Source organism: Amblyraja radiata, chromosome 9 (assembly GCF_010909765.2).
Source record: "Amblyraja radiata isolate CabotCenter1 chromosome 9, sAmbRad1.1.pri, whole genome shotgun sequence".
In the NCBI taxonomy this organism is placed as follows: Eukaryota; Metazoa; Chordata; class Chondrichthyes; order Rajiformes; family Rajidae; genus Amblyraja; species Amblyraja radiata.
Window position 1 is genome coordinate 43330171 of NC_045964.1, and position 144179 is coordinate 43474349.

General features: G+C 42.9%; 2 protein-coding genes across 4 annotated transcripts; both read left to right on the top strand.

Annotated features, from left to right (window-relative positions):
• Nucleotides 1–10621: 10621 nt before the first annotated feature.
• Nucleotides 10622–101360, top strand: slc35f4 (solute carrier family 35 member F4). Of its 2 annotated transcripts, none has more exons than XM_033027204.1 (7): nt 10622–10897; nt 66192–66489; nt 69452–69671; nt 81537–81662; nt 91025–91217; nt 95484–95573; nt 100894–101360. In XM_033027204.1, the coding sequence occupies exons 1-7, from the start codon at nt 10702–10704 to the stop codon at nt 101133–101135; spliced, it is 1365 nt and encodes a 454-aa protein (XP_032883095.1). In that variant the 5' UTR covers nt 10622–10701; the 3' UTR covers nt 101136–101360. The 2 variants fall into 2 exon arrangements, with proteins under 2 accessions (XP_032883095.1, XP_032883096.1); XM_033027205.1 differs by lacking the exon at nt 10622–10897 and adding an exon at nt 56777–56906.
• A 2703-nt stretch (nt 101361–104063) lies between these two features.
• On the top strand, nt 104064–127131 carry ccdc198 (coiled-coil domain containing 198). Of its 2 annotated transcripts, none has more exons than XM_033027207.1 (6): nt 104064–104655; nt 105862–105944; nt 116275–116349; nt 118471–118563; nt 124245–124432; nt 126327–126532. In XM_033027207.1, the coding sequence occupies exons 1-6, from the start codon at nt 104463–104465 to the stop codon at nt 126328–126330; spliced, it is 636 nt and encodes a 211-aa protein (XP_032883098.1). In that variant the 5' UTR covers nt 104064–104462; the 3' UTR covers nt 126331–126532. The 2 variants fall into 2 exon arrangements, with proteins under 2 accessions (XP_032883098.1, XP_032883097.1); XM_033027206.1 differs by having other exon boundaries at nt 104065–104655; nt 126400–127131.
• Nucleotides 127132–144179: the final 17048 nt, after the last annotated feature.

The window sequence follows — 144179 nt, forward strand, 5'->3', positions numbered from 1 at the left end:
AAAGAGATGTGAGGGCAGATTTATTTCAGGATAGTGGGTGCCTGGAAAGTGCTGCCAGGAGTGGTGGTTGAGGCAGACTTGATAGTGCTATTTAAGAGGCTTTTAGATATGTACATGGATAGGCAGTGAATGGAGGGATGTGTATCACGTGTTGGCGGAGAATATCCGTTTAAACTGGCATCATGTTCAGCACAAACATTGTGGGCCAAAGGGCCTGTTCCTGTGCTGTACTTTTCTATATTATATGTTCGAAAATAGATCTAACAACGGAAGGAACAATTGTCAGTCATGTCAAGAGTGTACAGGCAACGGAGCAATAAGATTTTTGTTTAAGATTTTAACTCTGTGCAGCGAGCGGGCGCGTAAATGCAATTTGCATAGGTAAAAACCTGAAAATCAAAGAAAAATTAATAAATGAATAACCATAATTTTCCAATTTTTCAAATTTATTGCACCAATATCTAGGAAGTATGACTTGGCCCTTTTAAATCACTCCAACTAGGCCTCTCATCATTTTATTCTCCTCCATTTATTCCCTCTGTTCAAAAGAAAACAACTGCAGCTTAAACAAGCTTTCCTGCCAGCTACTCTAGTCAAATCATCATAAATGTCCCTTCAGTCCTCTATAGTGTCTTCACACATTGATGCAATCATAAAGAAAGCCCGTCAACGCCTCTACTTTCTTAGAAGATTGAGGAGATTCGGTATGTGGATGAATACTCTCATGTACTTCTGTAGGTGTATACTAGAGAGGACATTGATTGGTTGCATCATGGACTGGTTTGATATCTCTAACGCTCAGGAATGAAGGAGATTACAAAAGGCGATGGACACTGCCTGGTGCATCGAGAGTACTGACCTCCCCCTCATCGCAGGGATCTGTGGGAGGTGCTGCACCAAACAGGCAGCCAGCATCATCAAAAACCCACACCACCCTGGCCACACACACCTAGGTATAGACAAAGTGGGACAAAGGGCTTTTTTCCATGCAGTATCTTTAAACTTAATTAAAAGTTAATGTAGCAGTTTCATTTACCTTAACCAATTGGAAAACCATCTGCTTCACAAGGTAGACCATGATGCTATCATTTGTTAATATGAAATGCAAAACTAGCTATTTGAAACAAAAATGGATGAAGTATCAGAAATATATGGTTAAAGTGTTCCTGTCCTTTGCTCAGAGGGGAAGATTGTGCATATTTTTGCTTTATTCTGCCCTGGTGAATTGTGCAAATGATAGGAAGATGTAAAACAGACATGGTAGAATCCCAAGAGGAATTGTTTGCTTTTAAACACGCTAATGTTTGAATTATAATATATTTTAATTATTTTGCATTAATATTAATATAATGAACTGTTATACCGCATAATGCTACTTTTAATCGTGCATTTGTGCTCATTAATCTGAGCAATACATTATTTTGAGCTAAATATAAATGAGCTTGTGGCCAAGACGATATAGATACAACATTTAATTCAGTACAATTTATAACATAGTCAGAATATATTGCTTTTATTATAAACACTTATTACACACCAATTCATGAGACAAGCTTTATTAAAATACAGAATTATTTTATTTTATTTTATCAGTGAGATCTGCATTATAATATTTATGTGTTGGAACCGAGCTAACCATGGGGCATAAATATTCATTGGTTCTCATTAGACAAATCTCACAAGTGTCTTCTTGATACATGGTTCTGACATTTACCAAGCGGAACGTGGCACCGCTGCATCGAACCGCAGCGCCAGAGACCTGGGTTCGATCCTAACCTCAGGTGCTGTATGCAAGTTTGAACGTGACCACGTGGGTTTCCTCTGGTTTCCTCCCACATCCCAAAGATGTGTGTGTTACTGGGTTAGTTGGTTCTGTAAATTGTCTTTAGTGTGTAGGGAATTGATGAGAAAATGGGATAACATAGACTCAGTGTAAACAATATATCAATAACTGACATAGAAACATAGAAACATAGAAAATAGGTGCAGGAGTAGGCCATTCGGCCCTTCGAGCCTGCACCGCCATTCAATATGATCATGGCTGATCATCCAACTCAGTATCCCATACCTGCCCTCTCTCCACACCCCCTGATCCCTTTAGCCACAAGGGCCACATCTAACTCCCTCTTAAATATAGTCAATGAACTGGCCTCAACTACCTTCTGTGGCAGAGAATTCCACAGATTCACCACTCTCTGTGTAAAAAATGATTTTCTCATCTCGGTGATAAAAGACTTCCCTCTTATCCTTAAACTGTGACCCCTTGTTCTGGACTTCCCCAACATCGGGAATAATCTTCCTGCATCTAGCCTGTCCAACCCCTTAAGAATTTTGTAAGTTTCTATAAGATCCCCCCTCAATCTTCTAAATTCTAGCGTGTACAAGCCGAGTCTATCCAGTCTTTCTTCATATGAAAGTCCTGCCATCCCAGGAATCAGTCTGGTGAACCTTCTCTGTACTCCCTCTATAGCAAGAATGTTTTTCCTCAGAATAGGAGACCAAAACTGTACGCAATACTCCAGGTGTGGTCTCACCAAGACCCTGTACAACTGCAGTAGAACCTCCCTGCTCTTATACTCAAATCCTTTTGCTATGAATGCTAACATATCATTCGCTTTCATGGATTGGTGGGTCAAAGGGCCTATTTTCATTCTGTATCTCGATACTAAATGAAGATTAAAACATGTTTTTCATCCCTGTCTAGCAGTATTGTGCCTTCTACAGTTCAAGAAAGAACAGGGACTGCAACATTTGGTGAGCCTTAGATCCACACAGTATCTTGGCAAGCAAAATAATGATTTTGTTTCTTCAGGCCAATGTAAATCATTTCCTCGTGGACTGGATCTTGTGACAAACATTGTGAACTATCAATATTGTCCCTACAATTGTTCACTGAATTATTTACGGCTTTCATTAAAAGAAATTGCCGGCGGGATCATATTTTTATTTGACATCAATCTGAAGAAGGGTCTCAACCCGAAACGTCACCCATTCCTTCTCTCCAGAGATGCTGCCTGTCCCGCCGAGTTACTCCAGCAATTTGTGTCTCCCTTCGATTTAAACCAGCATCTGCAGTTCTTTTGTACATATTTTTATTTTGTTGTCTTCAAAGAGACACTTGTTTAATTTATACTTCTAGTAGGCAGTTTGTGGAAATTTTAATAAAGCATTGGAAAATGATTCAGGTTTAGGGTTATTACTGTCACGTGTACCAAGGTACAGTGAAAAGCTTTGTTTCGCTTGCTATCCTATTAATTCAGATAATATTATACATAAATATAATCAAGTCAAACTCAAGCACAATAGGTAGAGCTAAGGGAAAGGTACAGAATGCAGAATATAGTTCTCAGTATTGTAGCCCAATAGTTTCAGAGATAAAATCCAATGTCTGCAATGGGCTAGAGGTGAGTCTACCCTAGCTGAAGGAAGGTCCGTTCTGAAGCTGGTGACAGAAAGGAAGAAACTGTTCCTGACTCTGTTGGTGTGCATTTTCAATCTTCTGTATCATCTACCCAATGGGAGTGGGGAGAAGAAAGAAATAACTGGGGTGGGACAAATCTTTATGTTGGCTGCTTTCACAATGCAGTGTAGATGGAGTCAATGGTGAGGGGTCTGGGTCTGTGTGATGGACCGGGCTACGTTCCTAACAAGGGATCCGGCTGCCTGCCCAATACAAAGGAGCTAGGTCGCTTTACTGAGCCTCACTGGGAGTGGGCCTCATTGGGCATGGGCCTTACTGGGCATGGGCCTCACTGGGCATGGGCCTCACTGGACATGGGCCTTGCTGGGCATAGGCCTCACTGGGCATGGGCCTCACTGGGCATGGGCCTTGCTGGGCATAGGCCTCACTGGGCATGGGCCTCACTGGGCATGGGCCTCACTGGGCATGGGCCTCACTGGGCATGGGCCTCACTGGGCATGGGCCTCACTTGACATGGGCCTTGCTGGGCATAGGCCTCACTGGGCATGGGCCTCACTTGACATGGGCCTCACTGGACATGGGCCTCACTGGGCATGGGCCTCACTGGGCCTGTTTTCATGCTGTATCTTTGAATTAATCAATTTAATCAATCAATCACATATCAGATGCCTCCTAAGCAGTGAAAATGTTCTGTGTATTTTCAGGCTCATTGCAATTTCTGAGCCATTATCAAATAATCTGTACCATTTCATTGCAAAGTGCGAGTAACCAGAGGGAGAATCTAGCAGAGTGGGGCCGATAGGCAATAACCAGCCATGAGAAAAAAGCACTGGAACCTCTGAGAGATTCAGACACTGAAATTGTTCATGATGGTATGAGCCTGTGGGTTTTTTAATCTGTCTGGAGACCTTCTTGAAGAGCAAGCTTTGTCATTCAGTCACGTATTCTGATTCATATTCCAGACACCACCTTCCTGGGATGTGTCCTTTCAGCATTGAATGCTTGGGGGAAAGGATACAATGATGAGCTGACTGCCACTCAAGACGGTCCCTTCATCCACTTGTTTTTCCTACTGTGTAGTCACTTACTTACTCAAGCACTCCAGTCGAAGCAGAATTATGTTTAAGTCCCTGCTTATTTTCTCTCTCCAGGGCCTCTGCAGTGCTGCCTATGTTTATTGCAACTACACTCAGCAATCCTTGAAAACTCTAGTGTCAAGAGCCAACAGTTTAATTATCAGGAACAAATCAATGGATCTCTTACTTGCTGCAGCTTTAAAGGCCAATGAATGCTGTAACACGACAAATAATTGTACAATAATAAATAATGCAATAAATTAATAATCATTAATACTAGATAAGCAGAATAGTGCAAAACGATATCCATTGTCCAACAATAGTAGGGCGGCACAGTGGCGCAGCGGTAGAGTTACTGCCTTACAGACCCAGATACCCGGGTTCAATCTTGACTACGGGTGCTGTCTGTATAGATTTTGTATGTTCTCCCCGTCGTGACCAACGTGAGTTTTCTCCGAGAGCTCCGGTTTCCTCCCACACACCAAAGACTTACAGGTTTGTAGGTTAATTGGCTTGATAAAATAGTGTGTAGGATAGTGTTAGTGTGCGGGGATCGCTGGTCGGCGCAGAATCAGTGGGACGAAGGGCCAGTTTCCACGCTGTATCTCTAAACTAAACTAAACAAAATCAAAATAAACTCCATGGTAATTTGGTGCTGAGGTTGGGTTATGGTTAGGGCTGTATAGTGATAGATAGATAGAAAGACACACAGATATTGTAGATACAGCATAGGAACAAGAATGTACGTGCCGAAAATGATGCCAAGTTAAACTAATCTCCGCTGCATGCACGTGATCCATTTCCCTCCATTCATGCATATCATGTGCCGATCTGAAGGCCTTTAAAACATAACTATCCTATCTGCCTCCATCACCACCTCTGACAACGTGTTCCAGGTACCCACCACTCTCTGTGTAAAAAACTTGCCCCATACAACTCCTTTAAATTTTGCCCCTCTCATCCTAAATGCTTTCGATGGGGGGGGGGGGGGGGGGGGCTATGCCCATGATGGACTGGGCTAAGTCCACCACTCCCCGCAGCCTCTGGCATTCTTGTGTGTTGGAATTGCCTCACCAGACCACGATGACACCGTTCTTTCTAGGGTACACTTGTTGAAATTTGTTTGAGTATTCGGTGACATGCCAAATCTTTTAACATTTTTCAGAAAGTAGAGACACTAGTGTATCTTCATCTTGAGTACATCCATGTCCTGGGCCCAGAACAGCTCATCCAAGATGTTAATGCCCAGTAAATTGAAGTTGCTAACTCTCTCCACCACCGACACATCAATGAACGACCCAGGCAAGTGGTCTCCCGATTTTCCTTTCCTGAAGCCGATGATTAGTTCCTTGATTTTGTTGACACTTAAAGAGGAGTTGTTGTTGCGGCACCACTCAATCAGGTCTTTTATCTCTTTCACTAGAGGGCCAGATTCAATGAATGTGGTTGTACACGTTTACATCCAGGGAGTGTGATCATCTGCTCAATGGTTATTGGGGATGTCTGTGGCCCAATTAGCTGCCTCGCTGCACACACACTGCTACTGATCCACATGCCTGTTGTCAACTTCACTGCTGCACATCCCCAACATTCTCTTCCCATACTCGACAGAATGTCAGCTTCAACAAGCAATACTCGTTTATCTCCTCTGATCTTAACCGTAATAACTTTGTGTTCAGAATCTTCAGCAGAACAAAAGTTTGGCCTCAGGCTGTTGTCACTTTTCTGTCGAATCTGGCACTCACCCACACACCTGATCAAGTTGTTCGCAAGCTCAATTATTCATTTGGCTTTCAACTACCATCATCTGGCCTCTCCACTTGCTGTCGTTGCATGGCACCACTCTGTTTCATGTACAGTTAGTCGTCTAACAATTGTAATGTCAATGTCACTGTGGGAAGGCTTCAGAGAATGGTGCCACATAGAACATAGAATAGTACAGCACAGGAACAGGCCCTGCGGTCCACAATGTCTATGCCAAACTTGATGCCAAGTTAAACTAATCTCCTCTGCCTGCACATGATCCATATCCCTCTATTCCTTACATATTCATGTGCCTTCTCACCAATTATTCCATCTACACTCACAGAGATAAACACAAAATGCTGGAGTAACTCAGCAGGTCAGGCAGCATCTCTGGAGAAAAGGAATAGGTGATGTTTCAGGTTGAGACCCTTCTTCAGACCCGAAGCGTCACCTATTCCTTTTCTCCAGTGACGATGCCTGACCCGCAGTGTAACTCTGGTATTTTGTGTCTATCTTCAGTGTAAACCAGCATCTGCAGTTCCTTCTTACCCATCTACACTTTTTTTTAAAGAAAATTTAAATTATTTTTATTAGAAGCAATTGTACAAGAATAAAACAATCGGCATATAAAATTATACAGTTAATGTACGGCTTCAATTTAACGTTTTAACTTTAAGGGAAAAGAAAAGAGAAAGAACAAAGGAGAGAAAAAGTGAGATGCCCTAGACTACCAAAGTAGTGTAGCCAAAGAGTGGATAAAGATGTAAGAGAGGAGAATAAAAAAAATGAAGGGGAAAAAAAAAAGAAAAAAGTGGAGATTTACACAGTCTACACTTCACACTGCCTTGGAAAACCTGCCACTATGGACTGACTTGGTTGCACTCAGCACTTTAGACTTTTGTGCATGAATATTGGGGTTTATAATTTATTGATTATTTTTGTTTATTATGTTATCCACATGTACTGTGTTTGCAGATCTGTTTGCTACTGCAAGTAAGATTTTCATTGTTCTGTTCTCAGTACTTATGACAAATAAACATTCTTGATTCTTGACTTGAACATAATCAAAAACGTCCCACTCCAATCCTTCTTTTCCTCGGCAGAAGATACAGAAGCTTGAAAGTGTGCACCACCAGACTCAGGAACAGCTTTTTTCAGTCTGTTATCAGTCTTCTGAATGGTCTTTCCATAAGCTTGGGTTTTGCTCGATGCACCTCCAACCCATTGTGGGCACTGGACTTGTTCGTGGAACCTGGTGCGCTACAATGGTGATAAATATATCCTGCACTGTATCTTCCACTTTCCCCAACCTATTGTACTTGACTTTGACTTGATTGTATTCATGTATAGTATATCTGACCTGTTTGGATAGCATGCAAAACAAAGCTTTTAATTGTACCTCAGTATGTGACAATGATAAACTTAAACCTATCTAAAAGCCTCTTACCTGTAAATGGCACTATAGTATCTGGCCCCACCACCAGCACCCGTGCAGCCGGTTCCAGGAACCCATCACCCACTGTGTATCGGTTGTTCACCATCCTGACTGGTCCTTCAAGGCCACTCATTCTCATTTCTGGAACTCCCTGCCCAATAGCATTTCAAGAGTGCCTTCAGAAGCATCTGTGGTTCCTTGTTTCTATAACAAATAACCCCAGTGGCCTTAGAAGGTAGGCAGACATCACCTTTTCAAGGGAAAATAAGGATGGACGTTGAGAATGGAAATGGCCAGGTCCCAAAAATGAAATTAAAAAATCAATTATTTATATTGTCAGGCATTTAGTTCCTTTTTATTTGTCATCTAAACATGAATCTCTGCATGATATCAGAAGAATGATCCATGCCAAAGACTTCAGTGGACCCATGTATCATCAGAGACATGACATTGTTGCTATTTATTATCATCCTCAATATAAATCAATAACAATGTGAACATTGAGCCAAAAGGTCCATTACAATTACCATGTGAAACCTATCATCACAAATTGAATACATTTCCTGAGGCAGGTGAAGAAAATATCGAAAATACCAATATAATAATTATTTTTAATTATTTTAAGTTCGAAAGGGGACTAATCATCTGTGTAAAAGATTTGACCCGCATATCTCCTTTAACTTTTGCCCCTCTCACCTTAAAACTATGCCGCCTAGACTTTGACCTTGGCATTTGACCTTAGTCTTCGACATTTACACATTGGGAAAAATGTCAATTTAAATAACTCAATGCCAATGATACTTGAACCACTGCTCCTTATACACCTTTCCTTATTTTCAGTTTGAATTACAATCTGGCACCTTGTGGAAAGGGACACCATTCAAATTTATTTTCTTTCATGCTTCTACCAAATTTCCATGTTTTGACGTATTCCCTCAATATTGGAGAAAATGAAGAACATGAACCTGGAAAAGTGCTGTGTCCCCATAGAGAAACATACACTTCTATTGTATATGTCCTTCAAAATAGATCCTCAGCCTTGACTTTGAATGAGATTTAATTCAATTGCAATGAAATATTCCTCAGCAATTAGAAGATTAGTTGCCACTCTTTTATCTTGGAAATTCCTTTTCTTGATATGCTGATCTATGTGAGCACTGTTATAGTATTTGTCATGTGAAATATCTTCCTTCAGAGTTTGGAAAATCTGTAGAGAATTGCACTTGTTTCACTGTGCAGTATAGTTCTATGCTGGAAAAGTTGTAAGACATTTTTTTATCCCAGAACACTAAAGCACTAGGGCACAATATCTGTGCCGAACATGATTCCAACTAATCTCCCTTGCCTGCACCACCCTCTATTCCTTTCTTATTCATGTGACTATCTAAAAACTTCTTGAAAGCCAATGTTATATCTGCTTCTACCACCACCTCTGGCCAGGCACCTGTTCCAGGCACCTGCCTCCCTCTAAGTAAAAAAACTTGCCTTGCACATTTCCTTTCAAGATTTTCCCTCTCGCCATCAAGCCATGTCCTCTAGTTTTTGATATTTCCACCCTGTGAATATTTCTGACTGTCTACCCTATCCATGCATCTCATAATTTTTTATACTTCGAACTGGTCTCCCCTCAACCTCCGAAGTTCGTGAGAAAACAATCCAAGTTTGTCCCACCTCCCCTTATAGCTTATAGCTAATACATTCTAAGCCAGGCAAACCTCCCCTGCAGCCTCTAAAAATCTTCACATCCTAGCATTTCTTAAAATGTTCACTGAGGATTTCAAACATTCATGTTTATTTCGTTGGACACCTTTTAAAAGTGATTATGATCTGAAACCCATTTCCTATAGAAAATAAATTGGGCAGTGCATGTATTTAAATAGCAATGTTGTCTGCACTAAATAGTTTAGTCACTGGTTGACAGTTTTGAAGTTTAGTAGGATTGTAAAATAGAAAACACAGAAGACAATTTGCAGAGAATGTGATCCCACAAACAACAGTGCGATGGTTTAGTAGAAGAACACATATTGTTTAGAGTCATAGAGAACACCCAGTGCTTTTTCTGAAGTGTGCGATCCCACTCCTGTAACAGGACCTCCAGCAAGAGTAACAGTTCATGCAATGTAAATATTGCAATTAACAAGGTAGGTTAATGCAAGAGGCAGCGAATTTTCTAATTGAAGGAGTGGAGGGACATTTCATTACAGTCAAAATCGAGGCTGAAGATTTATTTTGTGTGGTTTTTTTCTTTAGACACGTTAGACAATCGGAACCTTTTTCTCCCCAAATTCTGGAACTCCTTGGTTCACTCATCCATTCCCAGTCAAACCACACTCTCCCCAGTCCACAAGATTGGCACAGGAAACAAAGAGCAGGGATTAACGGGTCCCTTTCAGAATGGCAGGCAGTGACTAGTGGGGCACCGCAAGGCTCAGTGCTGGGACCGCAGCTATTTACAATAGATATCCTATACACCTTACAACAAGCATTGGAGTCCCAGGACTGCATGGCTCCTTGGATGAACTTTCTTTCAATGCAGCAATGTGTGCAGCGTGTGCATAGAGGGTGACGATTTGGTGCAAGTCTGTGCACTCAGTAATCTCTGCTGCAGATCTTGGACGCGACCCAATTAAAAAAAAAATTGGATAACGTTGAACAAAATGTAACCGATGTAGACAGTGTAAACACGATTGTATCTGTAGAATCGTGGAGTGTATGCATCAATGTCTGTGTCTATACATATGTGGTGTGAGTATTTGTCAATGCCCGTGTGCATGGGTTCGTGGTGTGAGTATTTGCTTGCTGTCGCTGTGCATCAAAGCCCGTGTCCTTACATTCATGCTCTGAGTGTTTGCTTGCTATCTCGCTCGCTGCCGCTGTGGGACAAGACATCGTGCGGGGCTTGGCAAAGGCTGGAACACAGCTGTCCCCTGGACGTGACGGGGTTGAAATGGAGAGAGAGGGGAGTGATCTATCGGGCAGGAGAGACTGACTGTGCGCAGCTTCCCTGCTCCCCTCACTAAACCATGCGGAGACTGTCGGATATAAGTCTGCACCTGAGCCAACTGAAGTATCTGACTCCTGCGCCCTCCGAAGACCAGCAGTGCTCCCGATCCTTTATGGATGTCAAGGCTGCTTCCAACGGGGTCTCCAGCATCGAGGACCGGATCTTGCGGATCACGGGATATTATGGTTATTACCCGGGATATTCGAGTCATCAAAGTAAGCGAAGTGGCGTCAGCCAAACTCCTGCGTTAATTGAGCCGCTTGTATTCACCGGGAGCCCTGTTTTGTATTAGTTCGGAATCAACTGTTTTGAACCGGAATCTCTGTCAAGAGGGGGAGAAAAAACTTAAATGGGGAGGGGGGGTCTGGGCATTTCACATCAGTGTTAAATTCCCAGCTCCCTGCACTGACGGAGAGGTGGGTAGGGGGCAAATCTTTGCGTAGGGGCGATTGAGACACAGAGCCAAGTCCCATTTCACCCTGTTTTGCCAATGTGGGTAGGGTGGATTACAGAGGGCTAAATCCCGTTAAAATCCCAGTGCCCGGCTGTGTTGGGGAGGTGGATATGAGCGACTGACACACAAGGCTGTCCCATTTCCCACCAGTGTTAAATTCGTTGCTCTCTGCGTTTCAGGGTAGAGCAGGGGCGATGGCGGGGTGGCACAGCGGAGGGGTCTGGTCAATAACCGGGTACACTCACTCACTCATTGTCCGCGGCTCAGGACACCGATAAAGCGTCGCCCCTCTCCGTTTGAGGGTTCAGAAAATTGCGTTTATTTTAAATCAGCATGCGTGTCCTGTCCTCCCCCTCAATCTCGCATTGTCGAGTTTCACCCACCCTCCAGAATAGACAATGTCACTAAATCGCACCCGTTACCTGCTCCGTGCTCGCCTCCGACAACCCCTCTTACTAAACCCTCGAAGGGATGCAAAGTAAATAGAAATGGGATTTAAGAGGATTGCAGTCATGTGAGTGGCAGGATTGTCGTGGAAACAACATTGAATTTAGACAGTGCTTTGAGATTTAATTTAGAGATTGCAGGCTCTTTGGATTTTTTTTTGACGGGTGGCAGATTAAATCGGTGCAAACATTAACTGTGATGTGCATAGTGCAGGGTTTGAGTTAGTGGCCGTCTTTTTCTCCCCACTAGCGCCTTGTCTGATGTTGATCTCACCCTTGCTGCCGAACAGACACCGAGTGAGTGCTCGCTCCGCCACCTCTACTCGCTTTGGTTTATTTTGACAGTGGGTCTCCGCTCGCCGAACCATCTCGGCGGCGGCGAAACGAAGAAAGAAACATCTCTTGATCAGTGAGATTGGATGCTGTGCCCTTTTGCAATCTGGAGGCTGAGGAAACTCCACTGTAAAATGAAAGAGGGTTTAGCGCACCATTCAGCCCAACAGTTCCAATGTCCACACATCTAACCCTATCAACATATTTCTTCACCCCCCCCCCCCTCTGTCTTCCCCTCCCTCTGGTCCTCACTGCCCTTCACTGTACTGCGACATGTAACAATGCGACATCTGATCGCTGTTGTGTAGATCCCTGCCAACATTTAGTGGCGTCTGGGTAGGAATTGTAATACTGGGTTCTCTAAAAGCATATTGTCAACGCGTGCCCTTATCTTCTACAGGCTCTGACGTTTCCAACACTTCATATTTTATTTAGGCAGGAGACTCTGGCTGTAAATTACAAGAACGATGACAACACAGAGAGAGGGAGAGGTGATGATTGCCTTTTTTGATCCGAGGCTGTTCCCGGGGGGTTCCTGCTCCAAGCAGTTTAGCTCCTTTATAGCTCCAAGCAGTTTGGAGACCTGGGACCAGGGCAAGGGACCTGGGGCCAGGGCAAGGGACCTGGGACCAGGGCAAGGGACCTGGGACTAGGGCAATGTAGTTTTGTCCTTTAGATCAGCGTGTGATTAAAAATATATATTTTTCACACGGCGTGATCTCATTGTTAAGAATTAATCAATATCATCCACAGGGCTACTGCAAACTCGACATCTCTGGAAGAGTGCAGCAGGAATTCCTGTTTTTACCAGGATTGTTTTAAATAATCCAACATCTTTGCCGATTGACTGTGAGGTAGCAACAGTGTTCAAAACAGCGGTGAATCTTCAACTCCTCCTGCCCAACCACCCATTGAGAGACCAATTTGTTGACAAAAATGGTGGTATTCTTTCTAGAGATTAATTACAGTGTTCAGTCACAGAGGTGTACAGCACGGAAACTGGTATTTCGGCCCATCTGGTCCATGCTGACCAAGGTGGAACACTGGGCTAGTCTCATTTGCCTGTATTTGCACTTTAGCCCTTTAAACTCTTCCTAGCCATTAAAATCTGTCTTTTAAAAGTCATATTTGTATCCACTTCTGTAGCTTCCTCTGACAGCTCTTTCCAGATAAGGACGACCATATCTAGAAATGAATCTTACATTGATTAAACTGTTGCATATATTTACCAGTACACAATGTGCTTGTTTGAAGAACTCAGCTGGTCAGGGAGAATCTGTGGAGGGGCAACATTTTGGGTTGGAACCGTTCCTCATTTTGAAACATCGCCTGTCCATTCCCTCTACAGATGCTGCGTGACCTGATGAGTCCCTTTAGCACCTTGTGTTTTAATTAAGATTCCACCATCTGCCGTTCCTTGTATTTACCATCCTGTTAGTGAAATAAAGTTCCTCCCAAATGTCTTTATATTTAAATGTTTCTAAATATGACCTCCTGTTCTCACATTATACCACTCTATTGCAAGGCTAACTTGACTTTTCAAGATGGGGAAAAACCCCAAAGTAATCTTCATCTTTTAAAGTTCCAGATTCAACTTGCCCTCTGTGATATTTATTATATATACACTGTTGTCATAGAGTGAGACTTGAGTGTGTGTCTCTCTTAATTCTTCCAGTATATCTTGTGCAACACTATGCCTGATGTGTTAGCTGATATTAAAAGATTAAGTTATTTTATTAAAATCTTGTTCTGTTGAATAGGCAGAGAATGCATCGACTTTGAGCAAATACACAGGTGAGCAATAAGAATTTATTTAAAATCTTGGAATGAAACATTAAGGACGTTTGCTTGTTTCCCTTGGCTAAAGACTTTAAAGGGATTTTTAAAGCTGAAAAACTTGAATCAAAAACATGCACTATTGTGAAGGGTTTAAAGACCAGTGGGAAATAATTCCTGACCTTCTCTCTCTTTACAATTGTAGACAGATTCCTAGAGGATCTAAACTAAACCCATTATTTTGCGCAATTTGTTTCCCCAAAAAGAGATCATACCTTTGTGAAAGGGCTGTTTCAAGTTGTCTTCACGATCTTAGGCCCAAGTTGATCGTCAACTCAAAGTAATAAAAATGTCCAATAGACAACCTTGCAGTTTACATGTCTGCTCCCTGTTTATGACTGCAGTGAGTTCTAATAGATTCAGGGACTTTGGAGTGAGATTTCTGCCTGGATTACTAATCTTCTGATGCAGGTTTGTCTGAAAACCTGGAGAAATGGATGCCAATTGGTGGAGATGCTGCCTCACAGTGTCAGAGACCCGGTTACGATCCCTGTGACCATGGGGGTTTCCATGGGGATTTTGGATGATCAGCCATGATCACATTGAATGGCGGTGCTGGCTCGAAGGGCTGAATGGTCTACTCCTGCACTTATTTTCTATGTTTCTACATCCCAAAGATGTGCGGGTTTGTAAGTTAATTGACATCTGTAAATTGCTCTTAGACTGTGGGCAGTGGATGAGAATGCGGGAGAACATAGAACTCGTGTGAACAGTGGTCAGTGTGGAATCATTGGCTGAAGGGCGTTGTCTTTTTTTTTTAATTGCAGAATTTCTCCAGGTTTTCAATTAATACTGTTGAAATTACAATGATGGAAACTTGTGAAAACTTTGGACTTATCCATTTGCACATTTTCAATGGCTTTAATTTCTTAAATGTTGCTTCTAGATATGATAAATTCAGCAAGGTTATCTCGGAAATTGAGTTTAGTTTAGAGACACAGCATGGAAACAACCCCTACAGTCCACCAAGTCCACACCGTCACCACCCATTCACACTGGTTCTATATTATCCCTCTTCCTTGTTCACTCCCTTCACACTAGGGGCAAATTTACAGAGGTCAATGAACCTACCAGTCTGCACTTGTTTGGGATGTGGGGGAAAATTCAGCGCACCCAGAGGAACCCCATGTGGGAGAAGGAGCATACTCCACACAGACAACACCCGAGATCAGGGTCAAACTTGGCTCTCTGGTGCTGTGAGGCTGTGCTGCTGTGCCAAACTGGTGCTGGACCTTGGTTTGAGTTATTGTAGCCATAGAGTCATACAGCATGGAAACAGGCCCTTTGGCCCACCGCGTCCGTCACATAATATTATACAGAAATACAATCAAGCCAAACTCAAGTACAATAGGTGGAGCGAAGGGAAAGATACAGAATGCAGAATATAGTTCTCAGCATTGTAGCGTAACAGTTCCAGAGACAAAGTCCAATGTCCGCAATGAGGTAGAGGAGAATCAGACAGTACCCTAGCTTATGGAAGGACCGTTCAGAAACCTGATAACGGAGGGGAAGAGGCTGTTCCTGAGTCTAGTGGACTCAGATTTTAAGCTTCTATCTTGTCTATCTGATGGCAGCGGGGGGAAGAGGGAATGACTGGGGCGGGAAGGGGCTTTGATTATGTTGGCTGTTTTCCTAGGTAGTGTGAAGTGTAGATGGAGTCAATGGTGGGATGTCGTCTGCTCTGTGTGATGGACTGGGCCACGTCCACAACTCTGCAATTTCTTGTGCTCTCTGCTCCATCTTTCTTGCGGTTCTTTTCTCCCCCAAAGTTTATTGTTTCATCTTGTTATTCAGGCCCTGAGCTCTGGAATTTCCTTCTTTATATGCTTAATAAATCGTTGTCCCTTTGCCTCCGTTAGCTGCCCCTTTAGATACTCTCCGATCCACATTTTGTTCAGCAGTCTGTGGCATAATGTCGAATTCTGTTAAAGGTCTTTGTTTTACATGTTATCCACTCAAATCATATAATTCTACACATGAATACAACCCAGCCCAACTCAAGTACAATACAACCCAGCCCAACTCAAGTACAATACAACCCAGCCCAACTCAAGTACAATAGGTAGAGCAAATGCAGAATATACTTCTCAGCATTGTGGCTTAACTGTTTCAAAGTCCAATGTTCACAATGAGGTAGGTAGAAGAATCGGACTGTCCCCCCCAGCTTATGGATGGACCATTCAGAAGCCTGACAACAATGGGGAAGAAGCTGTTCCTGAGTTTGGTGGTGCAGCTTTTAAGCTTCTGTATCTTCTGCCTGACGGGACCAGGGAGAAGAAGGAAAGACAGCGGTGGGAAAGGTCTTTTATTGTTTTTCTCTCAAACATGATATATCTGCCATATTTTTCTTGCTGAGAGAAGCTTAGTTGTGTTGAATTTTTTCACCCAGTGAATGGTATTATGGAACATTATGGTGACATTATTCACATAATAGCTTAATCACTTCCACCACACCTCTTCCCTTGATTGAGGGCAGTACTGAAGTTTGCCCCTCTCCAGAACACGAGGACCTTATCAAAGGGGATAGAATCCATTGATGACTCTTCCAATCAATGGTTCAATTATTCAATTGTACAATGGTTCAATGATGCTGTTATTGGCACAAGTGTGAAGTGTTAATGCACAGTGAAAGTCTTTTCTTACAAACAGTTCATTAAAGTATTGCCACACCTACGCACATCCCCGATTAACAAATTGTACAGAAAAAGTCTACTGATCCCGCATGCAAGTGGCGCCATGTATTGGCGCCATTTTCAATGTCCAGTCCACGCTCTAGGTATTATGAGCATTTCCCGTTCCAGGCAAGCTCCAGGTTGCTGCGGGCCTCCACCTGTCACCTTCCCTTTGACTTGTGGATTAACCAGCGAACTGACGTCCCTCTCCTTGCCCATCCACCTTTCTTCCCTGGGGGCCTCCCCTCTCTGACCTCGAAAGCGCCATATGCCAGACCCTTGTTCCTTCTCCTCTCCCTCGCTCCTCACCGGTTACGTTTGTCGTTGTCGCCGGCTCTATCCTCCCTGTCTCTGGTCTTCGGGGGATGACCAGGGGCCGGCTCAGTTGGCTCCTCCTTCCTGTCCATGGTGTGCTGGGTTTGGCCGTGGGGGGCCAGCTCAGCCGCTTCCCCCTGTAGACTGTGGCGCTCTGGGAGCAATGAAGGGGGAAGCTGCTTCTAATCTATTCTTGGGTCCAGTCTCCCACTTTTCACTGGGATTGCAGTCTGAGGGAGAGAGAGAGAGCGAGACCAGGGACCTGGCACTTGACAAATATCTGGCATATTGACTCCAACCATTGAACTGGTGGTTGAACATTTAAGACAAGCCTCGGATTTTAATTGTATCCCGGGTGGCTTGCAGAAGAGCAGTACACTCTGGAAGATGGTTTGTAGATGTAGTTTAGACACTCCTAATTGTGGAATAACCTAACGTTTGGAGTTTTGACCCTTCTACAGAATCCAGTGAAGCTGCCACTCACTCCATTGGTTGCTGCAATAAAACAGAACGTATGAGATCTTGCTGCAAGTGACAGTGCTCACTAATCACCATCAGTAATTGCCATGCATCTTTGGAGAATGATGTAGGAGTGTGCACGCAAACACAATATTCCTCTAGCTTTGTTCTATTCTGACAATTAGTTGCACTGTGGGATGAGACCTCAGGAAGCAATGTATTGCTCTGCTGGGAGGCTGTCAAGCACTTTTCTTTTCCTAGAGTTGTGCGATTCTTTGAGTGCCATATCTCCCTAACTGCACTCAGGCCAAAAACAGCTGAACCGCAGATTACCATTGACTTTGCTTTCACTGGCATTGACTACGCCAACAACATGGCCATCACTGTGCTCCATCCATTCCATGATTCTGATTCATTATCATTGCTGTAATCTTCCATCTTTTGTATGGCCACTTGCTGTCATGTAGCTATAGGAAGGGAGATTAGAAGCAAATCTCAGTGTTAAGCTCTTGTGAACACTTAGGTGGCAGTTTTGACAAAGATGACAGGCTCACAACATGGAGATTTAGTCTTTAACTCTTCACCTGAAATTTGCTGCTGAATTTGTGTCTGCCACTTTATGGTCTGGTTGCCGAGCATTACCATTTATTAATTTATTGTGTGATTGATTATTATATATTTATCTTTTTATTGTATGTTATTTTAATGGGTGTGGGACTCACCAGATTCAAGAGCAGCATCTTCCCTGCAACCATCAGGCTCTTGAACACTGCACAAGACTAACCACAACCCTACCACATCAACTATGATCTGCTATGGGCTTGCTATGATTTGGTTGCACTAAGTACTTCAGTTTTGCACTATTATGTTCTGGTTACTGAGTATTACTGATTATTAATTTATTATATTGATTATTGTGTATTTTATTATTTTTGTTGTGCACATCAGTAAAAGCTGAGGTGGTAATTTTCCCAGGGTGGAAATGTCAAAGACCAGAGGGCATAGCTTTAAGGTGAGAGCAGCAAAGTTTAAAGGAGATGTGTGGGACAGGGTTTTTCTCATAGTGATGGGTGCCTAGAACATGCTGTAGGAGGCGGTATACACTGAACTGTGTGTCTGATTTACCCCCAAGTATCGATTCCTGTGTGTCCCTCCTTCTGAAAAAATACTATTTACCCTGGACCCAAACAAATATTCATACTCCAAGTCAGCATTTATTGTGGATTGTTTATTCTAGGATTCTCCTGAAATTGTGCAGTTGGCAGCTCATTCTGAGATGTGTCATTCACAGTACTGCAGGTAGTTTTCATTGACGCATATCGCTAAAATATTTGGACGTGGTTCAAGATGATCGCTATGCGATAGTCTGCAAAAAAACAAAGCTGATACCTCCATAAATCTCCAAACAAGTAATTTAACTATGTGTCTGCAATCTAAATTAAGCAAGTTGATAAAAGCAAATTATTTAGGAAAAATAAACTATATAAAAAATTTCTGCGGTTTTTCAATGTGCGTTTTATGTTCACGTTCAGATTTTCTTTGCAACTTGCATAAAGATGCAGTCTGCTGATTCTACTGCCAAGGTTAATCTTTATTGGTTTTCTTTAATTGCCTTTGAGACCACATCCTTACTCCTGGCTTTCTCCGGCTTTGCACCTTTGCAGTTAGTGCGATGCACAGTTATATGGTCATAGAGTGATACAGTGTGGAAACAGGCCCTTCGACCCAACTTGCCCACACCAGCCTACGTGCCCCAGCTACACTCGTCCCATCTGCCCACATTTAGTCCACAATCCTCCAAACAGACTAGATTCAGGAAAAATGTTCCCGATGTTGGGGGCGTCCAGAACCTGGGGTCACAGTTTAAGAATAAGGGGTTTGCCATTTAGGACTGAGATGAGGGAAAACTTTTTCACCCAGAGAGTTGTGAATCTGTGGAATTCCCTGCCACAGAAGGTAGTAGAGGCCAATTCACAGGAGGTTTTCAAGAGAGTTAGATGTATTTCTTAGGGCTAACGGAATCAAGGGGTATGGGGAGAAAGCAGGAACAGGGTACTGATTTTGGACATGATCATATTGAATGGGGATGCTGCCTCGAAGGGCTGAATGGCCTACTCATACCTATTTTCTGTCCTATCTATGTACCTGTCTGTTTCTTAAACGTTGGGATAGTCTCAGTCTCAATTGCCTCTTCTGGCAGCTTGCTCCATACACCCACCACCCGTTGTGTGAAAGTTACCCCTCAGATTCCCACTAAATCTTTTCCCCTTCACTTTAAGTCTATGTCCTCTGGTCTTCGATTCACCGACTCTCGGCAAGAGACAAATGCATCTACCTGATCTATTCCTCACATGATTTTATACACAGTCTGATTCAGGAATATCCGGTACGGATGTGAATACGGTTCTGAAGCTTTGGATTTTGCCACGGTTCTCTAACAGTACTGTAGATGAATGGTTGCTGTTCTGGATAAAATTCCTCAGCATTCTTGGATGCTGTTTCCAACAGTAGAGTAGATTTATATGAATGTCAAATTTTGAAACTCAGCAGCTTTGACTGTTCATTCATCAGACCAAACACAAAGCATAAGGCATCAGTTATAAAACTGCAAGTCAAGAAATAAATAATATAAGAGAACAATATTCAAGAACCAAGAACTAGAGGGCTTACTGTTAAGGTGAACGGGGAAAATTTAATAGGAACCTGAAGGCCAGCTTTTTAACCTAGTATATGGAACGAGCTGCAAGAAGAGGAAGTTGAGGCAGGTACAATAACAGCATTTAAAAGGCATTTGGATAGGTACATGGATAGAGAAGGTTTAGAGGGATAAAGGCAAACTGGGGTCAAGTGGGAGTGTCTTAGATGGGGCACCTTGGTTGGTCTGGATGAGTTGGTCCAAAGAGCCTGTTTCCCTTCTGTGTGCCTCCATTATTCTAATATGCTCACTAATTTTCTCACCCTGCCTCAGGCTTTTTGTCCCAAACTTATACATTTGTGCTATTTCCAATGGTTTGAAGTTAATGTAACCTAGCAGTTTCAGCAGAATAACTTTAACATAGAACATAGAAGACTACAGCATTTGAACAGTCCTTTTGGCCCTTAGCATCCATGCCGAACATGCTGCCAAGATAAACTAATCTCCTCTTCCTGCACGTTATCCATATACCTCCATTCCCTACACATGCACATGCCTATCTAAAAGCCTCTATCATTGCACTATCATCTGTCTCCACCACCCCGGCATCAAGTTGCAGGCACTCATCACTCTCTGTGTTTAAATAAAACCTGGCCTGCACTTATCCATTAAACTTTGCCCCTCTCACCTTAAACCTTTATCATTTAGGCTTTGGCATCTCCACGCTGGGGAAAAGGTTCTGACCGCCCACCATATCTATGCTTCTCATAACTTTATATACTTCTATCAGGTCTCCCCTCAACCTTCAGCATTCCAGAGAAAAGAATCCAAGTCTGTCCAACCTTTCCTTGCAGCTACCTGTAGTACCGCCTAATCCTGGCAGCATTCTGGTAAACCTCTTCTGCACCCTCTCCTTCCTGTAATGGGGCAACCAGAACTGAACATAATACTCCGAATGCAGCCTAACCAAAGTCCTATAAATCTACATCATGGCTTCCTGATTCTTATGTTCTTTGGCCCGAATGATGATGAACATCTATCTATCTATTTATTATAATATAAAACTCTGATCTTGGATGTGGATGTATTTATTTGTGTGTGTGTGTGTTTTCATATGTGATTCACATCTCGAAAACCCGACGCCCTAACGGTGTAAATTTTACATATTCCGATAGAGATTTAGCTCATGATTTCAAAAATCCCATCATCTGAAAATTTGATTCATTATTTCCCAAGTTTTTTTACTAAAATTGTTCACCACTCTGACATATTTTAAAAATCTAACATGCTGAAGCGAGCTGATGACGTCACAATGCTCCTCGCGGCAAGCTGCGCAGAATTTTCAACGCGCTGCCTGCTAGGAATTACAGGAATGACGTCACCACCCCCCCCCCCCCCCCCCACTCCAGCCCCCGGTTCTTCAAAAGACGCAGAAAGAACGAGCAAGTGGGCTCTGCTCTGCAGATCCCGACGGCTTCCGAAGGCGCCTCCAAGACTTTCCGAGCGCTTCCGAGGTCGACGCACGCTAGACTCGGCTCGGCTTTCCCGAGAGCAGCCGAGAGCTTTAAAAAATGCAGATTGATTTAATTATATGAATTCAAAATCTTACAATATAACTGGGTAATGATTGGGTAACTGGGTAATGATTCCTGCTGCCATTCTGATGTTCAAATTCATACCCTAATTTCATATTTAATGTGATGTGTCAAACTTATATTCAGAGATTACCCGCTCTACGTAGATGACCCTGGTCATGGTTTGGTGCAGTGAGTACAATTTCATTGTTCTATCTGGGACGTATGGCAATAAAACACTCTTGATTCTTGACTCTCAGTAAATGTATTATTTCCACAATCAGCTCAGCTTGTTATAGTCTCTAGAATTCATTTCAGCTCATTAATGGAATATTTATGAAACAATTTCAATGAAATATATTGCAGTGTCTCTTGTTACATTCAGTGCTATTGAAGATAACAAGAAACACTGCAATACTGTATATTCAACCGTGGAAAATGATTTTTTTTACAATAAATTAGGTTTGGGCTATCCATTTCAAACTAATATCTGGGATGATGGCCTTCGTTGTGTCTATCAGTGTTGTTCATCAATTCAATTTTATTCATAAATTGAATGCAATTGAACTGCTGTTGGACTTGATCAGACAAACCAGTTCTAAATGTCTCATCCACTATCTGAGTGCAATAAATCTAAAATTATTCATTTGAAAATCAATTTTCTGTGTTTTATTGCCAGTGCTGTTTGACAACATTGAAGATTTTGATTAAATAAAATAATTTCATTCTTTCCAATGCAAATACTAATCAATGGTTATCAGGACAGCATTTTTGATTTTTTATTAGCTACTGTACCTTCTTTTTGAGCAAACTGGAGCCAAAAACATCAGCAGATCATTGTCCTAGACCAGCTTGATTTCAAGGAAATTGTTATATAATCTTATCATGAACACAAGACAATTCTTAGGTTCAGAGATAATGGGGAGGAGGGAGGTGCTGCAGTGCAACTGGAGCTGGTAGAGCTGCTGCCTCACAGCGCCAGAGACCTGGGTTTGATTCTGACCCCGGTGCTGTCTGTATGGAGTTTGCACATCCTCCGTGTACCACCTGCCAGGCTTGATCCTGCCCCCATCTCTTCTCCAGCTTTCTCCACTCTATTACAATCTGTGTGAAGAATGGTCCCAACCTGAAACGCCATCTGTCCATTTCTGCCCCAGATGCTGGCTGAACCGCTGAGTTCCTCCAGCACTTTATCTTTTGCTCAAGAATCCAGCATCTGTTTCTCTCTGATATTTCGTGGTGCCATACATAAAGGAATTAAAATCAATCTTAGATTTCCAATTGGTGCATAGCTGGCTCGACCAATTCCACAAATAGTAGGGACCAAAAATAGTAAGATTAAACGAGAACTTACCAGTTCAAAGTTTCCACAGCATGAAATCACAGAGCTTTGAAATGTTCACGTAGTCACTCACGTGACTCCGAAGTAAAATAGTAAGATTAAACGAGAACTTACCAGTTCAAAGTTTGATCGTTATTTTATGAGGAGTACATTGAGGGAATACGTGAAGAACCCCGCCAGGACGCATGCGTGTCATTCTTCAAAGCAGCGGTGTGAAATCACAGATAACTGTAATGACTGAACATAGTAAGATTAGAGAAGAAATACCAGTTGAGTATATGATCATGGGTGGGAGCGGAGGGCACGTATTCCCTCAACGTACTCCTCATAAAATAACGATCAAACTTTGAACTGGTAAGTTCTCGTTTAATCTTACTATTTTACTTCGGAGTCACGTGAGTGACTACGTGAACATTTCAAAGCTCTGTGATTTCATGCTGTGGAAACGAGTCCATGCATCACATCTGCCTTAATGACTGTGGGAGGAATTGTGTCAACATAATTTAGACATGAATCCGACATTGAAATCCATGAAAAATTTATTAACACCAAATTATAGCCCCTATTTATGGGGTAAATTAAATTACAGAACTTAAAATTGTTTCTGCAAACGTTCCAGGTTTAATGATTGGTTTATGATAAAATAGTTGGAATGTTTTTTCCCCTGACCATCCTGCTGTCTTGAGGATTTGGTCCATTGGTACATCCAACTGCATAGCTGCCGATGTAGCTGCAGCCCTGGTGGAATGAGATTTTAAAATATTAGTATCCACCCCAGCCTGTGTTAGAACCTGTTTCAGCCATCTTGAGATGGTCTGGACCGTCACTTTTTTGTGTGGTTGCTAGTGGCTGATTAAAAGTGCCTTCTCATTGCCTCTGATAATTTTCGTGTTCTCCATGTATAACAACAAATGTCTTACTATACAGAGACGATCATCTGTTGGGTAAGACCTAAATTCTATATTGAGGTCTGCTGATCCCTGTCTGTTCTGCTTAACTAATTCATAAATATGAAATGTAATATTTCCAGATGATGAAGTCATGTTGTCCAGTCTTAATTTATGTAACGACTGTGCCCTTTGTGCCGTGACCAAAGCCATTAGCATGACTGTTTTCAGTGTCAGTCTATGTAGGGACAGAGCTGTTGCTGGAGACCAATTCCTTAGCATCGTCAGGACAATACTCACATCCCATATTTGAGAGTACCTGGTTCTTGGGGGATTGGTATTAAAAATTCCCCTCATAAGTTTTGTTACCAGGGGGTGAGTCTCAACAGAATGACGCTCTGTTCCTTGCCATAGATAAGTTGATAGGGCACTTCTGGCGCAGTTGATGGCACTATAACTGAGCCCCTCATCATAATGGAGGCCTGCCAGGAATTCCCGAACAGACGGGATGTTCATTGATCTGTAGGTGATGCTGTTTCTGTGACAATACATCTCCCATTTCCTGATATAGACCAGATACTGTTTTTTGGTGGACTGTCTGTGGGCTGCCGAAATTATGTTCACTGTTCGGTCCGTCAGTCCCAGCTGTAGTAGAGGTATTTTTAGACTCTACAAATTAATAAATTCATATAGTTATGACATGGGTGGCTATCCCTTGTTACGGGATGAACCAATAAATCTGGTCTATTCGGGATGGTGATACATGGTTCTAATACCATGTTGAGTATCACAGGGAACCATGGTTGAGTAGGCCAATCGGGTACTACCAAAATACCAGACGCAGAGTCTTGCTGTATTTTTCTTAATACCCGACTGATGAGGCAGAAAGGAGGGAATGCATAAATTTGCGTGACCTGGTGTCTGCCACTGAATTTAGTTTACCTGGTAGGTAAGTAGCTGATATCCAAATATGTCTCTGGATACACCATTGCCAAATTGTATTAGCCAGATTGTCACATGATGTCGATTTGTTTCCACCCATGTGGTTGATATATTCTACCACGGTGGTATTGTCAATCTGTAGTCTAACATGCTGGTGATATAACCCAGAACAATATGACTTTAGGCCATGGAATGCACCCAACATTTCCAGGTAGTTTATGCCCAGTGTTTGTAATAATGATGCCTCCTGTGCAGTCCATCTACCTCCACAGCTGGAGATGGAATTGGTGGCACCCCAACCAAGTGCACTGGCATCAGTTTGTAGCACCATAGAAGGGTTGCTGATAATGATTGGATTGAAACAAAGCCGAATGTTATCTTTCCACCATTTTAGTTCCATTATAGCTTTGATTGGTAGCTTCATTGGTCTGTCAAAATGACCAGCATTAATTTTGAGTGCTCGTATTTTTGCTCTCTGTAAATTTTGGTAATGTAAAGGTCCGAATTGTGTGGCTGGAAAAGCAGCCACCATTTTGCCAATTACTTTTGCTACCAATCTGATGGACGGTTTACTGATGTCAATGAGGTTATTGCAAGCCTCTATTAAGTCTATAGCCTTTCCCTTTGGCAAAGTCACCGACATGTAAACTGAGTCAATGGTGAACCCCAAATAGTCCATAGTAGTGGAAGGCGTTAATTTAGATTTAACTGGATGGATAATAAACCCCAGTTTTTCAAATAACTGTTTTGTGGCTGTTACGGTTTGTTTGGCCAATTCCAAAGTTTTGCCCACAATAAGTATGTCATCTAGATATGCCATGACCATATGTTTTCGTTTCCGTAGAAACGCTAGGGCTGGTTTCAAAATTTTTGTGAACAGCCTGGGGGCTGATGTTTTTAGCCATTTGGCAGCGCTCTATATTGCCATGGCTGTCCCATCCAGTTGAATTTTAAGTAAAATCTGTGGTCACCTCGTATAGGCACTGAATAGTAAGCATCTTTTAAATCGATGCTAGCCATGAAGTAACCTTTGGAAATCAATTGTTTTGCAGTAATAAAGGTTTCCATTTTTAAATGAATATATTGTACAAATGTATTCAATTTGGTCAAATCTATGATGATGCGACAACCACCATCTTTTTTGTTTTTGGTAAAGATATTGGACACGAATTCTAGTGATTCGTGTTGGGATTTTTCAATTACCCCTTTTGCGTAAAGCCGCTCCTGTTCAGCATGCGCTTCTGATTTTTCTTTACCTGAAAGTACGAACATTCGGTTCGGTACATGCTGAACTGGAGGGCTGTATTTGTGTATAAATTCTATGGTATATCCCTGGATACTGCTTAAAATATAAGTGTCGGTAGTTAACATACTCCATGCATCCAGAAAGAAGTGTAATCTCCCCCCTACCTCCATGCTCCCTGCAATTTGTAGGGAACCAGACCCACCTACCTCCATAGTTACCAGTGGCAGGTTTACTTCTTTTTGTAAATCCTTCGTTGATGTTGAGGCGCCAGTGTCTGGGTTTGTGGTTGGGTTGGTGTTGGAGGTTTGCGTATCTTCCAAAAAGACCGGCCTGGGCCATGGCCTAAAAAAGACTCATGTTCGGTGTACCGGACCTTTGAGCTTTCACCAGTTTGTCTTGTTCTACTGGTGGGTGCGTAAGGGTGCTGTTTATGGCCGTAGTAGGTTTTTGATTAAGTCGCTTTTATGAGCCCCAGAGTTTTTGCCTCCTCATCGAGCTCCTTGACTTGCTTCGATAGGTTACCTCCAAATAGTAAAATTGGTGGTTTTACGTTTCCAGGTTTGCACAGACCTGCGAATTTCGGGTTTAGAGCAGGTCGGATGGCACTCTTCCTGATGCTGTTTATTTCATATTGTGTGTTGCAAAGCAGTGCCAGTGCATCCTGTTGGTCCTGCGACATGTCCTTCTCATCTACTGTGCGGGCGAAAGCTGTTAGGAGCTTTAGTACCTTTTGGAGTTTGACATCCATGCCTCTAACTCCTGCTCCGATATGTTTCCATATGCAATTATTTACAATGGGAACATTCAGGGATATACAGTTACCCGGTGCCAAGTGTCTTGCCGTGGTGTCCAATACAGCCTGTTCCTGTAGCTGGTTAAAGGGCATATAATCTATACTGGCAGCTAGTTTTTGTTCCAGGTTTTGGCCAGTCTGGTCTGGCTGTATGAAGTTGGACACCATGTCCAGTAGATTTTCACGTTCCTGCACCCCTTGCACACTTGATTTCTCTTCTGCAAACCCCTCTTCAGGATCAGCCCAGAACTGACCCCCAGTACTCCCCTCTGACGAGGGAGATGCACTGTGCTGCCCTACAAGAGGTGCTGCTGTGGGTTTAACATAGTGCCCACAGTGACTAGACTCCATCTCCCGGAGCCTGTCACGTTGGAGCAACTGCTCCACACACCACTCCATCCGGCTCCAGCGCTCACGGTCGCTGGCTGCTCTAAGTCGGACTCATCTGAGTCAACGACTTTGTTGGTTTTTTGTTTTGCCTTACCGCCCGGCCACGGTGTAGATCTGGCCGGTGCGGAGGCGAAGTCGGGCACAGCTGTTCCCATTATGGGTGATTCATGTGCCGCTGGCCGCTGCTGGCTGCCCGCAACTCCGCGGTCCTCCCCCGCCAGCTTTGTCGCAGCCCTCGTTGTTTTCTTGGACTTGTCCATTGACTCCCCACCTGTAAATCAGTATGGGAACAACACAAAATGCCGCAGAGTATCTCTTACCTGCAGGTTCCGGCTTTTAAAACTGCCGCTGCGGAGGAACGTCGTTCCACCCCGCCTGACTGTTTCGCAATGCGTGTAGCGATATGACACGCATGCGTCCTGGCGGGGTTCTTCACGTAGTCACTCACGTGACACCGAAGTAAAATCCCTAATTGCTTGCACTATCTTGCACTAAACATCATTCCCTTTACCTTGTATCTGTATGCTGTGGGCAGCTTGATTGTAATCATGTATAGTCATCCCACTGACTGGACAGCATGCAACAAAAATGGTTTTCACTGTACCTCGGTGCACGTGACAATAAACTAAACTAAATTAAACTAAATACTAGTTCTATGTTATCCCACTTTCTCATCTACTCCCTACACACGGGGGGACAATTTACAGAGGCCATTTAACCTACAAACCCACATGTCTTTTGGGATGTGAGAGGAAACCATAGCACCTGAAGGAAACCCACAGTCACACAGAGAACGTGCAAACTCCACCAGCAGCAGCCCCACCACTGTTTTAGATAATCTTAATTATTTTTGACAATCAATCTATGTTTTTAAAACCAACAGGGATAACCGCATTGACCCATGTTACACAGCATCTGCCATGCACTTGCCCACTCACACAATGTGTCCAATCATATTCGTTACATTCTCCTCACAGCCCACATTATTCCACTGGGCTCGGTATTCCTGGAGATTCAGTTCACTCATCAAACTCACTAATGTAATGCTAATTAATGATATTAGTCAATAGCTAAGGCCTATGCACTAGCCACTGCAGCACCCCATTCATTATTGCCTACCACCTAGAATAAGACCTGTTCATTCCTACCTTCTTCCTGTCGGTCAACCAGTTCTTACCTCTTATTTATTTAGCGGATAGCTGAGTAGCAGGTGTGGGCAGCAGGTCTTAGGCGCAATTGAAGGGAACAAATGTAACAAAGTGTTTAACATCATATTTGAGATAGATGTACGTTAGAGTTACATAGTCATACAACAGGGAAACAGGCCCATCGGCCCAAATCGTCCATGCCAACAAAGATGCCCCATCTAAGCTTGTTCGTTTTTGGCCCATATCCCTCCAAACCATTTCTATCCAGGTACCTCTCCCAATGTTTTTTAATTGATATTTGTACTGGCACCTTTTTGTCTCCAAAAGTTAGACTGATCATCTCTCTGTATTGATAAAACACAACAGGTGCATGTGCGAATGCATATGTGTGTGTGTATGAGCTTATGAAAAATCATTGGTCTTTCATAACAGAGACACAATTGATAATTGCAATTATTTTAGACAGCACTGGTATTCCAAGTCATTTGAACTTCTCTTTGTCTTCCAGCGAAAGAATGTTATGTGCTGTTGAGGCCAAAGGGTGGATAGAGCAGTATTTGGTCACATTATTGATTCCTATCCAAAGTCTGGAAGGCCAATGAGCTCCAATTAAGAACTGGAATGATTTTGGTTCAGGGAATTAGATTGCTGGGGAAATGCTCAAGTCGTCATAGATACATCTTAAGTAGAAACGTGAGACGTTAATATTGAAACAATTTAGAGGAGAGCCTGCATTGCTCTCATCACCTCTCAGCACTCATGCAAACATCATTTTCTTCTCAATCACACAAGCACAACACAAGGTTGTGGCATCATCATCGGCGGTCACTCAAAACGAGTATGACTGTCCTCTCCTCTCCATAGGGTCGTCTACTTGTGAGTCTGCAGATGCCTGTAGAGGCCGATCCGCGATCCACACACTTTGGTGCAACGTGGGCAGTGGAGACTTGCGGTGGTTGGTAGTCGTCAAGCCCCCTTCTCTCTCTCTCCTTACGGTGCTGTCACTTTGTCTCTGCGACACGGCGTAGTTCCATTTCGTGACGTGCAGCTCCTTCCTGCACGGATTTCCTCCAGGAGCGCCTGTCCAGTGCAATGTGCTCCCAGTTGCTCGATGTGATGTGGACTTTCTTCAGACTGTTCTTGATGTTGTCCTTGAAGCGTTTATTTGGCTCGCCGACCTTCCTTCAATTGAGAGTACAGGATTTGTTTAGGGAGACGTGTGTTGGACATGCAGATGACATGGCCAGTCCATCGAAGTTGGTGCTGGATTATTGTGGTGGTGATGCTGGTCATGTTGGCTTCCTCCAAAACGCTGATGTTGGTGCGTTTGTCCTCCCAGCTGATCCTCAGAATCTTTCGTAAGGATCTTTAATGGTATTGTTCCAGAGCTCTCAGGTGCCTGCTGTAGGTGGTCCATGACTCGGCTCCATACAACAGGGTGGAGAGGGCAACGGCTCTGTAGACCAGCAATTTTGTTTGAGCCTTTAGGTCTCAGTCTTCAAAGACTCTTTTCCTGAGTCTGGCGTAGGCTCCACTGGCACAACTCAGGCGATGGTTGACATCGGAGTCGATGTCAGCTTTTGAGGAAAGAATGCTGCCAAGGTAGGGGAAGTGGTCAACGTTTTCAAGAGTGGTGTCGTCCACTTTTATATTGGGCTGGGTAGACGGCTGGTTGGATGGAGGTTGATGTAGGGCCTGGGTCTTCTTGATATTTAAGGCTAGGCCCATGGCTCTGTATGCTTTGGCAAAGGCATTCAGGATGCCCTGGAGGTCTTCTGCTACAAGGAAAGAGAAAGCTATAAGAAATTGATGGAATGGTACAGTACATCGAACATGGAACATAGAACAGTACAGCACAGGAACAGGCCTTCAGCCCACAATATCCATGCTCAACATGATGCCAAGTCAAACTAATCCCCTCTGCCTGTACGTGATCCATATCCTTTCATTCCGTGCATATCCATGCGCCTCGAATACAACTATCGTAACTGCCTCCATCACCACTCCTGGCAGCGCATTCCAGGCACTCACTACTTTCTGTGTCAAAAATACTTGTTCCATACGTTTCCTTTAAACTTTGCCACTTTCACAAAGCTACGCCCTCTCGTCTTCAACATTTTCACCTTGGGGAAAAGGGTTCTGACTGTCTACTCTATCTGTGTCTTTCATAATTTTATAAATGTGTTTTATGAGGATGGTGATTAAGACTGTGAAATTCAAAGTGGCCGATGTTCTTACCAGATTTAGCTGCAGACTGGAAGCAGGATCGCTAATCCTGGAAAGGAAACACTCAAAAGGTCGGACAGTGTCTGAGGAGAGAGAAGCAGTTAATGCTTCATCTTGATTATATTTATCATAATCCTCCATAAGGTCAGAAAATTATCTCAATGGCACCCAACCCCATACGCCAGACTTCCTCTGACAAGATCTTCTTAAAACGGCAGATTAATCATAATTCCTGATTCAATTAAGGTGAAATTTGGTGGAGATGTATAGTGGGTGGAAGTGTTTCGTGTCTGACCTTTATCGTGAGTTGGATGAAGTTTTGGCCTCATCAGGATTTGTGCCGTTCCCCCCCATTTTCCTCTCATTCATCTCATTGCAGTCAATTCTTATTCCTCCCTCATTCAACCCTTTCATTCATGTTTTATTCAATGGCTTTCTCTTTGTGACAAGACCGTTGATTAACCTAACGAGATCAGCCACATAAATATTGTGGCTCCAAGAACAGGTCAGGGGCTGGGAATCCCGACGGAAGCTGTCCATATACATGTCAGGAGTGGGATGGAATACTCTCCACTTGTTGGATGAGTGCAGCTTTAATCACACTTGGGGAGCTCAACTCAACTGAGGAAGAAGCAGAATCCTCGATAGCACCTTCTCACCAGATTAAATCCTCACTCCCTCCTTCATTGGCTGCACTATGTGTTCTTTGCTGGGCCTACCTCTGCAACTTTTTCCCACACCAAGTATCTTCAGTAGCTCAAGAAGAGGGCTGGCCTCCAATTTCTGAAGGGCAATTGAACTTTCAGTTGTACAAGTTTTTGGTGAGACCACATTTGGAGTACTTTGTGCAGTTCTGGTCGCCCAGCGATAGCACAGATGTCAGTAAGTTTGGAAGTGTGCAGAAGAGATTCACCAGGACATGGCTTGCATGCTTGAGTTATATGGAGAGGTTGGAAAGGCTGGGGCTTTTTTCTTTCGAGCCTAGGAGGCTGAGGGGTGACCTTATTGAGGTGTACATAATAATGAGGGGCATGGATGATGTGAATGCTCACAATCTTTCTCGCCAGGGTGGAGGATTCTAAAACTAGAGGGCATCGGCTTAAGGTGAGAGGGGGAGATTTGAGAGGGACCTTAGGGACAACATTTCCACTCTGAGGGTAGTCCGTATGGGAATGAGGTGTGAGAGGAAGCTGTGGAAGCAGATACAATTATGACTTTTGGACAGATATAAAGATAGGGAAGATGTTGAGGGCTATGGGCCAAATGCTGGTGAATGGAACTAACCCAGTATGCTAACTTGATCGGCATGGACAAGGTGGGCCAAACAGCTGTTTCTATGAGGTACAGCCCTCTATGATAACACGATAATATGACTCTATAACTTAGCTGTTAGTTGCTGGCCTTGCGTACAACAACTTATCCTGTGAGTTTCATTCAGAATGAACAGTGGAAGGCTCCCTTCCATTGTACACAGCTTGGCCGTGCTAATGAGAGGCAAGATGAATTATCCCCTTTAAGTGAAGTATGTTTGTAATCAGCAGAGGCCCCTGTGACAGACAAGTTGATGAAGTGGGTGTTGGGTAAGATGGCACTTGTGCTTTGAGAGCTTTCCCTTAGCATTAATTAGTTTCCGTGGTACAAGTGGAACACTGTAATTACTGCCGGCTTCGGAAGGACTGTTATCTGGCTGATCTCAGTGGTTGGAATTAGCCCACTCCCACTTCATTGCTGGCTTCCCAGCAGTGTTAAGAGCTCTCCACCTCAGCGCTGGTTAATTTGAGCATTAGTGGTTATTAGAATGAATCATATACTTTACACAACTAGATATTGATCCAAAAGTAACTTGGTTAAGATAGAGCACTTATGTGGATCATTTTCATATTGCAATCCTATTGTATACTAACCGTGACCTGATGGAAACCGGTCCTTCAGCCCACCGAGTCCATGCCGACCATCGATCACGCGTTCACTCATTAATTCTATGTTATTGCAATTTCTCATACGAGGAGCAATTTACAGTTGACTGGATTATAGAACACAATCCATGCAGTACCACTCTGTTCCACGGCAGAGCACCACTGCGCCCACTGTTAACGGTTAGAAATTGCAAGGTGCTGCACAGAAAAGTGAATGAGTTAATACTTTGATATAATTTGATTGTAGCTTGCTTTCAGAAACATAATTATTTGATGAGCAGACAAAACATGGGATTACACTGTGGAAAGATAAACCTAAACTGTGTGCAAAGCTTATCAATGGTTCAGTGGTTTGCGCTGTGGTAATTACAGCTGCTACCTGCTTCTTTATTTATTGATGTTTCCAGGTATCGTTCGGTTCAGTTTGGAGATACAGCATGGAAACAGGCCCTTCGGTCCAACAAGTCCACCGCGACCATCAATCACTTGTACTTTATTGTCAATTGTATCTAGTTACAATTATTTATTTTTTGCAAACAGTTCAATAACAGTCTTACCATACATTTGGCACAATCATACTACAAGATTGTAAGATAGGAGATGACACTGAGGTAATGTACAAGAGTGAAGAATGGTAAGTGTGGGTTTGTGCTGTGGTAATTACAGCAGGTACCTGTTTATTTATTGGTGTTTCAAGGTATCGTTCGGTTTAGTTTGGAGATACAGCACAGAAACACAGAAACACAGAAACACAGAAACACAGAAACATAGAAAATAGGTGCAGGAGTAGGCCATTCGGCCCTTCGAGCCTGCACCGCCATTCAATATGATCATGGCTGATCATCCAACTCAGTATCCCATACCTGCCTTCTCTCCATACCCCCTGATCCCTTTAGCCACAAGGGCCACATCTAACTCCCTCTTAAATATAGCCAATGAACTGGCCTCAACTACCTTCTGTGGCAGAGAATTCCACAGATTCACCACTCTCTGTGTAAAAAATGATTTCCCCATCTCGGTCCTAAAAGACTTCCCTCTTATCCTTAAACTGTGACCCTTGTTCTGAACTTCCCCAACATCGGGAATAATCTTCCTGCATCTAGCCTGTCCAACCCCTTAAGAATTTTGTAAGTTTCTATAAGATCCCCCCTCAATCTTCTAAACAGGCCCTTGGGTCCAACAAGTCCACGGCGACTATCAATCACTCGTTCACACTAATTCTATAATATACCACTTTCTCATCAGGTACCTGCAAAGATATGGAAATTTAATTTACTACCTGTCCAATTTTCTTTGGACCTGATTATGGGTTTTAAAAGGGAATAGATGATGGGATTTTTGAAATCATGAGCTAAATCTCCTAACCAATAGCAGCAATTTACAGAGGCCAATTAACCCACAAACCTGCATATCTTTAGGTGTGGGAGGAAACCGGAACACCCAGAGGAAACAAACAAGGTCACAGGGAGAACATACAAACTCCACACAGACAGTACGCAAGGTTAGGATTGAACCGAGGTCTTTGGTGCTGTGAAACAGCAGCTCTACCCGCTGTGCCGCTTTGCGGCCCACTGTGTCCTGACAGATATGATTAAATCTATCCCTGATTTGCAATCTGCGGCTGATAGTCACAGTGATTTTTATTGCTTTCTTTCTAATTGATGTTGATTTCTGACAGTTGACGGCAAATGTAGCAGTTTAGAGCTGCAACAGATATGTTCACTCAGAGGGTTGTCCATTTCTGGAATGAGCTACCAGAGGAAGCTGTAGAAGCAAAAAAAATTACAACTTTTAAAATATATTTGGACAGACATATGGATAGGAAGAGTTTAAGGAGATATGAGTCAAATGCAGGCAATTGGGATCAGCCCAATATGCCAACTTGGTCAGTCTGGGCAAGATGGGCCGAAGGGCCTGTGTTCATGCTGTGCAGCTCTAGGACGCCATGATTTATGATGTAAACAGCCTAATTCAGTTTGCTCCTTAGTTCCCGAAACTCCTCCAGGGATGCACTTGATCCCAGCTGCCTATACCTGTCCCATGCATCCTTCTTGTTTTTGACTAACATCTCAATTTCCCTCATCTGCCAAGCTTCCGTATGTTTGCCTGCTTTGCCTTTTACTCTAACTGGGACATACACATCCTGAGCTCTCTTCAGTACACTTTTAAAAACATCCCACTTGGCCAATGTTCTTTTCCCTCAAATAACCTGCTCCAGTCAACTTGAGCGTGACCTTCTCTCATACCCTCAAAATTGGCCTTGCCCCAGTTGAGTATTTTAACACGTGGACCCTCTCCGTCCCGATCCATAACCGAGATGAAAAGAACTTTTTTCACACAGAGAGTGGTGAATCTCTGGAACTCTCTGCCACAGAGGGTAGTCGAGGCCAGTTCATTGGCTATATTTAAGAGGGAGTTAGATGTGGCCCTTGTGGCTAAGGGGATCAAAGGGTATGGAGAGAAGGCAGGTACGGGATACTGAGTTGGATGATCAGCCATGATCATATTGAATGGCGGTGCAGGCTCGAAGGGCCGAATGGCCTACTCCTGCACCTAATTTCTATGTTTCTATGTTTCTATTATCCAAGAACATTTACCAACTGATAAGGGTTACATGACCTTCCCTGCAAGACAACCAACCCTTGCTGGCAACGTGAGCAAAAGTGGATCGTATAGCTTTCTGACCTGTGCCAGAGACTCGATCATTGGGACTTTTCATCAGGGTTTTATTTTGGAGCCATTATCTCTAATTGGAAAACAAAGGAAGAAAAATCCATATTGTGGCTGGCTCGCATGTAGAGATTAGGATTCAATAAACATGTTATTTAGAAATAGGGTTATTCCCTGGGTTCCTAAATGGTCTAGGATTCACGGGTGGGGCAAGATATTAAAATGGCAATGTAGTTGAAAGGTCATGCAACATTTCTTTAGGTCATGATAAAGATTTTGGAAGACTACTCAGTGGTTGGGTGCAGTATCACTGAACCTTTTTCTGCTTGGACACAGTTGGACAACCTTTGTGGTGTTCGAGGGGAAATGTGTTTGGAAAAATGGGTAAAATATAGCAGGAAGAATCACCTACATCTCAGTGCCCTAGGCACCAATCAAATTAATGGCATCTATTAAACTATTGGTAACTATCCATTACACTAATGAGCCTTTAAATCCAGTCATTTGATTTACGATTGAGATTAAGACAGTTTGATATCAGATCTCCCAGCAGCTGATTCAGCTATTAAATTAAATTATTTTCCGAACAGCCAGTCAATGATTTCATTTGTGATCAGGTAATTTACACCCAACATCACACACTGTTAAAAAAAATTACAATAAAGTGCCTAATTTGCAAAGTTAACTGAAGCTCGCAGGTGGCTTTCCACTTCTGTGTAATGAGAAAAGTCTTTGATATTTTTCTTTGCTCACATTTAGAACCCATAATCTGGTTCCAAAGAAAATTTGACAGGTAGCAAATTAAAACTGCATGGAGCACTGGTGGGAGAAGGCACAGGAGATGGGATCAAAGATCATGTTTGTCGGAGGGAATTTTGTACTATGCCCATACCCTCTATCTGACTCTACTCAGATAGGCACAGACACAAAATAAAACAGCTCATAGATCAGTGGTGAGTCTATCGAACACGTCGGTTTATTAAAGGCCTTAGCGATGTACATCGGGAAACAGTGTGAGCAAGCACAAACTGCTTCAATAAGCTGTAGTAACCACAACATTTTTATATCCTCTTGACACAATGGTTACTTGTGGAGTTGAAATAAACCATTAATCAATGTCTCTGTAACCTTCCATCTTTGTCTTCCCCCAGAGTTAACTTTAATCTTACGTTTTCTGTTGTTTTGAAACTCTCCCTCCCCATATATTTAACAAGTAGACTCCATAAATGTCAATGTCCCTGTATTCTACTCGTTAAAGAGGTTGTTCGTTAACCTTCAGGAGACTTGCCTGCTAAACACAGTGACAAAGAGCAGCAGTAATCGTAAGACTGCAACAGATAAGAACCTAGACAGAACAACGAAGGACTATCCTCCCCCAATAGATAAGAAAGCCTGCCTTTCAGCAGAATATTTCAGCTTTAGCTATTTTAACTCCATTCTATATTAGCCACTTTCCCATCATGCTACCCAGTATGTGAGCTCCAGGGTGACCCAAATGATAACCTACTCATCTTCCTTATAATTCTCAAAATTCCCGACAACAATGTTCCTCCACAGCATTGGACAATGATTCTCTGCGTCAGAATCCGTAATATTTTATAGCAGCTGTTTAAATATATTTGTTGCTGTCCTTATGGTAACATAATGTAGGTGGGATCAGGTCCGACTGAAAGGATATCAGGGATTAGGCTCTGATTGATTGATTGACACAGATACAGCATGGAAACAGGCCCTTCGGCCCACTGAGGCCACACTGACCATCGATCACCCATTCACCGGTCAGCACCGACTACAACCTACGAGAACCTTCAACCTCCTGGCGACCCACCTACGGCACGAGAATTCTCGCTACTCTCCATGTTGAAAAATTCGCGGCAACCATAATGAGGCCGCGACTAGTTCCCAGAATGCGGGAACTCCTCACGACCATGAAGGCGACTCCCCGGCAACCACCCGCGAACATGTGGCGACCATGTAGCAACTGCATAGTCTCCTGCAGTCGCCTAAAAAGTCGCCTAAGTGGGACAGGCCCATTACTTGATCCCATGAATACCTTATTATGATGGTCTCTATTTATACCCTTTTGTACAGATAGAAACATTCTCTTTGTATCCACTGAATCAAAATCCTGCATCATTTAAAAAATCTTAATTTTGGTCCACATCTTTATTTGCTCTCTCAACAGAAGTCTGTTCATACTTTCCTGAAATGTATACCCCTTAGATTTCTGGTACCTTGTACAGTCTAACTCCAGCACATCTTTCTGCTGCTGCAAAAGTCCAAGCCCACCAAAGTCAGCTTTGCTGCTGACTTTTGAAGGAAACTGATGTTTATCCAGCGACCTGAGAAGTTGGAGACAATGGGGAGATGGGACCTCTATAAAGAAATTACCCCTAATGTGTAGGGAGTGGATGAGAAAGTGTGATCACATTGAACTAGTGTCAACTATTGCTATTTTTGCACTATTCTGCAATTATCTGAACAATTATACAGTCTGGATTGGCATTGGTTTTTTATTGTCATGTGTATCGAGATGCAGCGAAAAGCTTTTATTTGCGTGCTATCCCGTCAAATCACACAATCCAAAAGTACAATCAAACCACTCACATGTGCAACAGGTAATGGAAAGAGAAAAATGCCAGAGTGCAGAATATAGTTTTATACCATTCTACTGTTACAATTCCAGAGAAAAAGTCCAATGTCCACAATGAGGTGGGTTGGAAGATCGGGTCTACCCTCTAACTTATTGGAGGGCCTTTCAGTAGCCTAATGACAGGGAGGAAGATGTTCCTAAATTTGGTGGTACATGCTTTCACACTTTTGTAACTTCTGCCCAATGGGAGCAGGAGGAAGTGGGAATGAATGGGTAATGGTTCAAATTGAGTTTACACAGCAGCACGGACTGTTTGGGTCGAACGGCAGGCTGCTGTTCCATGGATCCTGTGTAAGGCCACATACATCTCTTCTTAGCAGGTTGACTTCAGTGAGTAATCTGGTGAAACGTGGAATACAAATGAGCAGGAGCATGTGGAGATGGCAGCTGAAAAACGCTAGCCTGTTGGTTGAAGGACCAGTCAGCGCTCCAATGCTCCAGATGAAAAGACGTCACCATGGCTAACCTGCTGTGAGAGATGCTCTCCTGATTCTCTGAGCACGACAAACATTGAGCTGTACCATCTGCTGCAGACTGACTTTCAATTTTCAAGAAGACTGGAATAGTTCTCAGTTGCTGTAAAGGTTACAGTATCGTTAAATTCCACAAAACAGCTCCCATTCAAGTCAATTCCTGACCAATCTGAAGAAGGATCCCGACTTGATACATCATCTGTCTGTTCCCTCTTCAGATGCTGCATGACTCACTGAGTTCCTCAAGCATGTTTTATTTTGCAACTTATTCCTTGGGCATCTGAGAAGATTCAGGAGGTATTCATAGAGACTATCGTGATGCGATGGACCCCAGTCTGGTGTGGCAACTGCTCTGCTCTTGACCGCCTGAACCTGTACCTTATAATGGCCTAACTCGTACAAGAGAGTCAAGAGTGTTTAATTTGTCCTGTACCGGCAACGGAACAATGACATTCTTACTTGCGGCAGCTTTAAAGGCCCATTAACTCCATAACACACAAATAAATGTATAATAATCAATAATGTAATAAATTAACCATCAGTAATACTAGGTGACGATACCGAAGCACATAGTGCAACCAAAACAAAGTGCATCGAAGATCATAGTTGCTGAGGTAGGATTCTGGTTGGTGTTGTACAGTGATCAAGGGTCTCATGATCGCTGGGAAGAAGCTATTCTTGAACCAGGAAGTTCTAGTCTTTAGGCTCCTGTACCTTCTTCCCGATGGTAGTAGCGAGATGAGAGCATGGCCAGGGTGATGTGGGTCATTGATGATGTTGGCTGCCTTTTTTGACTCAGTGCCTCCAGTAGATCCCTTCGATGGTGGGGAGGCCAGTACTTGTGATGGAGCAGGCAGTGTCTACACTTAGCCATAGTGTCATAGAGTGTTTAGAAACAAAATAGGCCCTTTGACCCACCTTGTCCATGATGACCAAGTTGGCATGTTGGGCCAGTCCCACTTTCTGCTGCCTCCTGAGTGTTCAAGTCACCCAACCAGGCAGTGATGCAACCAGTCAGTAGGCTTTCTACCTTACACCTGTAGGAGTTTGATAGAATATTCATTGACATACCAAATCTCCTCAATCTTCTATTGTTACCTCATTTCAAATCTGTATATGTCTGATTGCAGTCATAAATAAACAAAATACTCAACAGATTAGGTCACATCATGGGAAGTGGTGCTTCAGGTCACTAGAATTTAGAAGATTGAGGGGGGATCTTATAGAAACTTACAAAATTCTTAAGGGGTTGGACAGGCTAGATGCAGGAAGATTGTTCCCGATGTTGGGGAAATCCAGAACAAGGGGTCACAGTTTAAGGATAAAGGGGAAATCTTTTAGGACTGAGATGAGAAAAACATTTTTTACACAGAGAGTGGTGAATCTCTGGAATTCTCTGCTACAGAATGTAGTTGAGGCCAGTTCATTGGCTATATTTAAGAGGGAGTTAGATGTGGCCCTTGTGGAGTATGGAGAGAAGGCAGGTACAGGATACTGAGTTGGATGATCAGCCATGATCATATTGAATTGCGGTGCAGGCTCGAAGGGCCGAATGGCCTACTCCTGCACCTATTTTCTATGTTTCTATGTTTCAAAGACTGCTGAGTATTTCCAGCATTTTCTACATTTATTTTAGATTTTCAGCACCTGCAGTTTGCAAGGTGCAATGACTCAAGTTGCATACATGTCTGTGATAAATGATCGCTGACTAATCTTTAGGGGGCAGCAACGACACAACAAGTACTTAGTGGAGGCACAAGGAACTGCAAATGCTGGAATCTTGAGCAAAACACTAAGTGCTGGAGGTACTAAGCGGGTCCAGCAACATCTGTGAAGAGAATGGGCAGACGACGATTTATGTCGGGTTCCTTCTTCAGACAAGTATTTATTGACCAGTTTGTGATGAGAGTTGTTTCAAAGACAACCACATCATCAGCATCCAGACTGTGCTTCAAGATTATTCCTTCTACAATTCTTTAATATTCTAATGCAAACTGCCTTTGGCGACAGATGGCACAATGGGCTAAGTGTTCGGCTGGCAACCGGAAGGTAGCTGGTTCGAATCCCGCTTGGAGTGCATACTGTCGTTGTGTCCTTGGGCAAGACACTTCACCCACCTTTGCCTGTGTGTGTCCTTGGGCAAGACACTTCACCCACCTTTGCCTGTGTGTGTGAATGTAATTATGTGAAGTACTTTGGGGTCAATGCAAGTTGACTAAAAATGTGCTATATAAATAAAGAAATTTAAAAGAAATTTAATTTAATTTGTTCTGTGAGATTTGTCATATAATAGGTTTGGGCTTGTGACTTGATTTGCTGAGCTGAATGTTGTAAATGGGATCTCGATGTACAATGTAATACTGGAAGGTCAGAGGCAGCACTGTGACTTGCCATGTTTGGGATATAGCAGACTACACCCGCTGTCATGCAGCTGCCGATCACAGCGAGTGCAGTACATGTTGAGGCATCAGATTGAAGGATTGGGTGCAAAATCACCAGCATCCTGTGACACTCCCTCCACAATTCCCTGGTTCGTTCATCTCTTCCCACATGCCACACTCTGCAATTGCAGGAGATGTAACACCTGTCCCTAAACCTCTTTCCTTGGCTCCATCTAGGGGCCCCAGCAGCCCTTCCATGGAAGCAGCCCTTCCATGCACCTCCAACCACATCTTCTGCATTCATTGTTCCCAATGTAGCCTTCTTCACACCGGCAAGACCAAGCTTAGATGAGGTGACCGTTTTTGCCCTTGGTCCACCAAGGCCTACTGGATCTCCAATGATCCTTTCTGTCCAGGGCCTTCTCCATTGCCAGAGTGAGGCTATATGCAAACTGGGGGGAACTGGACCTCATATTGCACTTGGACAGCCTCCGGCCCGACAGTATGAGCATTTTCCCCAATTTTAGGTAACACACCCCTTTCTTCACCCTCCCTTTCCTGAATCCCCTCTCCTCTAGTGCACACCCATTTCTCCCGCCTATCCCGCCCTCTTTCAACCCTCCCGCCCCCCCCCACCCCCCAGTCCCTTCCACAAATCCCTCCCTCCAACTTTACATTTCACTCCTCTTCTCTCCTTATCTGATACCTATTTGCCTCGCTTTCATCTCTAGTACTTGCCCACCCTGCCAATCAAAACATCTGTCACCTCTATCCACCTATCACTTGCCAGGCTTTGCCCTGCCCCACCTGCTTTTCCTGCGTTCTCCCCCTCCTGTAATGTCAGAAGAAATGTCCCAACCCGATAGGTCCAGAAAAGCTGCCTGACCCGCTGAGTTAATCCAGCACTTTGTGTTTTACTCATTTCCAGCATCTGCAATTCCTTGTGTCTCCTGTAATCTATTCATTGATTCAATTTGTGTTACTGCAGAATTTAAATCGCATATCAGGTTTTCCTAACTCGCTGTCTCACTCCCACTCTCAGCTCCTAGCCTCTGCAATGAGGTTCATTGTATCAACCACAGACTCAAATCGACATGAAGTTCAACGCTTTCAGATAATGAGCACTTCCAGCAGTTTTGTTTCAGGCTTCCAGCATTCTTCAGCATTTTTATGGTAATTTGGAATAATGACTCAACATTTACACTTTGTACCTTCACTGTTTTTGTCATGACATCTCTCCTGCTTTCTATTCTTTCATTGATCATCCTATCATTTCTCTCCTACCTCCCTCCTTGAAACCTCTTTATTTTTTTCTGGTTTATTTATATGTAGTCATGTGTACCGAGATACAGTAAAACGCTTGTCCTCTTCTGGAGAAGTATGTAGAGAGTTGCCACATTCTGGAGCCATCTTGCAACTTTAAAATCTGAAAAATCCAATCCTGGCCCAAGGAGATATGCGATTTCTTATATTTTCTCACTTTCAGGCCCAGTGGCCTGGCGGCAGTGAAGCCTGGCCCAGTGCAATGACGTTGGCTCCTTCCACCGCCGCTCCTTGGAGCTGCCGCAGGCTACACTCCATCCACTCGCTCACCCAACTGCAGCCACCTCCGCTAACACTACGACCCGCGACCTCCACAAACACGGCACCCGTCGCCTCCAGCCCCCGCCTCTCTGTTGCTGTGTGCCAAGATCGCCTTTTCCCACTTCCAGTGACGATCACAGAACATTAGGTCATTTCCAAGGGAGATGAGTGCGGACCGTTCATAGCCACCGACTTTCCCCCTCCACCTTCCACCTGGATCTCCAGCTCTTCCTAGTTTTAACAGACTTGTTTCTCTCTCCGCAGATGCTGCCTGACCCTTTGAGCATCTTCTGACTTTATTTCCAGTTTCCCTTTACACTGGAAATGTTGCCACTTAATAATATGTATTTGTGCTCTTATCTCTGCCTGTCCATTGGTCTGTTTATTTCTCTGTTAAATAATAAGGGTCTGATGATAAGCTTTCAACCCAAAGCATTAGGTCTGTTTTCTCTCTCTCCAAATGCTGATTCACTGGTTGAGAATTTCCCGCATTTTCCGTTCTTTTCTCACAGTCTGTGCATGGTTGGGTTGGTGGCCCAGCCATTAGTGTTGCATTGAGATATCCTGGTACGATGCTGATCGTGGCTTCTTCTGCACAGAATTTTCTCCATGACCGTGTCTGTTTCTTCTGGGTACTTTTGTTTCCTTCCACATCCAATAGACATGCTGATAAGTTACAAAAACAATGAATTGCAGATACTGGAATCTTGTGCAAAAAAAACAGTGGGTCTTGTGCTGCAGCAACTCAGTGGGTCAAGCAGCATCTCTAGAGGACCAGGATGGGCGACTTTTCGGGTCGGATTTGAAGAAGTGTCCCGACACAAAATATTGCATATCCATGACCTCTGGAGTTGCTGCCTGACCCACTGAGTTACTCCAACACTTTGTGTCATGCTGATGCTATTTGGCTGGTAGTAAAATTATCTCTCAGTGTGGGTTGATTGCAAAGACAATCAAAGGGGAGTTGATGGGCATGTTGGTGTTGTGGCCTCTGTTATCATGCTTATCTCTCCAAAGTGACCGACACAAAATACAGCTGCAGTTTATGGAAAATTGATAAAAACAGACAATGTTGAAAATGGTTATAAAGTTTATTCTTGTTATGTGCACCGAATCTGTGAAAATCCTTGTTTTGCATGCTATTCAAATAGATCCGATATACCATGCATAGGTACAATCAAGTCAAACTCAAGTGCAATAGATAATAATAGATAGAGCAAATGAGAAGATACAGAGTGCAGAATATAATTCTCAGCATTGCTGCACATCAGTTCCATAGACAGTCCCATGTCCTCAATGGGGTAGAAGTGAACCCTAACTTAGGGAAGGACTGTCCAGAAGCCTGATAACAGAGAGGGAGACGATGTTCCTGAGTAAGGTGGTGCATGTTTTCAAGCTTCTGTACTTACTGTCTGATGGGAGTGGGGAGAAGAAAGAATGACCGGGGTGGGACAAGTTTTTGATTATGTTGACTGCTTTCCCGAGACAGCGTGAAGTGTAGGTGGAGTCATTGGTGAGTGGTCTGGCCTGTGTGATAGACTGGGCTACATCAACAATTCTCCACAATTTCTTACTATTCCCAAAGCACGATGTGATGCAACTCGACAGTATGCCGGTCATCCAGAATCTGTGGGAAGAGAAATAGGGTTAATGTTTTGTGTTTGTCAGAGCATTGTTGCACAATCATTCATTCACTACAGCGACCACTTCACCAAGACACACAAGGAACTGCAGGTGCTGGAATCGTGAGGAAAGAAAATAAAGTACTCAAACTATGTTAAGGTTTGGCACAAACTAATTTATGACCCCCTTTCCTCTACAGGGCCTGGAAAGAGGGTCAGAGAATTCCAAGGTGACAAGTCAACATATAACCATATAACAATTACAGCACGGAAACAGGCCATCTCGGCCCTTCAAGTCCGTGCCGAACACTTATTTTCCTCTAGTTCCATCTACCTGCACTCAGACCTTAACCCTCCATTCCTTTCCCGTCCATATATCTATCCAATTTATTTTTAAATGATAAAATCCGTCCATACCAACTGAGATGCGTCATCTAATCTACTCATTTGCCCGCGTTTGATCCCTATCCCTTGAATCCATTCCTATCCATGCACCTGTCCAAAGGTGTTCTTAATGTTGACATTGCACCTGGCCCAACTGCTTCCTCTGGGTGTTTGAGGGAGATGCCCCTGCGACTGGTCTTCCAGGTAAGTAGATCTCCAACTTAGTGAGGAGCGATGGCCGGAAATCTTACTCTAGATGAAGTTGGCAATGGCTAATCAAGAGTAGAAAACAAAACTGAAGAAGATGTCAAATGCCTCCTCCATTACCAGAATGAGGCCATATATCAACTGGAAGACCACCACCTCGTATTCCTTGCCAATCCATCTATCACTTACAAATCTTTCTCCACTCTGCTCCATTAGTTTGAAGAACGGTCCCAGCCCAAAACATTGTCTGACCATTTCCTCCACAGATGCTGCCTGACCCGCTGTGTGTTTTGCTCAAGACCTGATGGCCTGCATTCTAAAGTGTGGAAGGAGCAGTTGATTAATACAAAAATGATCAATTTCCAGAGTTCTGTAGATCAGTGGATGGTTCCCACAGATTAGAAGATAGCAAATGGATCCCCACTATTTAAGAAAGAAAGGAGAGAGAAAATAGAGAACTGCAGGGCAGACAGCCTGTTGGTAGGGAAAAGGATAGAAACCATTATTTAGTTAGGAGTAATATAAATCACAGTTCTTGGCGAGGTCCCTGTACTAATCCTCGGTAACACAGGATATGTTAACCCAGCAAATGCCAATGTTCTCAGTGCAGGCAGAGGAGCGCTTGTAAGTACAGCTTACTGTAGATGAAGTGCAGTGTGAAGTGCAGATGGAGTCAATGGAAGGGAGGGTGTGATGATCTGAGCTACGCCCACTCTACACTCTACAATTTCTTGCAGTCTTGGATAGAGCTGTTCCCAAACCATGCACTGATGCATCCCGATAAAATGCTTTCTATGGTGCATCTGTAGAAGTTGGTGTGAGTTGTTGGGGAATGCCGAACTTCCTAAGCTTTCTAAGGAAGTAGAGGAAGCGTGCTTTCTTCATCATAGCTTCGGTGTAGTTGGTCCAGGACAAATTGCTGGTGATATTTAATCCGACAAACCTGAAGCTTTCGACCATCCATACTTTGGTGCCCTCAATGTATACGGGGGTTTGCTATGTGAAGTGAATCACAATCTCCTTTGTCTTGCTGACATTGAGGAAATGGCTGTTGTCTTCACATCAGGTTATGAGGTTCTCAATCTCCTTTAATAATCTCACCATTATTTTATTTCTGGCCCACTACGTTGGTGTTGTCTGCAAATTTGTAAATTGAGTTTGATTTGTATTTGGCTGCACGAGTGTGCAAGGAGTTTAGATGGTGGCTGAGAACACATCCTTATGGGGCACCAGTGTTGAGGATTATCGTAGAGGATGATTTGTCACCTATCCTCACTGATTGTGGTCTGTTGGGACGGGTGTCATCTGCTGTTGGCCTTCCGCCCAAAAAGAGTATCAAATGCATTAAGTTCATCAGAGTGGGTTATCATCAGCGATGCTGCCTGACTTGCTTTGTATTCAGGCCTTGTCAACGGATGTCCAAGTGGTTATGCTGGGAGGGAAGAGGCAAGTGTGCTGTGGTATTGTATCTTGACATTCCTGATGGATATGTAAAAGTTGTAGCAAGATTTCTTGTACCTGTTTCTAACTCTGCCAGTGGTGCCACTGTGCCACCCTGTGGTTATTGTGGTCATTGATTACTTATTTATTGATTTATTGTTTTTATTGTTTATTATATATTTATCTTTGTGTATTGCATTTACAGGCTTGCTGCAAGAATTTAATTATTCTGCTGTTGGTACATATGGCATTAAACACTCTTGACTCTTGATTTGCAGATAGAAGCACCATTAGACCAAAATGGTCATTACTATTTTTCACTCCAACTATGAAGTAATTTCAATTTAATAGCAATGTTTGAAATCATAATATATCTGCCGATTAATAAAGTAATTGGCTTCAGTGAATGAATTTCATGCTATTGCAACTGTCTAATACCTTCTTCTTCTTGCGAATGAAACATAAACCAAAGGAATAGTTAGATCTCAAGCCGGGTGTTGAGCAGCCAAGGTTGTTGTCTCTGCGTCAATGTCTGCCAGGCCCTGAGCTCCATTTGGTGGGTGGTAGAGCGGGCACCCAGAGATGACGTGGTTGGCTGTCTGTTCTTCTGCTCCTCATTCATAGGCTGGGCTCTGGCGGAGCTCCCATCTCCACATGCTGGCATTGAAACGCCCAACTCCAGTACAAAGTCTGTTGAGCTTCACCCATGCTCCTCTGGGGAGGTCAGGTCCTGGATACCTTCATAACTTCATAATACCTTCATAACTTCTGATGATGAATGAGTTTCCAGTCATATACCTTATGATTACCACAAGCTGTACACCAGGATATGTATTTTATACAGTAAAGTTGTTTATACAGTAAAGTATTTTATACTGTATTTTATACAGTAAAGTTTGCTATTTAGCTGTCAAAAAATGAAAGCAATTTTGCCTCAATTAACGTCATGGACTAAATATAAAATGGAGAGATATTTATAATTGCAAAAGATAAAGTACTTCATGCCTTAAGAAAGTAGCTGAAAATACCATTGTTTTGTAATTTATCAGTGCTTGTTTACATTGAGAAAGGTTATTTGATGAAGACCTTACCGTTTTAATCTTTTATCTGGTGTTAATTGCCTATGTTTGAATTGCAGGGCTGGGAGAAACATGAGATGTAACTGAGACAATTTAATCTGGAAGTTAAATTCCTGAGTCATGACTTGACTCATGGTCTCAAGACGAAAACAAGGAATATTTAATTCAACAGTAAAATATCTTTGTTCAGTCTCTGAATGGGTTGCTTTTGAATTTCTTGCAAACTTTTAAGTAATAAACATACAAATAGTAGGGCAGCACAGTGGTGCAGCTGGTAGAGCTGTTTCCTGCACCAGAGACCTACGTTTGATCCTGACCTCAGGTGCTGTCAGTGTGGAGTTTGCATATATCCATTACAGCAATGATATGGAGACTTTGGAGAGGGTGCAGAAGATGTATACTAGATTGTTGTTTGGATTAGCAGGTATTAGCTATAAGCAGAGGCTGGACAAACCCGGGCTGTTTTCTCTGGAGCACTGGAGGCTGAGGAGAGACCAGAAGTGTATAAAATTATGAGAAGAGAAAAAGATTTGTGTGAGGAGGGATTCAGTTAGAAGAGGAATGGAGTTGAGTGAGTAAAAGCTTGGAAGAGAGTCGGAACATGTTGGGAAACAGTGGATGCGACTGGTGGGGAGATTAATCTGACGGAGATTGACAATAGGGTGAGAGATGGTTTTGGGGGGAAAAGAGTGCAGGGTTGTGTTGAGAGGATTGCAGTGGGTTCTCCACCCCACTGGCACCTCATTTGCACATCAATGTTTGACATGGTGCCATAAAACATAATGCTATGAAATAGTCAGCATAGTTTTGTACATGGGAGATTGTGCCTAATGAATTTGTTTTTTTAAGAAGTAACCAAAAAGGTTGATGAGAACTGGATTATAGACATAATGTATATAGACTCCAGCAAGGCCTTCGATGTTCCGTCTCGTAGGCTGCTCTGGAAGGTTAGATCACATGAGATCTAGGGAGAGCTGGCCGACAGGATACAGAATTGGCTTCAGATTAGTTTAGTTTAGAGATACAGTGCGGAAACACGCCCTTCGGCCCACTGGGTCCACACCGACCCACGATCCCCGCACACTAACACAATCCTACACACACTAGGGAGAATTTACGCATACACCAAGCCAATTAACTTACATACCTGTATGCCTTTGGAGTGTGGGAGGAAACTGAAGATCTCGGTGAGAACCCAGACGATCAAGGGGAGAACGTACAAACTCCGTACAGACAGCACCTGTAGTTGGGATTGAAACCGAGGCATCTTGATCGACATGGACAAGTTGGGCTGAAGGGTCTGTTTCCGTGCTCTATGGCAATGAAAGCTCCTGGGAGGTAACTTACTGTAACTGGATTGCTGCTAACTCTATTCTGACCTGGTGCTGGGATACGACATGCCCAAAGATGGTGACAGGGATGTTGTCTTTGCGAACGACCAAGTAAATCTGTTGCATGCCCATTCTTCGTTGTCCCACATGTGGCTTTTCAGGTCTTTCCAATTAAGAGAAAAACACCAGAGTGCTGAAAAAATGCGTACAAAGGAACTGCAGATGCTGGTTTAAACCGAAGATAGACACAAGAAGCTGGAGTAACTCAGCGGGATAGTCAGCATCTCTGGAGAGAAGGAATGTGTGATGTTTCGGGTCGAGACCCTTCTTCAGACTGGGGGTCTGAACAGTCTGACCAATCTGAAGATGGGTCTCGACCTGAAATGTCACCCATTCCTTCTATCCAGAGATGCTGTCTGTTCCGCTGAGTTACTCCAGCTTTTAGTGTCTACCAGAGTGCAGAATATAGTGTTACAGCATTGTGGCATTACAGTTCTGGAGAAAAAGCCCAGTCTCCCCTGTGTGACAGGTTGGAAGATTGGGACTACACCATAGTTGATGGGAAGACTGTTCAGTCGCCTGATAACAGAGGGAAAGATGCTGTTACTGAATTTGATGGTTTGCACTTTCAAGCTTTTGTACCTTCAGCCCGATGAGAGAGGGGAGAAGAGGGAATGACTTGGATGGGATATGTTTTTGATTATGTTAGCTGCTTTCCTGAGGATGCGGGAAGTGTAGATGAAGTAAATGATGGGATTCTGGTCAATGTGATTGACTGGGTAGTCCACAACTCTCTGGGGCAGTAATGAACTGATGAAAAAAGCAATGTCAGTACAAATTTCCTGTTGCTTTTTACTTTATAAAACTGTCTCTTTAATGTCTTTCCAATGAGTTATTTTCTCTGCAGTTAAGAAAAAAAAATCACATCTACTGGATGTCAGATTTGAATGCCACCACAAGCAGAGTTAATTGGTCTTCTCCATATCAGTTGAAATGCAGAGCTGAATCTATGCAGCAAGGCACTTCATTCTGGATTGTACCATCTACATCGGGCTAGTATGATTCACTTGCTGTAATTCCACAAGAATTGAGTCAAAATGAAAAGTCGCTAAATTTTTCTAAGGAATATCAAACGGCGACTTGTTACAAGGTGCGTCACTTATGGGCCTGTCCCACTTAGGTGATTTTTCAGGCGACTGCTGGCGACTGTCACATTGCCGGTAGTCGCCTGAAAAACCGGCAACTGGAATGGCGACTGTCAGAGTGGAACACACACACACACACACACACACACACACACACACACACACACACACACACACACACACACACACACACACACACACACACACACACACACACACACAGACATCACAGGCGGGGGACAGGGCAAGTGGGGGGGAGCGCTGTCTGAAATTCACACAGTGCAAAGCCAAGGTGATACAAACACACACCACGATGAACAGGAAGCTTGGCGCTGTAATTAACACAGCTAAAGCACAGTGTACGGTAAGTCCTTTAACAGAGGGGGGAGAGGGGGGAAGGGGGGAGACGGAGTGGAAACAACTTTAAAGAAGCCAGACAACTTTTAAGAAGCCAGAGATACATGGCTGTGAAGTTCGGCGGACATTTAACATTACCGGTCGGTTACCCTTGGTCCTGAAAACTACTGCTTATGTTTTTTTTGGTTAATGAGCCAGTGAAATTCACCGGTCAGCACCGGCTACAACCTACAAGAACCTACGAGAACCTTCAACCTCCTAGCAACCCCACTAGGACCTCCCGGCAACCCACCTACGGCACAAGAATTCTCACTTGCCGTAGGTGGGTCGCCAGGAGGTCCTAGTTTTCAACATGCTGAAAAATTTGCGGCTACCACAATGAGGCCACGACTCGTTCCCAGAATACGGGAACTCCTCACGATCATGAAGGCGACTCCCCGGCAACCACCCGCGAACATGTGGCGACCATGTGGCGACTGCATAGTCCCCTGCAGTCGCCTAAATGGGACAGGCCTAAAAAGCAGCGAGGTCGAGGACTCTTCAATCTCATCGGTCATTGTCCTGGGTTAATTATGCAATAGGAACTCATCAACACTGTTGTAAAATGCTAAGCAGTGTCTCAATCATCAGCTGACTCGCCCCGACTCGCCCTAACAGAAGAACCCGAGGTGTTTTTCACTTTTAATAAGTCTAAAACTGAAAGTGTCAGCATTTTTCGCAGGCTGTTTTGTTAAGAAGGTAGTTTTCACACTGCTAAGGGGCTACAGTAACTTGTGTTTGTTGCCGGGTCAGGGAGTATTTGTGGAGGGAATGGACCGTTCATTCCTTCCACAGATACTGCCCCACCTGCTGAGTTACTCGTGTGAACTAGTGTGAACGGATGATCGATCATCGTCGTGGACTCGGTTGGCCAAAGGGCCTGTTTCCATGTTGTATCATTCATTTAGTTAAATCAGTCAATTTGGCACTAAAGTGGATGGTTTTTTAGATAGCGAAGATAGTTATCAAAAATTGCAGCAGGATCTTGATTAGTTGGCCAAGTGGGCTAAGCAATGGTTAATGGAGTTTAATGCAGATAAGTAGGAGTTGTTGCATTTTTGAAAGTCTAAGCAGGGCACGACCTTCACAATGGATGGTTGAGCCCTGGGGAGTGTTGTAGAACAGAGGGATCTAGGAGTGCCTTGTTCCTTGAAAGTGGCATCACAGGTAGAGAGGGTGGTCAAGAAGGCTTTCAGTGCATTGGCCTTCATCAGTCAGGGAATTGAGGATAGCAGTTGGGATGTTATGTTACAGTTGTACAATACGTCAGTGAAGCCACATTTGGAGTGCTGTGTTCAGTTTTGGTCACCCTGCAATAGGAGGAACATTGTTAAGCTGGAAAGAACGCCGAAAAGCATTACAAGGATTTTGCCAGGACTTCAGGCCCTGAACCATAGGGAGAGGCTGAACATGCTAGAACTTTAGAAGGATGAGGGGTGATCTTATAGTAGTGTATTAAATCATAAGGTGGGTAGGTAAAGTGAATGCACAAAGATTTTTACCCAGATTAGGGGAATCAAGAAACAGAGGACATAGGTTTAAGGTGAGAGGGAAAGATTTAATAGGAACTTGAGAGGCAACATTTTCACACAGTATGGTGGATATATGGAACGAGCTGCCAGAGGAGATAGTTGAGGTAGATACTATAACAAAATTCAAAAGACGTCTGGACAGGTACATAGATAGAAACAGTTTAGAGGGACATGGGCCAAATACAGGCAGGTGGGACTAGTGTAGGTGGGGCATCTTGGCTGGCATAGGGAAGTTATGGCGTTGTAGACTTGAGGGGCCGAATGTCCAAATTCTGCTCCTATCACTTATGATCTTATGATACATACATAGAACAGTAATAGTTCCTTCAGTCCCTATATCCTTGGCCAACATTACACCAAGTTATACTGTATAGACAAGGAACTGCTGATGGTGGTTTGCAACAAAAAGACACAAAGTGCTGAAGTAACTAAGCAGGACAGACAGCATCCCTGGAGAATATGAATAGATGACACTTTGGGTTGGGACCCTTCTTCAGACTGATTGTGGGGAGGGGAGGAAGGAACGCTGCATGAGAGCGAGACAGGGCAAAGCGTAGCAGGTAATAGGTGAACACAGGCAAGGGGGGGTTTGCCCCATCAACATTCGGCCCATCAAGTCTACAACGCCATTCAATCATGGCTGATCTATCTCTCTCTCATAACCCCATTCTCCTGCCTTCTCCCCATAACCTCTGACATCTGTACTAATCAAGAATCCATCTATCTCTGCCTTAAATATATCCACTGACTTGGCCTCCACACCCTTCCTTGGCAAAGAATTCCACTAGCTATGTATGTATCTATGTATGACATTACAATCTTTCTCTCTGCCTTGCATGATTCTAGTCACAACACACCTTTCGACTTTTGTGAATATTGATTTAAAAAAAGCAGATAAAAAAACAGACTCCCTCTGTGTTGGTTACTGCTTGCATCCACGTCTGTATTAATGTTGTGATAAGGAGAGTGAAATGGTTTAACAGGAACTGAATTGAGGAAAACTGAACAGATTATCCCAGTGGAGTCCCACAGCTGACTCATTCCTGTAGGTAGCTGCCGAGTGGCAGGAGGCAAACGCAGCAGCAACGACACACTCATTCTGAAGAAGGGTCTCGACCTGAAACGTCACCCATTCCTTCTATCCAGGGATGCTGCCTGTCCCGCTGAGTTACTCCAGCATTTTGTGTCTATCTTCGGTGTAAACCAGCTTCTGCAGTTTCCTTTTATATAGCGCCTTTAACATTTGGAAGCAAAATACTTCAGAGGACATTTGGCGAAATGAAATGTTGTCATTGTGCCTCATGAGATCTTAAGGCAGATGACCAAAAGCTTGGACAGAGGTGAGTTTTAAGAAGCTTCTTAAAGAAAGAAAGAAAGAAAGAAAGAAAGATGAAGGGTTTAAACAAGGAATTTTGAAGCTGGTGTCAGTGTGAAGTGATCAAAATCGGTTACGTGCAAGCAAGCATCTCTGAATCGTGTTCCTTCACTCATGAACTCTGAACGCTAGTGTTTACTGACCTTCATCCGACCCCTTTTTTGTAAATCTGAAAATTGTCTTTAAAGTATTAAAATTAGTAGCTTCTTGGTCATTTACTGAAACTTCAAGATTAAAGAGTGTGCATTATTGATTTCTCAATAAGCATTAAAAAGTGCAAGCAAGTTTTGAGAAAAACGATGATTATAACTTTGAACCGAGGAAGAGCAGCCAACAGCGTTGAGACTAAGAGCTCTGCGGTTGCAATTGCTTCACATTTAGGGCAGCATGGTCTGGTTCCCCACTTGTCGATTTAACTGAAGTGCCTAGTGTACTGCTTACGACTCCAATTAGCTGAGCTGTAGCAGGAAGCAAACTCATATGACAAGGGACGTGGCGTATTGTTGGAGCATTGTAAGCTGTCACTGTAGCTGTCAGAGATGTTATTTTGCCATAGATATTGTCTCCAGATAACAAATTTTGCAGAACATGGTTTGATCTGGCGACATTAGTTATCATAACTTTTATTTCTGAAGAACTACGGGATGGTAATTGGCTTGGGAGGTTACCTCAGTTAGTGGTTTTGGATTTAGAAGCATTTAGTCTAAGTCAATGTCTAAGTAAAACACTGTGGCCAAGCAAACATATAAATGCACCATTATAGTGTGCAATATAATATAATTTAATCAAACAATGATGCTTTGTTTGTCTGAAATACTTCTGGATTTTAATTGGACCTTTGTACGTGAGATGTGTACAAACCAGGTGGCTGCCAACATGCATGGTGGTCAAATGGTGTGTTGGGCATGTTTTAATGTTATATGGAAAATTGTTCAGTGCATTTGGAGTTCCTTGAATGGCTGTGCCCTTGAAGGGTTAAAACCACCCAGTGAGTACTTTTCTAATGACCAAACACTCCAATTCTAATCCATATTCATTTGCTTCTCTGACTAAGCACCTCAACCCAACCACATTGGTCGTTTGATCAACTTTCTAAAGGACCTACACCGCACACCTGATCCAGGCCAGATATCCCACCATTGGACCACCAACACCAAGCACTCCTCCCACCCTGAATGACAAACACCTCCATCCCAGTCTGATATCAATAACCAACCATATCTCCTTCTAACCTGTCACCAGAGAAAACAATCCAAGATTGTCCAACCGCTCCATATAACTAACTAGACCAGGTGCGGACCTGTTGGCCCCTGTCCCCAAGGCAATTTTCCACCACTGACCCATAGCCCTCACCTGCGCAGGCGCGGCTGAGGGGTTCCTGTTGTGACGTCAGAGATCCCCATTGTGACGCGAGTCATGGCAACCCTCCCCCAACTGCGCCTCACCATCCCTCTTCCTACCCCTATCCTCCTCCATTCCTCCTCATCCCCAGCACTCTGTCCCCTTCCTCTTCACCCTCCCCCTTCTTTCCCCTCTCCTCACTCTCTCCCTCCCTCCATAACCCATCTCCCCTCCCTGCCCCCTCCTCTCCCTCTATCTCCCAGCTCCCCCACTCCTATCCCACTTAACCACTCTCCCTCCTCATCTCCCCCACTGCCCTCCTCTCACTCTATCCCCCATTCCCTACCTCCCCCACTCCCCCCCCCTTCTCCCTCAATACCATCTCTTCCCTCACTCGCCCTCCTCTCCTCCCCCACTTTCCCATCCCTATCAGCTCCCTACCCCGTCCTCTCCTTCTATCCCCCTGCTCCCACACTCCTCACTTCCCCCCTATCCAACCCCCCCACAATGCAAATCGCGATGTTTTTAAAAATGAAACCTCCCCCCTATCCCATCACCCCACAATGAAAATCTTTTTTAAAATTAAATTCTCAATGAAAATTGCGTTTTTTTATTTTAAATAACCTAAACACAACGTTAGCTGTTAATGAAAACGGAAGAATTTGATTAAAACTGAGTTTTTTAGAAAATTGTGATTTTTTATGGATTTGCGATTCCATTGTGACGTCATTGTGACGTCGAACATGGCTGACAGGCAGGGCAAGTGGAAAAGTGGTTTGAAAAGTAATTCTTGTAAAGTTTAAAATGTCAGTAACTTGTAAACTATACCATCAATCTGAACGAAACGTGTTTCATTTACATCACAGGACAATGGTGAGTAAGGTCGGCCAAAGATTGTAGCGCTATCGTGTGCCGTTTTGGTGGGATTTTGGGATATCACGCGCACGCATACAAACAAACAAGATGAGAATTTTAGTAATATGTAGCTAGGTATAGATAGATACCCTCTTAAACAGGCAACATTCTGGAAAACCTCTTCTGCACCCTCTCCAAAGCCACTCCTTCCTGTAAAATGGGTCCATTAAAACTGCACTAGTCCATTATGGACTGGATTCATAATGTGGCCTAACCAAAGTCCTATGAAGTAGGTATGTTTCAAAACCTACCTTCAGCGGGGCTGCAGACCTGTCCCTGCCTGTGTGCGCGATTTTGGCGCCGTTGAGAGGGGGGCGGGTTTAAAACACGATTTTCCCTAGGCTATTCAAATCGAGGTTGTTCAGCCTACTTAGTTGCTGATGAAAAATCGCTGCGAGGTTCATTCGCTGCAGCTATTTTTAAACTTAATTGGTTAATTTAATTGTTATAGTAGGTTAAAAATTATCCTCTAAACCCACGACCGCCGACAACAGGATGGATCTCATACAGGGGACAACGGAAGGTAGGTTGTTTATTTTTACATTAAAAAGCGCTTCTTAAGATCCCTTTATACAAAGTTTTATGTTGCGAGTAGCTAATTTGGGGCCCCATTAAATCCCGCAGTATTTTTCTGGGCATATGGGGTACAAATCCACCGCAATGGGAACGTTCCAAACCAGCGCGTTCCACAGAGTTCCACAGTATCCCACTCGAAAGCTGATTTAAATGGCCATTAATTTACAGCAATTGAACACTAAATTCCTTCCATTTGGCCTATAAATTAATGTAAATGAGATTTAAAAATCATGTTTTATTGTGAATTCTTTGTGAATGTTATTTGGACACTTAGGCTATTTAAAAATGTTAATCTTTTCTTAAGAAATGGATAGATGTTTAGATCTAGTAATTGAAGTTTGGAATTAGCTACAATTGGGTAACTAACTAATTATATGCTTTAATTTCAGGTCATCCAAGTAAGATTGTTTCATATTTATTTCAGAATGCTTCAATCTATAATAACTGAAAATTTATTTCAGTTCTCTTAATTTTTAATAAAGTTATGGCCATTTCACTGTCCTCGATCACAGCTTTTGTGTTAAGTCAATGGAAAATCAATAGGGAACAAGATGCTAATTTCCGAGTATGAAAATGGCCATAACATTTTTAATACTGAAGATATGAAAGTGAATTAGGTGTCAAATTAAACTTATTTTTGTGCTTTATCTGATGGGATAAATTGCAGACTTGATTTTTTAAATCTCAAAATTTTGTAACATTGCTATATGTCTGCAACATGTCTTCCTGACTCTTATATTCAGTGTCCCGACTAATGGAAGACAGCGTGCCATACACTTTATATACTTATTTTCGCACTTCAGCGATAGAGTGGCAACACAAGTCGATAGGTGTTGAAATATTGTGCAGAATGATACAACATTGCTGGGGAATGTGTTTGTTTCCTCGTGAGTTAAACAACATCTTCAAAAAGATGATTTATTTGATCCTGTCAGATCTCTTTAGCAATCCCTGATTTGCAGGAACATAATAAAAAGAAAATCTCCTACTTTATTGATTTGTTAATGTTTTAATATTATGAATATTTTTATATGTAGTTTGACAAAAATGAATCTATTTTTCGTGATTACAACTCCCCCGGAGCAATAGTCATATCATTTTGTAAAAAAAAAAAGCAGACAGCCACCGCACTGACGCATTCATGAGGAGATTACCTCTCCCTCTCTATTCAAATCTGGCTGTTCTGATTTCAACCCATCCACAGAAGCAACACGATAGGACAAGAAGTGTTCAGACGGGGCTCTGAAGGACCGTCTTAGTTGGCATGTTACAGAAAGGTTCCCACGGAAACAGCGCATCACCATCCAAAGCATGGTGCTTCGCCTGCAAACAGTTCATTCAAACAGCACATCTTGGCTTCGGTACAGAGTCTGGTATGTGTGCAGCTGCAGCAAACTGGCTCCGAATAACTCCAAGAACCACTGCAGAGAATGAAGAAGCATTCAGCCAGAGTAGCACCAATAGTTGCTTACAGTGCCTCAGTTCTAACAGCTTCATCAACAGAAGGTAGCTGCAATATATGTCAGATCTCGTCTGTTGTATGTACATCCATTTTAATATAAAAGTTAATTAATATATACTAAACTGCTCTGATTCAGTGTTTTGGGAAACGGATGTCTGCAGATAGATGCCTGCAGAATGATGTCTGCATTGGAGGATATTAGCTACAGGGAGGGACTTGGATTGTTTTCTCTGGAACGCCGGAGGTTGCGGGGAGATCCGATAAAAGTATATCAAATGATGAGAGGTATACATAGAATCAACAGTCATCACCTATTTCCCAGGATCGAAATGTCAAAGACTAGAGTGCATAGCTTTAAGGTGAGAGAGACAAAGTTTAAAGGAGATGTGCGGGACAAGTTTTTTACACAGAGGGTGGTGAGTGCCTGGAACGTGCTGCCAGGGGTGGTGGTAGAGGCAGATTCATTAGTGGCATTTAGGTGACTTTTGGATAGGCACATGGATATACTGAGAATGGAGTGATGCAGATTATGTAGGGCAGATGAGGGTTGGTCTTGGCACCATGTTCGGTACAGACATTGTGGGCCAAAAAGCCGGTTCCTATGCTGTACTATTCTATGATTCTATGAATTGAACAACTATTAAATGTAGTGCCATTAGATCTGTCTGAGGAAGGGTCCCTGAAATGTCATGTATCCATGTTCTCCAGAGATACCGCCTGACCCACTGAGTAACTCCAGCACTGTGCACCCTTAAATGTAGTGCTTAATTTGTGATATACCCACTATGTGTGGTTCTTAATATTTACAGCGGTCAGGCTAAATAGACAGGAAATTGTTTGTAATTAGATTTTTCTTTAATGGATCTCAGTGGAATCAATCTGTTCTGAATGTGACAGCATAGATTGCAGACAGTTTCTTTACTGGGCTAGGTGTGTTTAATTTATCATCATCAGGCTTTTGTACTTCATCAGGAGACTGGGCTGTTGAGCATGCAGCTTTTCCTCCACTATTGATTGTAAAGCTTCTGAGGAGTAATCAAATGTGAATAGGATTAAATCAGAAAGGAGATTGGAAATTATGACATTGTATCCCTGAGCAGGAACACACTTATTTTCCATCCTGAGTTTGGGAAGTTCATTTGCAGAAATTTGTGTTCACTGCACCGCTTTTTAAAATCTTTTTTTTTGGTTCAACAATGATTGCTAGTTATTTTTTAAAAGGAAAGCTTACCGGTAATTATTTTAGAACATACACCAGTATAGCACAAGAACAGGTCCTACAGCCCACAATGTCTGTTCTGACTATAATGCCAAGCCTATCTCATATCTGCCTGCACGTAATCTACATTCCACTATTCCCTGCATATCCATGTGCCTAATCAATAATTTTTTTAATGCCACCATCGAATGTGCCTCCACCACCAAGCTCGGAAGCGCGTTCCAGGCCCCCGCCACTCTGTGTAAAACAACTTGCCCCGCATTTCTCCTTTAAACTTTGTCACTTTCACCTTAAAGCTATACCCTCTAGTCTTTGACATCTTCACTCCGGGATAAAGGTTCTGACTGCCTACTACCCTATCTGGGAGCTTATAATTTTATATACCTCTATCAGATGTTCCCTCAACCTCAGGGGTTCCAGATGTTTTCTTCACAAGGTCAGTGAAGTCAATTACAAATGGCTCATGGAACTAATCAACTGTGTCTGCATTCAGTTATACGGTACAACTCCCTCAGAAATTAACCGAAGCAGTTATAACAATTCACTTTAAGTTATTAATATTTCTTCTATAATAATTTTATCAATAAGTAGTGAACTCAAGCAAAGGGCAATGATTTAAAGCTAATCGTTTTAATAGCAAATTTACCTTATTGTTAAAATAGCATGCAAGAAATTGTCAAGAATGATTTTCGTTTTTTTAATTAATGTAGCTTTAACTATTATAAATATTGATAAATTAAACTAGTTAACCATCTGTTCTGAATAATCTCTTCCTGAAAGGAAAAAATATGGTTGATTTTTCACTTATGCTTAACAAATTAATGAAAAATATGAGAATAATATGCCAGTATACTAATGTTGATGTATATATGTGTGTTGTGAGGTTCCACTAACATTGCCCGATCCAGTTGGTAAAACATTATGCAGTTTAAATAATGTGAAGGGAATGAGGAAGAATTTTGATTATTGTTTCCGTAATATAATTCTGAACAGAACTGAAAGGATGAAGAGGTAAGCAGACTTGCATAGGTTTTGCCCTGTGGATTTTGTTTTTCCAAGAGAAATCAACGATTGGATCTGTGACTGTATAAATTGAAGAATGTGTCGTGCAGAACTAATGTAGCAATAACAGGAATAATAATGAAAATGTCCAAAATCCACAGCGGCATTGCAGTGTATGTTGACTATTAGCTTCTGAGTGGAACAGTTAGACCAATCTCTCCTGTTGTGTGGGGATTGCTTTTAGTTGCCAGAAGACCTTGTCGGATAAACCATCATCAGAATTAGTGGGAATGACAGCAAACAGAAAAAGGGGCAGTAACTTCAAACTTGATCTTCCCCATCCATTCTTCAAAAAGATTATGTTAGCTATGTCAACTTCCAGCACTGCGTTAATCTAATACTTTAGTGTGGAACAAAGTTAATATGGGCCAGTATGTTTTTCTTTTAAAATATGTCTAGAAATTACACCTTCGCTTTGGTCACTGGCAGGAAGAAAAACAGTTGTTGAAGGGCAGCACAATGGCACAGCTGGTTCACAATGGCACTGCTGCTTCACAACGCCAGAGACCTGGGTTCGATATTGATTTTGGGTGGTGTCTGTGTGGACTTTGCATGTCCTCCTTGTGACTGCGTCGATTTCTTCTGGGTGGTTGGTTTCCTCCCACATCCCGATGACTTGTGGGTTTTTAGCTTAATTGGCCTCTGTAAGAACTGGCCTGAGTGTGCTGGGAGTGGATGCAAAAGTGGGATAATATAGAATGGGATCGTGGACTCGGTGGGCCGAAGTGAATGCTTCCATGCTGTATCGCAAAACTAAATTGTTCCTGAGCAGTTTTGCTCCTGTTGAAAGTTGATTAATTTAATACAAGTATTCTTTCACCTCACACAAGTGGCCTTTCGTGATCCCATGAGGGCTGCTGATGTTGTGCTGGGGTTATTTTTCCTAAATCCTTCCATGACTGAGAAGTAAAAGAAAATCTCCATCATGCCTTTCATCTGCTGGACTGGTGAGTGGGATAATATTGTAAATCCTGATCCCAAAGGCATGTCGAATACTGGGCTGATTTCTTCATCAATTGCTTGAAATACTCAGTTTCATGTGAGTGTTCACACAGAATATTTTGTGTTGATTTACACACTTGCTTAGTCTTTCGGACATGCTAAGGGGCTCTTTGCTTTGTTGATTAACAGTCAGCAGTGAAATCCTAGACAGATTTGACCTGCTTTATTATCTTTGCTACCTGAGGAACTTAGTATTTAAGAATGAAAGCATCTCTCCCTACGTTCTCTGCTACTGAACACTAACTTGTTTTCTGTCTTGCCAACTTTGGCCAAGGGGTCCTGGACCTGAAACATTAACGGTTGCTCTTCACACAGATGCTGCCGGACATGTTGAGTTTTTTCTAGCAATTTCTGTGATTTGATTGTGTATGTTTTGTGGAAATACTTAAAGCCATACCATTGTCTTTGACATTCACATCCTGGGGAATAGGTTCTGGTCATCTACCCTATCAATGACCTCCTGCCTATGCCTGGATGTTGAAAGAGCTACCAATTAATTACTTTCTCCTGGCATTGACCCAAAGCCTGAATTTTCTGAAAATTAAATTTATCGCAAATACAACACCATGCCTCCTCTCCCACTAGTGTCCTCGAAATATAAAAGCTGGGGTCTGATCTGGAACCAGTTTTTAATTAACTGATGTCAGTTGGAGCGATGCATTTGATCTCACTGCTCTTAAAAAGATAAATCAGTATCGACTCCTCGGCAGAACACATGATTCTTGTTCCCGGCTGGATGTGACTAGATTGATAGCATCAATAATAAGTTGTCACTGTGATCGTCAGGATTAAGTACAGAATGCAACCACTCGGAAGTTATTGGTTCCAGATATCTGCATCTGAACAATAATCTATTAGTAGCATGCTCAAAGGGGAATTTCAATTAATTGTGAGATTGACAATGAAAAATTGCTTCAGGTAGCAAAGAAATGTTTGTTTCAGAATCTTACAAATTTAAAAACCACATACCATTGGAGGGATTTATAACACAAAAAAAAACAAAGTATTTGAGGAACTCAGCGGGTCAGGCAGCATCTCTGGAGGGCATGGATAAGCGATGTTTTGGGTCAGGACCTTCAGACTGATTGTATTGGGGGGAGAAAGCTGGAATAGAGAGATAGGAATGGGACAAAGCCTGGCAAGTCATAGGTGGTTACATGTGAGGAGGGGGGTTTGATTGGCAGATGGGTGGAGTATGTGGCAGAGAGTAGAGGTGAAAAAAAGAGAAAAGCGTGTCAGATAATGAGAGAAGATGAGTGAACTATAAGCCAGAGGGAGGGAGAGAGGTGGAAGGGGATGGAGGAAAGGGGAAAGGGGAAAGGGGATGGGATAATAAGAGAAATGGGTTCACAACAGGGCTGAGCACAGGAAAGAGAGGAGGGAACAAACGTGGGTACGTTACCCAAAATTGGAGAATTCACTGTTTAGTTTCATTTAGGTTTACAACGCAGAAACAGGCCCTTCAGCCTACCGAGGCTGCGTCGACCAGCGATCCCCGCACACATACACTATCCTCAACGCACACTAGGGAGAATTTACAATCATAGCAAGCCAATTAACTTACAAACCTGTACTTCTTTGGAGTGTGGGAGAAAACCAGAGATCCCAGAGAAAAAACACACAGGTCATGGGGAGAATGTGCAAACTCCGTACAGACAAACACCTGTAGACAGGGTCGAACCCGGATTTCTCGTGCTGTAAGGCAGCAACCCTTCCGATGCGCCACCATGCCACCCTTAATGTTTCTAACATTATGTTTTCTGTTTAAAACACAAAGTGCTGGAGGAATTGACAGGTAATGTTTCGGGTCAGGACCCTTCCAAAAAGTTTGTCCCAACACAAAATGTTGCTTGCCCATTCCCTCCACAGATGCTTCCTGACCCGCTGAGTTCCCTCGGCACTTTGTGTTTTACTCAAGATTCCAGCATCTGCAGTTCCTTGCATCTCTGTGTTTTTCCATTAGCCTATTATCTGACAGTGTGGGGTGTAGTTTGTGAGCATTGATGACTTCTACTCGTTTTCTGTTGAAAACATTGTAATGATAAAAATGAGAAATATTCTAAAAGATATCCTTTTAGATGTTATATTTTTGATTACTTGTATAGATTTACTGCAGGATACAATGCTGACATGACTTAATGGTACACCCGAGACTGTGTAGATACTCAGAGCTGTCACCCAGCATCCTTAAGAGGGAAATACAATAACATACCACAACGATAACAGCATTGAAGTATGAAATCTCTAATTTCCTCATCAAGAAATGTCATTGAAGGCCCATAAAACATAGAGCAGTACAGCTCTGTCGAGAATGATGCCAAGATAAACTAACCTCCTCTGCCTGAATATGATCCATTTCCCTCCATTCCCTGCATAACCGTGTTAGTCTCTAATAGTCCCTTAAATAAAAAAATAACTCCCTCCATCACCACTGGCAGTGCATTCCTGGTACCCAACACCATCTTTGATAAAAAAAACTTGCCCTGCACATCTCCCTTAAAGTTTGCTCCTCTCCCCGTAATACTCTAGTCTTTGAAATTTCAACCCTGGGAAATAGGTTCTGACTGTCTACCCTATCAATATCACTCATAATTTTATATACTTCTATGGGGCAGAGCTCTGGTCTATTCCTGGACATTGAAAGAGCTAACAATTACGTTTATATAGTTCTGTCAAGTCTCCCCTCAGCCTCCGGTGTTCCAGAGTAAATAATTCAAGTCTGTTTCATCTCTCCCTGTAGCCTATACCCACTAATCTAGGCATAATTCTGGTTAACCTCCTTTACATCCTTCCCAAAGCCTCCACACCCTTCCTGGCTATGTCTCCCATAACTTTATATACTTCCATCAGGGTTTGAAAAATTGAAACAAAAAAGATGAAAAGAACTGATAAAAGATCAACAGTAGAGACATTCCCCAGAACATGGGAAAACAAAGGACCAAAATCAACCACAGAAGGTTTCCTGAATTACCTGCTGTGCCACAGTGGTTGGAGCCATTTCGTCGTCATCTCACGCACTCCCCGAGACTTATTTTTTTATTTGCGCACTCAGTCGCAAAACAGTCTCGACAGGGTTATTACAAGATTCCTTCCTGAGGTTGGGCTGGCCTGAATTAAGCTAGGTTTTCCTTCTCCTGTATGAAAACATGAAGATTTGGAACTTGAAATTTGGCTGCCAGTAAATGTTTGAAAAATATGACATGTTTTCATGCAGGGCCAAGTGAGACAATGAAGATTACTGCAAGCTGTTGTGCTTCATCACAGCACAAGATGGGACACCTTCGCCAAGGCTGGTGACTCATGTTGGATAGACAGAGATGAATGAGCTGTCTCCAGTGCACTGCCTGTGCCAGTAGCAGCTTCCAATTATCATAATGAGGATCGTGTTCCTGTTATATCTCCCAATGAACACTTGTTTACTCTGCTGTATTCCATCACAACATAGAGATAGAACTAGACAGCACAGGAACAGGCCTTTCAGTCCACAATGTCTGTGCCAAACATGATGCCAAGACCTACTATTATCTGCTTGCACATAAACCACAACTCTCTTTTCCCTGCATATCCATGTGCCTATCTAAATGTCTTTTATATCCCACTATTGTATCTGCCTCCACCACCATTCCACCACCACTCCTCTGAGTGTGTTCCAGTCATTCATCATCCTCAGTATAAGGTTGCCCTGCACATCTCCTTTAAACGTTACCCCTCTCACCTTAAAGCTATGCCCTCATGTATTTGATTAATCCATCCTGGAAAAAAGGTTGTGACTCTTTACCCTATCAATGCCTCTCATAAATTTCATATAGTTCTGTCAGGTCTCCCCTCAACCTTTGATATTTCAGATTAAAAAATCCAAGTCTGTTCGAAACATTACACCTAGCAGGCAAAGCAGACCACTTCCAAAAGACGTGGACTGCATTTATGGAACTATTACAAGCATAAGGTGCAATAGTAATTTAAAAAATAAATGGTACCAGGATCTGGTAACGGGGGGTAAAAAAAAAACACGGTTGGTATATCCTTTTTTGCGGAGATTTGTGTTATAATAGAGCGATTGTTTCTCCTTTTTTTTCTTTTCTTTCTAGGGTCTATTTCCTTTCTTTACTTCCTTCTCTAACTTCTTCCTAAGGGGCTTTCTTTTCCCAACACTTTCCTGCACCTTCACGACTCTTGCTCACTTTCCGTACTTCTTTTATTTCTACCTTTTTTAAAGCTCGAAAAACGAAGTGGTACAACAAATGTAATAAGATATATGTGATGTGTATTACTGTAATTTACTGTACTTCTAATTAAAAAAAATAAATAAAAAATAAAAATAAAAATCCAAGTCTGTCCAACTCCCTGTAGCTAATATGCCCTAATCCAAGCATCCTTATAGTAAATAGTAAATCTCCTTTGCACTCTTTCCAAAGCATTGACATCCCTCCAGTAGTAGGGTGACTTGAACTGCATGCAATACTCCAAATGCAATTTAACCAAAGTACTATGAAGCCGCATCATTATACTCAATGTTATGACCATTGAAGGCAAGCATACCATAAGCTCTCTTTTCAATATCTACTCGTGTTGCCCACTTTCAAGGAATTGTGTACTTGGAGCCCAAGATCCTATGTTATTTGTGTATTATTGTTAATGGGCTTATGTTGAACATATGTTCCAGAGGTAAAACAGCACTTCTAACGGCACCAAAATTAAAAAGGCTGGCTTATTTGACTTTCCAGCTTCTTCTGAAATTCTGGTGTATAGAATTGTTATATACCAACTTTAAGTTCAGGCTGTGTGCATGTAAATGAGGGCAAAGGTCCACCTGACAAAAGTAAAAGAAGGTGGGTCAGGCAGCATCTCTAAAGGGAATGCACAGACGTTTTAGATCGGGACTCATCTTCAGACTGCACAAAGGGTCCTATGCTGCTATGTCATATGCCCTTCTTCCTCCACAGATGCTACCTGACCCACTGAGTTCATCCAGCACTCTGATTTTTTTGCTCAGGATTCCAGAATCTGTAGTCCCTTGTGTTTCCATCTTGCTTCTTTTCACTGGGTCTGTCGCCTCTTCCAAGACCAGTGAAGTACCAAATGAAGGAACATGATGAGATGCAGGCCCTGCGGGAGCAGAACCATCTTACATTTAAAAAGCAGAGCTCCAAACATTGACTTGGGAATATCGAGCTGTTTTTGTCACATTGTCCCCCTAAACATTCTCGCCAAAACATTCGGGAAAGTGGGAAGTGGGAAAGTGTCATTTAGTGGTGAAAAGCCTAGAAGATTATCATTCAAAGAGCAAAGTAAAATGTCCGGTCACAAGGAAATTCTTATGAAATACTTGGGTAATGTCATAAATTTTAGAGATGTGTGTATGGTAGACAAGATTAGCATTTATTGCCTGTATCTAATTACCACTTGATTGAGTGGCTTTCTTGGGCATTCAGTGGGCAGTTAATAGTCGACCACATTGATGGTCCTGATGTTATATATAAACCAGACCTGGTGAGAATGGCATGGAAACAGGCCCTTTGGCTCACCAAGACCACACCGACCATTGATTACATGCTTACACTAGTTCTATGTCATTCCACTTTCTCATCCACTCCCTGTTCACTAGTGGCAATTTATAGAGTGGCAATAGTGGCAAGTAAACTACAAACCTGCACATCATTGGGATGTGGGAGGAAACTGGAGCAACTGGAGGAAGCCCAGGTGGCCACAGGGAGAATGTGTAAATTCCACACAGGCAGCACCCGAGGTCAGGATCGGTCCCAGGTCTCTGGCGTTGTGAGGCAGCTGCTTTGTCAGCTTCATCACTGTGTTGTCATTTATTTTAAGAAATAGAGTTACACTTTATTGCATGTCTTAATAGAAATGATCTTTTGTCTCACACGATAAAATGCACTTTTAAGCCTTTGGGGTTGGTGTTGGAGAACATAATTTACTGACAATTGAAATGGTGCCTAAAATTCCTGCCTGAGATAATACTGCAACATTATGCTTTTGTGTACGACCATAGTTCTGTTGCATTTCAATTTTTTTCTGTTTTATTTCCCAGGAGATGACGTTTCGGAGAATCGGATCGAAAATCTGGACCAGGATAATGGCACCAGGACGCGTTGTCAATCTTGCACCGCTATGTTCTTCAAGATTTTCTGGGGGTTTCTGGTTGTTCTTTCTGTGTCCTCCTCCTGGGTTGGTACCACACAGATTGTCAAAGTCACATACAAGAACTTCCATTGTCCTTTGTTTATGACTTGGTTCTCTACAAATTGGAACATAATGTTTTTTCCTGTGTACTACTCGGGACACCTTGCAACAGCACAAGAGAGACGGACAATAATTAAGAAAATTAGGTACTGAGCCCCTCTCTTTTACTTAAAATTTGAACAGATTAAAGGTTTTGTGCAATTAAAATCTCTTTTGCTTCATCATTTTTTTTGTTATTACAGGTACTACTTCTGTTGCATTTTTCAGCACATTTGGATGACAGATACTTTCATTCTTTGCTTCCACGTTTGGAAATTGATTATAACAGTCACATATCTGTCATTCTTTAAAATAGTAAAATGTCCAGGAGCATTTCATAACAGGTTTTGGTGGATGTAGGATGGGAAGTCATCTTTGGAGAACTGGAGGCTGAGGGGAGGCCTGAAAGAAGTATGTAAAATGATGAGAGATTGTGGGTGCCCTGACAAAGACCTTTGCAGCTTCTTTAGCCACAGGCGAGGGAGGACCTGGAGAACTGGAGAGTAGCAAATGTTGTCCCTTTATTTAAGAAGGTATGTAGAGAGAATCCAGGGAATTATGGGCAGTGAGCCTCAAATAGTGGATTCTTCGGGATAGAATTTACTCCCATTTGAAAGAGAATTCAGGTCATGTCTTAATAAGCTGATCAAATTTTTTGAGGAGGTGACGAAGGTGACCGATGAGGGCAAGGTAGTAGATATTGTCTAGATGGATTTTAATAAGGCATTTGATAAAGTCCCCCATGCTTGGCTGATCCAGAAGATTGAGATGCGTGCGAATAATAGTGACTGACATGTGGATTCACAACTGGCTTACTGATGGAGGAATTAGAATGAAGGTTGTGGTGGAATGACAATATTCAGACTACATGTCCGTGACCAGTGGGGGTTGTGTAGGGTTCTGTCCTGGGTCTGCTGGTGCTTGTGATATATATATAAATGACTTGGATGTAAATGTAGATGGGTTGATTAATTAGTAAGTTTGCAGATGACACCAGCATGCTGGAGTCGCAGCCTGTGAGGAAAGCTGTCAATGTATACAGCGGGATATAGATCAGCTACAGAAATGGGTGGAGAAATGGCAGATGGAGTTTAATCCTAGCAAATGTGGCGTGTTGCACTTTGGGAGGTCAATTGTAAGGGGAAATATACAACAGGGAGTTATGGCATGACCCTTAATGTACAGAGGGATCTCAGGGTCCATGCCTTAACTCCCTGAAAGTGACAACATACGTAGGTAGCGTGGTAAAGAAGGCATATGGTATGCTTGCTTTCATAGGTCAGGGCATTGATTATATGAGTCAGGAAGTCATGATGAAGCTTTATAGGACTTTGGTTAGACCACATTTGAAGGATTGTGTACAATGCTGGTAGCCCATTACAGGAAGGATATGGAGGCTTTGGAAAGGATGCAGAGGAATTGCCGCCCCTCAGGGGCAGCATAGTGGCACAGCAGTAAAGTTGCTGCCATACAGTGCCAGAGACCCAGGTTTGATGCTGACTATGGGTTCTGTCTGTATGGAATTTGTACCTTCTCCCTGTGACTGTGTGGGTTTTCTCTAGGTTCTCCGGTTTCCTCCCACGTTCCTAAGACGTACAGGTTTGTAGGTTAATTAGCTTTGGTAAAATTGTAAATTGTCTATAGTGTGTTGGATATTGCCAGTGTAGGGGGGGCAGCGCAGGTCGGTGCTGACTCAGCGGGGTGAAGGGCTTGTTTCCGTGCTTTATCTTTAAAGTCTAAAGAGGTTTACCAGAATGATGCCTGGATTAGGGGTATTAGCTACATCGAGAGGTTGGACAGACTTGGATTGTCGTCTCTGGAATGGTTGTAGGGAGACCCAATAGTTGTATACAAAATTAAGAGCAGCATAGCTAGAGTAGACAATCTGATTTTTTTTCCCCCAGGTTGGAAAAATCAAATACTAGAGGGCATAGTTTAAAGGTGAGAGGGTTAATGTTTAAAGGAGATGTGAGGGGCCAAGTTTTTGACATGGAAGTTGGCGTGTGCCTGGAACGCGCTGCCAGGGGTAGTGATTGAAGTAGATACGTAAGTGGCATTTAAAAGATTTTTGGATAGGCATATGAATATGCAGGAAATGGAGGGGTATGGGTTATGCGCATGTAGATAAGTGATGGACTTGGCATCATGTTTGGTACAGACATTGCGGGCTGATGGATCTATTCTTGCGCTGTACTGTTCTATGTACTATGGATGATGGATTCAGCAGCAGAGGACGACAGGGACAGTGTCGTGAAGGTGGGCTTTGAATAATATAGACATGTTAGTAGTTAAAGAGGATGTTAAAAGTGCAGTCTACTTCATCCTCCATCAGGAGAAGACTGCTGGGGAATAGACTTTATAGTGGGCACTGATGACGATGGATTTGGTATTTCCAATGCTTAGTTACAGCAAATTTCTACTCAGCCAGAACTGGATGCCAAACAGCCGCAATCCACAATCCGGATACAGTTGTCCACTTACTGGATTTCTTTTAATGAACAACTCAAGTGAACTAAAAAAGGTGCCTGAGTAACTCAACAGTTCAGCCAAAATATCTGGAGAATCTGGAGAATGTCGCTTTGGGTCGGGTCAGGTCTGAACAAGGGTCCAGACCTGAAATATCGCCTATCCATGTTCTCCAGAGGCTGCCTGACCCGCGGACTTACTCTAGTACTTTGTGCATTTTTTTGTAAACCGGCATCTGCAGTTCTTTGCATCTGCAAACTCAGTTAACTATTTAGACACAAGAAACTGCAAATGCTGGAACCTTGAGCAAATCTGAAAGTGCAGGAGGAACTCGGTGGGTCAGGCAGCATCTATGCAGGGAATGGATAGGTGACATTTTGGGTTGGGACCTTTCTTCAGACTCAAACTCGGTTAACCATCTTAGCGTAATTCATGTCATTCAACAAGTACAGTAATGCTAAATAAATATTGTTGGCAAAGCAACGCCAATTATATTTATTTTACAGTCATCTACATTTGAGTATTAATTGAATAAATGTAGTTTGAACAAAACTATTGTTATCTGTATCTCTGATTACAAATCTCTCTGTTCCTTGTTTACAGAGAGTGCAGCAGAATATTTGGTGACGAGGGACTGACTTTGAGACTCTTCCTGAAAAGAACAGCCCCGTTTTCTATCCTCTGGACATTAACTAATTACCTCTATTTACTCGCTCTGAGGAAATTAACAGCCACAGATGTTTCTGCTCTCTTTTGTTGCAACAAAGCATTTGTCTTCCTCTTGTCTTGGATTGTGCTCAAAGACAAGTTCATGGGAGTTCGAGTAAGTACCTATGATTAATGGCTTCAATGACAGGATTTTATTTCCACAGGTTATAAAAATGCACCAGTCTTTAACATCCGCAAAATCTATTTCAGAAGCTTTAAAGAAAACATTTGATAAATGAGCTCATGCTGTCAATCACTGAAATTAACTTGCGAGTATGACTTGTGAATATAGATTAGATCATTCATGTGCAGCATCTGTTGATCAGAGCCTGGCTCTACTGTGGAATGTAATTAGGAATATAATTTAGCCTAACCTTATTCTTAGCTAATCCAATTTAAAGCATAAATATTGCATTCAAGTGTAAGTTAAAAGACTCGCTACAGTGTGCACCAGATGGCACAATTTTAAGCTGAAAAATGCAAAAGCTCCATACCACCCCCTCCCACACTCCCCTCCCACTCCCCCCCCCCCCCCCACCCCCCCACCTCAGTCGCTACACTCCCTCGGGCTTGGTCTCTCGCAATTTCTCACTCCCAACTCTCACCCAATGTTGGCGGCCCTGCTTGATCGCTGTGTTCACTGGGATGGGGAGCAGTGCTGGGCCTCTTAGTGGGAATCACAGATTGCGTGCCATCAGGTAGCAGATGTAAATCAGAGATCTGTGGATATTAGGGGCATGGACAGGAGTGGAGTCAATGCAAGAAAGTGGTGGTGAGGTGACCAGCCATGACTTTTCTGCAGGGAACACACAAAGTGATGGAGGAACTCAGCAGGTCGGGTAGCGTCTGGGGAGGGAATGGACAAGGCGACCTTTTAGATGTTGGGATCCATCTTTGGACTTTTTTACAGGGAAGTGAATATTTTCTGCTGTATGTGATAAATTACTGATGGTAGCTGTATTTGAACAGCATTATCCTCAGCAGAATGACAAAACTGCAGGCTTTTTGATGTCAAAAAAGAGCAGGCACAGGAGTTGATTTTGATTACTGCATTTCCCTTGGGATTGCCATGTGATAATCACTCTGGTTCACACTCTAGTTCAGGGGGCAGTTCTTCAGAGACTGGAAAGGAGTTCCTTGTTTTGTAACACTTAAGACCGAATTCTCAATTAACTAACATAGTCAGTCAATTAATTAAAAGTCCTTCAGCCAGTTTAGTATTAATGATGATAGACATATTTTTTAGTAATTTATTTTGTGCAATTTCCTTAGTTAATACTATTGGTTTTATTATAATGTGAATTAATTTGTTGGGAGCAATTGGATTACAATCTGTAATTAGAATTGATTTTATTTTGACATTTCTTTAGCAGAGTCAGTCTATATGTATTCTGACAATGAAATTATTACTCACATAACTGTACCTCAATTATGTCAATAATTATCAGAAAATGAATGCTTATTGCTATGATTATTTCTGATAATGTTGTCATCTGTACGTTTCTACCGTTCAGTGTGGTACAAATCCCTTCATCCTGTATTTATGAGTTAGTAATGCAAACCTCTGTTGTTTTAGAATCATGGAGAGAGACAGCATGGAGACAGGCTCTTTAGTCCATAGTATCCACTTCAACCATCAGCCATCCATTTATTGATTTGTTATTGCTTTGTTACCATTGTCACATTATTATTGATACAGTTAAAAGCTTTGTTTACGTGTTATGCAATTAATTCAGTCAATACTATACACATTCAAGCCGTAAACGAGGACAACAGGAACAGCAAAGAGAGAATACCAGAGTGCAAAGTATAGTGTTATAGCATTGTAGCATTACAGTTCCCGAGAAAAAGTTCAGTGTCTACAATTAGGTAGATTGGAAGATCAGGACTAGGCTCTAACTCATGGGAAGACCGTTCAGTAATCTGATAACAGTCTGGTGGTACGTGCTTTCAAGCTTTTGTATCTTCTGACCGACGAGAGTGGGGAGTAGAGGGAATGACCACGGTGAGGAAGGTCCTTGATTATGTTGATTGTTTTCCCGAGCCAGCATGAAGTGTTGTTGGAGTCAATGATAGGGAGTCGGGTCTGTGGGAGGGACTGGGTTATGTCCACAACTGCAATTTTTTGCAGGTCTTGGCAGAGCTGTTCCCAAACCAGGCTGTGATGCAATTTACATGGTGCTTTACATGGTGCATCAACAAAAGTTGGAACAAATCGTTAGAGACATGTCAAACGTACTTAGTCTCCTGAGGAAGTGGAGGCAATGGTTTGTTTTTTTTGGCTGAGGTTTCAATGTACATTACTCAACACTCCCATTTCCCCAAGATTCCACCACTCACCAACGCACAGTGAGTAACTTACAGAGGCCAATTAACATACCAGTCCACAATACTCTGGGATGTGGGAGGAAACCTAGATCACCTAGAGGAAACCCACACATTCATAGGCAACGTGCAAGCTCCACAAACACAGCATTTGAAGTCAGGATTGAACTCGGGTCCTTGGCACTGTGTGGGAGCGATTCCATTAACATCTTTGCAGCTTGGAGCAGTAGTGCTGAGATTTAGTTCAGTTTAGTTTTGAGATACAGCCCGGAAATGGGTCCTTTGGCTCACCGAGTCCATGCCGACCAGCGATCACCCCATCCACTAGCACCATTCTACACACTAAGAACAATTTACAATCTTTACCAAGCCAATTAACATCCAAACCTGTACGTCTTTGGAGTGCGGGAGGAAACCGGCGCACCCTGGGAAAACCCACGTGGTCACAGGGAGAACCTACAGACTCCATACAGACATCACCCGTAGTCAGATCGAAGCTGAGTTTTCTGGCGCTGTAAGGTAGCACTCTACTGCTGTGCTACCATGCTGCCCTGCGCATAGATATAGACCTACACAGTCGGTAGTGTGTTCATGGCCAATGATAGAAAAATAAAATCAACAATTGGCTCATAGTCCTAGACTCATAAAGCATGGAGACAGGTTCTTCACTCCAACTTGTCCATGCTGATTTACATGCTCCATTTGCTCGCGTTTAGCACATAATCACTCTAAACTTTTTCTACCCATAACTCGTTCACAATATTAGTAATTTAAATGGAGTCACAACATAAAAAAGGAGACACAAGAAGGATCTCGACCCGAAAAGTATCCGATCAGCCTGTAAATGAGTGCCAGTCTATTTCACCTCCAGAGATGCTGCCTGGTCCACCGAGTTCCTCCAGCAATTTGATTTTTGGCATAAAAATTAAGGATCTAAATATTGGCTTTACTTAGCATGAACACAAAAAATGAATTTATGGTTTTCAATTTAAGGAATGCTGTGAAGCAATTTTCATTTTGCTATGGTACTAATGTTTGATACATTGCCAATATCAGACCAAAAACTAATATCAGAATGAATGATTGTGAAATCCCAGAGGGGCTGGTGCATATTATGGAGACACAAAGAACTGCAGATGCAAAATCTTGAACAAAACTTAAGTGCTGATGCTGGGTCCTGAACTAAAACATCACCTACCCCTCTACCTCCACAGTAGCTGCCTGACCCGCTTTCTTCCAGCGATTTGCTTTTTCCTCCAGATTCCAGCACCTGCGGTCTCTTTTGGCCCATATCCCTATAAACTTTCCTATCCGTTTACCTGTCCAGGTGTATTCTGGCTACCCACCCTCTCTTGCATGTGAAATGACTAAACCATCACCAAAATGTAGGCAGACCCTTGCTGATCGCACAGCGAAGACATTTCAACTATATCTTTGTTAGAATCGTATTGTAACTGTCAGCCCATTCAGCCTAATTTCTGAATGTGTAGCTCCCTGAAATACCAACAGAATTTTGACAAGTGACAAATGGTGAGCATCTTCACCCTGGTACACACCTGCACTTCGTAAACTGAAACAGACTGGTCGCCGACTTGAACGACTCACAAAGAAATCATCTCTCACAGTCCACCTTGAAGCTTACAAATTCCACCTCACTGACTACAAAGATGCCCTCATTGCTGCAAAATCTGCCTACCTCTCCTCCATATTCACCGATCCCTGCCTAAACCACAGAACCCTCTTCTCCACAGTGGGCAACCTCCTCAAGCCTCGAGCCAACACTCTCCCTACCTCTACTCCGGATCTCTGCAACTCATTCCTCCACTTTTTCGCTGATAAAATCAGCACCATCTATCAATCTTTATCCCCTGTACCCGACTCCCCAGCATCTACTCCACCACCTACCAAGGCCCCTCCTTTCAACATCTCAACTGACCTCCTTACCCCTCCTCCACACTGCTTCCTCTCCCAGTTTGACCTGGTCACCCCTATTGAAATCTCCAAACTCATCAGCTCTTCCAAACCCACTACCTGCTCCCTCGACCCTCTCCCCACTCCCCTGCTGAAGTCCTGCCTCCCCATTCTCTGCCCCTACCTCACTAATCTCTTCAACTCCTCATTGTCCCAAGGAATTGTCCCCTCTGCTTTCAAAACTGCTGCTGTTACACCAATCTTAAAGAAACCTGGTCTTGATCCTTCCTCTCTCATTAACTACCGCCCAATCTCAAACCTCCCCTTTCTTTAAAAAACCCTGGAGCGTATCGTTGCGTCGCAACTTCATTCCCACCTCCTTGCGTATAACCTACTTGAACCCCTCCAATCTGGCTTTCGCTCCCTCCATAGCACAGAAACTGCTCTCCTCAAAGTCCTCAACGACCTCCTCACCTCTGCTGACACTGGTTCCCTCAACATCCTCATCCTCCTCGACCTGAGCGCAGCCTTCGATACAGTGAACCATAACATCCTGCTCACCAGACTCAAAGACCTCGGCATTGAAGGCTCTGCACTCAGCTGGCTCCGTTCCTACCTTTCCAACAGATCCCACTTCATCTCTCTCCACAACCACACCTCTGCTACAGCCACAGTCACTCAAGGCATTCCCCAAGGCTCCGTACTCGGCCCCCTCCTCTTCATCATCTACATCCTCCCCCTTGGTCAGATACTCCGCCACTTCAACCTGGACTTCCACTGTTACGCTGATGACACCCAGATCTACCTCAGCACCAAATCCCCCCACAACCCCCCCCCCCCCCCTCTCCCATATCAACTCCTGTTTGTCAGCTATAAAAACCTGGATGCAACATAATTTTCTCAAACTCAACAGCGATAAGACAGAATTCCTCCTCATAGGCTCCAAAGCCACACTCAGCAAAATCAATAACCACACTCTCACCATCGACGGCACCACTGTCTCCCCATCTCCCCAGGCCCGCAACCTTGGCGTGATCTTTGATTCCACCCTCTCCCTTGAGCCTCACATCCGCCATGTCATTAAAACCTCCTTCTTTCATCTCCGCAACATCGCCAAACTCAGACCCTCTCTCACACCTCCCGCTGCTGAAAGGCTCATCCATGCCTTCATCTCCTCCCGACTGGACTACTGCAACTCACTTCTCCTTGGCATCAGCTCCACCTACATCAACCGACTCCAACTGGTCCAGAACGCAGCCGCCCGACTCATTACCCACACCAAATCCTGGCATCACATCACTCCAGTCCTTAAACAACTTCACTGGCTTCCCATCTCCCACCGGATCAACTACAAAATCCTGATCCTCACCTACAAAGCCCTCCACCATCTGCCCCCCCCCCCATATCTCACTGACCTCCTCTCCCCCTATCAACCCTCACGGTCCCTCAGATCCACATCAGCCGGTCTCCTCTCCATCCACAAGTCCAACCTCCGCAGTTTTGGGGACAGAGCCTTCTCCAGGGCAGCTCCCAGGCTCTGGAACTCCCTCCCCCAACTGATCCGCAATTCTGTGTCCCTCACCATCTTCCAGTCCCACCTCAAGACCCATCTCTTCACCTCTGCCTATCCTTAGCCCCACGTCCCCCTCCCTTTTCATCTGTGCATTAATTGCCTCATATTGTGTTTTGTATTGAATTCTGTCTTTACTTTGTGTACTAGTCATGTCTCTACTATTTATTTCATTCCCCTTACATGTTTTTCCTCTACCTGCTAAATTTTTGTAAGGTGTCCTTGAGACTCTTGAAAGGCGCCCATAAATAAAATTTATTATTATTATTATTATTATTATTAGTATTCATGGTGAGATAAATTTACTGCTGATTTGTTTAAAACACTTCATGTTCCAAGAAATGTCTACAGTTCATAAATCATTCTGACTGCCTTGGCTGATGTGCTGACTGCTGTAACTATATTGGACTGGAAATATATTCAGACATATGGGACTCCATCTCATTTAGAATTATATAGCATGGAAACAGGCTCTTCAACCTAACTTCGTCCATGCTGACCAAGATGCCCCATCCAAACTAGCCCCATTTGCCCGCACCTGGGCAATCCCTCTAAACCATACCTATACAATTTCATATATTGTCATGTATGGTTTTTTTAATCCACATCTCCTTAGCTCATCTTTTATGTATAGTGTGTGCTTTGTTACATCCATACTATAAAATATTAAATGTTATCCTTTGCAAAGGGTTGAGAAGACAAAATAACACAAAGCAGTATGTCAGAAAAAATGTCAATTCATATATTAAGAATAGTACATTTTATAACTTTTCTTTGATCCCAAACAAAGTCGCAGCACAGGCTAATTTCCCAGAATTTGGGATGACGGGAATGTCAGGCAGATTGGAGAAACTATCGGGGCAAGGTTGTTCTTCCCAGGAAAACCATGGAAATTGATGGGATAACTTTACACTTTTGTTTTCCACTTATGGGATGACATAAAACTAGTGTGAAAGAGTGATTGATGGTTGGCTTGGGCCAAAGGGCTTGTTTCCATGCTGGATCTCTAAATTATACATTTTGGGGATTAGGATATTACTGGCAAGGCGAGCATTTACTCATTATCTCTAAATAGCCTTGAGAAGGGGGTGGTGAGCTATCTTCCTAAACTGCTAGTCTTGTTGAATCTACTCCTGCCTTGCAGGTGAAATAAATTACAAGATTTAGATCCAAGTATGATGATACACTCCCATTCCCAATGATATGCAGATCAGAAACTACATTTGGTATTCCCAGGCATCTGAATCCATGTCCTTTATGGTGTGTTTCTGGAGGGTGCTGTTGCAGTAGCAGAAGCAAGAAACTGCAGTGTATTTTGTAGACCCTACACACCGTCACCATTGTTTCAAAGCTTCTTCAGTGATGTAGGAACTGTACCAACCCAAGCAAGTGGAGACAAATCCATTGCAGCATCCCTCTATTGACTTGTGCTTTGTTCATGGAAGGCTTTGGGATGTCAAGAGGTGACTCACAGCCTGAGACTGGTTCTTGTAGCTACAGATCTCACGTGGTAATGATAATAATAATAATAATAATAATAATAATAATAATAATAATAATAATAATAATAATAATAATAATAATAATAAATACTTTATTGATCCCCTCAGGGAAATTCAGATGTCCAGTAAGTATGGTAGGTTTGTTTAAGCTGCCCAATGGGCAGGATTCCATATTAGAAACAATTCTAGTGTGGATTCAGGTGGTTCAGGAGGTACAAGTACAGAAGAATTATTTCCGGAGTGAGACAATCGGCAATATCAAGTACCCTGAAAATATTTAGGGAATAGAAAGTATGTTAATATTAGCTTGTTTGTTTACAAAGTTGTCACTGTCAGGAATATTACCCACCAGTCACACATCCCTGATCACTAGGACATATTGCACATTCCTTTATAATGCAGAAATGTAAACTTGGAGAATGATCCTGTGTAAGTTTGGGTGCTATGTTGGTTCTCATCATTAAAAATACCACGTGCTTAACCACTGCACAATACTAACCAATATCTCAGCAATCATGATCTTAACTGTATCTTTGATTGCACTACAAACTTTGGTTTTGCACTATTATGGCTATGTAGTGTTATAGCTATAAATTCATATTATTGAGTGTTAGTGCATAGCAGTCCTATTCTGCTGCAGCAAGTAAGAATTTCACTGTTCCATTGTCGGTGTGTATGACAATCAAACACTCATGGTTCGCTTGACATCATGAATCTGCAGACATAGTCAATTAACCATGCGCAATGGAGGCAAACAGAAGAAGAAAAATGTATGATACGTTCACTCCATATAACTCTATATCACTCTACGCTTTTTGTATACATGTACCTCTCTAAATACTGTTATAGTACCTGCCTCAACTACCTCCTCTGGCAGCTCATTTCATATACCCACCATCCTTTGTGTAATAAACTTGCCCCCTCAGGCTCCCATTTAAATATTTCCTCGTTCATGTAAACGTAGGTACTCTGGTTCTTGAGTCCCCTACTTTGGGTAAAAGACTGTGCATTCACTCTATCTATTTCCCGCCTGATTTTATACTTCTCTATAAGATCACCCTTCAGCCTCCTGTGCTCCAAGGAATAATGTCCTAGCCTTTTCAACCTCTCCCTGTAGTTCAGGCCATCGAGTTGAGTCCTGGCAACATCCCCGTAGTTGTGTGTTGGTTTTGCTTTACAATTAACAAACACTTATCTGTTGAACACTTCCTGTGAATGTTCTTCCTGCAAGTTTTCAAGACCATTGGTGCCACAAACGTTGCTTTAAAGTATTGTAACAGCATCTGTCAGTTTAGTATCTCAAAATGTGGAGAAGGCATTTGACGCAATGTCTCAAAAATTTATACTGCTGAATCTTGTACGAAATCTCTACCTCAGTTATTTGTACTTATAAGTTTTGGTAATTTTCTGATTACATTGACCGGTTCTGAGTCAAGTCAAATCAAGTCAGGTTTATGCACTAGTTACTGTGAGGTGCAGTTACAATGAAAAGCTTGCTTTCTGCAGCGCCACAAGCATGAGGACTTGGACAACACACAAGAACATAAATTACACAGGACAGTGAAAAGAAAAAGATTAAGTAAAAACAAGATTTAGTGCAAAATCACAATTAGAAATTAATCCACAGTATTACAAGGTCCATAGTGTTCCGTAGCTGAGATACGATTAGGCTTGTGCAGGTTGGTTTAAGAACATAATAGTTGTAGGAAAGTCGCTGTTCCTGCAGCTGATGATGTGGGATTTCAAGCTTCAGTACCTCTTGCCCAATGGTGGCAGTGAGAAGTGGGCATGGTCTGGATGGTGGGGATTCTTGATGATAGACGCTGCCTTCGTGAGGCAGTACCTCATATAGATGCTTTTTATATTGGGAAGAGCTGTGCCTGTGATGGACCAGGCCGTGTTCACCACTCTCTGCAGACTCTGTGTTTCTGTGCATTGGAATTGCCAGACCAGGCCATGATGCAACCAGTCCATCCTGCTTACAAGTAATCTTAGTGTGCCTGACTCACTTCTCTGATATTTCTGATATTACCTTTGGCGTTGGGTATGGAAGTTGCGAAATTATGTACAGATGTGCAAGAAATGAGTGAAGTTTCATTTGAAATATTGTGTTCAGTTTGGGTAACCCTGCTATAAGAAAAATGCCATTAAGTCAAGTCAAGAGTCAAGAGAGTTTATTGTCATGTGTCCCAGATAGGACAATGAAATTCTTGCTTTGCTTCAGCACAACAGAATATAGTAGGCATGAATACAGAACATATCAGTGAGTCCATATACCATTATATAAATATATACACACATCAATAAATAAGCAGATAAAGTGCAAATAAACAGATAATGGTCTATTAATGTTCAGAGATTTGTTTCAGTTGAGTTTAATAGCCTGATGGCTGTGGGGAAGTAGCTATTTCTGAACCTGGACGTTGCAGTCTTTAGGCTCCTGTACCTTCTACCTGAAGGTAGCGGGGAGATGAGTGTGTGGCCAGGATGATGTGGGTCCTTGATGATGCTGCCAGCCCTTTTGAGGCAGCGACTGTGATAGATCCCCTCGATGGTAGGGAGGTCAGAGCCGATGATGGACTGGGTAGTGTTTACTTCTTTTTGTAGTCTTTTCCGCTCCTGGGCACTCAAGTTGCCGAACCAAGCCACGATGCAGCCGGTCAGCATGGAAAGAATGCAGAGAAGATTTATGAGGATGTTGTCAGGACACGAGGGACCGAGGGTACGGAGAGGCTGGGAAGGCTAGGACTTTATTCCATAGAGCATTGGAGGCCGAAGAATGATATTATAGAAGTGTATAAGATTTCAAAGGGCAATTGAAAGGGTGAACAGAGTCTTGAGTCCGTAGTGTTCCGTAGCTGAGATATGATGAGGGAAGGGAATCAAGAACTGGTGGATTTAGGTTTAAGGTCAGAGCAGAAAAATGTAACAGGATGTAATAACAATGAACTGCAAATGCTGGTTTACCAAAGAAAGATACAACATGCTGGACTAACTCAGAGGGACAGGCAGCATCTGTGGAGAACATGGATAGGTGACATTTTGGGTTGGGAACCTCCTTCAGACTGATTGAAGGGGATGCGGGAAAGAAAACTGGAAGAGAGGAGGGGCAGGGCAGAGCATGGTGATAGCTGATAGGCAGATTTTTGGACAAAGGCCAGAGATGAAAAGGCAAGAGCCCAAAAAGATGAAGATTTAACAAGAACTTGAGGGGCAACCTTTTCACTCAGAGGGTGGTGGGTGTGTGAAAATAGCTGCCAGAGGAGGTAGTTGAGGCTAGCACTATAACAACATTAAAAAGACACTCAGTGTTCTGCAGCACAAGGTATGAGAATGAACTATTTGTGAGTTTTAATGCTCTTTGCAGGATTTTGGTTACCGTTATCATAGAAAGGATGTGATTAAGTTGGAGAGAGTACAGAACAGATTCACAAACATGTTGCTGACACTGATGGGCTTGAATTGTAAAGAGAAACTGGATGGGCTGGGACTATTTTCCCAGGAGCACAGGAGGCTGAGGAGGAGTATGGTCACAGTATTTTTCCCAAGACAGGGGAAACTAAAGTAGTGGACAGCAATGGTATAAGTTGAAAGGAGAAATAGTTAAAGAGGACTGGAATGAAATGTCTTTCATACAAAGGGTGGAGAGTATATGGAACATGCTATCAGAGGGAGTGCTAGAGGTAGGTACAATTACAATACTTAAAAGACATTTGATCAGGTACATAGATAGGAAGTGTTCAAGAAGGAACTGCAGATGCTGGAAAATTGAAGGTACACAAAAATGCTGGAGAAACTCAGTGGGTGCAGCAGCATCTATGGAGCGAAGGAAATGGGTAATGTTTTGGGCCGAAATCCATAGATGCTGCTGCACCCGCTGAGTTTCTCCAGCATTTATGTGTACCATAGATAGGAAGTGTTTGGAGGGATATGGACCAAATGCAGCTAGATGGGGAAGGGTCAGGAATGTACCTAGGTCAGCATGGATGAGTTGGGCTGAAGAGCCTGTTTTCTGTTGTATGATTCGATAAATGTATACCTGAAATCCCAGTGACTCCACAAATTCAATTTTGTTCAGTGTAATTTTGGAATTAATCCATTACCAAGGCCATTTAAATGTATTAGTTGCAAAATCATGCCAGGATTTTAATGAGATTTGCCTACAGGAAATATTTGTCAGCAAGTAAGTCGAGAATCTTCTGGAATGCGGATTGTTAACATCCCATACAATACTTTAGGCACGTTCTATCTTGATATACCTGTACTGCCAAATATTTATGGTGTCGGTTGCTTTTATCTTTTAATAACTTAGATCATTCTCCGTTCCCTGGAGAAATCTCTCAGGAACATTTTTTTTCTTACTGGCAAACACTGACTTCTGAAAGTAAATCTGTAAATTGAAACAGGCTGTTTAATTAATAAAATCCATTCATGTGTAATGCCTGTTTACACCAACGTATTGTCACAAAGCACAATTGGCGTCTGCATGGGGAATATTGGCGTCTGCATGGGGAATGAATATGAATATTTGGCCAATTTACATTAAAAGTTCTCTTGCTTGAAAACCTGGTACACTTGGGAGTCATTTACTTTAATCAGGATGCAAATTCAAAAGATTATTTAAAATGCTGTAATTTTTCCCATTCTCCCCTTCCCTTTGCTTATCCATTAGATTGTTGCTGCAATCATGGCAATTACTGGGATTGTAATGATGGCGTATGCAGATGGTTTCCATGGTGATTCAATCTTGGGCGTGGCGTTGGCTGTTGGATCTGCCTCGACATCAGCATTGTACAAGGTAATTGCACCAAGGTTGACCCTCCAAAAGATGGTTGAATTGCTCTAATAATTTATTTAGTCTCTTAGCATGGCACTATTAACTATAACTAGACTAAGTGGGACCCGTTGGGTCCCATTGTCACACGGGAGGCCTGGTTCCCCCAACGCAATATTCCACCACTTGCCCATAGTCCCCAACTGCGCAGGTACAGCTGAGCGGTTCCCGTTGTGATGCCCTTGATCCCCCCCTCCCCCCCTCACCGCCCCCCTCCCCGCCACTTGCCCTCCCCCCCCCACGCACTCACTCCATCTCCACTCACTGGCCCTCCGGCGGCGCAGCCATTCCCATCCATTGGGTTCCCATTGTCAAGAGTGTTTTATTGTCATATGCCCAGATAGAACAATGAAATTCTTAATTGCTGCAGCACAACAGAATATATAATCACAATAAATAATATAACAAAAACTCAGAAAAAAAAGAACAAACAATAACAGTTCAGAGCTTGTTGTAGTGTTTAATAGCCTGATGGCTGTAGGGAAGAAGCTGTTCCTGAACCTGGACATTACAGTTCTCAGGCTCATGTACCGTCTTCCTGATGGCAGTGGTGTGATGAGTGTGTGGCCAGGATGGTGTGGGTCTTTGATGATGTTGGCTGCCTTTTTGAGGTAGCGATTACGATAAATCCCTTCGATGGTGGGGAGGTCAGAGCCGGTGATGGCCTGGGCAGTGTTTACAACTTTTGCAGTCTTTTCCGCTCCTGGATGTCCAAACCAGGCCACGATGCAACCAGTTAGTATGCTCTACTGTACACTTGTAGAAGTTGAAGAGAATCATCTTTGACATACCGAATCTCCGTAATCTTCTCAGGAAGTAGAGGCACTCATGTGCCTCCTTTATAATTGCATCAGTGTGCTGGGTCCAGGAAAGATTGTTGGAAATATGCACACTCAGGGATTTGAAGTTTTTTACTCTCTCCCCCATCGTCCCATTGATGTAAACAGGATTGTGGGTCCTCAACCTTCCTCTTCCAAAGTCCACAATCAGTTCTTTGGTTTTGCTGATATAGAGAGCCAGGTTGTTGTGCCGGCACCTATGGTCATCGTGACGTAGAACACGTAGGTATTACTGCGCAGGTGCAGCTGACGGGCACGGCAAGTGGAAAAGGGATTTATTAAAGCTTAAAATGTGAATAACTCTTATAATACAACATTTTAAATGTTAAAGATGAGATTTATTCAGTTCAGTTCTTTCTTGTTGCATCTCTTGTTGCGTTCTGTTGCTCACTACGTCTTGATGTCTCTTTGCTGGTGATGAAAAAAAAGACACACAATTTTAATATAGAGACATTATTGAGTGGCCAAACGTTAGCTTAAAGAAAAACAGAGAATTTACTTCAGAAGTCATCATTCAACGAAGCACGCTTTTGATGACAACATTCTTGGTTGATGTTCCATCCTTCAGGAAAACTTTGACCTTTTCTTTAACGTTCCTCGGCTAAGAGCAACATATAGTTGTCCATGCTGAAATACCGGTTTCTCGAGGCATATCAACACTTTCTCCATGGTTTGTCCTTGCGCTTTATGCATCGTCATAGCAAAACTTGACTGAATGGGAAATTGGCTCCGCTGAAGGGGAATGTCTTTGTCTTCTGTCAAATTGAGCGTTATCCTAGGAATGAGAACAGTCATCTTTGAAGGCTCCCATGTTGATTCTTGCAACGATCAGATTAATGTGTAGCTGTTGTTGTTTGTTGTTGCAAATGAAAGCATTCCATTGTTTTGTTGTAATTCTTAAGCTTGTCTTGAATAGACAACAGAGCCTGATCATGATGCTTCTCATCAATCACGTTATTAGGATCACTCAGGCAGCGGCCGATGGGGAAAGGGGAGTGCTGCCATGGCCTACCTCTGGGGGTGTGTGTGAGTGGTGGGGGTGGGGGGTGTGGGCGGGAGGGGGTGTGAGGCCGGGGGTGGTGTGTCCCACCAGCGCCCGGCCCCGCCAGTGCCTGACGCCGCCAGTCGCCAGGGGGTGTAGGGAAGGGGGGGTGTAGGAGAGGGGAGGTGTAGGGTGGGGGGTGGTTTAGGGGAGGGGGGGGTGTAGGGGAGGGGGTGTAGAGGAGGGGGGTGTAGAGGGGGGAGTGTAGAGGAATGGGGGGTAGAGGGGTGGGTGTAGGGGAGGGGGGTGTAGGGGAGGGGGTGTAGGGGAGGGGGGGGTGTAGGGAAGAGGGGTGTAGGGGAGGGGGGGTTTAGGGTAGGGGGGTGTAGGGGAGGGGGGTTGTGGGGGTAGGGGAGGGGGTGTATGTGGAGGGGGAGGGGTGTGTGTGGGAGGGGTGGAGGGTTGGTGTGGTGTGGGGGGAGGGGTGGTGTGGGGGGGGAGGGGTGGTGTGGGGGGGAGGGGGTGGTGTGGGGGGGAGGGGGGTGGTGTGGGGGGGAGGGGAGGGGGTGGTGGGAAGGGGAGGGTGTTGTGTGGGCTCAGTGGCTCCCGGCCCCGGCCCCGGCTCCGACCGCACTCACTGGCTCTAGGACCCGGCTGCACACATCGGCTTCCCGCTCGTCGCAGAACACAGAACACAGCCCCCGCTCGCAGAACACAGACCCCGGTAACAGAACACAGCCCCCGCTTGCAGAACACAGCCCCCACTCACAGAACACAACCCCCGCCCACGAACAAAGCCCACCCCCGCCCACGGAACACAGCACACACTCTGCTATCTCAGCTTTATTCTCGGTGGCTTCTGCACAGACAGCTGGCTTCAGCACGGGCGGCTTCTGGACGTCCTCATGGACTCAGCCCGGCCTCCGGGGCTTTATTCTCCAGTGGTTGCCTGAAGGGGCTTTACCTTCATGGTGACTGACAGGCGAGAAGACCAATCTGCTGATCTGATGATTTTTTAAACCTTCATAACTTTTCACTTATTTCACCGATCGGAACAAAACTTGGTGGTTTGTAGCAGAAGAGTGATATAGGGTAGCATTTTTATGCAAATTTAATTACAACCGGAAGTGGTCAAGATGAGAGTTTTAGTAATAGTATAGAAGAAGTTATGACTGTGGAGGTACAAGAGCCTGCAGATGCTCAAATCTTCAGCAAAACACAAAGTGCTGGAGGAAATCGGTGGATCTCGCAGCATTGGTGGAGAGAATGGATATGAGAGGTTTGGTGTTGAGATCCTTCGTCCTGTCTGAGAAGAGTCAGAAAATGTTGTTTATCCATTTCACTCCACAGATGCTGTGTTTCTGTAGCACATTGTTTTTTGCAAAATAAGCAAGATGTTATTTCTGCCTGATCTGTGCCTGATTTTATGATAGGTGCCAGTATATCGCATGCCTCCCATTGATATTATCATAGTGGAAGTTAAAAACACATCATTAGCATGCCAGAAAAGATAAAGATCATATGGATGATAGAAAGCCCTTGGCATCTACTCATGAAGGCAGCATCTATCATAAAGAATCCCACCATCCAGGCCATGTTCTCATCCTGAGTCTGAGGAAATGTCACAACCCAACATGTTGCCAATCCCTCGTCACCTTTCCCGGGTGAAGAAGTTTAGTTTTAGTTTAGAGATACAGCAAGGAAACAGGCTCTTCTGCCCACTGAGTCTACACCAACCATTGATCACCTGTTCACACTAGTTCTATGTTATTCCCACTTTAGCATCCATCCCTACAGACTAGGGATTTTTTTAAATCATCAATCTGCACACAATACCCCAGAATGAAGAAGTGAAAACAGGTGAAATAACTGAAATATCACATTTACATAAGTATTCAGAGCCTTTGACACTCAAAATTAGGCTTAGGTTCATCCTGTTTCCATTGATTATCCTTGAGATGTTTTTACAACTTGATCGGAGTCCACCAGCACTAAATTAAATTGATTGGACACGATTTGGAAAGGCACACACCTGTCTATATAAGGTCCCACAGTTGACAGTGCACGTCAGAGCAAAATTCAAGCCATGAAGACAAAGGAATTTTCCGTAGACCTCCAAACAGCATGCATGGCCAGTCTAAGGAGTAGATTCTTCTGCTCTCTTATCAGACTTCTGAAGAGTCCTCCCATAAAGTAGGATTTAGTTCCCATATTCCAACCAATCTCAGTGTGGTCATTGGACTTTTTCTCTGTAACTGTAACGCTAGAATGCCAAAAATCTATGTATTCGCTCTGAAGATAGACACAAAATGCTGGAGTAACTCACTGGGACAGGCAGCATCTCTGGAGAGAAGGAATGGGTGGGTGGGTGGAGGGAATGACCAATTTCTTCTATCCAGAGATGCTGCCTGTCCCACTGAGTTACTCCAGCATTTTGTGTCCATCTCCGGTGTAAACTAGCATCTGCAGTTCCTTCCTACAGATATATTCGCTCTGGTATTTTTCTTTGCTCTGTACCTGTTGAGCATGTGTATGGCTTGAATGTACTCATGCATAGTATGATCTGATTTGATTGGATAGAACACAAACAAAAGCTTTGAAATATTTCTTGGTAGGCGTGGCAATAATAAACCAATGCCAATACCAATCCTGTCCTAAAAGTTTGAGAAGAAACCGGAATTTGGACGGCTGTCTAACTTCATTGCTAACCAATTACTTGACAACATTTATCACATCAGGCAAAATGAGATATCCTACAGAAACTACAAACCTACAATTAATTTGTAGAAACAGACTAATAGAATGTGGAAGTAGTATCTACCAAACTGAATTGTGTTTTAAGCAGTCAGGGAAAGAAAGATTGAATTTAGCACAAGCAAATACCACAAAAACAGTAGATCAAGCAATCTGGACTGTCCCCTTATCAATACTGCGCTGATGAGCAGAAAACAGAGAATTAGGGGGTCTTCAGCCTCAAAATACTTTTCTGAGGTATTAGTTCTTCGAGCTGCCATATTCAGTCTGATTTTTGATCTTGTTGTGAGTTAGATTAAGAGCCAAACGTGGTTAATTATTAAATGTGCCAACAACTGAACAATTATATTCTTACTTTAAATGCTTTTTAGGTAGGATAAAATAGTATGAAATACACATAGATGCTAGAGGAGAAGAATGTTAAAGGAGATGAATATAAGGAGTGTTCATTTGACTGGGGTAGTATACATCAATTATCTGTTATTTTACTAATTTCTCTTGGTCAGTGGAAATGAATATCAAGTAAGTGTTTTATGCACAATTATGCCTAATGTCCTCTTTTGTACCAGCAGTTCATTCAAATTTCTGCCCTTTATAATTCACACTGTTAAACATCTATACTTTGAAAAGTTAAATCTCATTAGATGCAAACTTAAATTCAAATCTTATTCAAGCTTCACTAAGATTGCAAATTTCACAGTCAGCCCAATTTAGCTCTTGGCAATGTCAGCATTCCTTCTAAATTTAATATGCTAATAAATCTCCCGAGACAGTAATTGCTGGACCGCAGCAGTACATATGGTCGTTAATCAATTCCTTTTGGGATATTTGCCCTTTGAAACAATATTTGTTTAGATTGAGGAAAAAAACATTTGCGAATGAGAAACACTGACTCAGAGAGTCCAAGGCAGATTCAACATCAATGTTCCTGCGGACTGTGCTGGGACCTGAATCAACTGAACAAGTAAAAGAGTCTGAGTCATGGCTAGAAACACAAGGAACTGCAAATGCTGGAAGCTTAACTAAAATACAAAGTGCTGGCATACAGTAACTCAGCAGGTTAAGAATCTCTGGACGAATTCCTTTCACAGATGCTGCCTGACCCGCTGAATTATTCCAGAACGTTATGCTTTACTGAGTCAGGGTTGGATGCCCTCAAAAGAAAAAGAAAAAAGAAACAAGGAATTGCAAATGCTGGTTTACAAAATACCATTCATAATGCATAAATGCTAACCATAATGCCATTGGTTTAGGTTTATTATTGTCACATGTGCCGAGTTACAATGAATATGTATTCCATGCGACCCAATCAAATCAGATATACCATACATAAATACAATCAAATCAAACTCAAGTACAATAACAAAAGGAGAGATACAGAACTGCACATATAGCTCTCAGCATTGTTGCGCATCAGTTCCAAGACAAAGTCCAATATCTGCAATGGGGTAGAGGTAAATTGGACAATACCCGAGCTTGCGGAAGGAGCATTGTCTTCTCTCTGAAGGAGCAGAATAAAAACCTCTCAGTATTGGTCATCATTTACATGCTGTGCTCATGGACAATATCTTGAAGGTCCTTCTTTTCGGAACGTTATCACTGTTTGGTGGATTTCTGCCCCAAATTCTGAGTACAGCTCCTGCAAAGCTATGGGTACTGAGGCAGACCACTGCTATCACAATTATTATGGTGCGCTGAGTATGAGCCTCATGCGGTGCATTTAACACAGACAGGCAAATAAAATGGGTACTAAATTACAAAATGCAATGTTAATCATTTTGGGGTTCACAATTGTTTGGTGTTTTCCGTGTTTGGATAATTTACATTTGTTGAGATTGAGAACAATTCTTCAAATCTCATTATCCTTAAAATTAACTTTTTCCATGTTCAATAATGGTGGAAGAAGACGGTGCTCGTTTCTCAATTGTACACTTGGGTTCAAATCCCACTTTGTTATTTGAATACAATTAGGCTGCAGTTCTGGTTGAGTACTGAGAAGGATGAATTGAGGTGTTGTATTTTGTATGAGGTGCTAATCTAAGATACCATTTGCTCTTTATATTTTATGTTTTTCCAAAATGTTTTAAGACCACATTAGATGTTAAAGGCTCATTTACAGTCCACAAATCGAAGGAGTGACAAGCTGCGAGAAAAGAAAATTGGAGAAAGGTTGACAGTGATTGTTCCAAACCAGATGTTAGCTTCCTAGTGAGGAAAACAATTCATATATTTTGATGCTTTTTGATGTAACCATTATTACTAAGAGTAGGTCAATATTTTATTCCAAGTTATATGTTGACATGTTATATTTGGAAAACAGTGGACCATTGGTTGTTGAACCTATTAATGCTAAGAAACTAAAAAAAAAAACAAGATTGCTAACAAACTATCACTGTTGCTTACTTACCTGGAAAGTGATAGAAAAGTTTCCAAGTATCTGTATAGTTATATAATCAGAACGTATTGGCCAGTAGCAATATGTTCCATGTTCTGACAGTATGGTAACATTTTGAGAGGCAAGCATTATATTTTTGTCTTGAGCTTTGGCAGTGCAGTGAAGTATTAATTATAACTGACCAGCTGAGTTTCTCGTTTTTGGTTCACGATTCCAGCATCTGCAGTGTCTTGTGTCCCTGTTAACAATAATACATCTCTTCACAATTTGTAGACTGCATGATCAGTTTTAAGTGTACACTAGACCAAGTGGGACCCTTCGGGTCCCGTCCCCTCAACGCGCAGTTGCGGGGGTGGGGGGCGGCATGCGGAGTCACACACACACTAACCACCCCCCCCTCCCCACACACACACACACAAACCACCTCCCACACACACACACACTAACTACCCCCCTTGAATATTATATTAATATTATTCATTTGTTCCTTTTACCCCATCCACGCCCGATCCACTCACGCATAGCCCCCAACTCGCAGGCGCAGCTAGAGAGGGAGAGGGGTAGAGAGAGCGAGGGCAGAGACGGGCAGAGAGCAGAGGCAGAGGGCTGGGGCAGAGGGCAGGGGAAAGGGCAGAGGCAGCGGGCAGAGGCAGAGACAGAGGGCAGAGACAGAGGGCAGAGACAGGAGGGCAGCGAGAGGGCAGCGACAGTGGCAGAGAGCAGCAGCAACCTCCCCACCATGCGCCGACACGAGGACACCGAGCGAGGCGGCAAGGGGGCGAGCGAGCGGTCATCGACCAAAGGGCCGCAAGTTGGGCCGCCGCAGTCTTCAGCTATGATCTTTGGTCTTCAGTCCAGGGCCCGATTTCATCTCTGGCTGCGTCTTTTGAATAACGGGGGGGAGGAGGGAGGGAGGAGTGACGTCACTCGCAGCGCTTGGAAGACAGCATGCGGAGCAGACCCATTGTGATGTCATCAGCGAAAGACAGTTGTTTTTAAATTCAAAGTTTTGTCAGATTTTTGAACATTTTCAGTAATAACTCGAGAAATAAAGCATGAAATTTTTAGATAAGGCAATTTTGGACTCCAGGGGAAAAATGTCTACCGGAATATGTAAAAATGTTATCGTTACCACATCGTTTTTTCACGAAGATGTGATTATACACAAACAAACAAACACACACTACACATACACACACACATACAAGATCAGACTTTTAATAGGTACTAGACCAAGTGGTACCCGTTGCGGGGGGGGGGGGCGACATACGGCGTCACACACACTAACCACCCCCCACACACACACACACTAACCACCCCCCTTGATATTATATTAATATTATTAATTCGCTCCTTTTACCCCATCCCCCACCCTATCCACTCACGCATAGCCGCCAACTCGAAGGCGCGGCTAGAGAGGGAGAGGGAGGCGGGTAGAGAGGGCAGGGGCAGAGACAGAGGGCAGAATTCAGAGACAGAGGGCAGAGGCTAGAGGGCAGTGGGCAGAGAGCAGAGGGCAGAGGGCAGAGGCAAAGAGAGGGCAGAGAGGGGCAACAACCTCCCCAACTTGCACCGACACGAGGACCCCAAGCGAGGGGGCGAGGCGGCGAGGCAGTGTGGCGGCAAGGGGGCAAGCGAGCGTCGACCAAAGGACCGCGAATTGGGCCGCCGCAGTCTTCAGCTTTGGTCTTCAGTCCAGGGCCCGACTTCATCTCCGGCTGCGCCATTTGAATAACAGGGGGAGGAGGGTGGTGTGGGGGGTTTGTGACGTCACTCGCAGTGCGAGGAAGAAGGCACGCAGACCTATTGTGACGTCATCAGCGAAAGACAGTCGTTTTTAAAATCAAAGTTTTGTCAGATTTTTGAACATTTTCATTAATAACTCGAGAAATAAAGCATGACATTTTCAGATAAGGCAAGTTTGGACTCCAGGGGAAAATGTTTATCGGAATATGTAAACATTTTACCCTTTTTCATGAAGATGTGATTTATATACAAACACACAAACACACACACAAATAAATACACATTCAAGATCAGAGTTTTATAAGTTTTATACTAAAGTCAAAAGCAATGAAAGGCCACCAATCCAAAACATTAACTCTTTTCTCCACAATGATCTCTAAAATCTCTAAAATGACAATAAACGTATTCATTCATTCATTCATAAAATAATGGATATTTCCAGAATTTTTCTGTTTTTTATGGCAAATGTATTTAAAATCTTTGTTTGTTTAAATTTGCAAATCTAGTCACAATTTGTTCTTATGATGAACAAGATATCTTGTGTGTACTTTTGCTGAATGTACCACATGTTAAATTGTCTTATCCTGGTTTCCTTAAATCTCTTTTACAGGTCCTATTTAAAATGTTTCTTGGAAGTGCAAATTTCGGTGAAGCTGCCTATTTTATTTCCATCCTGGGCATCTTCAACTTAATTTTTATATCCTCAGTACCGGTGATATTGTACTTTACGAAAGTGGAGTACTGGTCCTCATTTTCTGCTTTACCTTGGGGTTACCTTTGTGGAATCGCGGTGCTTTGGTTAGGTGAGTAATTTGTATGCCTCTTTGAAAAATGATTTGATTTTGTTCCCCTACCCTTAAAATAATTAAACTAATCCTATATTATCTAATAAATTATATTTCCTGTGGGTCCTTTTAAAATTTTAGTTGCATGTTGCAGTTTTATTGCAGTTAAAATTCACTTCTTCCAGCTTATTCGGAATTTAAAAAAATATACATAACAAAAACTGTGCAAAAACTCTTATGACATTCTCAGTGCCTATAAATTCATTAGTGTCAGACTCAGCAGTGCGAACACCTATATTTAAACAAAACACCCATGTCTCTCATGTGGTCCCCTGGAGTGAGATCCATTCCCTTGTTTTAGGGGTGTCCCTACCAGATTCTGCCCTTCAATGTTCAGCAACGAAAGGCCCACAGATTATGGTCCTCCTCCACATCTCCTTGGCATTGGCTCCTCCAAGCTTCGATGAGTCCCTCAGTACGTACTCCTGCAGTCTGGAATGGGCCAGTTGGCAACATTCCCTGATCGACATCTCACTGTGCTGGGAGGCCAACGAGTTTCGGGCAGGCCAAAGAGCGTCTTTCACCAAGTTGATGATCTTTCAGCAGCACTTGATGTCTGTCTCCGAACATGTCCCTGGAAACAGCCTGTAAATAAGAGAGTCCTCTGTCATGGAGCTGTTCAAGATAAACTGCAGGACCCATATCATTCTCCAGATCCTCTTTGCAAATTCACATTTGGCGAAGAAGAGGGCAACCATCTCCTCTCCACAGCAGCCATCCTGAGGGCAGCAGACATTGGTAGTATGATTCCAAAGGTACAGGAAGGATCTGACCTGAGGGCCCCTCTCACCACCAGCCAAGCACGTTCCTAGTGCTTGTTGGTGAGTTCTGGCAATGATGCATTTCGTCAGATAAACTTGGCAGTCTGCTCAGGGAACAATGACACCAGATCCATCGAGTCCTTTTCCTGCAATGTCTGCAGGATATTCCATACTGACCACTGGCCAATTAATGTGGTCAAATGTGTTGGTCAGAAAGAACATTTCCACAAAGGACAGCTGATTGGCACATTGTGCAGCAGCCATTCCAGTCCCATCCTTCGCAACACTGGGGACAGGTAGAACCTCAGTAGGTAATGACACTTGGTGCCCAAGTACTTTGGCTCTACGCACAACCACACACAATGGTGACCATCGGGGTGAGGGCGACATCAGGCACACTTTTGTCCTTGTTGTTTGCTGACTTGTGCATCATGACCCAACAGAACAACTCCATCTTTGATCCCCTGATGAACTGGAAGACGGCCCGGGTGATCACCAAGGCAGAGGAGCAGGGGATGGGCCACACCTGCACCAAGTACAGCTGCCCTGAAAGCACCCACACCTGATGTGCAATTTTTTCCCAGTTATCGAGAGGGTGCTCTGTTTCCACAGACCCAATTTTTGCTTGACCATAGCTATCCACTCAGGCCAATTCTTGTTGCACACCTCGACATCTCTGAACCAGATCCCCAGCACCTTCACGGAGTCAAACCTGATGATGAAGGGAACGGAAGATTGGTCAGGCCAGTTGCTGAAAGCCTGGCCTTGCTCTTCCTGCGGTTGACTCTGGCTCCTGATGCCAATTCAAATTGGTCACAGATGCTGATTAATCTGCAGATCGATCGTGAATCTGAGCAGAAGATGGTGACATCAACTGTGTACAAGGAGGTATTGGTCTGAGTGTCCCCATTGCCTGGCAACGTCACCTCTCTTATGCTCTAGCCCTTCCTGATGAATTCAGTGAAGGAGTAAAGGATTCTATACAGCACATAAATAAGACAGGGAAGAGTGGGCGACCTCACTTAACTCCGGACCTGAGGGGGAAGCTATCTATTTCCCACCCATTGATTTGGATTGCACTGCAGATATCAGTGGCATGACAGCTGGATCCAGTTCCTGATTCCATCCCCAAAGCCTATTAGGAGAGTGCATCCATCATGTACGTGTGCGTTTTGTCAAAGGCCTGCTCCTGGTCCAAGCTGACCAGGCAGGTGTTCACCCACCTGTCCTGTTCATTGGTGAAGACATCTCTGAGCATCCCCAGGATGCCTAAGATTTACTTGCCAAGGTTTGGTCCTGGTGGATCACTTGTCCAGGAGCAGACTTAACCCGGTTGACGATGGCCTTGGACAGGATCTTATAGTCCACATTTAGCAATGAGATGTGTCCCCAATTCCTGATATCATCCTTATCCCCCTTCTGCCTATATATGAGGGTGATGAAGATGCCCTTTTCCATGGAGTCTGACATGCTGCCAGCCAGAAGCAAAACACTATATATTGCCAGCAGGTCCGGGCCCACCCAGTCTGTGATTGGTCCAGACTTTCCTGCTTGCTGTCCTCCGAGACCATTGTGATAGAGTTCTGGGAGGCTGTGTTATCTGTGGCGTGTCTGTCATACAGACCAACATGGAAGGATCTGCAGATCATCAATACGTCCGTGTGCAAGGATGCTACTGAGCCATTCTCTTCCTTAAGACTGTGGATTACAGAGCTCCCTCTCTGAATCTTTTGGAAGAACTGTGTGCATGTCTCATCCTGCTCCACGAGTGGACTCTGGATCTGAAGATGATCTTGATTCTGACGTGAAGACCATGTTTGCCAGCTCTTTACCTCTCGGAGTTTTCTCTCAAATGCACCCCCCTCGACTACAGAAGGGGGAGCTGCTGCGTTTGTCTGGAGTTGGCATAATTCCCTCTGACTCCATCTTGCTTTATGAACATCTTTGAGGATGAAGAAACTCTTGATGTTCTCCTTGGTTGCTCCTCACCAGTATATCGGGGAGTCATAGAGGGTCTTCACAGATCTTTAATCCATAGTCCCTCTTTAGCTCCTTGATGTTCTCTGGGGTCAGCAGTCAGGTCCAGGAAAGGGAAAGGTTTAGAGGTATATGGGCTAACCCCAGGCCATGGAACTAGCTTAGATGGACCAACTCAATTGGCATGGATGAGTTAAATTAAATTAAAATTTCTTTATTTATATAGCACATCTTTAGTCAACTTGCATTGACCCCAAAGTGCTTCACATAATTACATTCACACACACAGGCAAAGGTGGGTGAAGTGTCTTGCCCAAGGACACACACAGGCAAAGGTGGGTGAAGTGTCTTGCCCAAGGACACAACGACAGTATGCACTCCAAGCGGGATTCGAACCAGCTACCTTCCGGTTGCCAGCCGAAAACTTAGCCCATTGTGTTATCTGTCGTCCACATTGAGTTGCTTCAAACGGCTACTTTCTGAGCTATTGTAGGTGCATAGGATTTTGATACTGGGTAAACAAATGTGTGCCTCCTTCCTCACTCAGATTGATGAATCCTTGCAAGGGCTTAATGTTGTGAATGAATGGATTTGGAGGTCGAGTGGGCTAAAATAAATGATGTCAGAAATCCACTCAATGAATCATGCATTCAAACTGATCAGTGCAAGCTGTGTGTGGAAGGTCCCACAGAAAGTTAGAGTTGTTGATTTCAAGATAACAATTGCTCAGAATTGCAAGATTTTGGCATTTTAATTTAAAATGCAGGTATTTCTCAAACTTCCTGATACAAGATAAGAGCATAGTAACATTTTACAAGGGTTTAAGGTTTGACGGGCAATTCAGGCAATTAACAATATAGCCTTACGGAGAACCACAGATTTTCTGCACGGACTACATTTGGCATATATCCGTATGTAACTGTCACAGAGCACATCTCAGGCCACAAACCAAATCACCATGTCATATATATTTAGGAACCAAAATAAACCATAATCAATCAGAGCCAGAGAAACTCGTGTTTAGACAGCAGCACCACAGTAGAGAGATGCAACATCTATAAGTCACTGCTTGGCACACTCGGTCCCTGGATAGAGGATGAGCTTCCTTAATATAACTGAACAGCTTTGCCTTAGGATGTGTTGGGTCAGAGCAGATAATTGGAGGGAAAACAATATCACCCATGGCTACACAGATTAAATTATTTTGAAATGAGGAGGATCCATCGCTGCTGATCCCACTATAACTGGGCTATAGAAATGATCATGTTCATCCGAAAGATTAATGATGACCAACAGCCTTTCTCAAAAAAACCCATGTCTACATGTACGAAATAATAATTCGATCCAGTTTCCAGAGCAACTTATTTATTTAACTAATATCATGACAGATAGGAATCTCCACAAACAGTTGATGTTCTCTCCAAGAATGAGAATGTTGAAAATAATTTACCTCTAATATTTGTTTTTGTTCTTCCTTTTTCTGCAGCTTTCAATATACTTGTAAACCTTGGTGTTGTCTTAACATATCCCATACTCATATCCATTGGGACTGTTCTGAGTATCCCTGGAAATGCAGGTGATTTTTTTTGCCTTCTCTACCCTATTCCTCATGTTAGATTGAAAGGATCAGATGATTTTTTTTTTTGCGGTACTTTTTGGTTATAAAATATTACAAGGGGACAAACAGTTGGCTAAAAGTAGTCTTTGCTGCCTGAATTTTATAAAATCTGATGTGCTTTTATTCTTCGTTGCTGAGAATGCTGCAAACACAGGAAATGCAAATGCTGGAATTTTGAGCAAGTCACAAAGTGCTGGAGGAACTCAGCAGGTCAGGCAGCAACTGTGGAGGGAATGGAAAGGCAACAATCTGGGTCAGGACCCTCCTTGAATCAACTAAATCAAATGAAATGGCCCCAAATTTAAAGTTTCACGCTTTGCAAAAACATGCAGCAAACATTGGAAGATATATGGTTGGGAAGGGTTAATGGGATAAGGACAAAATGTACATAAATCTTAGTTGGCATGGACAAGGATAGCCAAAGGGCCTGTTTCCATGCTGTATAGCTCTATGACTCTAAACTTCAAAATGGTATGGAAAGGAATGAACTTCTGACACATGCTACTTTGTTTGCTATTGTTATAAATGTGTGTGTCCTTGAAACATTGGTCCTCCAGTGTAGAGCTGTGCAGTTTCATTTCACCTACCATCATCAACAATGACCAGCTCACTCAGAACAGCAAATATGTGTCCATTAATCAGTTGAAGGATCCTATAGATATTTTTATTGTAAAAGTTGAAACACAAAGATCAAAGGTGTTTTTTTTTGTTTTCTTCATTTTTTTAGGATCTTGACATATAACATATAACATATAACAATTACAGCACGGAAACAGGCCATCTCGGCCCTACAAGTCCGTGCCGAACAATTATTTTCCCTTAGTCCCACCTGCCTGCACTCATACCATTACCCTCCATTCCCTTCTCATCCATATGCCTATCCAATTTATTTTTAAATGATACCAACGAACCTGCCTCCACCACTTCCACTGGAAGCTCATTCCACACTGCTACCACTCTCTGAGTAAAGAAGTTCCCCCTCATGTTACCCCTAAACTTCTGTCCCTTAATTCTGAAGTCATGTCCTCTTGTTTGAATCTTCCCTATTCTCAAAGGGAAAAGCTTGTCCACATCAACTCTGTCTATCCCTCTCATCATTTTAAAGACCTCTATCAAGTCCCCCCTTAACCTTCTGCGCTCCAGAGAATAAAGACCTAACTTATTCAACCTTTCTCTGTAACTTAGTTGTTGAAACCCAGGCAACATGTAAATCTCCTCTGTACTCTCTCTATTTTGTTTACATCCTTCCTATAATTGGGCGACCAAAATTGTACACCATACTCCAGATTTGGTCTCACCAATGCCTTGTACAATTTTAACATTACATCCCAGCTTCTATACTCAATGCTCTGATTTATAAAGGCTAGCATACCAAAAGCTTTCTTTACCACCCAATCTATATGAGATTCCACCTTCAAGGAACTATGCACGGTTATTCCCAGATCCCTCTGTTCAACTGCATTCTTCAATTCCCTACCATTTACCATGTACGTCCTATTTTGATTTGTCCTGCCAAGGTGTAGCACCTCACATTTATCAGCATTAAACTCCATCTGCCATCTTTCAGCCCATTCTTCCAAATGGCCTAAATCACTCTGTAGATTTTGGAAATCCTCTTCATTATCCACTATCTTGGTATCATCTGCATACTTACTAATCCAATTTACCACACCTTCATCCAGATCATTGATGTACATGACAAACAACAAAGGACCCAACACAGATCCCTGAGGCACCCCACTAGTCACCTGCCTCCAACCCGACAAACAGCCATCCACCATTACCCTCTGGCGTCTCCCATTCAGCCACTGTTGAATCCATCTTGCTACTCCTGCATTTATACCCAACAGTTGAACCTTCTTAACCAACCTTCCATGAGGAACCTTGTCAAAAGCCTTACTAAAGTCCATATAGACAACATCCACTGCTTTACCCTCGTCAATTTCCCTAGTAACCTCTTCAAAAAATTCAAGAAGATTAGTCAAACATGACCTTCCAGGCACAAATCCATGTTGACTGTTCCTAATCAGATCCTGTTTATCCAGATGCTTATATATATTATCTCTAAGTACCTTTTCCATTAATTTGCCCACCACTGAAGTCAAACTAACAGGTCTATAATTGCTAGGTTTACTCTTAGAACCCTTTTTAAACAATGGAACAACATGCGCAGTATGCCAATCCTCGGGGACATGGCGTAATTGTATCCGCTTTTACAGCTTCCTCTGGCAGTTCATTCCAAATATCCTCTGTTTCAAAAGGTTGCCCGTGATCTCTCTTCAATCTCTCCCCTCTTCACCTTCAGCCTTCACAATATCCATGCCCCTCATGATCTTGCATATCTCAATAACGTCACTTATTAATAATGTCACAATAGCCTCCCAGGCTCCAAAGAAAAATCTCCTAGCCTATTGACCCTCACCTTATAACTCAAGTCTGCAAACGTAGAGAATATCATAGCAATGACTCTTACAGTAAATGAAAATCAATAGATTGCGAGTGCCATAAATCTGAAATATAAATAGTAGGTCACGCAGTAGAGTGGAAAGAGAGACAGAATTAACGTTTATGGTCCAAGATCCTTTGTCGGAACTGGCTGTTATAGTAATGCATTTAAAGAAAATTGAAGTACAACATAGAACAGTACAGCACAAGACCAGGCCCTTCGTCCCACTATGTATGTGCCGAACATGATGCCTAGACCATCACTCACCTACCTGCACATAACCCATATCCCTCCATGTCCATATGCCTATCCAAAAGTATTTTAATAGAACAAAGAACAATACAAAGATTACCATTGGATTTTTTTCGGAGTAGGCACAATGAACTGCAGATGCTGGAATCTTGAGCAAAACACAAAGTGTTGGAGGAACAAAGTGCTGGCGGCATGATGGCGCAGTGGTAGAGTTGCTGCCTTGCAGCGCTTGCCATGCCTAAGACCCGGGTTTGATTCTGACTACGGGTGCTGTTTGTTCGGAGTTCGTATGTTCTCCCCTTGACCACGCGGGTTTTCTCCGAGATCTTCGGTTTCCTCTCACACTCCAAAGATGTACAGGTTTGCAGGGTAATTGGCTGGCATTAGTGTAAATTGTCCCAAGTGTGTGTGTGTGTGTCGGATAGAGTTAATGTGCGGGGATCGCTGGTTGTTGCGGACTCGGTGGACCGAAGGGGGTGTTCCCGCACTGAATCGCTAAACAAACTCAACCAGTCATACAGCATCTCTGGAGGAAATGAGTAGGCAACGTTTCTGATCAGAACCTTTCGTCAGCCTGTGATTTTCCTCAGTGTGAATTCCTCAGGCTCTGTTTTGCTGTTCTTTGCTGCTCCAGTCTTCTGCAAATGTCTGTTATCACAATAGCAATATCACAATAAAACACGCATTGCTGCATGGTGGGTGGTGCAAGAATCTCACACAAATTCTTCTCAAATGGTAAAGTAAATCCTGTGGATGTACAGAGGATCTGTCTGCGCCTAATTTTTCTTTTATGTCTTCTTCTTTAATGTGGTCTTTGTGAAATGCTATCCAATGAAGTCATCTTGATTGAGTGGACTTGACTGTTTAAAAATCTGCTCTGGATTTGTATGTATTAAAACCGTGAATGGCTCCAATGCACCCAAGTCATATAAGATGCTATAAAAATGCAATTCCTTTCTATGAAACAGGCCATCCCTGAGCTATATGTTGTCCACTTGAAATAGATGGTGCAGCTCTGTGGCATCCTACCGTGTGATTTGGGAACACTCAAATGTGTCAAAATATATGTGGAGGCATCTACAAAGACAACATGGTGACATATTGCACTCATTAATTCTTCATGAGAAGCTCTTCCTCATCAAGTTATAACTCCCTAAACAAAACATATTGTCAGTGCTTTATTTCAAGCAGCTTAAATTGAGGTAGAGGTTCAGAATAATGAGAAAGTACCGACCTTCAAATGAACTATCGCATAATAACATAAGATATAGAAGCCAAAGTAGGCTATTTTAGCTTTAGATTTATTATTGAAATGTGTACCGAGATACAGTGAAAGAGCTTTTGTTTAGGTGCCATCTGATCAAGTTAGATAATACTGTACATGAATACAATCAGCCTACCCCAAGTACAACAGGTCAAGCATAGAAAAAAATACCTGGTTGCAGAATATCGCTTCTGAGCATTGTAGCGTAACCGTTCTAGAGAAAAAGTCCACAATCAGGTAGGTTGGAAGATCGGGACAGTACTCTAGATTATAGGAGGACCATTGAGAGGTCTGATAATAGAGAGAAAAAGCTGTTCTTGAATCTGGTGGTACATGCTATCAAGCTTTTTTTGGAACTTCTGCCCGATGGGAGCAGGGAGAAGAAGGAATTACCGGGGTGGAAAAGATTCTTGATTATGTTGGCTGCTTTCCCAAGGCACCGTGAAGTATATATGGTGAGGAGCCTGGTCTGTGTGATGAACTGAGTTACATCCATAACTCTTTGCAATTTCTTGTGGACTTGGGCAGAGCTGTTTCCAGTCTCCTGCATATTGGTGTGCTTTTTTTTAGTCATATTTTCAATGTGATTGGCCAGGACAGTTTGTTGGTCATATTTATGCCTAGGAACTTGAGGCTAGGAAGCATTCCCACTTTGGTACCATTGATGTTTCCACCTGCCCCATCATTTAATAAAGTCATGGTGATCTTTTCCCATTTGCACCACATTTCTGCATTTTTCATTGCTTCCTCTATATCCAAAATTATATTACATTAAAGGAAACACATGATATTCGTATGGTGGAGAGATTCCCCTCAGCCTGGAAAGCTTGAATGGATTCAGACTACGCTTCCAGATTCCAGAGAGTTCCAAAGATTCACCATCCTACAGCAGAATATATTTGTCTGATTTCGAATGGCCAACCATTTGTTTTGAGACTGACCATCAACTCTAGACACTCTTGTCATAAGAAACATAATCCCAGCATTTATCCTTCTGGATACTGTGTGCCAAAGTATTTTAGATTATCTGTTTGACAATGATCCAGATTTTACTGATGTGAGACAAGGAAATCAGATTTTAAAATGTCCTTTTTTTATACATCTAATTCTTAGACTAACACACAAATAAGTTTGAGTTTAATGGAATATATTTTGCAGTGAAACAAGTAATGAAATAATCTGATAATTCTAGGACTTTGTTTAAGATAATGATGAAGTTGCATTTGAACTGTATGTATCTAATATTCTAATTTGCATCTTTAGTAATAAATTGTACTGGAACATTTTCTAATAAATTAATTTGCCATTTCTTACAGCTGTTGACCTTCTGAAACATGAGGTTATATTTAGCATGGTGAGGTTGGCTGCCACAACCATTATATGCATTGGCTTCCTATTGATGCTGCTACCAGAAGAATGGGATGAAATAACTTTAAAGTTTATCAACAGATTAAAAGAGAAGAAAAACGAGGAACAAACAGAAGATGTCACAGAGTCCACTGTCCACACTCGGACTAGAAGCAGAGCAAATGGTACAGTTTCAATACCTTTGGCTTAAAGGCAGTCACGTTTTTAAATGCACGGGAATGTATATTCTGTGAATATAATTTAGTTTTGTGTAACACAGTATGCTATCATGACATTACTTTTTGAAGCAAAGACCTACTGTATACAATATAAATGTGATACAGTTACAATATAAAGAATATATTATTGCAATTTAATCTTTATAAAGTTATATGGAAATGGATGTTAATGTCTAATAAATTTTTGTATTGAAAGTTCTTACATTGTTTTTTATTATTTATTTTTAATGGTACCTTCCTTTGATTAATGGGAATATTTTGCCATTTTGATTGTTGTTGCCACACTCGAATGTAATATAACGCAACCAGAATAAAGATCTATAGAGCATGTGCAGCATCTTGTTTCATCAGATATAGATCATGCTTTGACTTCTTTGGACAAAGACCTGCTAAGGATGGCAGTAATAACACATGAAATCTTTCCAGATTATTTCTGTACCATCAGTGGCTTGCCACCATTTCTGCAGAGCCTGCTTTTTGAAGATTTGGGTATTTGTGAGGAGGAATGAAACCACTTAAAGTTATTGCACTATTGAGGTTGTTGACAGGACTTAAGAGTCTGTGCTATAAGGAGAGGTTGGGCTGGCTCAGACTTTATTTCTTGAGTTCAAGTGGCTGAGGGATGATTTTATTACGGTGAATGAAATTATAAGAGGAATAGATAGGGTGCAGGGAATCTTTTAACCAGGGTAGGGGAATCTAGAACTAGATGACATAGGTTTAAGGTAAGAGCAAAAAGATATGAACCTGAGAGGCAACATTTTCACTCAGAGGTTAATGGGATATGGAACGAACTGCCAGAGGAAATAGTTGAGGCAGGTACGGTAACAACATTTAAAAGACATTTGGACAGGGTGTATCAGGATCTGAAGCTTGAGTTGTGCTGAATGCAACACATAACATGAAGAATAATTGGGAAATAAATGGCCCTGGTACAATAGCAAAATTTAACAGGTACTTAAATCGGAAAGGAGATTGATTGAAAGGAAAGGTGATTGGAAGGTATAGAGGGATATAGGCCAAATGACTAGCTTCAATGCGGCATTTTGGTTGGCATGGGTGAGTTGGGCCGAATAGGCTAATTCCGTGTTGTATGACTAAGAATGGATGGCAATAGGAAGCAAAAGGGAATTTGGAACTGGAAAACATGGCTTAACCTGCAGATTTTCAGATGTTCTCCTCTGAGATGCTGGCAGGAGTGATTGTTTTCTCCATTAGGAAAAAAGCAGATCTATATACCTATAAAAGTCTGATCTTGTATGTCTGTATGTATGTTTGTTTTGTATCTTCCTCAAAACGCTACGCGCTAGCGCTTAAATTTTTACATATTCTAACACATTTGTATCGTCTATGCCGTACTCAGGTTCACTTATGATTTCATCCTATATTTCACGTTATTCACGATTAAAGCTTTAAAAAAAGCCAAAAACTGCTTCTCAGACTGCCTTTTTCCAGCAGCTTGCAGTGATGATGTCACAATGCCACTCACAGTGCATCAATCACAATTGGCTCTCAAGCTGCCCACTGCCACTATGACATCACAATGGGACGTTGCGAACGGTAACCGCAACAGAAGGAGAGGTTGCCAAAGGGGGGGCAACGAGTGCCATTTGGCATGGGCCTCATGCCTGTATGCTTCAAAGGGATCTTGATTTGGGGGTCTCTAAAATTAAAATTGAAATTGGCCTGGGCCTCAGTTCATATAGGGCCTGGCCAAAGCTGCCATAGAGGGAGAGAGCGAGGGGGGAGAGAGAGAGAGGGGGAATAAGAGAGAGAGAGATAGATTGAGAGAGAGAGAGAAAAAGGGAGAGGGAGAGGGGTGGAGAGTGTTGCACAGGGCCGGTTCATGGGCTCGCCGGCCTCCTGTATTTTCTGCGGTGAGGTAGAGACCGTGTTCCACGTGTATTTGGAGTGTGTGAGGTTGCTGCCCCTGTACGAATATCTGATGGGGCTGCTCCTCAAGTTCTGGTTGCATTTTAGTCCCACGATCCTAGTGTTTGAACACAAGGCAGGGAGTGGGGAGGGCCGATGGGGGGGGGGGGGGGGTCTCCCTGTCGGTTTGCTCCTGTGCCTGGCCAAGATGCCCATTTGCAGGTTCCCCACACACCCTCCTCCCCTCAAAAGTGAACGTTAATGATTGCTTTATCCATAACCCCCATGATCAAGTACACATCAATAATGTCACCCTTCAGCCTCCTAAGCTCCAGGAGAAAGATGTCCCAGCCTCTCCGATCTCTGTCTATAACACCAGCTCAGAAAACATGGTGATGTAGAAATAAGGAAATAAAAATGCCGGCTTACACAAAAGGACACAAAAGTACTCGAGTAACATAGCGGGTCAGGCAGCATCTCTAGAGAACAGGGTGGTGAATTTATGGAATTATGGAATTTATGTAATGTGGAGGCCAAGTCAATGGATATTTTTAAGGGGGAAATAGATAGATTCGTGATTAGTACGGGTATCGGGTTATGGGGCGAAGGCAGGGTGATAAAAGGAAAAGATAGATAAGCCATGATGATTGAATGGCGGAGTAGACTTGATGGGCCCAATGGCCTTATCACATGAATATGAATAGGTGGCGTTACCGGTCGGGACCCTTCATCAGAACACGGTGATGAATTTCCTTTGCACCACATCCAACTAAAATGTCACCCTGGAGGTAACAGACTGTGCCTTGGCGTTAAGCTCAGGCCTGGCTGAGTCAGTGACCTGCTGTCATTCACGGGCGCTGGTAACAGGGCGCAACAGTTGGCGCGCAGCGGTTGCCCGGGCAACGCCGAGAGGGTCGGGGGGCGCACAGCGGTTGCCCAGACAACGCCGCGAGAGAGAGAGAGAGAGAGAGAGGCAGGGAGGGAGGGAGAGGGTCGCGCTCGGGCTACGCCTGGAGAGAGGGGAGTGTACCGTGCAACAGTTGCCCGGGAAACACCGGGGCAGGGTCGCGCGCTGCATTTGCTGGGAGATGAACCCGCGCCACAGTCGCCTGGTAACAGTGGGAGAGGGTCCCGCACCACAGTTGCCCGGGGGACGCCGGCTGGGAGAGGGTCGCGCGCCGCAGTTGTTGGGGTAACGCTCGGACAGGGTCGCGCGCTGCGTTTGCCCGGGTAACGGGAGGCGAGGGGGAGGGGGAGGGGGACGGGGGACAGTTGCCCGGGCAACGGCGTCAGAGGGTCGCGCGCTGCTGCTACCCGCGTGGATCGTTGCTCCGGACCGAGAGAAGCCGCCGGACGCGACTGCAGTTCACCGGGCCATGCCGGAGGCGCCCACCAGCACTCGATGCTCCGATTAGGCCGGCGGGAAGATGGGCTCGGGCTCGTCCAAGGTGCCGCACAAAGTTGTGAAGGTGACGCCGGCCCCGTCGGCGGGGGTCATCCCCGGGAGGACGGGCGGGGAGACTGCCCGGTGGCGGGGAAGCGACCGTCTACCCCCGCTGAAGAAGACGTTTGCCGCTGGGTGTGCTGCCGGCGCGCTGCCTAGCCTCACAAGCAGGCAAGGTGAGACACAGGCTGACACCCGGGGGGAGCTTGGCTGCATCTTCGGACGTTTAACCATTGCACGGTGCAGAGTTGTTGCCTCACGGCGACAGACACCTGGGTTAGATCCTGACCACGGATACTGTCTGTGCAGAGTTTGGACGTTCTCCCTGTTAGTGTCTCGTTTTCTCCTTCGGCCCACAACGTCCATGCCGACCATGAATTAAACTAATTTCCTCTGCCTGCACTGATCCATATCCTCCCATTCTCTGCTTATCCATATGCCTATCTAAAAACCTAGTTGATGCCACTATCTTATCTGCCTCTACCCTACCCCGGCAGCATGTTACAGGCACCCATCGCTCCTTGTGTTTAAAGTAAAATATTGCCCTGCACATTTTCTTTAAACTTTCCCCCTGTCATCTTAAAGCTATGCTCTCTGGTCTTTGACATTTCTACTCTGGGGATTCAAGAGAAAGTTAGATATAGCTCTTAAGGCTAACTGAATCAAGGGATATGGGGAGAAAGCAGGAACGGAGTACTGATTTTGGATGATCAGCTATGATCACATTGAATGGCGGTGCTGGCTCGAAGGGCCGAATAGCCTACTCCTGCACCTATTTTCTATGTTTCTATGTTACCCTTATCTATGCCTCTCATAATTATACTTGGATGCAAGTTATTCCTTATTATTGGGCAGAGGATATTTTGTTCTGCCCTGTTTTGTGTGTGGCAGATATTCAAGGTATGTGGATAGGAAGGGTTTAGAGAGATACGGGCCAAATGCAGGCAAATGGAATTACCCAACATGCCAACTTGGCTGGCATGGACAAGATGGGCTGAAGGATCTGCTTGTATGCATGCTATCACTATGATCTGTCATGTGCAGAGCATGAGTACCATACATGGAGATAAACTTTTTTAGAATTTCAGTATTTCAGGCAAAGAAAAACCATTTTGGTATAACAAATCAATTTCAATTCTACAGAACAAGTCATAACCTGATTTATTTCAGTACAATACCCCCTGGAATGCATAGGTTAGTTAATATTTATTTGGGGTTATGTATAAATTTGTTAATTATTGCACAGGTTTGCACGTCGCTGTGGTCTTCCTAGCCCTATTCTGAGAAATTGCTAAGGTCATTAATTTCGATGCCGTTAATATTTGACAGGAGATTTCAAGGGGATATGTTTTCTTTTTTGCCAATTGTCTTTATCTTTTAAGTACCCAGGGCATTCTCGTTTGATATTAATGTGGACAGCAGGGAAACCAGTATCATAAAAAATCACCCTCCTCGAAGATATCAGGTAGGTGGAATATTCTGGTTCAAGTGTTTTATACTTCTTGACATGCTGGTGAACTCTATAATAATTAAACAGTAAACTAAGGCACCAACCAGAAGGAAGCTTTAGGCAGCAGCCAGGACTGCACGGAAATGGCATTGGCTAATTTCGTATCATGCGAGGTCTAAAACTGAGAAACTGAAATAAAAGTGAGAGTCATGGAGTCATGTAGCACAGCAACAGTAGGCAGTACTGTCGCGCAGCTGATTAACAGTGCTGGAGTCCTGTGTTCGATCCTGACTTCAGGTGTTATCTGTGTGGAGTAGACACGTTCTTCCTCTAACTGCATCCGGGTGCTTCTGTTTGCTCCCGTATCCCAAAGACATGTGGGTTTGTAGGTTAATTGGTCTCTAAATTACTCCTTCCAGAGTGGATGCAAAAATGGAATAACCTAAAACTAGATCATCAGTGTGGATTCAGTGTGTTTCCATGATGTATCTCTCACAAAGACAAGCCCTTTGGCCCATCTGGTCCATTCTGACAAATTGTCAGAAACAAGCTAGTCCTATTTGCCCACGTTTGGCCCATATTCTTTGGAACCTTTCCTATCCATGAACCTTTCCAAATGTCTTTTAAATGCTGTTATAGTACCTGCCTCAACCACATCCTCTGGTAGCTTTTTGCATATGCCCTCCAACCTTTGTGTGGAAGATGTTGTCCCTCAGGCTCCACATAAATCTTTTCCTTCTGATTTTACAAATTAACATTGGGGCCATTCTTTGGAAAGTGAACCAAAATGTCACACACGTGACCAGATAGCATCACATGAAGTAATACATTAAAAAATTCTTGTAAGAATCCAGGAGTGGAAAAGATTGCGAAAAGTTGTGAATACTGCCCAGTCCATCACCGGCTCTGACCTCCCCACCATCAAAGGGATTTATCGGAGTCGCTGCCTCAAAAAGGCAGCCAACATCATCAGAGACCCACACCATCCTGGCCACACACTCATCTCATCACTGCCATCGGGAAGAAGGTACAGGAGCCTGAGAACTGTAAAGTCCAGGTTCAGGAACAGCTTCTTCCCTATAGCCATCAGGCTATTAAACACTACAACCTCATAAGCTCTGAACTACGATAGACTTATTATTATTATTGCACTGTTATTGTTTGTTTTTTCAATATGTGTGCATGTGTATGTGTATATATAAAGACATATATATATATATGTGAGTACGTGTGTATATATACACACTGAACTTTTTTTTTCCTCTCTCGTTTATCATATTATTTATTATTCTGTTGTGCTGCAGCAAGTAAGAATTTCATTGTTCTATCTGGTACATATGACAATAAAACACTCTTGACTCATTCATTGCTATTTTCCTACCTGCAGAACTATAATGCATGTCTGCTAAAGATATGAACATTCTAGCTTTTTAAAATTCACTAAGTTTGTAAGATACAACTGAGTTATGAAAAAAATGCTTCCGTGTGAGGTCTCACACGTGACCAGTCATATTTGACCTACAGACTGTAGGTAAGAACTGTAGACGCTGGTTTAAATCGAAGGTAGACCCAAAATGCTGGAGTAACTCAGCGGGACAGATAGCATCTCTGGAGAGAAGGAATGGGTGACGTTTTGGGTCGAGACCCTTTCTCAGACCGTCCACAGACTTACTGAGTTCCTCTAGCACTTTGTGTTGTGATCAAGACTCCGGCATCTGCAGTCCCTTGTGTCTCCTTTATTGAAACACACTGGGTTGGCTTTCGAAGATTTGTTATGGCAATAATTCTGTTTTCCTCCGTGGAGCTTGGAATCGGCAGCATTCAAGCATTTTAATTTTTATGAATTATAAATAATGACTACACTCTGCCAATATCATTTTTGCTAATTGCTGGCTGAACTAATAGTGAATCTGCAGAAGCATTACAGACCTGTCCAAACCCTCAGGCTCACAAAATGTAGGCAACAATTACACAGTAAATGGTAGTCCTGGAGAGTTGCAGAACAGAGAGATCTGGGGTACACAAAATTGCTGGGGAAACTCAGCGGGTGCAGCAGCATCTATGGAGCGAAGGAAATAGGCGACGTTTCGGGCCGAAACCCTTCTTCAGACTGATGGGGGGTGGGGGGGGGGGAAGAAAGAAGGCAAAGGGGAGGAGGAGGAGGAGCCCGAGGGCGGGCGGATGGGAGGGTGGGAGGAGACAGCTAGAGGGATCTGGGAGTAGTTCAAGTGAGTTTATTGTCATGTGTCCCTGTATAGGACAATGAAATTCTTGCTTTGCTTAAGCACACAGCAAATAGTAGGCATTTACTACAAAACAGATAAATGTGTCCATATACCATGATATAAATATATACACACATGAATAAATAAACTGGTAAAGTGCAAATAACAGAAAGTGGTTGTTAATAATCAGAGTTTTGTCCGAGCCAGGTTTAATAGCCTGATGGCTGAGGGGAAGTAGCTATTCCTGAACCTGGTTGTTGCAGTCTTCAGGCTCCTGTACCTTCTACCTGAAGGTAGCAGGGAGATGAGTGTGTGGCCAGGATGGTGTGGGTCTTTGATGATACTGCCAGCCTTTTTGAGGCAGCGACTGCGATAAATCCCCTCAATGGAAGGAAGGTCAGAGCCGATGATGGACTGGGCAGTGTTTACTACTTTTTGTAGTCTTTTCCTCTCCAGGGCGCTCAAATTGCCGAACCAAGCCACGATGCAACCGGTCAGCATGCTCTCGATTGTGCACCTGTAGAAGTTAGAGAGAATCTTCCTTGACAATCCGACTCTCCGTAATCTTCTCAGGAAGTAGAGGCGCTGATGAGCTTTTTTGATAATTGCGTTAGTGTTCTCGGACCAGGAAAGATCTTCAGAGATGTGCACGCCCAGGAATTTGAAGTTCTTGACCCTTTCAACCATCGACCCGTTGATATAAATGGGGCTGTGGGTCCCCCTCCTACTCCTTCCAAAGTCCACAATCAGTTCCTTGGTTTTGCTGGTGTTGAGGGCCAGGTTATTGCGCTGGCACCATATGGACAGTTGCTCGATCTCTCTTCTGTACTCTGACTCATCCCCATCAGTGATACGCCCCACAATAGTGGTGTCGTCAGCGAACTTGATGATGGAGTTCGCACTGTGGTTTGCTACGCAGTCATGGGTATAGAGTGAGTACAGCAGGGGGCTGAGCACGCAGCCTTGAGGTGCTCCCGTGCTGATTGTTATCGAGGCTGACACATTTCCACCAATACGAACAGACTGTGGTCTGTGGACGAGGAAGTCGAGGATCCAGTTGCAGAGGGCTGCGCAGAGACCCAGTTCTGCGAGTTTGGTAACCAGTTTGGAGGGGATGATTGTGTTAAATGCCGAGCTGTAATCAATGAATAACATCCTGACATATGAGTTTTTGTTGTCCAAGTGGTCCAGTGCGGAGTGGAGGGCCAGCGAGATCGCATCCACCGTTGATCTGTTGTGGCGGTACGCGAACTGCAGTGGGTCCAGGTTTTTGTCGAGGTAGGAGTTGATTTGCTCCATGATCAATCTCTCAAAGCACTTCATCACCACAAGTGTTAGTGCCACTGGTCGATAGTCATTGAGGCACGTTACCTTACTCTTCTTGGGCACCGGTATAATTGATGCCCTTTTAAAGCAGGTGGGGACCTCAGACCTCAGAAGTGAGAGGTTGAAAATGTCCGTAAAAACTCCCGCCAGTTGGTCCGCACAGGTTTTTAGAGGTCATGGTTCCCTAAAAATGGAAAATCAGATGAGATGGGGCATCATAATGCAGCTGTACAAGTCATTGGTGACACCACACTTGTAGTACTGTGTGCAGTTCTTATTGCCTAGCTCTAGGAAGGATGTCATTAAATTGGAATGGGTGCAAAAGAGATTCAGCAGGATGTTAACTGAGCTTGTCGGCTTGAGTTATAGGGAGAGGCTGGATAGGCTGAGACTTTTTTTCTTTAGAGCCCAGGAGGCTGAGGGATGACCTTGCTGAGGTGTACAATATGTGGCATGGATAAAGTGAACACAGTCTTTTCCCAGGTTGTAGAATGGTAAAACTAGAGGCCATAGGCTTAAGATGAGAGGGGAGAGATTTCAGCAGGACCTCGGGTGTAACTTTTTCATTCAGAGGGTCACCCAGAGAGTTGTGAATCTGTGGAACTCTCTGCCTCAGAAGGCAGTGGAGGCCAATTCTCTGGATGCTTTCAAGAGAGAGTTAGATAGAATTCTTAAAGATAACGGAGTCAATGGATTTGGGGAGAAGGCAGGAACGGGGTACTGATTGTGGATGATCAGTCATGATCACAGTGACTGGCTGTGCTGGCTCGAAGGGCCGAATAGCCTCTCCTGCACCTATTGTCTATTGTATATTGTATCTGTAATGAGCTGTCAGACGAAGCAATAGATGCGGATGCAATTATCTCTTAAATCACATTTGGACAGATATATGGATAGGGTGGGTTTAGATGGCTCTGGGCCAAATGTAGGCAAATGGAACAATTCCAATACGCACAACGCGGTCGGCATGCACAGGCTGGCCTGAAGGGCCTGTGTCCCTTCTGTACAGATTTGTGACTCTATAACATAAATCTGTCAGTGAGAATGCTAACTACCAGATCTGGATTGTTAGTGGGACAGGTCCATGGTTAGCTGTGCCTCAAACCTTTACACAACTTCCTTATCCCTCTTTATCCCTCATTCAAAAGAATTGAAAGCAGATTATTTGTTCATTGTAATATTGCTATGTGGCGAAATACCCACATTGTCTGTCTTGTTATCTACGTTGCAACAATGTCTGTACCTGATATCTTACTGCACAATGCATAAGTGGCTTATTATGTCTCGAGTATCAGCAAGGTTCCTGTCAAATGTTCTATTGTACAATCCACTGAAATACCACTAACAAAAATATATGGTGACTCTTGATGAGTTTGGTACAGCCTGCTGTACTATTCAATGGTAATAGCACACAAGAGTTCAAGTTCCTTTGCTACGTTTACCCTGGTGACTGCATGGGTTTCCACCGGGTGCTCTGGTTTCCTTCTGCATCTCAAATCCATGCAAGTTTGTAGGTTAATTGGCCTTTGTAAATAGCCATCCACCCACCTGTAGGGCGAGGGTGTGAAAGTGGAATAACATATTACTAGTGTGAACAGGTAATTGATAGTCCGTGTGGACTCAGTGGGCCGAAGGACCTGATTCCATGCTGTACATTGCACCTAATGGGTGGCATGCCAGCTGAACTTTTGTACATCCTGTCAATGTACCAATTCTTCTTTCCAAATCCACAGGCGTGATATTCTCATCGAGAGGCCTGATGATGACAGGAAGACACAAAAGTATTGGTTTATTATAGTCTTGTGTACTGAGATGTGGGACATTGGCACCAATATTGGGGAAGGATGGGAATTGTTCCGACGGGATGGACTCCACTTGAACCCGACTAGAACCAGACTCCTGATAAACCGTATAACTAGGGCTGTAGATAGAGCTTTAAATTAAATAGTGTGAGGTAGGGTGGGGTGGGGTGTCAGCAAATTACAAGTGTAAGGGTGAAGTTAAAGGGAAAGAGAGTGCAGGAAATGTTACAGACGTCTCCCAAATTAATGAGTGGGAAAGTTTAAGACGGGGTAAGAGAGTAAGGTTGGGTAAAATTGGGACCGGTATGAGAAGGGAGGTGAATACTGAATTAAAGGTGTATTTGAATGCGCGTAGTATAAGAAATAAAGTGGATGAGCTTGTAGCACAGTTAGAGATTGGTATGTAGGATGTTGTGGGAATTACATAGATGTGGCTACAAGAGGAATGACAGGAAGGTGGGCAGAGGGGGTGGGGTAGCTCTGTTGATTAGGAATGAAATTCAGTCCTTGGTGAGGGAGGATCAGAAGATGTAGAGCCATTTTGGATAGAGCTGAGAAATTATGGGTAAAAAGACCCTAATGGGAGTTAAGTAACCAGGATATAGGGTACAAGTTACATCAGGAGATAAAATGGGCACGTAAAAAAGGCAATGCTATAGTAGTCATGAGATATTTTAATATGCAGGTAGTCTGGGAAAAATCAGGTTGGTACTGGACTTCAAGAAAAATAATTTGTAGAGTGCCTTTGAGATGGATTCTTAGAGCAACTTGTAGTGGAGCCTACCAGGGAAAAGGCAATTTTGGATTTAGTGTTATGTAATGAACCAGATTTGATAAGGGAATTCAAGGTAAAGGAACCATTAGAAGGGAGCAACCACAATATGATAAGTTTCAATCTGAAATTTGAGAGGAATTCTGAATATGTCAGAATTGCAGTTATGCGAAGGGGACTACAGAGGCATGAGGGAGGAGCTGGCCAAAGTTGACTGGAAAGGGACCCTAGCAGAAATGACGGTGAAACAGCAAAGGCAGGAAATTCTGAGAATAATCCGGAAGATGCAGGATCTTTTCATTCCAAAGAAGAAGAAAGATTCTAGGGGGAGAAAGAGGCGACTGGCTGACAAGGGAAGTCAAGGACAGTATAAAACTAAAAGAGAAGGCGTATAACATAGCAGAGATTAGTGGGAAGCCAGAGGATTGGGAAGCTTTTCAAGAACAAGAGTTCTTAAAAAGACAATTCCGGGAGAAAAGATGAAATACGAAGGTAAGCTAGCCAATAAAATAAAAGAGGATAGCAAGAGTTTCTTCAGTTATATAAAGAGCAAGAAAGAGGCAAGAGGCAAGAAACTTGGACCGCTGGAGAATGATGCAGGAGAAGTGATAATGGGGAATAAAGAAATGGCAGAGGAGTTTGCATCAGTCTTCACAGTGGAAGATACCAGCAATGTGCCTGAAATTCAAGAGTCAGGGGGTGAAAGTTAGTGGAGTGGCTATTACTAGGGAGAAGATGCTTGGGTAGCTGAAAGGGCTGAAGGTGGATAAGGCACCTCGACCGGATGGACTGCACCCTAGGGATCTGAAAGAGGTGGCTTTAGAGATTGTGGATGCATTAATAGTGATATTTCAGGAATCACTAGAGTCAGGGGTGGTCCCAGATGAATGGAAAATTGCCCGTATTACCCCGCTGCACATAAAGGGAGCAAGGCAGAATAATGGGAACTATAGGCCGGTTAGTCTGACTTTGGTGGTTGGTAAGATTTTAGAGTCCATTAAAAAAACAACGAGGATACGGAGTACTTCGAAGTTCACGATAAAACAGGCCAAAGTCAGCATGGCTTTGTAAAGGGGAGGTCTTGCTTGATAAATTTGCTGGAATTCTTTGTGGAAGTAAGTAGGACATAGGAGAGTCAGAAGATGTTGTTTACTTAGATTTTCAGAAAGCCTTTGATAAGGTACCACACGTTAGGCTGCTTAGGAAGATGAGAGCCCACGGTATCAAAGGGCAGATACTAGCATGGATAGCAGGTTGGCTACATGGCAGAAAAAGAGTAGTAATAAAGGGGGCTTTTTCTGGTTGGCTACCAGTGACTAGTGGAGTTCCGCAAGGGTCGGTGCTGGGGCCGCTACTCTTCACATTGTATATTAATGATTTGGACGAGGAAATTGAAGGCTTTGTAGCAAAGTTTGCGGATGATATGAAAATAGGTGGAGAGGCAGGTAGTGTGGAGTAAGCAAGGACTCCGCAGAATGACTTGGACAAATTGGGAGAGTGAGCAGAGAAGTGGCAGATGGAATATAGTGTAGCAAAGTGGGGAGTCATGCATTTTGGTAGTAGGAATAAGGGCATTTATTTTATAAATGGGGTGAGAATCCAGAAATCAGAGATGCAAAGGGACTCGGAAGTGCTGGTACAGGATTCCCCAAAAGTTAATCTGCATGTCGAATCGGTAGTAAAGAAAACAAACTCAATGCTAGCATTTATTTCAAGACGGCTTGTATACACAAACAGGGATGTAATGTTGAGGCTCTATAAGGTGCTGGTAAGGCCGCATTTGGAATATTGTGTGAAATTTTTGGCACCATATCTGAGGAAGGATGTTCTGGCTCTGGAGAGGGTCCAGAAGAGGTTTACAAGAATTATACGACGAAAACGAGTAAGTTAACCTATGATGAGCGTTTGTCGGCACTGGACCTGTACTCGCTGGAGTTTAGAAGTATGACAGGGGATCTCATTGAAACATACAGAATAGTGAAAGGCTTGGATAGAGTGGATTTGGAGAGGATGTTTCCACTAGTGGGAGAGTCTAGGACTAGAGGTCATAGCCTCAGCACTAAAGGATGTTGTTTTAGGTAGGAAATGAGGATAAATGTCTTTAGTCAGAGGGTGGTGAATCTGTGAAATTCTTTGCCACAGAAGGCTGTGGAGGCTGTCAGTGGATATTTTTAAGGCAGAGATAGATAGATTCTTGATTAGTACAGGTGTCAGAGGTTATGGGGAGAAGGCAGGAGAATGGGGTTAGAAGGGAGAGATACTGTGCATTCAGAAAGTATTCAGTCCCCTTCACTTTTTCCACATTTTGTTACGTTACAGCCTTATTTTAAAATGGCATAAATTCTTTTTTTTTATCATCAAACTACACACAATACCCCAGAATAAAGAAGTGAAAACAGGTTTTTAGAATTTTTTGCAGTAATTAAAAATAAATTACTGAAATATCACATTTACATAAGTATTCAGAGCTTTTGCTATGACACTCAAAATTGAGCTTTGGTTCATCCTGTTTCCATTGATTATCCTTGAGATGTTTCTACAACTTGATTGGAGTCCACCAGTGTTAAATTAAAATGATTGCTCATGATTTGGAAAGGCACACACCTGTCTATATAAGGTCCCACAGTTGACAGTGCATGTCAGAGCAAAAACCAAGCCATGAAGACGAAGGAATTGTCCGTAGACCTCCGAGACAGGATTGTGGCGAGACACAGATCTGGGGAAGGATATAAAACAATGTCTGCAGCATTGCAGGTCCCGAAGAGCACAGTAGCCTACATCATTCTTAAATGAAAGAACTTTGGAGCCACCAGGACTCTTCATAGAGCTGGCCGCCCGGCCAAACTGAGCAATCGGGGGAGAAGGGCCTTGGTCAGGGAGGTGACTAAGAACCCGATGGTCACCCTGACAGAACTCCAGAGTTCCTCTGTGGAGATGGGAGAACCTTCCAGAAGGACAACTATATCTGCAGCACTCCACCAATCAGGCCTTTATGGTAGAGTGGCCAGATGGAAGCCACCCCTCAGTAAAAGGCACATGACAGCCCGCTTGGAGTTTGCCAAAAGGCATGAGAAACAAGATTCTCTGGTCTGATGAAACCAAGATTGAACTCTTTGGCCTGAATGCCAAGCATCACGTCTGGAGGAAACCAGGCACCGTTCATCACCTGGCCAATACCATACCTACGGTGAAGCATGGTGGTGGCAGCATCATGCTGTGGGGGTGTTCTTCAGTGGCAGGAACTGGGAGTCTAGTCAGGATCGAGGGAAAGATGAACGGAGCAAAGTACAGAGAGATCCTTGATGAAAACCTGCTCCAGAGCGTTCTGGACCTCAGACTGCGCAGAGGTTCACCTTCCGACAGGACAATGACCCTAAGCACACAGCCAAGACAACGCAGGAGTGGCTTTGTGACAAGTTTGTGAACGTACTTGAGTGGCCCAGCCAGAGCCCGGATTTGAACCCGATCGAACATCTCTGGAGGGACCTGAAAATAGCTGTGCATTGACGCTCCCCATCCAATCTCTGACAGAGCTTGAGAGGATCTGCAGAGAAGAATGGGAGAAATTATCCAAATACAGGTGTGCCAAGCTTATAGCGTCATACCCAAGGAGACTGGAGGCTGTAATCGCGGCCAAAGGTGCCTCAACAAAGTAAAGGGTCTGAGTCCTTATGTAAATGTGATATTTCAGTTATTTCTTTTTAATTACTTTGCAAAAATTTCTAAACACCTGTTTTCGCTTATTGTGTGTAGATTGATGATAATTTTTTTAAATCCATTTTAGAATAAGGCTGTAACTTAACAAAATGTGGAAAAAGTGAAGGCTAATGGGAGGACCCTTCAATAATTTGATAAAAGAGGGGAAGTAACTGTTCCTGGGTTTGGTGGTACGTACTTTCAACCTTTTGATTTTTCAAAAGAGAGATTATACGAAAACAGATAAAAGCCATAAATAAATATATCTTGAGAAAACAAAACATTTACATTGGAGTTAAAGCTGTAAATCTGACATTCCCATCAGAACTTTAAATTTTTTTGTAGATCAATGTCCAATGGCAAGAAATATTTTGCTCATAAATTCCATAGAAGTGGCAACTGAGACTTAAATACAGGCCCACATTTTGCTTGCATCGTTAACTGAGAAAAGATGTAATTCGCTTGAACATAAGATGCATTAGCAAAACTGTGAACATAAGCATTTGTTTTATTCTTTGTTTCAGAGACTTGAGCCCATCAATGGTTGTACAATGAATACATCGGAAAAGCAGCGAGCAGAAAATGGGCACAAACTGCAGGTGTAGTATTCCATGTTTGTAGATTAGTGATGGAAATCATTTTCTGCATAAAGAATTAATGAGCACTTAGCATGACAACAGTTAGTTCTCAGACTATGGTATGTTTTGGCTCTATTTCCACATTTGATATAGATTCTGGCATGTTTACTGGTATTTTGAGATTTTCATTTCATTGGATCAATGATGTTCGTGACAGACTAATTTCAGTTTGTAATGCATGGTATTCAAGGATTTCACTCATGTTTTTTGATGTATCTTAATTACATTCATTTATTTGAAAACAAAAATTCAATAACATTCATTGAAGATGAATATCTTGAATAACACATAAATGATCTTCGTGGTGATTGAAATAATTGTATATTAATTATCAATTCTCAAACATTAGTGGAAATATTACAATTTTACAACCAAGAAGACAACCTTTTTAAGTTTGATATTTATTCCCACCCAGAGCTAAATACGAGTTGGGAAAGAAGTTTATCTGTAAGAAACAGAGTAATGTGCCGTCTCATCATAGTCTACAGCATGGGAACAAGCCCTTCGGCTCACGCCGACCAAGATGCCCCATCTACACTAGTCCCACCGTGTTTGCGTTTGGCCCATATCCTTTTAAGCCTTTCCTATCCATGTACCTGTCAATCAGAACAAACAGTAAACACAATTAGCATAGAACAGTACAGCATTGGAACAGTCCCTTTGGCCCACAAAGTCTGAACCGAACATGATGCCAGTTTAAACTAATCTCCTCTGATCTATATTCCTCCCTTCCCTGCATATCCAATTGCCTATCTAATTTGAGATCATAGGTCCTAGATGCAATGCATATGACGTAATAGAATTCACATCCAGGAATAAGCTTGCTTACACTGATAAATGTATAAATCATAGATAATGAAAAGGGCAATTATATTCAACGAGTGAGAAGGCAATACAAGGAACTTCAGAACCTGGTTTACAAAGAAAGATACAAAGTGCTGTAGTAACTTAGCACGTCAGGCTGCATCAGTGGAGAACATGGATAGGTGAAGACATCTCTGAAGTCTGAAGAATGGACCTGACCCAAAACGTCACCTATCCATGTTCTTCAGAGATGCTGCCTGACTTGCTGAGTTACTCCAGCAATTTGTGTCTTTCAATGAGAAGGGGAATCAGTGTGGACTAGACTGTTGGATAACAACATTTGGATTTGAGAATAAATTCCTTCATTGGTCGGGATATTGAATGTAAGACCCAGGAAGTAATCTTACAGCTTTATAGGACTTTGGCTCGGCCACATTTCTAGTATTGTGTGCAGGTCTGGCCATCCCAAATACAGGAAGGATGTGGAGGCTTTGGAGAGGGTGTAGTAGAGTTTTATAAGAATGCTGCCTGGATTAAGAAGCATTAGTTACAAGGTAAGGTTGGACAAACTTGGATTGTTTTCTCGGGAATGTTGGAGGCTGAGAGGAGACTTCATAGTAGATTATAAAATGATGGGAGGCACAGATAGGGTAGATGGTCAGAACGTTTTTCCTTGGGTAGAAATGTCAAAGACTAGAGCGCATAGCTTTGAGGTGAGAGGGGCAAAATTGTAAGGAAATATATGGGGCAAATTATTTACTACACCAAGAGTGATGGGTGCCTGGAACACACTACCAGCGGTGGTGGTGGTGGACGCAGATATAATAGTAGCATTTAATGGGCTTATAGATAGGCACATGTATATTTAGGGAATAGATGGATATGGATCATGTGCAGGCCGAGGAGATTAATTCAATTTGGCATCATATTGTGGGCTGAAGGGCCTGTTACTGTGCTGTACTATTCTATGATACTCCAATGAGAGAACGTGTGAGTCTCTGTAGATGGACAAATTAATATGAACTAATGACTAATGCTATTCTGCATTAGTAATTAGCATCTGTGAACAATGTACTGACATTCCCAATTTTGAAAGAAACAGTTACAGATATGGAGATTATAAAATAGAGAACCTCTTAATCTGATACGTTTTATAATATTGCTCAGTGGAATTACATACGTTTTCAGACATTACGCATAATTTCCTGATTCAGTGTTCTCTCAACTACATTGTGAAATATGAATACATTCACCACTTCCGCTTGGTTCTTTTAAAAGGCACAAGAAATACAAGCGGGAATTACAAAGCAATTCTCCAGGAGACGACAACAAATCGAGAAAATGCAATATGAAAAGATAAGGCAGCAAGAGGTCAGTTTCTCTTCATTGTCAAGCAGCTGTAGTTAATAGTTTTGTACTGTTTCTCTGAAATCTATACCCCAAGAAGAGGGCTTTTGGCATGCTGGCCTTCATCAGTCAGAGCATTGAGTACAGAAGTCGAGATGTTATAAATGCTAAGATGAAAAAATATGTAACATTTTGATGCGAGTTGTGAGAGAAGGTTGGGTAGGCTTGGACTTTATTCATTGACATGTAGAAGGCTGAGTGTTGATCTTATAGAGGTGTATAAAATCATGAGAGACAATGATAGGATGAATGCACAGTCTTTTCCCCTGGGTTGGGGAATCAAAACTAGGGGCATAGGTTTAAGGCGAGGGGAGAAAGATTTAATAGGAAACTGAGGGGCAACCTTTTCACACCGAGGATGTTAAGTATATGAAAACCAGAGCACCCGGATGAAACTCATGCAGTCACAGGGAGAACGTGCAAACTCCATTCTGACAGCATCCTATGTCAGATTCGAAACTGAGTCTCTGGCACTGTGAGGCTGAGCTATTATAGCTGTGCCACTGTGCTGCCCCTTTACAGTATGTCTTATCTGCTCCTTTATGCCGTGTATGCCTTAGTTTATCCCTTAGCTACCGTGGAAAGGCTCTGGGGAGCAGAAATCCAGTTGCTCATTACAGATTAACAAGCCATTGACTTGTTCTTGTAGCCACAGCAATTATTTCAATGGTCCATGTAAATTGCTGATGAATGATGACTATCGGATTAATGATAGTGAAGTATTCCGCAATGGTTAATTGTTAAAAGTAAGCTGGTTAGACTCTGTTGCTGGAGCTAATCATTGCCTGGCAATGTTTATTCTGAATACTACAAGCTGCTTATCACCCTTATCTAAGCATTGTCCAAACCTTACTGCGTGAAGTTATGGATTGCTTTATTTTCTGAGTAGGGATCAGATTAGGACTTCTCTCATGAAATATTTTGGGGAACTGTTCCTTGACTTTGTGACATTGCTTGCACTGTCCACTGTCCTCATGCTTCATCATCTCCCAGTCTTGAGCTCCTAGCAAAATCTGAGTTTGCATAATTGAGGAAGGGTCCTGACCCAAAACGTCATGTCCATTCCCTTCACTGGTGCTGCCTGACTTGCTGAGTTACTCCAATATTTTGTGCTTTACACTAGATTCCAGCATTCCCAGTGTGCCCAATCATCAAGTTTTGGAGATAATAAATTGTGACATTGCCCTGCACTATTAAGCAGGTGCTTCTGGAATATGCAGTGGAAATTCCATCGGGGCTTTGTTTTTGCAGGTGACAGCACGGCTACCAATTTTGCACGTTCTTGTATCTCTTTTTACCAATTTGAACAGTCAGATATTCAGCAGATTGTCTAATTTTCTAGGAACCAGGTTTGGTCTGGTGCAGACTCTCAGACATCTACTGCAGCAGATTGTTAGATAATAGTACAGGTGCACAACCTTTTATCCGAACATCCAAATAACGAAAACCTCCGAATAGCGGACATTTCTTCGGTCCTTGAAGAAAGGTCCTTGAAGACGTTCAACGAGGGCGGCCCGCAGAGGTGACAGCGGAACCTCCGGTCGGTCCTCGAAGAAAGGGGAACTAAATCCCCATTCATAAAAGATAAGGTGAAGGTATATTGCGCAGGAGGGTTAATAATTGACAATCTGCTGCTGCCTGCCCGTTGAGTTAAAAAGTTCCCACGGTAGACTCACGATACACAGTGTATCGTGAGTCTTGCGTGGGAACTTTTTAACTCAGCGGGCAGGCAGCAGCAGATTGTCGCTCCCTTCAGTTTCACCTCACCTACACCCCTCTGCTTCCCGGCCATGTGTGTGACCCCTTCCCTCCCCTCTCCAGCTCCCTGCCCATTGCACCGGTGCGGGGGCTTTGCACTGTCTTCACGTCGGTGATGCCAGCAGGTCAATGCCAGTCACCGTTGACGTCAGGACCAACGGGACACCGATCCCCAGGCCCACTGCAAGCACGGAGATCCCAGAGACCCACAGCCAGCAGCAGCCCAGCCCCGTTCCAACTCCAGAGGAACACGCTCCCTGTAGGGACAGAAGCTGATGGTGTGCAAGGTACGTCTTGTTCTTGGGGTTGCAGATGAGGGGGCGCAGCTCGGGCTGTGATGTCTCCGGCCACCCCCCTGTACAGGAGCTGAGACTGGGAACTGTGGGGTTGTTTGCAGTTGCAGAGGGAGGGGGCAAGGGCGGTACAGTTCCCAGTCTCAGCTCCAGTCCAGGGAGATGACCGGAGACGTCAGGACCAATGGGACACCGACTGCAAGCACGGAGATCCCAGAGACTCACAGCCAGCAGCAGATCTAGCCCAGCCCCGCTCCAACTCCACAGGAACCCGGGTTGCGGATGAGGGGGCGCAACTCGGGCTGTGGGCGAACTGCCACTTGTCGCTGTAGCGGCCCATCGGGGAGCGGGTTCCTGTTGGTCCTGCCGTCTCCGGTCACCCCCCTGGACAGGAGCTGAGAGACGTCAGGACCACCAGAAGCCGCTCCCCAATGGGCCGCTACGGCGACAAGTGGCAGTTCGCCCACAGCCCGAGCTGCGCCCCCTCATCGGGACACCGACCCCCAGGCCCACTGCAAGCACGGAGATCCCAGATCAGCAACTCCAGCCCAGCCCCGCTCCAACTCCAGAGGAACACGCTCCCCGTAGGGGCAGAAGCTGATGGTGTGCAAGGTACGTCTTGTTCTTGGGGTGGCGCAGCTCGGGCTGTGGGCGAACTGCCACTTGTCGCCGTAGCGGCCCATTGGGGAGCGGATTCCTCTGGAGTTGGAGGGACAGGGAGACACAGCGGCTTTTGAGAATGGTGGGCAATCACTTCCAAAGTTCTGCCCACACCGTCAGTACACCTCTCCTACACTTGTCTCCCGCACTAAGATCATCTCGCAGAGAATGATCCCAGCCTAACCCTCCCTATTCTCTCCTATTCTGCAAGAAAAAACTACATGGAAGACTCAAACTAGCGATCAAGTAACTGCCGGGATCGAGGCTGATAAGCGGATATGAGCCGAGCACTCTACCACTGATGCAGCCGTTAAAATCTACGCTAAAAATCTTCCAATCCGAAAGCCGAAAAATTCCGAATTACGAAAAGTGTCTGGTCCCAAGGCTTTCGGATAAAAGGTTGTGCACCTGTACCATGGCTGTTAATTAGGTATTAGTGGGGGGGGGGGGGGGGGGGTCACGTTATTTTTTAGGCATGAATATTTTGTCTCTGCCTTGCTGCGTTTAATCATGGACTGATTGATTTGTGGAGGATTTCTAAATAGAATTACAACGTTGTTCAATTATCAGTTGACAACCCCACCTTTCATCCAATTATAGCAGGCCATCAATGGGGCTGATGGAAATGGTTGGGTGTAGGAAGCTGCTTAGAGGAATTGACCTATAAGAACAGGAACCATGTTCCTCTGTGTAAGATATTACTCCAACCAGTGGCGTATTCACAACTTGATGCACATTAACTGTTTTACCAGTGCTACTGGTGTATGGTACACTTGCCTTAATTGGTCGGGGTATTGGTTATAAGTGTCAGGAAGTCATGTCATGGCTTTATATAACTCTAGGTAAGCCGCATTTGTATTGTGTGCAGTTCTGGACCTCCCATTACCGTCCTTGTCTTCGCCTTGATATAATTAGCGGATTGTGAGAATATATTGGCTTGTCTAATATTACTTATTTAACATGTATGTAGTCAGGAATTGCAGATTTGTCAGATTGGTGCTTCATCTCACCAGTTGGCAACTCATTCTTGTTTTGTTCCTGGCACTTCTCATAGAATTAGGATTGATCCTCTTAATAGTAGAGCGACAAAAATCACAGACTTGTTTACAGAATGTGGCGCTGTACCTTTCTTCTGCTGCTGTGGTCCACTGCATCTCATGGATGCTTGCATCTGAGTTGTCAGATATGTCCTGAGTCCCATTTAGAACAATTTCAGTGTTGTACAGTACCTAACTGTCCAGTCTGAAGAAGGGTCTCAACCCGAAACGTCATCCATTCCTTCTCTCCAGAGATGCTGCCTGTCCCGCTGAGTTACTCCAGATTGTAATCAATGATGAAGACTGCCAAGGGTACTCCCTTTTCTCAGTACCATCTCCCCTCATGGTTCTATCTGCCCAGTAGGAGAGATGTGCACAAGGATTGCAATGGAGAAGTTGATGTGTGTGTGGGTGTGTGTGTGTGCGTGCGTGCGTGCGTGTGTGTTTCCGTGAGTATGACTGTATGAGCTTGTTGCTTGACTGCGCTGTGAGAAAGCTCTCCAAAAATGACCTCCAGGCCACAAATTGTTATGATGAGGAATTTGCAGGTTAACGGTCCTGGGGAAAACGTTGCCGGCTTGACATTTGGTACTTGGGTCAATGCCTGGAAATCCACCCCTTTCTGTTGCCAGCTCTTTGTTTATATATAAACTAGAACCCATATTATCTCCTTCCTAGTTTCTTGAAGTATGTGCATATACCATTTGGACTAGAGGTTATATCTTGTTTTTATTTTAGAATCAACTATTTTGCCCAGAATTCCTAAGAAAGAAATAATGTAAAGAGCAAGAAAGAACTAGAATGGTAATACATCTGGTAAGATCTTACACAAAAACAAAGTGCTGGAAGAACTCAGCAATGGTGTCACTTTGCTTAGAGACCATAATTCCTGCCTCTGCAGTTTCTGGCATCACTTTGTTTATAGGGTCAGATGCACAGAAACAGGCCCATGCTGACCAAGATGCCCCATCTACACTAGTCTCACCTGTGAGTGTTTAGCCCATATCCCTCTAAACATTTCCTATTCATGTAACTGTCCAAATGTCTTAAATGTTGTAATAATTTCTGCCTCAACTACCTTCTCCGGCAGCTCATTCCATATACCCACCACCCTCTGTGTGAAAAGGTTGCCCATCAGATCCCAATTAAATCTTTCCCCTCTCATCTTAAATCTATATTTTCAGGTTCTTGATTCCTCTACTCTGGGTAGAAACTATGCATCTACCCTATCCTCCTCATGATTTTATACATCTCTATAAGATCACCTCTCATCCTCCTGCACTCCAAGGACTACAGTCCCAGTCTGCCCAACCTCTCCCTGTAGCCCAGGCCCTCGAGTTCTGGCAACATCTTCGTAAATCTTCTCTGAACTCTTTACAGCTTAACAACAACTTTCCTATAGCGGGGTGACCAAAACTGAACATAATACTCCAACTGTGGCCTCACCAGTACTTTGTACAGCTCTAACATAATGTTTAATGTTCAGGATTCCGGTATCTGCAGTCTCTGATGTCTACAACAATCATACGTTGGTTTTGTTTGAGGATAATTATAACTCTACAGTGATGTTGAATCATAGAAACATAGAAAATAGGTACAGGAGTAGGCCATTTGGCCATTCAATGTGATCATGGCTGATCATCCACAATCAGTACCCCGTTCCTGCCTTCTCCCCATATCCTTTGATTCCGCTAACCCTAAGGGCTAAACCTAACTGCTGCCAATCAACCCCTGCCAATCGATATATAACACTGAAGCATAATTTTAGAGCTTTGAATAATTTTGTCATATTCCTTGTATGTATCTTGGTTTGTATTCATTTGACAGGCCAGAAATTTATAGTTTTTTCATAATTGAGTTGTCATTGGTCATGGCTTTATTCATTTTCTTTAAACAGATAATTCATCTACAAGAGCAAGCAGAACTGGTGTTAAATCATCATAAGGAAATCCAAAATAATAAACAGAATATAAAGTATTCCAGAGCCAAAAAATCAAGGGATAAAGGTCAAAATAATGACCATCAAGCAGATCAGTACTATATTGCGATTGAATCTAATGACATTTTCAATGAAGATTATGGCAAGTAACCTATTCCTTGGATAGAATACAAAGACACTAATAAATTGGTATTGGTTTATTATTATCATATAGTGAAATCTATGAAATGCTTCTGTTTGCCTGCTATCTAGTCAAATCAAATCATACTATACAAGTGTATAATCAAACCATTCACCGATACAAGAGAAGGGCAAAGAGAAATACCAGAGTGCAGAATATGGGTTTACAGTATTATAGTGTTTCAGATGCAGAGAAATGTGATTGTTACCTGTATGTAAGCTTGTTCATAGTGGAGAGGCTATAGGATCTTAACACCACCTCACCTATGTGTTTTAAGTTGTATTTGGTGTTCATTTTTCAACATTTCCTATTGTGAAATTGAGGAGCACGAGTCATTTTAAAGAAAATGTACATATGTAGAAATGTAGATTCATTTTGCTTGAATACTTTCAATATTTCTTCAAAGTGGTACCAGAACTCAGGAGGTCAGGCAGCATCTGTGGAGGAAATGAAAAGGCAACATTTCAGATTGGGATCCTTCCCTTGCTCTTCTAGATAATAAATAATAAAATTGGCAATAGTGTGAGGGGAAAAAAAAGATTATTATTTGGTTTTCTTTCCACAAACTTACCAAATAACCTTTTGCACAATAGAACTACTGTATTTCCTCTGGTATCAGATAGATGATCATGCAATATATTAGCAAAATGTAATGATAAACATTGGACTAAGTTCATTAGGTAAATGTATTTTGTGGGGTAAGTGTTACAAAACCAAAATTCATGAAAATAACTGAATAGGAGCCAGAAGAGAAAAATTACTGTACATAAGACCAGTTGTCCCACAGGACATATTAATGGCAGTTCAAGATTCCAGCACCTGCACTTTCTTGTATGTTAATGTTCGTTCTTCAAATTGAGTTATCTGTGTAATCCTGTTTCTTATATCTTTCGATATCTTAATTTTCAATGTTATCCAATTCTGTTTCAATTTATGAATCATTTGCAGAGGTAAAGAATTGTCATAGGAAATACATTATCCTAATTTTTGAAAATAAATCATTAATATTTGATCTTTCTGTCAAGAAAAAAAATACCATAATGCAGAATATAGAGGTACATCTTTATAGCATTATAGTCCCAGAGAAAAAATCTTGAGTCCGCAAAGAGGTAGGTTGGGATTATATCCTAGTTTATGGGAGGAGCATTAAGTTGTCTAATAACAGAGGGGAAGAAGCCATTTCTGAGTCTGGTTGTAAGTGCTTTCAAGCTTTTGTATGTTCTGCTCGAAAAGAGAGTGGCGAAGAGGAGAATGACGAGAGTGAGAAAGGTCCATGATTATATTGGCTGCTTTGAAGTGGAGATGGGATCAAAGGTGGGGAGTCTGATCTATGTCATTCATAAATTCATAAGCCGTAAGAGCAGAATTACGCTATTCAGCCCATAGAGACTACTCCTCTATTCAATCATAATTAATCACTTTCCCTCTCAACCTCATTCTGTCTTCTCCCCGTAATCTATGAGGTCCTTACTAATCAGGAATGGTGTACTGGGCTACATCCATAACACTCTGTATTTTCTTGTGGTCTTTGGCAGAGCTGTTCCCAAGGCAAACTGTTATGCATTCTGATAGGATGCTTACTACGGTGCATCTGTAGATGTTGGTAAGAGTCGTTAGAGACCTGCTGAATTTCCTTAGTCTTCTGAGTAAGACGAGGCAATGGTGTGCAATAATTATGGGTCATACAGCTCATGCAGCTCTGATTGGCTAAACTTTCACTTTGTTGCTACAGGCACTGGTACAATTCTCCAACACAATGCAATTGAATATCGGTAATCTATGGTTTTAAAGATTAAAAAACACACTTTATGTACCTTCAACAAAATAACAAACTATTTTGGGTAATTATTTCATTTTAGGTAATACTTGGAAAGACTTGACTTCACCTGTGCTCTCCATAAATAATAATTTCCGCAATGGTAACCACTTTAGGACACCTAACAAACTTGGGAGGTGCCAGACGCAGTGGGACATTCTCTGCCACAACTTCAATGATGAGACCTTGGACTGCAGGATGGATATCGGTCAATCTCGCAACAGACTGATAAGAACTAAGACTGAACGAATCCCCATCTTCGATGAATTCTTTGATCATGAATTGTAGCCATTCGGGTTGAGGTGAACCACTGAAAAACTAAAGTTGCGGAAACACTTGTTTAGTTCATGTAAAAACAAACTTGAGCACTGTATATACTCAACACAAGTCCAGTTCTGAATAATGAAAATTACTTTCTTATTTTTCAGTTCCTTCATGGACTCTTTTCCATTTGAAGAGGCTTCTACTAACATTATGTTTTCTTCCAAACCGTTCTCCCTATCACTGTTGCAGATTTGTTCACCATCTTTACCCAATCTGTAAAATTTGGTCCTACTTCACACCCAAAGTAAGCAGAATCATATATGACATTATAATGGTCCTACTTTACACCCATAGTAAGCAGAATAGTAAATTACATTACACTACACCTTATGGTGCATGTGACAAATAAATTTGAACTTGAACTAAGTATGGCCTAATTTGTATTTAATATAGTTCTAACGATTTTCCTGCTGTTTAAACCTTTTGCTTTAGAAACATAGAAAATAGATGCAGAAGGAGGCCATTTAGTCCTTCAAGCCTGCACCGGCATTCATTATGATCATGGCTGATCATCCACAATCAGTAACCCGTGCCTGCCTTCTCCCCATATCCCTTGATTCCGCTAGCCCCTAGAGCTCTATCTAACTCTCTTTTAAATTCATCCAGTGAATTGGCCTATACTTCCTTCTGTGGCAGAGAATTCCACAGATTCACAACTCTCTGGGTGAAAATGTTTTTTTTCCATCTCACTTTTAAATGGCCTCCCCTTTATTGTTAGAGTGTGGCCCCTGGTTCATTGGGAACATTTTTCTTGCATCTACCATGTCCAGTTCTTTTAAATTTTATACGTTTCTATAAGATACCCTCTCATCCTTCTAAATTCCAGTGGATATAAGCCCAGTCTTTTCAATCTTTCCTCGTGACCGTTCCGCCATCCCGTGGATTAACCCCGTGAACCTACGCTGCACTGCCTCAATAGCAAGGATGTCCTTCCTCAAATTAGGAGACTAAAACTGCACACAATACTCCAGATGTGGTCTCACCAGGGCCCTGTACAACCACAGAAGGACCTCTTTACTCCTATACTCAAATCCTCTCGTTATGAAGGCCAAAATGCCATTAGCTTTCTTTAATTATTGTCATAGAGCTGTACAGCATGGAAACAGGCCCTTCGGCCCACCTTGTCGATGCCGATTAGTTTGTATATTGGGCTAGTCACATTTGCCTGCAATTGGGCCTTATCCCTCTAAACCTTTCCAATCCATAAATCTGTCCAAATGTCTTTTAAAAGTCATAATTGTATCTGCTTCCTCTGACCTTATTTCAGATACGTTCTACTGTCTGAGTGGAAAATGATGCATGAGAACCTTGATAAATACCTGACTAATAAGTATCCTGTTTGCCTTCTTGACATTTGCTCTGCCACATTAGGAGATCTGTGGCAATGCAGTCAAAATCAGACTATTCCTTCACACTTCCTGGTGTTCGAACTTTTATCATGTTTGAGACAAAGACCCATCATTTATTTATTTGTCTCTGTACTCAATTTGAGATTTGTAAAAGAAAAAAAATTACATGTGGTTAAAGTGCACATCGTCAGATTTTAATAAAGACCATTTTTATACATTTTGGTTTCACCATGTAAAAATTACAGCAATGTTTATACATAGTCCCCATTTCAAAGCATCATAATGTTTGGGACACAGCAATGTCATGTAAATGAAAGTAGTCATATTTCGTATTTTGTAACACATCCTTTTCATGCAATGACTGCTTGAAGTCTGCGATTCATGGACATTACCAGTTGCTGGGTGCCTTCTCTGGTGATGCTCTGCCAGGCCTGTATTGCAGCCATCTTTAGCTTATGCTTGTTTTGGGGGCTAATCCCCTTCAGTTTTCTCGTCAGCATATAAAAGACATGCTCCATTGGGTTCAGATCGGGTGATTGACTTGGCCACTCAAGAATTGACCATTTTGTAGCTTTGAAAAACTCTTTTGTTGCATTAGCAGTATGTTTGGGATCATTGTCTTGCTGTAGAATGAACTGCCGCCCAATGAGTTTTGAGGCATTTGTTTGAACTTAAGTAGATAGGATGCGTCTATACACTTCGGAATTCATTATGCTACTACCATCAGCGGTTGTGTCATCAATGACGATAAGTGATCCAGTACCTTCAGCAGCCATACATTCTCAGACCATTCTCACTCACCATTCTGTCTAAAAATCTCTGCTCTTAAAGCTATGCCCTCTAGTCTTTGACATTTCCTCCAGGAGAAATAGGATCTGACTGTCTACCCTATCTATGCCTCACATAATTATATCATGTGAGATGAGGAGAATTAGGCCATTCGGCCCATCAAGTCTTCACCGCCATTCAATCATGGCTGATCTATCTCCCCCTACTAACCCCATTCTCCTGCCTTCTCCCCATAACCTCTGACACCCGTACTAATCAAGAGAATACAGTGCCCTCTATAATGTTTGGGACAAAGACCCATCATTTATTTATTTGCCTCTGTACTCCACAATTTGAGATTTGTAATATTTAAAAAAATCACATGTGGTTAAAGTGCACATTGTCAAATTTTATTAAAGGCCATTTTTATACATTTTGGTTTCACCATGTAGAAATTACAGTTGTGTTTATACATAGTCCCCCCCCATTATTTTGTGACCACTTTATCATCCCAAACAGGAACAGAAATGTATTATTTTGTTCAAAGTACAAAGTGCTGGAGGAACTCAATGGGCCATGCAGCATCTGTGGAGTGAATGGACAGGTGACATTTTGGGTCAGGACCCAAAACATTGCCGGCCAATTTCCTCCACAGATACTGCAATGCCCGCTGAGTTCCTCCAGCACTGTGTTTTGCTAAAGATTCTAGCATCTGCAGTTTATTGTGCTTCTGGAATATTCTCTTGTTAGGAATGTTAATTCAATTATTCATTGCTTTGATACAAATTCATGAAAGTAATTTGTCCTGATGGTTCAAAAGAATCAGAACCAACTTTTTTTAAGATAAGGGAAATCCGGTAATTCAATTAAACATATTTCAATTAAATAGATTTCTTTGCAAGATGCAAGTTGCCCGATGAAAGTTGAAAAGATGATTGCGTTTAATTATGACAATTGAAATCCATTCATTCAATTGTGCATTAAACATTTTGTAACATATATCAAATGGTGAAAAGAAACTTATGGGCCTGTCCCACTTGGGCGATTTTTCAGCGGACTGCCGGCGACTGTCAAGTTGCCGGCAGTCGCCTGAAAAACCGGGACTGGAACGGCGACTGTCAGAGTGGAACACACACAAACACATCGCAAAGGCGGGGGCCTGGGCAAGCGGGGGAGCGCTGTTTGAAATTCACACGGTGCAAAGCCAAAGTGATACAGACACACACCGCGATGAACAGGAAGGTTGGCTAGCACAGTGTACTTTCAAAGGGGAGAAGGGGTGGAGACAACTTTTAAGAAGCCAGACAACTTTTAATAAGCCAGAAATATACAGCTGTGAAGTACGGCGTTAGTCGGTTACCCTTGGTTCTGAAAACTCCTGCTTACAATTTTTTCCCCCAATGAGTCAATGAAAATGACCGGTTAGCAAAGGCGATTAACTAAAACTACCTACGACTACCCATAACTTCACGGCGACCCCACTACAACTACACCTACAACGACAGGATTATCGATTTTCTCCATGGCGACCAACATGTTGAAATATTTGCGGCGACCATACTGAGGCCACGACTAGTTCCCAGAATGCGACCATGAAGGAGACTCACCAGAGACCACCAGCGAACATGTGGCGACCATGTGGCGAGCGCAGAGTCTCCTGCACTCGCCTAAAAAGTTGCTTATGTGGGGTTAGCCCCATTATGGTAACAAAATATTTGTTTAAATTATACCTTTGAACAAGCATATAAGAGTTCTAGACAAAATAAGGTTTGGTGAATCTTATTTTTGTGAGATTTCATATGAAGGCATAGTTTAAAATAAATCTCAACAATCACCATTATTAAGAAGCTTATGTGTGGTTTTATGGTTGATTGATACATTGTAGTTGGTGAGAGAGCTGGTTTAATTTAATTCTTAGTTCAGAGATACAGCAAGAAAATAGACCATTAGGCCCCCTGAATCCACGCCAACATTCAATCACCCGTTCAAGTTTGTTCTATGTTATCCCACTTTCGCATCCTCTCCCTACAATTTACAGAGGCAAATTAACCTACAAACCTAAGGTCATAAAACATTTTGAGATGGTGCACATCAGACAAATTCTGATGGCTAATTATAACATTTTCCAACAGAATGGTAAGATGGTGGCTTAATAACAAGCGGTACCTAGTGACCCCATCAAACATGTTCACATCCCACCATAATAGTTGTATTCTATTAATTGATATGAAAACTCTTTTGGCCAAGACCACAAGAAATGGCAGAGAGTTGAAAACATAGCCCAATCCACCACACAGAGCCTGATTGATTATACAACTCCTCCAGCTCCAGCCCTCCCTATCAATACCATCTGTAAACATCGAAACCCCAGACATTGAATTGCCAGTCATGTCCTTCTCACAACTATGTTTTGGCAATGACCACAACATCATAGTCCCAAGCACCAATCCAAGAGCTAATCTCCTGACCTCTCCTATACCTCAGGTGTTTGAGTCCCAGCTACATCCTCATAAATCTTCTCTGCACTCTAGAGAGACACAAAAAGCTGGAGTAACTCAGCGGGACGTGCAGCATCTCTGGAGAGAAGGAATGGATGACATTTCGAGTCGAGACCCTTCTTCAGTGGTTAGGGATTAGGGAAATGAGAGATATAGACGATGATGTAGAGAGATAAAGAACATAGAATTTAAAAAAGTAACGATGATAAAGGAAACAGGCCATTGTTAGCTGTTTGCTGGTTGAAAACAAGAAGCTAGTTTGACTTGGGTGGGGGAGGGATAGAGAGAGAGGGAATGCCGGGGCTACCTGAAGTGAGAGAAATCAATATTCATACCACTGGGCTGTAAGCTGCCCAAGCAAAATATGAGATGCTGTTCCTCCAATTTGTGTTTAGCCTCACTCTGACAATGGAGGAGACCTAGGACAGAAAGGTCTGTGTGGGAATGGGAAGGAGAATTAAAGTGTTTAGCAAACGGGTGATCAGGTAGGTTCAGGCGGGCTAAGCGAAGGTGTTCAGAGAAACGATCGGCCAGTCTACGTTTGGTCTCGCCGATGTATTAAGAACTCACATCTTGAACAATGGATACTGTAGATGAGGTTGGAGGAGGTGCAAGTGAACCTCTGTCTAACCTGAAAGGACTGTCGTGCTCCCTGGACAGAGTCGAGGAAGGAGGTATAGGGACAGGTGTTGCATCTTCTGCGGTTGCAGGGGAAGGTACCTGGGGAGGGAGTGGTTTGGGTGGGAAGGGATGAGTTAACCGGGGAGTTGCAGAGGAAACGGTCTCTGCGGAAGGAAGAAAGGGGAGGAGATGGGAAAATGGCTAGTGGTGGGATTCCGTTGGAGGTGGCGGAAATTTCGGAGGATTATGTGTTGTATGTGACGGCTGATGGGGTGAAGTACTACATTACATTACTGTGCTCAATTAAGTCCATAACATTTCTCCAAACCTCCGTATGTTGCAGTTTTGCCAGCAACATCCCTGGATTCTCGAGAGAGGTGACTTTCATTCCTTTTTAGAGTTGTGGAGGGCAAGTTGTGTTAAGTTCCTGGGCGTGCATCTTACTGAGGATCAGTACTGGACCCAACACATCAGTGCAATTACCAAGAAAGCTCATCAATGCCTCTACTTCCTTTTAAAATTGAGATTTGGTATGTCGGCAGATACTCTATTGAACTTCTACAGGGGTGCTGTAGAGATTATACTGACTGGTTCCATCATAGCCAAATTCAACAACCCAAATACTCAAAGGAGACAAAAGAGAGTGGTAGACAATGTCTGGCCCATCACATGTACTGATCTCCCCATAATCAAAGGGATCTAAAGGAGGTCCTGCCTCAAAAAGGCAACTAATGTCAAAGTCCCACAGCACCCTGGTCACACTATCTTGCTCCTGCATATGGCAGAAGACACAGGAGCCCAAACACTGCAATCACCAGGTTGAAGAGCTGCTTCTTCCCAGCAAATATCAGGGTCTTGAATACTACACAACACTTAACCTCAGCCACTGGAGTTTTCTGTGGACTGCGTCTTTGCTTGCAGTTTTGCACTATTATGGCCCCCTAGTATTATAGTTATTAATATATTGTATGTTTGATTATAATATATTAATCTGTGTTATTGTGTTTATGGGCCTGTAAAGCTGGAAAAAGTAAGAATTATATTGTATAGGAAGGAACTGCAGATGTTGGTTTAAACCGAAGATAAACACAAAATGCTGGAGTAACTCAGAGGAACAGGTAGCATCTCTGGACAGAAGGAATGGGTGACGTTTTGGGTCGAGACCCTTCTTCAGAATGTCTTTGTTCTGTGTCGGCACATATGACAATTAAACACTTCTGACTATTAGAGCAATATTCACACCAAGTGCTCTGCCCATCTTAGTTACAATTGAAGAGACATTTTGGAATGTAAATACAACATGTGGCTCAGCCAAACAATTCACAATAACAACCTTTGTTGCGGCTAATGGATTATTACCAGCTTTAAAATTCACTCTTGAAATTAAAGAACATCACTTCTAATGTAATTGATTGTCTGATGATTCAAATACACCAATAAAGGGAAATGGACTTGGAAAGGAGAATGCAGTTGAAAGAATATTTCAAGTGATAATCAATAGAGTTTTAGAGTTGTATAGCACAAACACAGACCCTTCAGCCCATCTTATCCATGCCGATCAATTTAGCATATCAGGATAGCCAAATTTACGTGCATTTGGCCCAGACCCCTTTAAACCCTTCCTAACTGTACATCTGTCCAAATGTCTTTTAAGAGTCATAATTGTATCCACTTCTATAGCTTCCTCTGGCAACTCATTCCAGATTCAAAGCACCTTCTAACTGAGGTTTCTTTTAAATCTCTCCCCGCTCACCTTAAGCCTATGCCCTCTAGATTTAGAATCCACTACCCCAGGTAAAAGACTGAGCTGACCATGTGCCCGTAAGAGATTAATATTTATTCCATTTAATATATTTTAAGAATGGTTACATTGTTCATAAATAGTAACAGCACAATGATCATTACCGAGATCTGATCATAAGATTACTGAGCCTCATGACAGATGTTACAGATTAAACCCCAGACAATACAATATTGTGAAAGTTCATTGGTAAAGTTGATCTTCACAATACTCCAAATGATAAATGGATTTCACGTCGTGGTGACTTAGCAAAAGATTTGTTGCATTTGCCACATCTCCTTAAAGACATCTTAAAGGGATTCAGAAACGGCTTCATTTCCTCTGTTATCATACTACCGAACTGTCTCCCAAAGCTAGGGTACATTCTGGATCTTATAATTTACCTAATTGCAGAAGTTGGACTTTTTCTTTGTAATTGTAACGCTGCAATGCTGTAAACTATACTCTGCACTCTGTTATATATCCTTTTGCTCTACCTGTTGTACTTGTGTACAACCTGATTATAGTTGTGTATCGTTTCATTTGACTGGATACACACAAACAACATTTTTCACTTTATCTCAGTAAACGTGACAATAATAAACAAATGCTAATCTCCTTCAGGCCATCCCTTACAGTCTTACAGCCAAAGAAGTACGTTCTGAAATGTGGTATATGTGGCAACAGCTGAACTGTAGCAGCTTTGCAGCAAGTTCCTACAGACACCAGCACGATAAGGGCAAGAGAGCCTGCAAAATATTGACGTGGATGCTATTGAGAACTTCCATGTTTTCCTTGAAATAATTCCATAAGCTTTTTCACCTTTCTGAGATTGCAAAGAGGAAACATTCCACCTAAAAGAAAGCACTTCTTTCAACATGAATTCCCTTTTCACCAACATTTGGCAGGATTTTAGTGCTTAACACTCTAGAGTTTGACTTGAATCCAGTTTCTGAGTCAGAGGAAATGCTGCCACCATGCCCATCTGCTCCATGAAGCAGAGCAACTTGTAGATTAAATGTCAGTGTCACCTTCTTATTGCAGTATGTACTTGCCAATAAGTTACTATTTTTCCAATCACTAAATCATACTTAGTCATAGGACTGTACAGCACAGAAACAGGCCATTTTACATAACTTGTCCTGCCAAATGAGATACCCCAACCAAGCCAGTCCCATTTGCCTATGTTTGGCCCATACCCCTCTAAACCATTCCCATCCATGTCCAAATAGCTTTTAAATATTATTTTGTACCTGCCTCAACTACATCCTCTGCAGGCTAGTTCCATATACCCACCACCCTCTGCATGTAAAAGTTGCCTCTCAGGTTCCTTTTAAATGATTCCTCTCTCACCTTAACCTGTAAATTTCTACAAGAGTGGAAAGCAGTGGAAGTGCTAGCACCACTAATAATTTAGTTCGTTTCACTGGTGATTTTAATCAAATTTCAAATGCATAACAATTTTCTAACAAACCCACATTCATCGGTGATTGATGGGGTAAAAAACATCCAGCAAGACTCCTGAACTCTGCTGGTGATTTTGATGACAGCAAAGAATCAGGCTTTATTGGGAGGAGCAGCTGATACTGACCTTGTAGGTTCACGGATTAATGATGTAGGAAGGAACTGCTGATGCTGGTTGACACCGAAGATAGGCACAAAATGCTGGAGTAGCTCAGTGAGACAGGCAGCATCTCTGTAGAGAAGGAACAGATGATGTTTCGGGTTGGTACCCTTCTTCATACATTAATGTCATAGATTAATGATGATGACCTGGGTAAAAGGTGTGACAAATATTTCATTAAATGCTTGCTGCTCTTTACATGATGAGGATGGTAATGAGAATTACAATTTTTTTCAACATTGAGATACAAGCAGTGCAGGAATCTAATCCAACATGAAATGAGGTGTGCAGTGAATCATACGAGAACTGTAGAGGACAGGAACAGGCCTTTGGCTCACAGTGCTTGTGCCGAACATAATGTCAGATTCCAGCGAGGAAAGATAGTTTTCAATTCTGCAGGAGTGATCTTATGATGGCATTAATAAAATCTTAAAATATTTGCATTTAAATAAATTTAAACAAGCAAGTGGCAACCATTTTAATTTTATTGACTGCGTGTTTATGAAATTACACAAATTGCACGATTTTGGAGTCGCTTATTTAGATTTATTTACATGTCAATAAATTAATTTATATTAGAACTCATTTACCTATTTTAGGAGACTTCATATTTTGTGCGTGGAAGTTCATGTAGCAATTCAAATATTAATTAACATTGTACCTAAGTCTTAATTTTACAATTAATATGTTCTACAATGGAAAATTAACATAAAGATTTAATTATTTAAGACTTTGATGGGCACACATTTCAAAATTTAGTTTAGTTTAGTTTATCGTCACGTGTCAACAAAAGTGACAGTGAAACGCTTTTGTTATGTGCAAACTAGTTAGCAGAAAGACAATACATGATTACAATCGAACCATCCACTGCGTGTGGATGAGATGTAATGAGATAGAAGCACCAATATATTTCATCTGATATGAGGATGGTGTGAACAGGATACTTCAAAATGAAAGCTTCACATTTCCTTACACTGAAATTAGAAGCTTAATTACTTTGTTGACACAAGTCCACAATCCAGTCAGGTAACTATTTACGGTGCAAGCATACTTGTACTGCAAAAAGAAACTTGGTATGAGCAATTGGCTCCAGGTTAAGATTAAAAGGTGTTATATGAAATATATCACCAATAAATATTTGTTAACTCTTAAATTTTCTGATCCTGTCACCAGATTTCGAGAATTTTAAACGAGTATTCAATGAGTCAGTGGAGGCATCAACAAATGGAACTCACAAGTGGATCCTGGCAGAGACACTGGCCATGGTAATTTAAAAAGGATATACTCCATGATGGGACAAATGTGAACAGCATAAGACAAACGTGCTAGGTGTACCTTTAAGAGTAATGTACTATTGAAAGTGTTTGTGATTCTCATTATTATCCTCAATAAGAACATGAGCAGTAAGTATTTAATTAAATATTTGTCACATTCTTCTCCTTGGATTTCAAGTGTACATGCATGATTTATAATACCTGCCTTTTCCAAGACAGTGATCCTAACTGCACCAAATACAATCTGCAGGCAATGCATCTGAGATCTTGCTTCTTTTTGGTAAGTGCCGGCATAGACATTGGTTGGTATTGTCCACCATATGATCTTAATCAAGCAGAGCACATTTAGTGATTATCGACAATTCCGCTCAATGGAGCCATACAGCACTGAAACAAGCCCTTCGGCCCAACTCGTCTATGCTGACCAAATTGCCCCATCTAAGCTAGTTGCACCTTTCTGATCCATGTACCTGCCCAGGTGTCTTTTAAACTTTCAGTGTTCTAAGTAACAGGGTTCTGCCAGTCATTATACGTTATTTAGTGAGATTCCAGTACGAGGAAAAATCAGAGAGCTGCGAAGGGCTTGTTGCTAAAGAGCTTTAATGGCTCTTGGCAAATTTAACCTCCTTCATCAAGCCAAATACAAACACCATTGCAGCATGGAACATCTGTGACAACTGTTGCACCATTATGGATCACAATAATGTTCATTCTTCAAAGTGATTAGGTGGGACTGAGCGAAAGGACTCTATCTAGTATCCTGTGAATTATCTCTGTAAATTGTTCCTAGTGTGTAGGGAGCAATTAAATTGGGATAACAGAACTGGTGCGAACAGGTGATAGATGGTCGGCGTTGACTTGGTGGGTTGCGGGCCTGTTTCCACACTGTATTCTTCAATCAATTCAATCAAAACTGTAGCAAATCTGACATAGAAGACTCCATTCTTATTCTAATGGAGCATTTAACGGTGTAGGTCCATTGTGGTGAGAATTTGGTTTCCCTATTGTAAGAAAGACCAAATTGAGAACAACTAAAAATATATTAGATTGGAAGTGTGGGTAATGTGCTGTTTCACTTGGAAATAGTGGCAATCAATGCCAACAAGGAACCAAAAGGAGGGAGAAAGTGCAGGTTAAGCAGGTATGTAAATAAATTACTCATCTTATATTGTTTAGGAGGGACAACTATGGATTCATAACATTTTTAATTGTATAATTAATAAGAACCTGAAAATTGCAACCCAATTAAATTACAATTGGCAGACTACTGATCTGACAAGCTGTAACTCAAGAATCAATATAACCTCCCACAAAACATTCATATTTAATAGCAACCAGATAAACCAACGTCTCAAGTTCAATTTTCAAACAACTTAAATATATATGTTGCAATCTAATTCTTTTCAGGGAAACTAAACCAGTTTCCTAAGGGTTTCACACTTAAATCATACAAAGACATTGAAAGTGGCATTTTGACGTTTCTGATTCACTCAGTAGGATTATGCACACATTTTGCCACACTCTATGCTATGCTATTTTGCCACACACACTTTGCTATGCTTAGTTTAGTTATGCAGCATGGAAATGCCATTCAGCCCACTGAGTCCATGCCGACTATCGATCACCCATTCACATCAGTTTGACTTTATCCCACTTTCGCACACACCTTCTACACACTAGTAGCAATTCACAGAGGCTACTTGTTGTGAGGCAAATTAAACTACACTACTCATAATTTACTTAACTTTATTTAAGCTTTAAGCAACTTATTTCTTCAATACATAAACTCAGTCCACTAAGTCAGCCTACTATCTCCTTAAGAATATATCAAGGGTTAAAGGACTTATGGTTCAACAGGATTTGGAAAAACTTGTCCATGCATTTATCTTCAGTAGACTTGACTACTGTAATGCTGTCTTCACAGGTCTCCCTAAAAAATCGATTAGACAACTGCAGCTGATTCAGAATGCTGCTGCTCGAGTCCTCTCTAAGACCAAGAAAGTGGATCACATCACTCCAGTTTTGAGGTCTTATACTGGCTTCCAGTCTGTCAAAGAATTGATTTCAAAATATTACTGTTGGTTTATAAAGCACTGAATGGTCTAGGGCCAAAATACAGTTCTGATCTTCTGCTACATTATGAAACATCCAGACCTCTGAGGTCGTCTGGGACAGGTCTGCTTTCAGTCCCCAGAGTCAGAACTAAACATGGAGAAGCAGTGTTTAGTTTTTATGTAGGGATGTTACAAAATGGAGATGTTAAAAATCAAGCCTGTAATTTATCCTATCAGATAGAGCATAAAAAGAACTTTAATTTGATACCTAATTCACTTTTATATCTTCAGTATTAAAAAAAAGTTATGGTCATAATCATACTCGGTTATTAGCATCTTGTTACCTATTGCATTTGGATTGACAATCTTGCATTTCCTCTTCGGAGGCATCTGAAAAATGTAAAGAATAAAACCATTGAACAGCATTAAGTAGAAACAAGTTTTTATTTGCAGTTTTTGAACAACAAAATTCCTAAAACAAGTAAAATGTTAAAACAAATAGTAAATACCCAACAAAAAATTCATGTTCATCATTGTCATCAAATCAATTAAATTCATCTAAATTCAATTACTGGATCTAAACTTCTATCCCATTCGAAAAGGCTAAAAATAAATTTATAAATAGCCAAAGTATCCAAATAACAAACTGATCTCGTTCAGATCTGGGGAGCGAATCATCACTCCCTGACGAGCTTAATGTGTTTTACGCACGCTTTGATAGGGAGAACACTGATGTGCCTTCCCGGGCACCCATTCGCCATGATGATATTTCAGTCAGTCACAGTCACAGAGGCCGATGTCAGAAGATCCTTCAGGGGGGTGAACCCTCGGAAAGCGCCTGGACCTGATGGTATACCCGGCCGTGTCCTAAAAACCTGTGCGGACCAACTGGCTGGAGCTTTTAGGGACATTTTCAACCTCTCACTTCTGAGGTCTGAGGTTCCCACCTGCTTTAAAATGGCATAAATAATACCGGTGCCCAAGAAGAGCAAGGTGACGTTCCTCAACGACTATCGACCAGTGGCACTAACGTCTGTGGTGATGAAGTGCTTTGAGAGGTTGATTATGGCACATATCAACTTCTACCTCAACAAGAACCTCAACCCACTGCAGTTCGCTTACCGCCACAACAGAAGAACGGTGGATGCGATCTCACTGACTCTCCACTCCGCTCTGGACCACTTGGACAACAAAAACTCATATGTCAGGCTGTTATTCATTGACTACAGCTCGGCGTTTAACACCATCATCCCCTCCAAGCTGGTTACCAAGCTCTCAGATCTGGGTCTCTGCGCATCCCTCTGCAATTGGATCCGCGACTTCCTCATTCACTCTTCTTCTTCTTTTCGTGTCTTTGAAGCTGGTTGACTATATGACAGTTTCCCATTCCTTTACACAGTCCTTTGCGTTTTTGTTGAACACTGCAAGATCCTTTGAGCTGCACTGGTTGGGTAGTAGGGGGCAGACAAGGCAGTGCTGCATTGTATGGTCCTCTTCTCCACATTCACAGGTGGTTTGGCCAGTTTCATAGCCCCATCTGGCCATGGCAGCTTTTGATCGCCCTGTTCCTGTTCTCAGGCGGTTGAGCGTCTTCCACTGGACCCATGGTGCTTCTGAGCCAGGAGGGAGGGCTTCATAAGGAGGGATACCCATGTCAGTAGATTCACTGACTGTCCGTATTGATGGAAATGTGTCATCCTCGATAGCAATCAGCACAGGAGAACCTCAAGGCTGCTTACTCAGCCCCCTGCTGTACTCACTCTATACCTCATGACTGTATAGCCGGACATGGTGCAAACTCCATCATCAAGTTCGCAGGCGACACCACTGTTGTGGGACGAATCATTGATGGTGACGAGTCAGAGTATACAAGTGAGATTGACCGATTGACCAAATGGTGGCAGCACAATAACCTGGCTCTCAACATCAGCAAAACCAAGGAACCGATTGTGAACTTTGGAAGGGATAGAATAGGGACCCACAATCCTGTTTATATCATGGTGGAAAGGGTCAAGAACTCCAAAATCCTGGGCGTGCATATTTCCGAAAATCTTTCCTGGTCCCAGCACACTGATGCAATTATAAAGAAAGCACATCAGCACCTCTATTTCCTGAGAAGATTACAGAGAGTCGGTATGCCAAAGAGGACTCTCTTGAACCTCTACAGGTGCACAGTAGAGAGCATGCTGACTGGTAGCATCGTGGTTTGGTTCGGCAACTTGAGCGTCCAGGAGCGGAAAAAATTGCAGAAAGTTGTGACCACTGCCCAGTCCATCATCGGCTCTGACCTCCCCACCATCGAAGGGATCTATCGCAGTCGCTGCCTTAAAAAGGTTGCCAACATCATCAAGGACCCAGACCATCCTGGCCACACACTCATCTCTCCACTGCCATCAGGTAGAAGGTACAGGAGCCTGAAATCTGGTGCATCAAGGTTCAGGAACAGCTTCTTCCCCACAGCCATCAGGCTATTAAACTCGCCATCAAACAAACTCTGAACTACGGTACACAAAAATGCTGGAGAAACTTAGCGGGTGCAGCAGCATCTATGGAGCGAAGGAAATAGGCGACGTTTCAGGCCGAAACCCTTCTTCAGACTGAACTATAACAGCCTATTGCACTTTATCTGTTTATTTATGTGTATATATGGTCTATAGTATATAGACACACTGAACTGTTCTGTGTTTATGCTTACAATACTCTGTTGTGCTGCTGCAAGCAAGAATTTCATTGTCCTAACTGGGACACATGACAATAAACCCTCTTGACTTGAGCGCCACTGATGGCAGGAATTTGTAACAACGCTATTTTATGCACCACATATATGGAACATAACTTCCAGACAAATGCAGGTCCGCTCCAAATCTCAGTTCTTTTAAATTGGGGCTGAAGACTTTGCTGCTTGACGCTGCTTTTAATTACTTTTAATTTTAATTAAATTAAATATTGATTAATTTCTAACACTGCACTGTAATTTTTATCCTTGTATTTTATACTTGCCTTATTCTATTTTAGCTTGTTTTTATTTTCTATTCTTTTTGACTGTTTTTAATTGCTTTTTAATGTTTTGCGCAAGGCACTATGAATTGCCTTGTTGTTGAAATGTGCTATATAAATAAACTTGCTTGCTTGCTCGCCAAAAACCCGATTCAAGTGTTTCCCGTGAAGGTAGGAGAGAAGGAGCAGCCAGAAGCAGCGAGAGCTAATATTGGCTGGAAATCGGTGAGTCAGAGGGAAAGGCTGAGGATTGGCTGAGAGGTCGGCAGCAGGTGAAGGAGTGCAGGGTTTGGCTGAGGAATTTAATTTGCAAATTGGTAAATTGGCAAATTAGGCAATTAATCAGCCATTATAAGCAAGGTTGTTCTAGGGGAGCGGTCTTGTCGGGGAGCGGCCTTGTCGAGGGCAGTGCCTTGTGAGAAAAGTGCGAGTCTTTGGCTCAAGAGTCTTCAGCGAGGAGGCTGAGGAGACTATGCCAAAAGTTGGAGAGGATGGGACGCGATGAACGATATGACGGGTAAGCTGATTCAGTGTGAGGCTTGCAGGATGTGGGAGGTCAGGGACACTGATGGTGCCTGGCTGGTAGAACTGTGGAAAGTGTGTCCAGGTTCAGCTCCTGAAGGACCGTGTTGGGGCACTGGAGAAGCAACTGGATGACCTCAGGACAATCTGGGAAAACCAGAATTTCCTGGACAGGACCTACAGTGAGATCGTTACACTGAAGATACCCGAAAAGAGAAGGTGGGTGACGATGGGGAGGGGAAGGGAAGGAAGCTTGGAGTATAGGAGACCCCCAGGGGATGTACCTCTTGAAAACAGGTTCACCCTCTTTAAAGCTGTCAGGACAGAAGAAACTGCCATTATGAGCGGGGGACGGGTCTGCGAGTCACAAGGTGACGCCTAGGCAACACCGAAGAGACACATCAGGCAGAGCTGTGGTAGTCGGGGACTCCATCGTGAGAGGTACAGACGGTTTTCTGCGGCAACAGGCGGGAGTCAAGGATGGTGTGTTGCCTCCCTGGTGCCAGGATCCAGGATGTCACGGACCGATTGCAGAATATCCTCAAGTGTGAAGGGGAGCAGCCGGAAGTGGTAGTGCATGTTGGCACAAATGACGTTGGGAGGAAGAGGAAAGACATTCTGCAGCGTGACTTCAGAGAACTCGGAAGAAGGCTAAAATGCAGGACCTCCAGGGTGAATAGTTCTTCGTGCTGGTGAGGGCAGGAACAGGGAGATAGAGGATCTGAATATTTGGCTGAGGAGCTGGTGCGGGAGGCAGGTATTTCGATTCTTAGACCAATGGGATCTGTTTAGGGGGAAGGGTGAATTGTACAAAAAAGACGGGTTGCACCTTAACAGCACGGGGATCAACATTCTGGCAGGCAGGTTTGCCACAGCTACACGGGTGTGTTTAAACTAAATAATGGGGGAGAGGATACAAACTGGAGATATATGGGTCGAGTTAAAGGGAAAGAATATAAGAAAAGTAAAGAAAGACACCACAATTAATGGGCAGAAAGCTCAGGAAGGGATAGGAGAGTAAGGCCAAGTGAAATAGGAATCGATGTAAAGGGTGAGGGAAGTAATGGATTAAAAGTATTATATATGAATGCATGAAGTATAAGAAATAAAGTGGATGAACTTGAGGCTCGGTTAAAAATTGGCAGGTATGATGTTGTGGGAATTAGAGACGTGACTGCAAGAGGACCAGGGCTGAGAACTGAATATTCAAGGCTATACGTCCTATCGATAAGGCAGACAGGTGGGCAGAGGGGGTGGGGTAGCTTTGTTGGTGAATAATGAAATTCAGTCCCTTGCGAAGGGCGACATAGAATCAGATGTAGAGTCAGTATTCAATTCAATTCAATTCAACTTTATTGTCATTGCACAAATACGAGTACAGGTACAACGAAATGCAGTTTAGCGTCTGGTCATAGTGCAAGATAGTAGAAATAAAAATAAAAGTACAAAATAAAAATACAAATAAAAATACTGGTTAACAATGTGTGGATTGTGGATGAATTAAACTGGTACATAGGCAAATAAATGTATACAAATGGGAGAGTCTAAAGATAGCTAGCGACGGGACTGAGTTCAGCAGTGTAATGGTGCTATTGAAAAAGCTGTTCCTCAGCCTGCTTGTGTGAGACCTGAGGCTCCTGTATCGCCTCCCTGATGGGAGGAGGGCAAATAGTCCATGGTTAGGGTGAGAGGGGTCCTTGATGATTTTCCCGGCTCGTCTCAGACACCGTTTGCGGTGGAGGGCATCTATGGCAGGGAGCGGGGCACCGATGATGTGCTGAGCGGTTTTCACCACCCGTTGCAGTGCCTTCCTGTCAGCTGTGGTGCAGCTGCTGTACCACACCGTGAAGCAGGTGGTCGGGATGCTTTCGATGGTACAGCGGTAGAAGTTGGACAGGATCTGGGGGGCCAGTATGGATAGAACTGAGAAATTGAAAGGGTAAAAAGACCCCAATGGGAGTTATCTACAGGCCCCAAAACAGAAGACAGGACATAGGGTGCAAGTTGAATCAAGAGTTAAAATTGGCATGTCGCAAAGGTAATGCTACAGTTGTTATGGGAGATTTCAACATGCAGGTGGACTGG

Bases quoted from the DNA above. Each gene is read 5' to 3' on its own strand.
- ccdc198 (XM_033027206.1), top strand. From the start codon at position 104,463: ATGGGCTCGGGCTCGTCCAAGGTGCCGCACAAAGTTGTGAAGGTGACG. The intron at 104,656-105,861 runs GTGAGACACAGG...TTATCTTTTAAG, and splicing joins TAGCCTCACAAGCAGGCAAG to TACCCAGGGCATTCTCGTTT. The intron at 118,564-124,244 runs GTCAGTTTCTCT...TTCTTTAAACAG, and splicing joins AAAAGATAAGGCAGCAAGAG to ATAATTCATCTACAAGAGCA.
- slc35f4 (XM_033027204.1), top strand. From the start codon at position 10,702: ATGCGGAGACTGTCGGATATAAGTCTGCACCTGAGCCAACTGAAGTAT. The intron at 81,663-91,024 runs GTAATTGCACCA...TCTCTTTTACAG, and splicing joins CGACATCAGCATTGTACAAG to GTCCTATTTAAAATGTTTCT. The intron at 91,218-95,483 runs GTGAGTAATTTG...CTTTTTCTGCAG, and splicing joins AATCGCGGTGCTTTGGTTAG to CTTTCAATATACTTGTAAAC.